Below are 144,179 nucleotides of genomic sequence, written 5' to 3'. Positions count from 1 at the left end.
GGACAGATCCCTGAGTTTGAGGACAGTGAATTCCAGGACAGCCAGAGCTACACAGAGAAACCCTGTCTCAAAAAACACCAAGAGGAAAATAAAAGCAAAAGTCCAATAAAACATTATAAGACAAACGTACCAGGCCTTTTTCTTTTAGGCTACCACCCAGTTTCCAAATCATGACACAGAGACTTACTAGTTTGAATGCTTAGCCTAGCTTTGGCACATTTCTGGCTAACTTTTAAATTAACCTGGTTCTCTTTATCTACCTTTTGACTCGTGACTTACTACCTTTCTTCTGTTTATCCTGATCTCACTGCTTCTGTGTCTAGCTGGCTGGAGCTGCCTGGCTTCTGCCCACCTCTTCCAGCCCCTACCCCCATTTGCCTGGTTCTCCTCTGGTTCCTCTTTTCTCTCCAGCTTTGATTTCTTCTCCTATTTATTCTCTCTGCCTGCCGGCACCGCCTATCCTTTCTCCTGCCTACCTATTGGCCATTGAGCTTTTTATTAGACCACTCATGTGCCTTGGGCAGGCAAGGTGAAACAAAAGCAACACATCTTTTCATAACTAAAGAAATACAACATAAGCAAATGTAACACACCTTTTCACAGTTAATGTGTAAAGTAACAAATGTAAGCACATCTTTACCTAGTGAAAATAATATTCCACAACAAAGAACCTCCAAAGATGCCATTCAGTTTACTTTGTGTTGCCTATTTACTGCAGAGGGCCTGCCCTTAAGAGCGGTTTATTTCCTCAGTGAGACTCCACTGGAGAAAAATTAAGCAAGTGGCTATTAGAAAGAGCTTCTGGATTAGGCACATAAGGATGGGGCTTGTATCTACTCCTCAGCACTGGAAAGATGCCATTCAGTTCACTTTGTGTTGCCTATTTACTGCAGAGGGCCTGCCCTTAAGAGCGGTTTATTTCCTCAGTGAGACTCCACTGGAGAAAAATTAAGCAAGTGGCTATTAGAAAGAGCTTCTGGATTAGGCACATAAGGATGGGGCTTGTATCTACTCCTCAGCACTGGGACCCCACCTGGTGCAGACCTCTACAGGTCCTCTTGAGTTCATATGTGCATCATATGGCATCATATGAGTTTACAAGGCCTTCTTTCCTTGATGTCCTCCATCCTGTTCCTTGCCCTCTTTCTGCCTCTTGCATGGGGGTTCCCTGATCTCTTAAAGGACAGATTTAATGGATATATCCCATTTAGGACTGAATGTTCTAAGGTCTCTCAGTCTCTTCACATTGACTGCCTATGGGAGAGGGGTCTTTGTGTTTATTCCCATTTACAGCAGAGGAAGCTTCTGATAATGGCTGAGCCAGACTAGTTTATGAGTATAGCAAGATGTCATTACAAGTAATTTTATTGCTGTTTCTTTAGCAGAGCAGTTGTATTTGGTTTTCCCCTAGGTCTGTAGCCTATTGAGTCTCAGGGTAGTGTCAGCATGGGTTCTATCTCATGGAGTGGACCTTAAATCCAATCAGATAGTGGTTGGTTAGTTCCACAAGATTCTGTGACCCTGTTGCACCAGTGTATCTTTTGAGTAGGTCTCAATTGTAGATCAAAGGGTTTGTAGCTTGGTTGGGTGCTTACCTTTCCAGTACTGTGAACACTTGTCCATTGGGTGAAGGCTGTAGGTGGACACCAGCTTGACTTCTCTGTATTCGTGAGTTGTATGGTCACTCCACTTTCTTGATAGATTTTTTTTTATATAACATCCTTTCTGCTATATAACCCATAATGTTAGTTGATATGTCATAAGTGGATTTATAGCCTTTACTCTCTGGACTAATGCATCATTTAACTCTCAAGACTTCTCCTCTGATGCTGCAGCCAGCACATCCTCCTCTTGGTGGTACCACACGTTTCTCTGGAATCTCCTGCTAATCAAGAAGCCAGCCACAAATAGTTGGGAGGGCCACTCAATCAACGCTTATCTCCAGATAGAAGTGAGTTGTCTGTTGCTTAAAGATGCACCTTGCTGAGCCTTCCACTTCACTGGCTTCCTCTGATGTGTGTGGGCTGGAACACGTTGCTCCCTATTACAGTGAGTTTTAATGTCAACTTGTCACAAATTAGAATCACCTGAGTAGGAAGTCTCGCCTGGAGAACTGGCCAGTGGAGACCCACCTCATTTTTGAGTAGCATTTAGTTTCCATCCACGTGAAAGAGTATGGCCAGAGAAGGCTTGCCTGTCTGTGGTACACTTGGCCTCTTCCCTCTTGCTGAGGAGTTGATTCCTTTGCTGGTAGCAGAACCAGCGATTTTAGGTTTCCATCATGGACCAAGAACCAGCCACTCCCCAGGAACCTTCCAACTTTGGGGCACCAGATTGGGACAGCCTTGTAGACTGAGTACCCACAGGGTCGCCAGCCTCTTTGATGAGAGACAGCTACTGTGGGACTACCCTGACTGCTGAGGCACTCAGCCTTGAGGACCAAGCAACTGTCAGGTTCTCAGCCTCTCAGATGTGACTCAGCTGTTGTAGCTATTTTAAAGTAAGCTCACTTTATGTCTTGAAGGGGGCTGCAGAGATGGCTCCCAGGATAAGAACACTGACTGATCTTTCCAGAAACTATGTGGTGGTTCAAAACCTTCTATAAGTCCAGTTCCAGGGAAATTTGACACTTTCTTTCCTCTTCTGCAGGACTAGGCACATACATGTTGCACAGGCACACATGCAGGTAAAACACCCATACACATAAAGTAAAAATATAGGAAAAAATAAATGCTTGAAATACACACACACACACCAGTTAGGGATCATGGGGATGGACTCACCCACTTTCAGCATGTGTAACATGTATAACAAAATATCTGAGCTGCGATAATATATAAAGAAAACAAGTTTATCTAATTCATAATTTTACAGGTTCAAGAGCACAGTGCCAAGACCTGCCCAGCTCTGGTGAAGATTCCCTGGGCTTGTTCACACAGTAAATAGCATCGTGGTAGGACTGAATTAAAAAGGAAAATATGGTGCCAGAACATAGGGAGGCCCAGTCTGCACAGAACTGTTTTGGGAGAACTAACCAGGACTTCAAAAGAACTCTATTTGTCTCTTCTGGGGTTCATGTCCCTAATGACTTAATCATCTTCTATTAGACTTTCACTGTGTAGCCCTGGCTGTCCTGGAACTCACTCAGTAGACCAGACTGGCCTAGAACCTACAGAGATTCACCTTCTCTGCCTCCTGAGTGCTGGCTGGGATTAAAGGTGTGCACCACTGCCTGACTAGATCTTACTTTTTAAAGATCCCACCACTTATAAATATGATGAATCTAAGAACCAACCATCCAGTGCTGAGCTCTGGGGTGACAAGCCATGTCAATCCACTGTATGTGAGCTTATAAATGGTGGGATCTAGGTTGAGCTGCGCAGTTGGGGTGTTTGATGCCTATCATCCTCTAGAGATGCAGCAGTCATCTACACACACAATGCTGAACACTGAGCAATACCTGTTTACAGTAATGTTCATTGCCACAGGAGTGCTCGCTGAAGTAAAGAACCAGATCATGCCCAACAGAAAGACAGACACAGAGGCATAGCTGGGATCAGGGGAAGTGACACACAATTTCTTTTGCCACTGTGCCAGCAGTAAATAAGGAGTATTTACTGGGTATGGCTCACACCTGTAATGCCAGTGCTCAAGAGGCTGAGGTTAAAATATCACATAAGTTCACAACCATCCTGGGCTACATTGTAAGCTCCATGCTAGCCTGTGTGAGAGTCTGTTTCAACACACACTTGCTATTAGAGAAGAAATTGAGACAGAGGCAGTGCTCAGCAAGGTGGGGGGGGGGGGGAATCTGTTAGCATACCCTGGATATCCACACCTCAGAACTCATCATTAATGCAGAGGATGGACAATGACATCTCTTCACCGATGCTGATACCTCTTCTCCCCATCCACTCAGAGAGCTGGCTCCCAGTCTGCTCATATTGCTGGGCCCCCAGATATCCCCAGGCCTCTGATTACCTAGGAATGTGAATGCTGACAAATTGTGAGTCAGGATGCAACAGAGTCAAAGAAAAATCGAGGATCTGGGAGTGCACCTCAGTCATTAGAACACTGGTCTCTCATACAGGAGAGCCTGGTCCAGCTCACCAGTACTTCTCAGACAGGTGGAACATAGTGCACACCTGTAATCCCACCATTCAGGAGGTGGAGGCAGGGGGACCAGAAACCCAAGGTCTTCCTTGATTATTTAGTGAGTCTGAGGAAAGCCTAGATTTCATGAAACTCTGTCTCAATAAGTAAATAAAACTGCAGAAGCCGATTACTTTAAGCCTGCTGTGTCACTGGGAGTCAAGGTAACAGTGCAGCTGGATTAAGGTCTGTGAGATAGCAAGGAATCATGAATCAATTTATGGCTCTCAGGTCTTGTGCAAATTGACAGACTTGGTTTCCCTTTGAATTGGTTCTTTCCTTACTAACCTGTTTATTGTGTTGGAGGGTGATGAAGACAAGAGCATTCTGCCATGTAAGAGTCTACCCTCCACTCTATCTCATGGAAAAGGGTACCTAGTGGCTGGTAGAAAAGGTTTGGACCCCCCTGATGATGGCCACAGCTCTGCACTCACAGTCCAACATCACATGCATGTGAGACCCAAGGGCATCTTTTAAGGCTACATCATCTCGGGCATGTTCTAAATCAAGATTAGTCTCCATCAGGCAACATAAGGTTTTCAGGTTTGTCCTCATAGCTGAGAATAAAAGCCCCCTTCTCATGACATGGTGTGCTGACAGACTTACAGTTTTTCTACTGAAAGATGTGCAGCTAAGGATTCAGAAACTAGAAAGGCAGGGCAGGAGAGATGAAGATGCTGAGATGGCCTGACAGAGTCACAGAGAAGTCCTCTGAGTAACTATGCCTTTTCCAGACCTTGCAGCTGATGTGCAAATGATGTGCAAATTTGTCGCCTTCTGCTAATGAGATATTGTCCCTCAGAAGCAGGGGTACCATCTGGAGAGAATGCTGGAGTCAGGGTGGGGTGTTATAACTCTCTAGTTCCCTCGTGTCCTGCAGTATTGTACCCGCAGATATAAGGACACCAGCAGAGAAGGCTCTGCAGAAGGCAGCGTCAAATGACAGGATGCAAGCTACTTTTAGGGTCATGCTTTTGTGTCTGTCTGTAAATGCTCAATTTGTTGGGCCAGGGTTACTGAATTTCATTCTTTTTTCTTCTTGTTTTCAAAGAACTCCATAGCTGCTTTTATCGTAGTACTGGAGGTCTGACTCACTAAGATGGCCACTATTTTGGATTTGCCTCTTTATATCAGGAGATTTCAAATCAGGACAGACATTTCACATTTCCTGTGTCTGGGGCCTTCATAGTGAAATGTTGAGAAGTTATATGAGGCAGTAGGATGTCCCTGAAGGCAGGAGCTAGATGTGAGCTAATCCACCTTGGGACCAAAGAGCTCTGCACTTACTCCTTCATATCTTGAATATGGCTTTCTAGATGGGGGAACTAGATGTCCTGGCCACTTCTTTCTTCAGTGAAAGTACCCTCTGTGGGAGCAAAGGGAATTTGCCCTAGATTTTTGAAAGGTTTGGATTTGAGTCTGTTGAAATAAATGGACAGGCAGTGGTGGCACATGCCTTTAATCCTAGCACTCAAGAGGTGGATCTCTGTGATTTCGAGGCCACCTTGGTCTACAGTTTGAGTTCCAGGGCAGCCAGGGCTACACAGAGAGACCCTGTCTCAGAAAACTAAAATTTAAGAAAGGAAGGAAGGAAGGAAAAGAAAAAGCAATAAACTCACTGAAAAGATGGCTCAAGGTTAAGAGTTCACATCCCAGCACCCGTAGAAAAGTTAAGTGTGGTACTGCACATGCCTGGAACCCCAGGACTGAGTACGGAAGAGATGAGAGGGCCAGCGGGGCTTGCTGCCTACAAGCCGAGCCAAAACAATGTGAGCTCCAGTTCAGAGAGCTTAGGCCTCAGTACTTTCCCCAGACATGGCCTGAGAATCTCAAATGAACCTGAACTTGTTCACAGACCATCAGTCTTCTCTGCCTTTCACCTGGATCGAAACCCTACCAGCACCCTTCAGGAAGCACCCAGCAATGAGACAGTAACCTCAAAACACCAAAGTCAGACAGGACTTTGTAAAGGCTCTGTGACTCTCTTTAGAGCTCAGGTGTGCTGCTCCTCAGGTGTGCTCCTCAGGTGTGCTCCTCAGGTGTGCTCCTCAGGTGTGCTGCTCCTCAGGTGTGCTCCTCAGGTGTGCTGCTCCTCAGGTGTGCTCCTCAGGTGTGCTGCTCCTCAGGTGTGCTCCTCAGGTGTGCTGCTCCTCAGGTGTGCTCCTCAGGTGTGCTGCTCCTCAGGTGTGCTCCTCAGGTGTGCTGCTCCTCAGGTGTGCTCCTCAGGTGTGCTGCTCCTCAGGTGTGCTCCTCAGGTGTGCTGCTCCTCAGGTGTGCTCCTCAGGTGTGCTGCTCCTCAGGTGTGCTGCTCCTCAGGTGTGCTGATGCTCAGGTGTGCCCTCTCTGCTGAGTGCCCCCTCTTCTCCTAACCTTCATGATTTTGCCTGTATTAAAATGTCTTTAATAAAACTCCAACTCTCCATGAACTGGATAATCCTCATATTCTTTTCAGTATCAAAGCCATGAAACCAGATTTCACATCAGCCTAGATCCCCAAAACTCTGGGAGAGGGGCTGGAGAGGTGGCTTGGCAGTTAAGAGCACTACATGCTCCTGTAGAGGTCCTGAGTTCAATTCTGGGCTTTTTCCACACCACTCCGCTAAAGTAGGTGGTTTTATTTAAGCTGGGATCAAAGCCTGGTTTCCCGAGTTTGAACCTAGGTTGTTTTGCCCTTATTCCTCTGTCTTCTATTCAAGTGTTTGCCCCAACTAAGAACCATAAAGGCCTGAAAAACTTTCCTCTCACACATTCTGGCAGACATTACAATACCAGTGGATATGGTTTGTCCCCTAGCAGGTCACATGAGGGAAATTTTGAGTGAGACCTGTAAGAAGGTGCTTGTTGGGGGTGGAGTTGGGGTAGATGGAGGTGGAGAGAGATGGCTCAGAAGTTAAGATCACTGGCTGCTCTTCTAGAGGTCCTGAGTTCAGTTCCCAGCAACCACATGGTAGCTCACAACCATTTGTAATGAGATCTGTTGCCCTCTACTGGCGTAAAACAGATATAGTACTCATAAACACTGAATAAATAAACAAATTTTTAAAAAGACGGTGCTTGTAGAGGGGCCCTTCATGAAGGACCTGCCCTCAGAAGCAGTTGAGGTAATTCTTGTGGGACCACTCAACTTGTTCTAAGAATAAAGTGGTATGTTGGTCAAGTCAGGGTTCTCTAAAGGAAGAGAACTGAAAATGTGTGTGTGTGTGTGTCTGTGTGTGTGTGTGTGTGTGTGTGTGAGAGAGAGAGAGAGAGAGAGAGGTTTATTAGAATGGCTTACAGTGTGTATGTGTGATTTATTGGAATGGCTTACAGGCTGTGCTCTAGGTAGTCCAACAACAGCTGTCTCTTGCAGAATGGCCAAGAACCTTGTAGTTACTCAGTCCATAAGACAGCATGTCTCAGAAGCTCCAATTTTGTGCTGGATCTAGAGGATTCCTAGAGAGCCACAGATCTTCAGTCTGTGATGGAATCCTGAAGAAATAAGTGCTACTATTAGGAAGAAAGTGCCTCAGCAACAGTATAGATGAACAGAGAGTGAGGGCCAGCGGGCAAACAGCAAAACTTCCCACATCCTTTTATGTGGGTTGCCACCTGAATGTGTGACCCGGATTTAGGGTAGGTCTTTCCATTCAGAATGATCTGGTCAAGAAGATTCCTCACAGGTGTGTCCAGTTGCTTGGGTTTTAGTTGATTATAGATGTGGTCAAGTTGACACCCAAGATCAGTCATCACAGGTGGTGAAGCCATAAAGAGTTAGGGCTGGTGGCCCCTCCTCTCACTCCAGCCTCCTGTCTTGCCAGGCAGCCTCTTCCTTCCTGTTTCCCCAGCATTGTAATGCCTCTGCCCTGAGCCAGTGCCACCATCACACCCTTAAATTTCCAGACCTTGAGCTAAAATAAACTGTTTTCCTTAGTATGTTTCTCGTCCTTAGTTTTTTTTTTTTTTTTTTTTTTTTTTACTTTGTTTTTTATTGCAGCAACGGAAATGCACAAATCTAATCCCCAAAACAGGCAGGACAATTTGAAGAAATAAAGAGCACATTGTCTGCCAGACGTAGTACTTCACACCTGTAAACCCAGCACTCAAGGGGCTGGGTATCATGAAGTCAGGCCAATCCAAGCTACAGAGCAACCATATCTAAAAAGTATCCCCCAAAAGTAACATGCCTACTATGCGCTTGAAGCAGTAGATTATGATTTCAGGTTCAGCCTAAGCTGTATAGTGAGACCTTGTCTCAAAATAATAATAATAATAATAATAATAATAATAATAATAATAATAATAATAATAATTGAAAGGGCAGGCAAAATGGTTCAGTGGGTAAAGGAGCTGATCATGCCACACTGATGACATGAGTTCAAATTCTGGTCTTATGTAAAGGTAGGAGAGAACTGACATACACACACGTGATAAATAACAATGTTTGAAGTCACTGAGGCACATTCAGTTTTGAGATGTATCTTGGAATTCAAAAAAAGAAAAAGAATTCAAAGCCTCAGGCAGATCAAATTGTCAGAGCTCAATGGCAAAAGACAGTGGAGAAACGCTGACTGACACTGGGGGTAGTTTAAAACAGACCCTCTCAAATTGTCAGTTGGACACAAGCTAGAATCATCCGGGAAGAGAGAACCACAATTGAGAAAATGCCTCCATCATATTAGCTTGTAGGCAGGTTTTTGGGACGTTGTGTTGATTGATGTAGGAGGGCCCAACCTACTGTGGGTGGTGCCATCCCTTGCAGATGGCCCTGGGAGGTGTAAGAAAGGTAGCTGACAAAAGTTAAGATCACTTGCAGAGAACCTGGGTTCCATTTCCATCCACAAGGCAGCTCACAACCCTCTGTAACTCCGGACCCAGGGAGGTCTAATGCCCTCTTCTGGCCACTGTTGGCACTGCACCTATGTGACACAAAATAAGGAAAGAAAGGTAGTCAGTCGAACATAATCCTGGAGGACACACTGTAAGCAACTTTCCTCCGTTGTTCTGCTTCAGTTCCTGCCTCCAGGTTCCTGTTTGAGTTCCTGCCCGTGGAGGATTGTGATGAGGACAAATAAAGTCTTTCTTCCCCGAACTGTTTCTGGTCATTGTTTCTATCACCGTAACAGAACCCTAAATCACCAAACATAAAAAGAGTCCGGACACACATGCATACCACTCATAACTTACTTTTTTTTTTTTTTTTTTACAAGACAGGGTTTCTCTGTAGCTTTGGACCCTGTCCTGGAGCTCACTCTTTAGAGCAGGCTGGCCTCGAACTTACAGAGATTCATCTGCCTCTGCCTCCTGAGTGCTGGGATTAAAGGTGTGCGCCACCAACGCCTGGCTCATAACTTCCCTTTTTAAAAAGCTTCTTGATGACGTTCGTCAGTCTCGAGATGTAGGACGTAAAGAGAATGTATGTGAGAGGCTTTGACCAGGGCTGAGGTGACACTTAACAACAGAGCACATGCGTAGCTTGCCCCTGGGCCTTCGTTTCCTCCCCACCACCAATATAGTGGAGGATGCAAACACCACATTTATTAAATACAAAGGAGGCCCATATCTCTGCCTGCTAGATGGTGTCCAGATGAGGGTGGGGATCCGGTCTGTGAATGGATCTTTAGTGGGCTCAGCTCCTGGCTCCAGTTACCGGCGGACCAGTTGAGGGAAGAAGGCCGACTGGCTGGGTTTCTTCTTGCACAAACACTCTGGGCTTTCCTAACAGTTTTCCCCTTATCCCTACTATGTTTTGGCAACTTTGAGGCCTCTGTTTCTCCTCCCTTTCAATTTGCTCAGTGCTTCCAGCCACAGGGGAGACCCAAAACCCAACAGAACATCCCGGAATGCCAGGCATTTGCAATGAGTCACAGCTGCAGAGGTGCCAGCTAGGGCTGTTAGCTAGGGCTGTTACAGACGTACAGGGAGGGGCGGGGTTGTTGGCATGCACAGTTGCAGAACCCTCACAGGCTGGACCCAGAAAGAAGTGTGGCAATGGGAACCAGCTGAGAGCAATGAGGAAGCAGCTGTCTGCGGGCCACAGCTCCGAACTTCCCACAAGCCTGCCACATTCCCTAGAGCTTAAATATCTGCACAGGAAACGCAAACTTCTTCTGGGTTGCAGGGAACTGCAAATTGCAAATTGGCTTTTGGAAAATGATCCCTGACAGTCTTGTAACCAGCAATCACGAGGGCTGAGCTGGGAGCTCCGCGACACCCTATTTTAAGCTGCGTTTAAATACAGTGGGCAGTGCTCTGCTTTTCTACAGACAGAGGGCCATTCACTGGCTGTGTCTGCCCCAAGGTGCACCCCTCTTTTGAAGTTCTAGAGAGAGCACTTGGGTGTCAAAACATTACCCATTTTCATTAACAATGCTTTCATTCATAATATTCACCAAAATAACCAAAACACTGTAAAATAAGAAATAAGTTTCCAGCTAGTGTCTACCCACCCCGGGCATCTAGTTCCCTGATCTGGAAGAAAACACAGTGTTTCCTACTTTCCCACCTATTTTTATAGAAATATTATCTGAGTATACAAGTATGCCTATAATGTGTCAGGTTTTTGTGCAAATATAAAAAAATATCACACTTTGCCTTCTGGAAACACACACACACACACTTTGAAAAAAAAACATCCCTATCAGCACAAATAGAATTGCCTTGTTTGTTCATTTTAGCCAGAGAATTAGACAGGACCTTGTTTACATGTGTTACCTATTTTCAGTCTTTCTCTATTAAAAACTGTTCTTGGGTGTGTATCGTTGGGAGTAGGTCCCCTCCCTTCACATTGTGGGTTTAGGGGGTAGAACTCAGGTCATCAGGCTTGAAAGTGTGTGACTTCACCAGCTGAGCCATCTTGCCAGACCTGTGCAACTATCTTTGAATGTATATTATACGTATATTATGTTGGGGTATACTCTTGGGGTAGAGGTTGCCATACAAACATTAACTCTTTTTACTTTTTTATTAAGAGCAAGACCCTGTGATATGTCCCCCAGCCAACCTAGTGTTTGTTGTATAATGCAGGCTGGTCTCAGAGGTGAGACAGCCTTTCTACCTCATTTTCCCTAGTGCTGAAATTGCAGGTGGACATCGCCACACCTGATATTCAGTTCTGGTATTTTCACAGCTCTTCTAACACATTGCCCTACACTGAGTTCATGCCAAATTATAACCACATACAGGGGACCATCTTTCTCTCCCATCCCTTATCACAGGATAGACTAGCATTTGCCAACTGATAGATTCAAAAGGTATTCAGAGACCAGGAGTTGGTTTGGTGCATAAAGAAAGACACTTGCTGCCAAATGTCAGTGTGAAACCTGAGTTCCATCCACTGAGCACCATGTGTGGAATGACAAAACCTACTCCTGCAAACTGCCCTCTGCCCTCCGTGCTATTGCAAATTTCAAGAGTGTGCACACACAGCACTGAGGGACCATAAAATGAGTAAGGAAGTGTAATGTTTAATGTTAAGGTACATTTCATTGCAATTTTGATTCAGTTTCTAATGTGAGGTATTTGCATCTTCTGTCCTGTAAGATGTGGATTCTGCCGACTGACTTCACTGTTGGACACTATCTATTAAGGAAATTGCCCTTTGTCAATGGCAATATTGGAGGCTTTCCAGTTTTTCTCTTTATATCCTATTTTCTAAATTAAGTTCATAAGAAGTTTTGTTTTGTTTTATGCCATTGAGTTTGTCTTTTCATTCTTAGCATGGAGCAAAAGAAACTGTCCCATCCCTCTCTAGATCTCAGCGAAATTGACTCCAAAGTAAACCAACAGCAAACAGCAGCAGAAAAGCCTTCTATGCCTCATGCATAGGACCACAGGGAAGAAAAGCACAAATTGCCTTCTCTAATGATTTTGGGAAGAGCAGGGTTTGATCACAAGTGATGACAGCCTGTGACTACTGTCTGTCTGGTCATCTTTGTTCTTCCACGTGAAATGAGGCAGTCTCCCGAGATGATGACATTCCTAGGAAGGGTGTGCAGAGCCATTGAGCTCATCGTCTGCCCATCTAAAGGCAGACAGGGAAACTTGCAGCAAGCCTTCCCTACAATGCAAAGGAGGAAAGACAAGAAGCACAGAACAGCAGGGCAGTGGGGCCCTGGTTATGCTTTAGTTAAACCTGAAGGCACCATGCTTTGGGATATCAGTCTTCAAGTCCCAACATCGGCATCTAGAAAACTTAGCACTTAGATAATATTTTTTTTTAAAGTGTGAAAATAGTCCCTAACATTTTCTGCTTGAAGGCTATTTTATGTCCAGCATGTAAATCCAACCTTCTCTACCTGGCAGTCAGTAGTTCTGACTGGGTTGGGAATACAAGAATTATGCCCCTTCAGGGTCTTATATTTTATAACACAAAGCTGTTTAATTTTCATTAAATAACTTTGGACTGTAGAGCTATACTTTCCTCTTCTTTAATACGAGTGAAGGAAAACAAAGACGCTGGGCACAGCAGAATAGATGCTTAAAGCCAGCACTGAGGAGGCAAAGGATGGGGGGGAGCTCTGTGAGTTCAAGGCCAGCCTAGTACAAAGTGAGTGCTTGGTAAGGCTAAGGGTGACACACTGCCTGACCAGCATGTACAAGGCCTTTGGTGTGGTTCCCAGCACTAAGAAGGCACATGATTATAATTAGCCGTTCAGGCACATGCTTTTATAAAAGAAGTGGAGTGGACAATGGCCCCAGGACACAGGCATCTGGGGATGGTTTTAGTTTGAATGTGGAATGTCTCTTATAGACACTGTTTAAACAGTTGGCCCCCAGCTATCACACTGTGTTTGGAGGTTACAGAACCTTTTAGGCACGGACATGGAGTCTAGCTGACCAATGAAGGACCAAAGGGGACCGAGCCTCTGGGCCCCAGGTCCAGCCAGGGTCCCTTGACTGCCTCTGAAACATCACCAATTGCCTCACCTTCCCATGGCCCCCACAACCTACTTTTTGGGCCACCATTCCCACAAGGATGGACTGTACCTGTGAAAATCTAATCCAAAACAAGCCCATCTTCCCTGAAGTTTGTCTTCCATGCATTTTGCCACAGCAACAACATGAGTTACTAAAAAGGGGCTTGTTTGGGCTTTTTCCTAGACACAAAATCTGAAGCAGACTTAGATATGAACACCAGTTTAAAGATAATGATTATTACACTTGCCAGGAAATAATTTGAGAGACTCAAGCTAAAGCTACATACACAATGGCTTGTTCTTTCTTTCATTCAAATTCTTGCCTGCATATGCTTTATAATCTGTTAGAGGCTGTGGAAAAAGCCCATCACACAGGGAAATTACTGTCACTTTGGGGTCAGAATTGTGTGGGAGTGTGCTTGTGTGAGTCACTCTGATGGTCACAAGAACAGACCATAGGGCCCACAGGAAAGGGACGTGCATATGGAGCTGAGTGAGGAGGAGGGAGCAGAGATGCTAACAGAGGACAAGCCAGTGATGACTGATTCTGACAGTGGATCCTGGTGGTCTTTTTTCACATCTCCCTCTAGACTCTGATGGCAGCACACTGACCTAAGCCGTCTAAGCCATCTAAGCAGTCTAGGCTTTCTCCTACCTTGGCACTTTCTTCTGACTACTGTCAGCATCTTTCCCTGTTGGGCTCTTAGCCACTTTCAAAGACCTGAGTGAGCCTACCCCATATCTTACAGAAGACTACAGCCATGCAAGGATAGGACGCAACTGGAAGCAGAGTTCTTGCTGTAAAGAAAGAGAAAAGGCATTATAAAAATTTAGAATTGTACCATCCTTAGTTGTACAATTAAGAATTCTTGGGAGCCTCCTGAGGACTGGAAACTGTACTCAGGGGAGCCCATCCCAACCCACCAGCCCATCCAGAGTCTGCCAGCGTCCTAGTCCTAGTTCCAACCATGGGAGGAGGTAAGCTTGGGCCCATTTCCAGCCCACCTTCCCGGGCCAGGCCCTGCTCCAAGCCTCCTTAGGACTGGAGACTATGCACAGGGAACCCGTCCCAGGGGACCAGCCCATCCACAGCCTGCCAGTGTCCTGGTCCCACCTCCACCTACTGGAAAGGTAGAGCCCATTGGAGTATTGCACCTGCTTGCATCTACCAGAAGAGAAACTTGGTCCTGTACCCACCAGGAGAGGGACAGACCCCACTGTTACGCACTGGAAGAAGGGATGGGTAGACAACAGTAGAAGAACCCAGTCAACAACAGAAAGATCAGTATGCTACCATCAGAGTCTAGAAATTCCATACCAGCAAGATCTGAATACCCCAACACAGATGAAGCAGAAGAAAACAAACATTAAAACAACTTTATGATGATGATTGAGATCCTCAAAGAGGTAATGAGAAAATCCCTTAAAGAAATGGAAGAAGAGAGCTAGGAGATTGAGAGTCTGCGGAGGAGCGTCAGCCCGGGCTCACAGGTGGAGTGTCATCTTCGTTCAGCATGCCTTCAGGCCCTGAGTTACTCTTCAGCCAGCTTGGCCTCTGCCAAGGACATTGCCAGCTCCACATCTGCCAAAACAGCATGGCTGGCTTCCTCATCACACAAGACTACAGACAGATGCACTTCCAAAAAGTGCAAGTATGACAAAGGTCACCTTGTAAAGGCAGAATTACAGAAAAGTGACATTTCTTCTTTGCCAAAAGTGTCCCCTGTCTCCCCTTGTGAAAGTGAGTTTGCAGGGGACAGTGCTAAGGCTGTCCCTGTGCCAGAGCGTGGAGAGCCTCCCCAGGGCTGTTCCCAGGCTATGAGCAAGGAACCCTCAGCAAAAGACTGAAGATGGCTTGCCCACAGCAGAACCCAGCAGTGCTGCCAAAGCCCAGGAGCCTAATGACAGTCCTGTGCCCAGGACAGAGGAGGTGTGGGCACCTGTGCTTCAGATGGATAGCAGTGTCTTTCTCAATGATGACAGCAACCAGCCCATGCCTGTGAGTCACTTCTTTGGGAATGTTGAGCTTATGCAGGATCTGCCACCAGCCTCTTCATCCTGTCCTTCCATGAGCAGACGAGAATTCAGAAAAACGCATTTTAGGGCCAAAGAGGAGGACGAGGATGATGCAGAGATGTAGAGAGGTGTCTTCACCTGCTTAGCAGTTCACTCAAACGGCACAGCAAGTATTAAGATTTCTGTATGGCATCTCCAAGAGAACATGTTCTTAATTGAACATAACTGACATGAACGCCACCAGTGCAAACATTAAGCTCCTATGGAAGGGTCCCTCATGACCACAGGCTGCTGCCACCATGGCTGAGCTGATGTCTTTGCCTCCTCCATGCTAGCACAGGTCAGCAGGAGGCTGGGCAGTGGGAAATAAGGAGAGTTCCTGAGTGCATTGGTTTTGGTAACACAATCTTGCTTTCCATGCCAACTAACGGCTGGAGATGAGTTCAGTTTCTTTTGGAAAGACTCCTGTTTCTGAGTGAAGCTAATCATATACCTTATGGTTTTTGTGAAGTGCATATGAGAAGGAAATAAAATATATATTGAAGGTTAAAAAAAAAAGAAATGGATGAAAAGCAAACCAAAAATTGCAAGAAACAATTCAAACACTGCAAGGCTTGAAAGCTGAAATAGAGACAATAAGAAAAACACAGTCTGAAAGAATTCTGGAAATAGAAAAGCTGGATAAATGATAAAGAACTACAGATGCAAGCATAACCAACAGAATACAGAGATAGAAGAGAGAATCTCAGGCATTGAAGATACACTAGAAGAAATAAATTCATCGACCAAAGAAAATCTTAAGTTCAACAAATTCCTGACACAAAATATCCAGGAAATATGGGACACCATGAAAAGACCAACCCTAAGGAAAACAGGTATAGAAGAAAGTGAAGAAACCCATCTCAATGGTGCAGAAAACATAATCAACAAAATCATAGAAGAAAACTTTCCCAACCTAAAGAATGACATGCCTATGAAAGTTCAAGAAGCTTACAGGACACCAAATAGAATGGACCACAAAAAAAAAAAGTTCCCTTACCACATAATAATCAAGACACCAAATGTACAGAATAGAGACCGAATATTAAGAACAGAAAAGGGGAAAGACCAAGTAACATATAAAGGCAAACCTATCAGAATTACACCTGACTCCTTCTTTGAAAGTCTGAAGGCCAGAAAGTCCTGGATAGATATTCTACCAACACTAAGAGACCACAGATGCCAGCCCAGACTGCTATACCCAACAAAGCGTTCAATCACTATAGATGGAGAAATCAAGCTATCCCATAACAAAACAAGACTTAAACAATATATATCAACTAATCCAGCCCTACAGAAAGGTCTAGAGGGAAAACTCCAACCTAAGGAAGTTAACTATACCAACAAAAACATAGGCAATAGATAATCCTACTTTACCAACAGCCAAAAGAAAAACTGGGGGGGGGGGCGATCCACACACAATACCAACAACAACAACAAATCAAAAACAAACAAGAATTAACAATCAGTGATCCTTATTTTCCCTCAACATTAATGGTCTTAACTCGCCTATTAAAAGACACAGGCTAACAGAATGAATATGAAGACAGACACTACCTCAGAGTTAAGGGTTGAGAAAAGATTTTCCAATCAAATGGACCCAAGAAACAAGCAGGTGTAGCTATCATAATATCTAACAAATTAGACTTCAAACTAAAACCAATCAAAAGAGATGAAGATGGTCACTTCTTATTCATCATAGAAGAAACCCATCAAGATGAAGTCTCAATTCTGAACTCCTATACCCCAAATACAAAGGCACCCACATTTGTAAAAAACATTACTACTAAAACTCAAATAGCACATAAAATCTCACACACTTATAGTGAGAGATTTCAAAACCCCACTCTCAACACTAGACAGGACCACCAGACAGAATCTTAACAAAGAAACAAAGGAACTAACACAAGTTATGACCCAATTGGGTTTAACAGACATTTATAGAACATTTCATCTAAACACAAAAGAATATACCTTCTTCTCAGCGCTACATGGAACCTTCTCTAAAATTGAACACATATTTGGCAATATAGCAAACTTCGATAGGTACAAAAAAATTAGAATAACCCCTGTATCTTATCAGATCACCATGCTTTAAAGTTAGAATTCAACAACAACACAAATAGAAATTGAACAATGTACAATTACACCATTTCTGGCTCAAGGAAGAAATAAAGAAAGAAAGTAAAGACTTCCTAGATTTCAATGAGAATGAAGACATAACACACCTAAACTTATGGGACACTTTGAAAGCAGTACTAAGAGAAAAGTACTCCACAAAATTAGAAAATTTAACAGAAATGGACAATTTTCTGGATAGAGATTACTTACCAAAATTAAATCAAGAACAGATAAGCAATTTAAATAGACCTATAACCCCTAATGAAATAGAAGTAGTCATCAAAAGTCTCCCAACCAAAAAAAGCCCAGGGCCAGATGGTTTCAGTACCTGAAATTTAAAGAACAATTAATACCAATATTCCTCAAGTTGTTCCACACAATAGAAGCAGAAGGGTCATTGCCAAACTCTTTTTATGAGGTTACAATTATCTTAGTACCCAAGCCACAGAAAGACACAACTAAGAAAGAGAACTAAAGACCAATATCCCTCATGTAAATTGATGCAAAAATACTCAATAAAATACTGGCAAATCGAATCCAAGAATACATCAGAGAAATCATCCACCATGACCAAGTAGACTTCATCCCAGGGATGCAGCGATGGTTCGACATATGAAAATCCATCAATGTAATCAACCATATAAACAAATTGAAAAAGAAAAGCCACATGATCATCTCACTAGATGCTGAAAAAGTCTTTGACAAAATCCAACACCCCTTCATGGTAATGGTCTTGGAGAGATCAGGGATAACAGGAACATACCTAAACATAATAAAAGCAATATATAGTAAGCTAACAGTCAACATCAAACTAAATAGAGAGAAACTCAATGTGATTCCTCTTGTTGTGCCTACTGGGTTTCCTCAACCTCCAAGGAAGTGACTCCCTACTGCAAAAGTGAAAGGTTTATATTGCTAAGAACCAAACTGGCTGGGACCTCACTCTATCAGAAGAGTAAGGTGCCTGCTTATAATTGCAAAATGTTTTTTTAAAGGGAAAAGGGATAGGGAGGCTTGAGACCACTAGTCTCAGTTCATAAGGTTTCCAAGGTTACAGACATTTTATAGAGTACAAAGTTTCTTTACAAGGTCATCATGGATCAAAGTGAATAGTAACTGTCTTTTGTTTAAGCAAGATTGATTAGCACATTTGTAAGGTTAGGGGGTTTTCTTCCCCCCCCCCCAAACCGGCAGACTCAGTGGCCTTGTTTTTAAGATAATGGGGCAGGGAGGATGCTGGTGGTGAGCTCTGGCTTTCTTCTTTATCTCCTGAGAACAGCATGTGGGCTCTGTACTCTGCAATTAGGAAGTTATCTACTGGCAGAAATTCTTGTTCTCTCTAGTTTTCCCTTCTTGCCATAAGCCCTGATTTTATACCTTTTAGTTATTATACCTTTTAGTTATTAATTTTTACATCACACCCTAAAACAAAAGAAGGTTGTCCACTCTCTCCATATCTCTTCAATATTGTACTTGAAGTTCTAGCTGGAGCAATAAGACAACAAAAGGAGGAGATCAAGAGGATACAAATTGGAAAGAAAGAAGTCAAACCTTCACTATTTGCAGATGATATGATAGTTTACATACGTGACATGAAAAACTCTACCAGGGAACTCCTACAGCTGATAAACACCTTCAGCAAAATAGCAGGATACATGATCAACTCAAAAAAAAAAAAAAAAATCAGTAGCCCTACTATATACAGAGGACAAAGGGGCTAAGAAAGAAATCAGAGAAACATTACCCTTTACAATAGCCACAAACAACATGAAATATCTTGGGGTAATGCTAACCAAACAAGTGAAAGACTTTGAGTCTTTAAAGGAAGAAATTAAAGAAGATATCAGAAAATGGAAAGATCTCCCATGCTCTTAGATAGGCAATCTTGCCAAAAAAACAACTTACAGACTCAATGTAATCCCTATCAAAATCCCAGCAAATTCTTCACAGACCTTGAAAGAACAGTACTCAACTTTATGTGGAAAAACAAAAGATCCAGGATAGCCAAAACAACCATTTACAATAAAGGAACTTCCAGAGGCATCACCATCCCTGACTTCAAGCTCTGTTATAAAGCTATAGTCCTGAAAACAGCTTGGTATTGGTGCAAAAATAGGCAGGTAGACCAATGGAATCGTATTGAAAATCCTGATATTAACCCACACACCTACAAATACCTGATTTCTGAGAAAGAAGCTAAAATTATACAATGGAAAAAAGAAAGCATTTTCAACAAATGGTGCTGGCACAACTGGATGATAGTGTGTAGAAGACTGCAGGCAGATAGACCCATGTCTATTGCCATGCACAAAACTTAAGTCCAAATGGATTAAAGACTTCAACATACATCCAGCCACACTGAACCTCTTAGGAGAGAAAGTAGGAGGTACCCTTGAACAAATTGGTACAGGAGACTGCTTCCTGAACATAACATCAGTAGCACAGACACTGAGAACAACAATTAATAAATGGGACCTCCTGAAATTGAAAAGCTTTTGTAAGTCAACAAGACAAAACAGCAGCCCACAGAATGGGAAAAGATCTTCATCAACCCCACATCTGACAGAGGGCTGATTTCCAAAATATACAAAGAGCTCAAGAAGCTCGTCACCAAAAACACCAAATAATCCAGTTAAAAAGTGGGGTACAGAACTAAGTAGAGAATTCTCAATAGAGGAATCTAAAAGGCTGAAAGACACTTAAGAAAGTGCTCAACATCCTTAGCCATCAGGGAAACACAAATAAAAACAACTCTGAGATACCATCTTACTCCTGTCAGAATGGCTAAAATCAAAAACACCAATGACATTTTATACTGGAGAGGATGGGAAGAAAAGGGAACACTCCTCCACTGCTAGTGAGAGTGCAAACTTGTACAACCATTTTGGAGATCAGTATGGCAGTTCTTCAGGAAAATGGGAATCATTCTACCACAATTTCCACCAATTCCACTTTTGTCATATACCCAAAAGATGCACATTCATTCAACAAGGACATCTGTTCAACTATGTTCATGGCAGCATTATTTGTAATAGCCAGAACCTGGAAGCAACCTAAATGCCTCTCAACTGAAGAACGGATGGAGAAAATGTGGTACATTTACACAATGGAGTACTACTCAGCAGAAAGAAAAAAAAATGGAATCTTGAAATTCGTAGGCAAATGTATAGAACTAGAAGAAACCATCCTGATTGAGGTAACCCAGTCACAAAACGACAAACATGGTACATACTCACTCATATATGGATTTTAGAGATAAAGCAAAGGATCAGCAGCCTACAATCCACACTGCCAGAAAAGCTAGGAAACAAGGAGGACCCTAAGAGAGACTTACATGGTCCCGCTGAGAAGGGGAAAGGGATAAGATCTCCTGAGCAAACTGGGAGCATGGGGGAGGGGAGAGGGAGTTAGGAGAAAGAGAAGGGGAGAAGAGGAGGGAAAAGGAGGACATGAGGATACAGGAAGATTGAGTAAGGGGAAGAATACTGGAGAGCAAGAAAAGAGATACCATAGTAGAGGGAACCATTATAGGTTTAAAGAGAAATCTAGCACTAGGGCAATGTCCAGAAATCTACAAGAATGACCCCAACTAACAATCTAAGCAATAGTGGAGAGGCTACCTTAAATGCCCTTCCCCAATAATGAGATTGATGACTACCTTATATGCCATCCTAGAGCCCTCATTCAGTAGCTGATGGAAGCAGTGACAAACATCCACAGCTAAATACTGAGCCAAACTCCTGGAATCCAATTGCAGAGAGGGAGGAGTGATGAGCAAAGACCAGGCTGGAGAAACCCACAGAAATAGCTGACCTGAACAAGTGGGAGCTCATGTGATGGGAGATGTCATCCTATAAATATATTTCTCTTATTGGTTAATGAATAAAGCACTGTTGGCAAATAAGAAGGCAAAATAGACAGGACTAGGAGACAAGGAGGATTCTGGGAGATGTAGTGGGATAGACAAGATATAGGGACTTGAGAGAAGTCCGGACCCTATCATTGGCAAGATAAGACCACATGGAAATGCTTAGATGAATAGAAGTGAGTTAATATTTAAGATAGAGCTAGCCAATAAGAAACGCTAGTAACTGGCCAACAACTTTATACAAAGGCCTGCATGGAGTACCAAGGGTCCCCAGGCACTCCAGCTAAAGAGTAGGGCAAATAAAGCGCTTCTCATTTTTATTACTAAAGCAAGCAAAACATGAAGTGTGTTTACAGTTAGCTTAAGCAAACACAAGTACAGCCAGGAAATACACCTGGAGTTGCATCTCATCATCTTTGGTCATGTGAAAAGAGCCAAGAATTCTCCCCCCAGGCCTTTGTTTATCCCCCCAGAGATAATCCAGACATGCCGGTGTATTCCCTTCTAAGGGCACCCACGAATCATAGTTCATGCAATTCTTCCTAGACCACCTTGTAGGTGCAAGTTCTCTGCACTCTGCCTAATCCAAAGTTCACAGTAAATTCACAGCTTTCTTACACAGGCTCCCACACACACTCACAGCTCTAGGGATCCGCTCCAGACATTTCATCACACTTAGCAATATCCACTCTTAGGAATTACACACAAAGTTCACAAGGCTGCTCAGAGTCATTCAGTCCGATCAAGGTCTTGGTTAGGGGCTAGAGCGATGACTCAGCTGACCTCACATTGCTCTTGCAGAGAATCCACATTTGATTCCCAGCACCCATGTCAGGCAGCTCACAACTGCCTGACACCCCAGTTCCAGGGGAATCCAGTGCTCTTTTCTGGCCCCCACACATGAACACACTAACACACGTCCAAAAATAATTGTAAATTAAACTAAATAAATAAAAAATTAAAGCATTAAGTTTCTTACTTATCACAAATCTATTATGCTAAAAGACATTTTGGTGGTTTGAAAGAAAATAGCTCCCAGCTGGGCATTTGTGGCGCACACATTTACCCCCAGCACTTGAGAGGCAGAGGCAGGCAGATCTCTGTGAGTTTGAGGCCAGGCTGGGCTACAGAGTGAGTTCCAGGACAGGCTCCAAAGCTTCAGAGAAACCCTGTCTCTAAAAAACAAAAACAACAACAGAAAGAAAGAAAGGAAAAAAGGAAGGGAGGGAGGGAGGGAGGAAGGAAGGAAAATGGCTTCCATAGGGAGTGACACTTTAGAAGGTGTGGCATTGTTGGAGGAAGTATGTCACTGTAGCCACCCTCATCATACTCCACACTGATCTGTGAGCTTCCCTAGGACTGCTATGTGAGTAAGAAGTAAAGCATATAGTATTTGAGCCATTACACATTGTGAGGTTGTAAGGATGGAAAAATTTAGCCTAACTCTCCCTGTCCCCTAGCAATGAGTAGGCAAAAGGTCACATCTTGACTGTTTACTACAGCACCTGTGAGTGAGCGAACACAGGAAATGAGCCTTGTCACCCCACCCAGAAGCCTGCATAAAAGCAGACTTCCTGGTCTAAGAGCGGGCTTGGATAGTTCAAATTGATTGGTCTGCACTGGATGATATGAGATGATGCATGGGCTTTGTTGTAACCCTATAAAAGCTGTCTCAATCCTGTACCCAGGTTTGCCAGTCCTCTACCCCCACGTGGAGTATGGCTGCGGACCCCAGTGCACTTGGAATATAAAAGACTTCATGCTCTTGCATCAAGACCACTTCTCATGAGTGATTGGGGGGGGGCTTTCCTGAGTCGGGGCCTGAGGGTCCATGTGCTCGGTGGGTCTCTCAAGGTCAACTCTTCTAGTAAACTCTTTCTCTTGGGCATTTTTGGAGAGGATACATGGAGGAAATTTAATTAACAAATTTAATATTTGTGCCAGATGTTTTTCATTTGCCCTTCAAAGCTCACCCTCCAACCTCTGCACCCTGAAGACTGACATACTTCATAGACCCGCTCTGGGACTGCCTGAGGCATGAGGAAAGGAAGGGCAATCTTTCCTTTGGTTGACTGTTTGACACAGCCCTTGTTGTGTAGCTCAGGCTGGCCTCACACTCATGATCCTCCTGCCTCATCCTACTGAGTGCTGCCATTACAAGTGTGAGTCACCACACTGGTGGTTTCCTGCCCTTTGTTCACAACTTCTCTTCTGGACTTGCTTTATGTGGCCCCCTCTATACTGGACTCCCAGCTCCATGCCCTGCCATTATCTGAGATCCTTGGAGTGCAGCATTGGTTTGCCAGTGCCAGACCCAGCTTACTATAGCATCCCTGGTAAAGGTGCTAGGCCCACACCTTGGTACTGTCCTTCTCAAGTGAACACTACTGGAACTGTTGTTCTTTGAGAGCACCATCTGTTTCCCCATTAACAATGTGGAGGATACAATATTGTTTTATCATCATGCTTGCAAGCAATGACAGCAAATGCTGTTATTCCCACACCCCAGTGAGTAGTCGTACATTTAGAACAATCAATAGCATCACTAGCCATAGGTCAAAGCCAGTGTATCTCCCTCTAATGGTACCTAGAAGTTCTCAGCAGCTCCACCTTCACCTTTCCACCACTCAATCCTAATACTAAGTGCTCTTAGCCTTCCATCAGGCTCAGCTCCTCAGCCCAGTGTTCAAAGCTCTCTGTTGCTCTCCCACACCATCACTGTCCATCAATTGCTTCCTGCTCTCTCTTCTCATCTATATCATATGCCAGAGGGACTCTGTGGTCCTCTTTCTGGAGTCTCCTTCCATGTTCCTTTTTGCCTAACTCTTGGTAGCCTTTCAAAACTTGGCCCATTCTTTGATGTCTGCTTTAACTACGATGCCTCACCACTCATATGCTACCCACCTCACCAGGCTGGCATCAGTCTCTGTGTCCCCATAGGGTGTTGCCCATACTCTGCTAGGCCCACTGTTCTCCTGTTCTTGACTTCTGGACTGTAGTTTTCTGGACATCTGAGATTTCCTTTTATTTAAATATTTGGAGACAAAGTCTCACTGTGCAGCTCCGGCTGATCTGTATGGGACCCTTCTGCCTACTGGTTGTGGAAGATTATCTTCCAAGAATGACATGGCCATTGATTTCTTGAAAACAAGCAACTGTGATTAGTCACACAAGGCCCACACAAGATTTGACCCATAATATTTCCTCATGGGAGAGAGGGTTCACAGGACTCACAGGTAGGGTGGGGCCTCAAGCATGACTCACACCAGGTCTCTCTAATCCCTGAGGATGTGTAAGTGGTTGACAATTGCTAGGATGGAATGCTCTCCTCAGTGGTATAGACACCTTTAAATTTCTCACACTCCTGTAGGCATCTCTCACTAACGCTCCTGTAAGTAACTCCAGTTGAGCTCGTTGGTTCACTGCGCCAGATTTAGGCACAATTGGTTCTTTGGTGTCATTGGTTCATGTCTCATCAAGAAAGGTTCACCCAAAGCTGCTTCTCCAAAAAGCTGGGATTACAGCATGCACCATTACCAGGGCTGGGATTACAGGCATGCACTACTGGGGTTGGGATTACAGGCATGCACCACCACCACCATCGAGGTTGGGATTACAGGCATGCACCACCACCAGGGCTGGGATTATGGCATGCACCATTACCAGGGCTGGGATTACAGGCATGCACCACCATCGAGGTTGGGATTACAGGCATGCACCACCACCAGGGCTGGGATTATGGCATGCACCATTACCAGGGCTGGGATTACAGGCATGCACCACCACCAGGGCTGGGATTACGGCATGCACCATTACCAGGGCTGGGATTACAGGCATGCACCACCATCGGGGTTGGGATTACAGGCATGCACCATGATGCCAGGGTTTGAGATTACAGGCATGCACCACCAGGGCTGGGATTGAGGATTATCAGTGTCGACAGTCTCATTCCAGGTACTTTGTAAATGCCTGTTGAATGCAGTCTCTGGTGGTCCCAAACTTTTGCCTCACATAGTGTCCTGCCATCCCCACAGCAATAAAGGTAAAGTTGAGGAAAGAAGACAGACACCAACACTCCTCATCTCTTCCCAAAAGAGCCTGGGATGTAGAAGGAGAGGGCTGCTTCTTCTCTCCCAGGTCTCCCTACCTCTCTCTCCCCACAGAATAAATGACACTCCAGCCTTAATATGCACAACCCACCACAAATTCCCCATGAATAAGACCTGGGTAACCAAAGCTTGTATTACCACATAAAGTCTTATTTAAATTTAATTCTAAATAATTTCAAATAATTTAAATTATGCCTTGCTTTTTCATAAGTACATTTCCATAACGAATAGACAACATTTCACAAAACAGAGTCCAATTATTTCTTAGAAATATTGATCCAAAAATTTAAACACTACATAAACGAGTGCCAGTATTACCTGCTGTAAAGTGTCTGGAATCCATTTCTCCGTAGCACAGCACCCAGTGTTGACTGAAAATAGGATTCCATCCAGCTTCACATCTTATTCACAGCAAAACACAGATGATACTCTAGGCTCTCTGTGCCTCATTCACCATCCCTAAAAGGGAGAAGCAATCCATATCTCATAGGACTGTGTAAAGACCAACTCAGCATGTAGATAGTTCTTAGAACGGTGTCTGACCCATCATACCAGCATTGGGATATAATCTCATTTATTTAGTGTACTTTCAGCAATATTTATTTGCATATTCACAATGGCCATCATTGAAGATCAGAATTATTAATTTAGTTTGTCAGACTGGCCACACCTTCCAGGTGGGTCATTGGCTTAGTCAGCATTCTAGTGCTATGACACCAGGATCACAGAAACTCTTATTAAAAAAGCATTTAATTGTGGGATTGCTTAGAGTTTAAGAGGGTTAGTCCTTTACCATCATCAAAGGGAGCATGACTGTCGGAAGTATGGCCACATGCAGGCAGATGGTACTAGAGAAGTAGCTGAGAGTTCTGAATGCTGATCCATAGGTGGGGGGGCAGAGAGAGAGAGAGACAGAGAGAGAGAGAAATTTTGAAACCTCAAGGCCCCCCCCCCAGTGACATACCTCTATTCCAACAAAGCCACACCTCATAATCTTTCTAATCCTTTTAAATAGTGTCACTTCTTGACTAAGCATTCAAATATATGAGCCTATGGAAGCTGTTCTTTTCAAACCACCAGAGTCATTTAAAATATTTTATAATTTTATTAAATGTTCAAGAGCTTCCAGGCAGTGGTGGCACACATCTTTTTTTTCTTTAAAAAAAATTGTATTTTTCATTTTATATACCAACCCCAGTTTCCTTCTCCCTCTGATTCTCTTGCCTCCTCGCCAACTCCCACCCTTCCCGCCCCCTCATCCACTCCTCAGAGTGGCCATCCTTGGGGAGTCAGCAAAGTTTGGCATACCAAGTTGAGGCAGACCCTCCCACACACACTGTATCAAGGCTGAGCAAGGTAGCACACCATAGGGGTTGACACACATCTTTAATCCCAGCACTCAGAAGCCCGAGGCAGGCAGATCTCTGGGAGCTGGAGGTCAGCCTGGTCTACAAAGCTAATTTCAGGGCAGCCAGGGCTACACAGAGAAACCCTGTTCCTAAAAACAAACCAAAAAGTTCAAGAGCTTATCATTGTTCTCTGATGGTGATCAGGCCATCAGAAGTGAGTTGTGTCTGGATATTCTAAGCCCCTTTCTTGTTTTCACAGGCTTGTGTCCCTCAGCTTCCTACTCTGGTTCCTAGGCTTTACTGCACGTGCTTTTCATCACTGTGTTTGTTCACCTGGCTCAAGAAAACGTTTGCCTTTTCCAGTACTCCAGCTCCTACACCCATAGCTCAGGAAACAGAGAGAAAGAGCAGGCAGAAGACTGGGAGCCAGAGTACTAAGAAGTCTACTGTGAGCTGCATAAACAAGAGGGGAAACAATGTATCCCTTAATATCCATACACAGGCTAAGAAGTTAGGGTAATGTTTCTCTGGGTCCCACTCCTGGACAAAGAACTACAGTCAACTAATGACTGCAAAGAGACGGGAGAATTAGCCTCTCCAACAAATGAGCCCCCTGACTGTTATCCTGTACGAGGTGGCCGGCTCCAGAACCATATATGCACAAACAACAAGAATAGATTTGCTAGGGTGTGTGTGTGTGTGTGTAAGTGTGTAATAATAATAGTCAAAGAAAAGAAGCCATCATTTTCAGAGTAGGTGGAGACATGGTAGGGGTTGGAGGGAAGGACATCAGAGGGGCTAGAGGAAGGAAAGAAAAGAGGAGGTGTAATGCAATTATATTTTAGTTTAAAATGTCAATTAATTAAATATTTATTTAAAACTTTACGGGTATTCTCATATAACAGTGCATACTATAATGAATAGTTGACAAGTAACATAACTGTCAATGGCTGTTGTAGAATAATCTTTTTGTACACTGTGAAGATGTGCCACTTGGATTGATTTAATAAAAAGCTAAATGGCCAATAGTAGGCAGGATTTGGGGGGCAAAGGAGCTACTGGGAAGAAGGTAAGTGCCAGGAGACATGGAGAACAGCCAAGAAGTTCAAGATGGAAGAGAGGTAATGCCACGTGCTAGAACATAGATTATACAAATGGGCTAATTTAAGTTATTAGAGCTAGTTAGAATCTTGGCTAAGCTTTCATAATTAAGTCTCCATGTGGTTATTTTAGGAGCTGGCAGTCGGGACAGAGAAAGGCTCGCTACAAAGGGCTTTGACATGGATTGATCAGAACTAGAGTCTACAGAAGGCGAGAACTGGTGCTAGATGGGCATGGTGAGATGGAATTGGTCATTTGAGGAGTTCAGAGGAAGAACCTTCCAGGCAGACCAACTCTGGTCTGTTTGCTTAGCTCATTGTACTTCTTACACACAAAGTCAACAAGAACCATGCCTACTGATTACTGTACCTAACAGGGCTTGCAATAAATATTTCTGCCTAAAGAAGGGAATTCTGGATGCAAAGGCTCCTTGAAGGCCTGATTTGGACCTGGTTCTGACATACAGGTAAGGTTTTTTGTTTTGTTTTGTTTTGTTTGTTTTTGTTCTTGCTTTTTTGTTTTGTTTTGTTTGGGGTTTTTTGTTTGTTTGTTTGTTTGTTTTTAGATTTTTAAATGGGCCATGCATTCTCTTGGGTTAAAACAAACATGTATAAAAACATGACAATACCTGCAACAAATTTGTCTCCAGTTTTCCCAATTCCTATATTTCATAGGTAATCACTGTTTTCTGTTTTTTAAATATACTTACTTCCAGAATTAGTTCATGAATGTGCAAGCAAATTACAAATATGCATCCTCCCATTTCTTCCTTCTTTATCAAAGCATGGAATGTTTTTCTGAATTTTGCTTTATTTCCAATATGTTTTAGACATCTTTTATCACCCATTCACTTTCTTTCCTGTTGTTTTCTCATTCTTTTTACAACTATATAGTGTTGCAGCATGTGGATATAACATGACATATGCAATCAAATTTATTGAAACACATTTCAGTTCTTTTTAATTTTTAAAAAATAATTATTTAGTGATGCCCATTTAGTTTCCTATGGTGTTATATAATTCAACATACTTTTAACTTCTGGATTTCATACTTCATTTCAAAAAGTCTTAATCTCTTACCAACCAATACATGTCATTTGCTAAAGGATAAATTATTATTATACCATAGATGGGTGGCCTAAAAAAATTACTCAATTTTATGAGTTCATTTCTGGGCATGAATCCATATGAATATTGGCTGATACAGCAAAATATGATTTCATTTCAACTGGGCAGGCAGCATAAGTGTAAACGTTGCAAGGTCAGCCAAGGTCATTTGGCCAAGGCATTCTGGAACTTCCACCAGGGAAGACACTCAACCATTCTGGTCCTTCTGAGGGTTGAGAATAATTTTAATTTTACCTAAATGCTATTACAGCATAGTTTGCAAAAGATATGGGCTCAGCAGGTCTCCCTGTCACCAGAGTACCAAGGATGTTCTGAGAAGGGCACAATTAAGCTGGAACTGAACAAGTCATCGGCTATAATCTCAGCATCTGGGAGCTAAAGACTGGAGGATCCAGAGTTCAAGGTCACACTGGGCTGCACAGTAATTTCAAGGCCAGCCTGTTCTACATGAGATACTGTTTCAAAACACTACCCCCAAAAAACAACAACAAAGCAAACTGAGGTCCTCCTAGCCAAGAAGAAAATGGATGGGATCCTGTGTGTTTATCTTGCATGTATCTCCTGGGTGGTTGGTGTTCCGCCTGGCCCAGGGGGAATTCCACCCAGCTGTCCCCTTCCAGGAAGCTTGGTTGGCCGGGTGCCTAGTGAGGAGAGCTCTCAGGCATGGCACATGCTACCTTTGCTTGAGGACAGAGCAACAGGCTGGATGGGGCCATTTTAACACTGGATTTGTAAGAGTACACTAAAATGTAGGTGGAGGGGTCTTCATGGAACTTTGCAGCCTGGGCACAGCCTAAACTCAAAACAAAACCTCTAAGACACAGAGGGCCAAACATCAGAAAGGCTAGACCTCATCCCCTTGGGGTGAACCAAACATATCAGTGAGGAGGAGGAGAGGGGAGAAGAGGCAAGAGGAAAGGGGGAGGAGGGAAGGGAGAGGAGGGAAGGGAAAAGAGGGAAGGGGAAAGAGGAAAGAGGGAAGGGAGAGGAGGAGGGAAAGGGGGAGGTGGGAAGGAAAGAGGAGGTAAGAGGAAGGGGAGGGGAAGTGGGGAGGAAAGGGATGTTTCGACCTTCAGCCTTTCTCACCCTTTCTGGGTTTCTAGTAGTTGGACTATATGTGTTTTATTATAGCCTTCATGTTACTTCTTCCCATTTAATCAGCCATTAGTTTGGAAATTCCAAAGTGGATGAACATTTCTGATGGTCACATCATTGCCATTCCCTCATGTGCCTCTTCCAGGGTCCCCCTCATCTTTTTCCTTCTCCATACTTAGCATTATCTAATGTTTCTCATGAACATTTTCTCTCTCTCTCTACAGCAGTGGTTCCCAACCTTTGGTCATGACCCCTTGGAGGGGTTGAAGGACTCTTTCACAGGGGTCACGAAAGACCATCAGCAAACACAGATGCTTACATAACAATTCATAACATTAGCAAAATTATAGTTATGAATTAGCAACAAAATAACTTTATGGTTGTAGGTCAGCACAACATGAGGAACTGTATTAAAGGTCACAGCATCAGGAAGGCTGAGAACCACTGCTCTAGAGGTAAGTTCACTGAGAATACTTAGTCTACATGGGTAAGAATTTTAGTTGTTTTGCTCAGGGTTGTATCGTGAGTATTTGGAACCGTCCCACAAAGATGCTCCCCAGTGAGGATGCTCCCGAGGAAAGGTGCTTCCTGGGTGAAGGTGCTCCTTGGGCGAAGGTGCTCCCGATTAGATGGTGCTGTGCTTGACCCCTTGAAGTGTTTATCATATGGTCAGCACTGACTTCTCTTAGATCTTAATCCTGCCAATGAATCTGCCTACACTGCATTCCTCTCATTTTAAATTGTAATACAAGACAGAATGGGATTTTAGGGTAGGTTTTCAGTTCATGTTTATTTATTGCCCCTTTCCTTTGTGAAGGCTTCTGTCTCTGCACAGAGATGATTTGAAAAGTCAGACACAGGGTCTGAAGCACTTGTCTTGTGCTGTATGTGCTTGCTGAGTCATTGCGTCGCTCTTCGAGGAATTTCTGCAATGCACAAGCCTTCCTTCAGGCAGATGTGAAGTGGCCTTTATCCAGGTCCCCTCCTCAGAGGCAGCCTGAGAGCAGAGAGCAGGATAGCTTCCTCACCTGATGTCTTGATGAAGCAAACTGGACATCAAGTACGTCAGTGGTGCTAGGATCTGTGAAAAGAAAGCACTTCTGTGACCACAAAGCCTGGTTCAGCAGGGGCTCTCTTGGGTGAGCCTTGCCTTCTTATTGGCATCTAGTGTGTGTCTGGCAACAGGAGGAAGGGGGAAGGGACCAACAGGCATTTGCAAGCTCTTTGTTTGATTGCATGTTTGTGTCCTGACTGGGATGGCAATTTCAGCAGTCCTTTTCAGTGGATAGCATCATCCCCCAGTTATGGACACCTGAGGGTGATGAGTGCAGCCATTCTCCCAAAGGACACGCCTCTGTGAAGTGGAGCACTGTGAACAAAAACAAAACAATTCCCAGCTGATTGGACACCTTGTTTTTATAATTCCTACTTTAATGACTGGAAGTATGTACAATGAAAGTATTGGTGACTGACATTTTTAATCCCTGTAATCCCAGGTAGAGGCAGGAGGTAGCCTGGGCCACCAACAGGACCCTATCTCAACAAACAAAGAAGACCTTAGGCCCAAAACGGGGGCAGGAGATGTGGCTCTGTCAGCAGAGTGAGTGTCCAGCACACATGAAGTCCCTGGGGCCCATCCCCAGCACAGCATAAACCAGATGTGCACACCAGTAATCCCAGCACTTAGGAGGCAGAGGCAGGAGACTCAGAAGTTCAAGGTCATCCTCAGCTACACAGCAAACATGAGACTTGTCTGACTACCTGAGACCTTGTCTGAACAACAAAGGAAGTAGCTAAGGAGACAGAGCAGAGCTGGACCAATTCTTATCCCTATCCCTAGCACCTGTGAGAGGCTGCCATGCTACAACTGCCCTCTTGCTTCTGTCACACCATAATTCTCTTGACCCCTGGCCTACTCCCAGTTGGCTCCCTCTGCTGGTCAAGACATGGACAATTGGTACCAACCAGGACTGTAATTAAAGCATGACACCTAATCACCACACATGATGCAAACTACTAAATGCAAACCAGAAGACATGCACAAGCCATTTTCCTTCCCCATTCCCGATGTTATGTTGGAACAGCATGCTGTGTTCACTGCCTGTTTTACCAAGAAAAGCTCCACCTGAAAGCCTCAGCTCACCCTCTGTGGGGTCTTGTTTTGTCAGCTTTTTTGACACAAACTAGAGTCAGCTGGGAAGTAGGAGCCTCATTTGAAAAGTTGCCTTTGTCAGATTCGTCTGTATGGCAGTGGTCCTCAACCTTCCTAATACTGTGCCCCTTTCACACAGTTCCTTATGTTGTGGTGACCCCCAACCATAAAATTATTTCTCTGCTACTTTATAATTGTAATTTTGCTACTGTTATAAATTGAAATGTAAATATCTGATATGCAACTCTATTAGGGGCCAAGACCCACAGGATATAGGGCTTTTTTTTTTTCCTTTAATAATCTAAGTGGGAAGGCCCAGCCCACTTTGGGTGGTGCCACCCCCCCCCCCAGGCAAGTAGTCCTGGATTGTGGGAGACAGCAAACTGAATAAGCCACATCCAGGTTCCTGCCTGAGTTCCTGCCCTGGCTTCCCTCAATGATGAACTAACCTGTTAACTAAAATAATCTTTCCTCTCCAAGTTGTTTTGGTTAATGTTTTATCACAGAGACAGAAAAGCTCACCAGGACACTTTCCAACAGTGTGGGAGGTTGCACTAAATAAACACCAAGACCTTTACCTAAATTTGGTGTCGGTGAGAGCATAGAGAATATGAAATGTGAAGCAAAATATTTCCCACCACAGGTAAATGCTGTGACCTGAATGTCTGCAAGGCCCCCATTCATCCCCAGTCTAAAAATACAAAATGGAAAATGCTCTGAAAAGTGATACTTCAGCTCAAAAACAAGTATTCTATATCTTACGTGGGGGGCAGAGGGCAAGCAGAGATGCTCAACTTATGAGCAAATATAGAAAAATCTAAAGGAAGAGAGAGGGGAAGAGAAAGGGAGAAGTAAAGGAGGGAGAGGGAGGAGGAACAAGCTATGCATATGTCTAATTTCAGACATTTCTGATAAGGTTTGATCTGTGTGTTGAGATTTAAACCCAGTATCATAGTGTGCAGGGTGCCTTTAGGAATCATTAGGTCACATGAACTCCATCTTCATCTAAGATCTAGTGCCTTGTAAATGGAGCCCCAAAGGGCTTTCTTGCTATGTCTTGCCAGGTCACTGTCACATCTGTGAGGAACAGGACCTGACCAGACACCAATTCTGTTGGCATATTGGTCTTGGATTCCCAGCATCCCAAACCATGGGCAATAAACTCCTGCACTCAGTAGAAGATTCTTTGGTAGTATGCCCAGACCTCACCAACACAGAGAGCAAGCAGAACTTAGAACAACCCCTGAGAGTTGGATTTAAAAGCTTAAACTCGGGATGAACGGTGCTTAGCAGTTTGTGGAACCCTCAGGCTCACATGCTCTGGAAACCCTGCTTCCCTGTTTACTTACACCTCCCGGTTCCTAGGTGGCTCCGTGGGTGGATCCCTAATCTGACCTTCACTTGTTGCAGAGCCCTGGGGCTCTTTTCCATGTAGCTATTCTTTCTGCCAGGGTGGTCTCAAAACATCCTTGCCTTTCACACATATATATGTAATATTAATAATTTGCTAATTACTTTATCTGTAGCATATGGTTGTATACATGTATCTATATATGACTCACAAATGCAGAGTTGTCCCTGCTATGTCCCCCAAACTCCAGACCTACAAAGACAATGGCTCCTTTTCTTTTGAAACTTGAGGGTCTTTTTATGGTGATTTGAGAGAAAACTAACCACTTGGCAGGCAAGCTGCTAAGAAGAGGGAAGTAGACAGACCTTTGCTTATCTGGTCCATAACCGTCTTTAAAAAATAGTAAGTTTATGAAAATAATAAGAGACTAGAGGAAAGTATAAGTTTGCAGAACAGCATGAAAACCACTGGTTGGAGATTTTAATTTCCTTGAGCAGACTAAGGAAATAGGTTGCCCCTTGGGGAGCTCTTGTATACCGACACCATCTTTGGAAATTTTTACCTTTCACAGGGAGGAAGTACTTCATCTCCAAGAGAACAAAATAAATTTAAACATTTGGGTTGATTACTGGAAACACTCCCTATCTGGGGGAGAAATATTGAATTATGAAATGGCCTCCTCGGGAAAATCTCGAGAGTCGCTATCCAAAATATTAAAAATTAAATCAGATAAAACATTAGCTGGCCTAATGTAGGAAATGATCCTGTTCTGGTTTGGGGGAGAGACTGGAAAACCTATTGGGACTTTTCTATTATTTATTTTAAAGATTTTGCCAAGAAGCAAAAGCCACTCGGCAGAAGCTCTGAAGTTGCTCCCGAAGAACCAGGTTATGAGGGGCTCTGAGGATACTTTGGGCTGTGGTGTTGTTGCTGTTTTGAGGGAGAGTCCTGGAAAAGCTCAGCTCACTGACTGAGCTTCCTTCAGGTTCCTCTCAGACATGCAATGTCATCTGTGACTCCTCAGGGCCACCTCGTTCACAAGTGAACAGACTAACAAAGGGACTCCGTGAGCTTTGAGGATGGACATTAAGGAATATATGAGTTAAAATAAAAATGTCAGCTGGGCAGTGGTGGTGCATGCCTTTAATCCCAGCACTCAGAAGGCAGAGGCAGGTGGACCTCTGTGAGTTCAAGGCCAGCCTGGTCTACAGAGTGAGTTCCAGCACAGCCAGAGCTATACGGAGAAACCCTGCCTCAAAAAACAAAACCCCTGAGATGTGTTTGAAAATTTAGAAAGGAATATGGGGCTAAAGAGATGGCTGAGGGCTCAGTGGCTGTTCTTGCAGAGGACCTGGAGTTTGAGTCCCAGCACCCACATGGTACTCACAACCATGTGTAACCCTGGTTCCAGGATACCCAACTCCCTCTTCCAGCTCCTGCATTCACGTGGTGTACATAAATGCATACAGGTATACACACACACACACTCCAGAGAGGAAGTGAGTGGATGATCTGGTTGGACTGGCCTGGTGGTTTCCTTTTGGGGTATGGTTAACATGGTGCTCGTGTGTGACACCATGGGATACTACCTCTAGAAAAAGACCCTTGAGTGACAAGAGAAGGGAAGCTTCAGACAATGGCTTGAGAACTCCAGCAAATGGGTCACAGTGAGGCAAAGGGACCGGGAAGAATTGAGGGGGAGCAGGGGAATTCATTGATACTGGAGCCAACAGAGCTGTTGCAAGGAAAAGATGATTTTCAGCACCAAAAGTTGCCCAAAAAAAATGTAAGTTTCAAATAACCTTTGACATCCTCCAGGAAAGGCCACAGTGAGGTCAATGATGACCCTGGCAATAAATTTCCACTGAATATATTGAAGTGTATTGCAAACAGAGCAATGAGGCTGGGTTGGAAGGGGCCAATGTCAACGACTGAAGGGGAGTAGGGGAGATTGCAGGACAACATTCATTAAACTTTAATGTTATTTAAATTACTGGCTGTTTACTTGGGGTTCACTGCTGTTGTAATGTGTCTGATTTCTGAGGGATCAGAAGATGCCACCCCAAAGTGTGCTGTGTTGGCATTAGGATTGTTTGAAATCATGGCAACTGAGTCTTGAACTGATGCTTGAAGAATGTTCTCAATTTCTGTTACCCATCTGAAAGCTGGACACCTTTACTAGGAGATAAGAGCGCACCAAGAGACGTATGTGTAACACAGTCCTTATCTTCTTTTACCCACTCATTTCCATAACTCTTACTCATCTGAAGCCTATTAAAGAAACACAGCACCACGAGGAAAAAAGGGTGTAAAGACTGTATTAGTCAGGGTTCTCTAGAGTAGCACAACTCATAGAGTTAATATATACATGGGGATTTATTAGAATTATTTACAGGCTGTGGTCCAGCTAATGCAACAAAGGCTAGCTGTGAATGGGAAGGCCCAAGAATCCAGAAGTTTCTCAGTCCACAAGGCTGGATGTCTCAGCTTCAGTACGATAGACTCCTGAAGAAGTGGGCTCCAATGCCAGTGAAAGAATAGACTTGCTAGCAAGGCAAAAAGAAGCAGGCAAAGAGCCAAAGTTTCCTTCTTCTGTGTCCATATAAGTTTGCAGCGGAAGGTGAGGCCCAAAATAAAGGTGTGCCTTTCCACCTCAATGTCCAGACTAGAAGTGGATTCACCCCCTTCAAGTCAAGCAAAATATCTCTGCCAGGTGTGCCTTCCATTTCTGGATTGTAGTTCATTCCAGACAAAGTCAAGTTTATAACCAAGAACAGATATCACAAAGATCTAATCTTTTTTCTAGAATCAATTAAAAAAATTTGAATGTTATACTTCAATAAATATCACCATTAGTATTTAATAATTATTATTGCTGAGGATTGAACCCAGGTTGTTCTACAAATGAGCATTGCTCTAGCCCCACAGTTGTTTATATAAGGTTGGCTCACAGGGAATCTTCATATCAGCTTATGTCAATGGGTCATTACTGCTGTGAGAGTCCTGTCTTCAGAAAGCTTGTCCATTTCAAACTGATTGCATGGCACCGATTCCGGCAAGACTCTGGTTTGGTCAGTCCAAACACTGGCCTGCCATAACCATTGCTTCACAAGCTCAAACCTGTACTGTGTTTCTTTGGGTGAGAAGTACGTCTCTGTGTCTCACCTCTGTAATGGTAACTATTTTATCTGTTTACTTCAATAGTAAGCCATTTTTTTGACACCCTCCATGCCTATGATAAAAGGAAGTTGACCTTCCTTCCTTTTTTCTTTTTTAAAGTATCAATTATAGTGGCTTTTAGGTGATTCATGATCCCCACATGAACTATATCTGTGGAGTAAGGAACTAACTGATTCAATGGCACTAAAACAGTAGTAAGCAAGTAGAGATGTGAGGACATGGACAGTGCCATAAATGCCTTTAAGAAGTTTGACTCTGAAGAAAAGGACAGCTGCAATGGAAATGGGAAGGGGCGGGCCACTGTGACCTTTTCTGTACCCAGCACAAGAGGGAAGATTTGAGCATATTAAATGCCGTGAGGAGTCTCTAGGTTAAGGAGAGACTCCCAAGAACAGTCAGGATTCATGAATAGAAGCTAGGAGGGGACAGAATACAGCTCCAGGTGCACTAGCCTTTGGTTACGATTTGGACTTGTGATCTTGCCAAGGGGCTTGAAAAAGAGTTGACAGAGAAGGCAAGGGAGTTTCAGTGAGGAACAGATGTCATGCAAAAAGGAACAATAAGGCTAGGTTGGCAGGGGCCCAGGTTAACTATTAAAGGGCAGTAGGAAGGATTGCAGCACAGTGTCTGTGAGGAGATAGGGGCAATGCCTGTGCTCACAAATACACTTGTTTACAGTGCAACCACCAGAAGCACCACGCTATCGAATATTCATGTGCAGAAAGCCATCAGTATTTATTTGTGATGTTTATGTTCCTGATTCTAATGGCCTTCCAAGAGAGTTTAAGTTTCTTGGAAGCATAGAACCAAGGCAAGGCACACAGCGAGGCTCTTTACTTACTCTCTTTCCATATTTTATTCATGCAGTAAATATTTATTGAGTACTAGCCATGTGCCAGGCACTGTATTCAGTTGTGGTGTGGCTATGAGCAAGGCAAGAATGGTGCTGTGGGATGGAACCAGGAGACTCCTCCCCTTAAAGAGCTCTGGTTCTGGGTTCAGAGAGAACTGGAGTGTCGTGGAGATGATCAAGCTAACACGCAACTATATGATAATTGCATATTTTGTTGTGTGTGTGTCTTCTAAGACAATAGAAGTCAATGGGAAAATGAAAGATAAGTAAGAAGGAAGTGAGGCTTCTATGGAGCGTGCGTCAGGAGAGCCTTTCCAAGCTGACACACATAGAGCCACAAGGATGCAAGCACCACAAGGATGCAAGCAAAGCCCGCAGGCAATAGGAATGATGTGTGGCAAGACAGAAAAACAAGGAAGCTGGTGTGAGAGGACTCAGAGAACTAGAGGTCAGGGGGGTCAGTTCAGGCCAGATCACATGAGTCTTTTTCAACTCTGGCTTTCATTTGAAGACTGGTGGAAGGCAGTTAATGTGAGAGTTATTGGAGAGAGCACACAGGAGGCTACCAAATACACAATCATAGTAAGATGATGTAGGCCCCATGGACCCCTGAGCAAGCCTGAAGCTGTTGGCTGGAACTCCTTGCCCCAAGGCTGTTGTTACTCTTCCCGTTTTGATAACTCCCACCTCATGACAACACACACCTCGTGGGGAGGAGCTAAGCCTAAAATTCCTGTAATTTTCCACTGTGCTGTAAGTCAGTATTTAAGCCCGTTCCATCCCCTCAATAAATGGCATTCGGCATTCCGACACTGCCATTGAACAAATGACCCGCTGTCTTGTCTCTTTATTTTAATCTCTAGGCCTTCGCCCAATTCATGGAACAGATCGTAGCGCAGGCGCTACAAGATGATAGATAGTAACTTAGACTATAGAGGGACAGTGGAGATGGAAAAAAGAGGATCAATTCGGAGTCTATCCCAGAGGCAGGCCAGCAGAACTTGGTATCAGGTTGGTCACTGGAGAAAGGCAGTGAATGAAAGCAGAAGACGAAGTTTGACCCCTCATTTTTAAGTTGCACAAGTAAGTGTGTGGTACCATTTGATGATATGAATGATGATCACATGGGTGCACAATTCTAGAGTCCCAAGACCAGGTCTGGGCAAGAAACTTGGGGCTCATCAGCATGGGATCTCAAGCCTCAAAACAAGAGAAGTCAAAGAGAAAAGTTGTGAAAACGAAGATGACAAAAAGGAATCCTGGAAAGAAGTCCCATCGCAACCTGAATTTACAGTGAGCTGAAGGAGAAGGAGCCTGTGAGGAAGGCAGCAAAATGAGAACATAGCAATGTCTAGGTTCCGAGGTTCCGGGAGGGATGAAAGTCCCGGAAGAGAGAAATGACAAAAGTCAGAACAGCTGGAGAAGGCTGAAGAAAACCATTTGCCTACTAACATGGAGGCCATTGTTGATATTAAAAACAGTTTGAGTGGGATGGTGGACACAGTTGTCAGAGGTGAAACAGTTCTTTTGTAACCCCTTGTAGTTCGTAGCTGAGACACAACGGTAACACACTCAATGGGCATCACACAGGAGAAGCATCGTGGACCACAACTCAAGGCAGAGGTTCAGAGCTCTGGCTAATAAAACATCTTCAAGCAAAAACAAGAAGTTAGAGCCAGGTGGTGGCACATACTTGTATTCCCAGCCTGTAGGCATAGGGGAATGGTGTATACCATTCAAAAGACAGAAGCAGGAAGAGTACTTTTCTAAAGAAAAAAGGAGGGGGCTGGAGAGATGGTTCAGCCTTCAAGAGCACCAGCACCCACAAAGTGGCTTATAACTATAACTCTCGTCTTAGGGGGCCCAATGGTCTCTCCTGGCTTTCATGGGCACCAGTCACACACATGATACACATACATGTAGGCACAACACACACATAAAAGAAAATAAACAACAATAAACCATAGGGCTGGGAGCACATCTCAATCATGGAACACTTGCAACCATTCACAACACCTGGGCTCGATCCCCAGCACTGCCAAATGAAAAAAGAAAGTGCTGGGGGGGGGGGGATGGTGGTGGTGCCTTTAATCCCAGCACTCAGGAGGCAGAGGCGGGCAGATCTCTTGAGTCTGAGGCCAGCCTGGTCTACAAATTGAGTTCCAGGACACCCAGAGCTGTTACACAGAAACCTGTCTCAAAAAACTTGATTTATTTGTTTGCTATTCACTTACTTTTAGTATACATAAGTCTTATTTATGCAATGGCATTGTTTGAAAATTACAAATGTAAATATGTAGGAATCCTATCTTTTCTTCTGGTAGAGCTAGGGAATGATTGACTTCAGACCCCAGATTTGAATAAAGGGTGAAGAGATGAAGCGAGCTAGACCGGAACAAAGCTGTGCATGCTGGACTGTCTGCTATGTAAACCCAACCAGTCATCCAGGCTTCTAACCTGCTTGAACTTTGGTATCTGGCCCAGGTGAATTGATTTCCATGCTTCTTTTACTGAGAATTGTTGTTTTACATTTTTAATATTTATTAATTAATTTTTTCATTTATGTTACATAGTGACCAGTTCCCCCCTTTCCGTTCCCCCCTTCTGACATACTCTCCCCGCTTCTCCGTCTCAGTTCAGAAAGGGGCATTGACAGAGATCAAGAGTAAACATCAAATCAAAGGCAATTCATTTCAGTTTATTCTGAGCCAACTTAGGGCTGTATGTAAAAAGTAGATTTGAAGTGGAGGGCCCCTGAGATGGCTCAGCAGGCCTGCCGACCCCAGTTCCATCCCTGGAACTCACATAATGGAAAGAGAACCAACTTCCAGGCCTTGTCCCCAGATGGAGGTACAGAGGACATGTTCGTATACACACAGGGGTGGGGGTGGGGTAAAATGTAATACAAATATTTTTAAAAGAACTGAGAAAGGAGAGACACTGCATTCAAGCATGGTGCTCAAGTGGTCTCATGCTTAAGGCACTGGAAGCAAGCATGTGATCACGACCCGCCTTTTTTCTCTGGTTTTGAGGTACAGTCTGCATGGATAGCAATGGGGATGATCTGAAGCAGGAAATGCCAATCATGTGGGGGTGGGGCATCCTAAAGAGGATGGCATCTCAGCACATCTTTTCCCAATTTTTATTAGGATGAACACTTCCATCTTATCTGCTTTCTTATTACATTTATTTATTGGGGGAGGGGGCTGCACATACCATGGCATGCATACAGAAGCCAGTTCCATCATGTGGGTCCTGTACATGGAACTCAGGTCATCAGACTTGATGGTAAGTGTCTTTACCTACTGAGCCATCTCACCAGTTCCTGGCTTGGAAAAAAAAATGTTAAGAAATAGTCTCACTGTGTATCTGTGTCTGACCTCAAACTCACAGAGATCTGACTTTTCTCTGCGTCCCAAGTGCTGGGATTAATGTCTGGTGCCACTACACCCCAGCTCTGGCTAAATTTGGTTTTTGATTTTTATTTTATATGCTGAGTGTTTTTTCTGTATGTATGTCTGCACCACCAGCATGCTTGATACCCACAGAGGCCAGAAGAGACCATCGGATCCCCTAGAACTGGTATTACAGTTGGTAGTGAGCCTTAAAAAGCTTCAGAGTGACACCTCCCGGGCACCAGATGGCGTTGTTCAGCTGTTGGGCTTTTCTCTGTCACCTGAGAGCGCCTCCTTATGACCTAGCAGATTAAAAAAACCAAAACAAAACACTTTTGTCCTTCTAAATTGGCCTCAGGGCAATTGGAATTGGAGGTGACTTTCTGGCTTAGCTTTCAGTGGCCCTGCAAATCCTGCCTCAGGACCTACAAAGGGTGTCTGTGTTTGCAAAGGACACTGTGATACAAAGGACTAAGCTAGAGAACATTTTCTTAGAATGGAGGGTTGGGCCTGCCACTCAAACTAGGAGAAACCTACTAGACAAAGAAAACACTGGAAATCAGGGTGGAGCCTAGCACAGTTATTAACAAGCATGGGGGACTGAGGTGGAGTTCCTGTGCTGTGAAGGCAGGTCCCTAAGCTCCTAATCATTCACAAGTAGGAGCTCTCCTCACTGACCCCAGACCAGCTTCCGTAGGCCAGGCACATTTGCATGTGTGAAGTCACTGCCGGCTTTCCTTTAGGAGCCTCTGTCCTAGTTGTACTGAAATTATCTTTCAATCACATCCTTCCCTTCCTACATCCCGGCCAAGCTCTGACCTCCTGGAGGGAGTCCATAGGAGCCGCACAATAACCCAAGCAGCCCCACCCTCCCATTGGCTAGTAGCCACAGTATCTGTTTAAATATGTTTATACTCTGGTTTGCTCTGTCCCGCAGTGCCTTTCCACTGGTATAAATGGTTCAGGACCTTCCGGCCCCCCCAGTCTTACTGGTGAAGGTTTGTGTATTACCTCTGGCTTGCCGGGACCTCCCCTATACATCCAGGCTTCACACCCAGGCTTCATTTGTTTTGAAAAAAGCATCTTTACTCTGGCTCTCCCCACAAATCCCCATTTATTTCTTGCTCAGCTTTTTCAAACAAATCTCCCTTTAACATCTTTGCCTTTGTTCTGTCGGCTCTAGAGTCGTCTTGGGCAGTGTACCACTTTCTTCCGAGCCTTGCAGCATCATTTGATACAGCTGATGGCCTTTCCTTTCTTCAAATGGAGGCTTGCTTTCTGCTTCCATCTGCCCCCACCCCTCTGTCTGGGATAGACTGATCTCATTTCTCCCCACCCCTTTGGTCCTTTCTTCTCTGTCCTCATTCCCCTTGGATGACTCTTCTATTCTTCCTGCTTCTGCCCTTGGGAGGCTGTTAATTCAAGGAGCCGTGTCATTTGGGAAGGTTGAACCATCCATTAAGGTTCACCTCTACCTTAATGAATTCCTTGTGTGATCTGATCCTCTCTGAAGATTGCCAGGCATACTTATGTAACTGCCCTGTAGAACTTCCCGCTGGATATAAAGCTCCCCTTACCAAGTTCAACATTTCATAAGCATATCATTTTATGTGTATGTGTTGCCTGCATGCATAAATGCGCATCAGATATATACCTGATGCCTGCAGAGGTTCAGAGTGTTGAGAATCAAACCCCAGTCCTCTGCAAGGATGGCTCTTTCCCTCTGAGCCATTGTTTGAGCTCCATGTTTTTTAAAACATCTCTTCTGCTGTCGAAAGCACCCTGAAGTCTTCTCTCAGCATCACTTTCCCCATCTAGGGACTCCATCTAGTGAACCCATCTAGTGAACCATCTAGTGACCCATCTAGGGACCCATCTAGTGAACACTTGGAAACATTTCTCTTTTCCAAACCTAAATCCCTGTTCTCAGTTCTTCTACCTGCTAGCTGTGTGTTCAGGATGAGTTGTAACAAAGTAACCTGTCTGGTCATCAGTTTATAATTGTTAAGGATAAAAGAGAGAGAGAGAGAGAGAGAGAGAGAGAGAGAGAGAGAGAGAGAGAGAGAGAGAGAGAGAGAGAAACACATACTCACACACTGACACACTGGGTATGGGGACCATCTTCCATCTTCTCCTCCTAGCTACTGTGAAGAAGATCATGAGCTCAAGTCCTACTTGGGCTACAGAACAAGTTCAAGTTCTCGGCAATTTAGTGAGATTCTGACTCTAAGGTACAAAAACAACAGCAACAAAAAAAGAGAGCTGGGGATGTAGCTCAGCAGTCTAGCACAGCAATAAACAAAACCAGGTTATTTGAAGAAATGTTTCAAATGGCCTAACACAGCACCTAGGACATCAGAAATGCTTAGAATATTGGGGGCAGGGTTGACAGCAATTCTTTTTAAATCCTCTGCTTTCAACACGACCTATTACACAACTTAGCAGCCAAAGTCAAAGATGCTTTTTTGGTTTTTGTTTTGTTGCCACACCTAAGCTATGAACAGATGTAATCAGCTTTGTATTGTAGTACATACTTTTTCAATCTGTCATGCATGTTCTTACTAGGTCAATTTTATTTCAGCATTGCTTTCATGATTTGGGGACATGCATTGACCTTCAGAGAGCTCTAGGTTTCCACTAAGACTCTTAGCTTTCTATCCTCCATGCTCAGATGATCTCACTCCACTAACTGTCCCCCAGCATTTCCCAGGGTTCTCTTTCTGTATCCTCCCAGTAGGGAGCATGTCAATTCACTTTTCCCTCTCCTAAACCAGTGCCCTCCTTCCCAGGACAGACCTAGCTCTGTGTAGTGCCTCAAGTCTCCATAAGATGACCTGTCACTGCCTGGCCTTCCTGCCAGGTCTTCGCTGACACTGCCCTCAAACTGCCTGTGCCTCATAATCTAACCTTTCTGATTTTTGTTTTTTTCTTCTTTCTCTTTTTGAAAATCAACAGCTTTAGGAAGCTGCAACTCACATTTTAAATTTTACTCTTTTGAAGAGTACAATTCCGTAACACATAGCATGGTCACAAAAGTGTGCAGACCTCACAATTAACTTCCAGTCATTAAATATGAACTGCAGCCATGTGTGGTGACACACATCTTTAATCCCAACCTCCAGGAGGCAGTGGATTATGGTGAGTTCGAGGTCAGTTTGGTTTAGATAGTGAGTTCCAGGACATCCAGGGCTACATAGAAAGACCCTGTCTCAAGAAAAGAAAAAAAAAAAAAAAAAAAAAAAAAAGGGAAAAAAGGGGGGGGGAAGGAAAATCAAGTAAATAGGAACTGTGTCCACCATTCTCTCTGTACACCTCATTCTCAGTGGGTGTACACTGACTCTTCTCTCTCTATGCTTTGCCCCCATTCTGGATGCTTCATGCAAATGGAATCACATAATCATCTCTTGTGGGCATCTGGCTTCATTCACTCGGCATGATTTCAAATTCACATGCATCAGTGTTGTGTGTATCTGTGACGACCAGGACTATTAGTTTCATTTATGTCAGTGAGACCAAAGTGCTTGGCAGAAACAACTCAGGGAGGAAGGATTAATATCTTAAGCTTTTATTGTTATTTTTAAAATTTTATGTGAATGGGTGTTTTGCCTGTGTGTGTGTGCTCATACGTGTGTGCACAAGTGTGCCTGGTGCTGGAGGAGGTCAGAAGAGGGCATTGAATCCTCTGGAACTGGAGTTAAATATTGTTGTGGGCACTAGGAAGTAAGCCCTGGTCTTCTGGAAGGCCAGCCTATGCTCTTAACTGCCGAGCCATCTTTCTAGCCCCAGGAAGGATTCATTCTGACTCAAAGCTTGAAAGTGTGGGGAAGGCTCTGTGTGCTAAGGAACAGTGTGTGGTGCAATTGGGACTCCTCAAATGTGTGTGGACTAGAGAGCAGAAAGCAGGATGTAAATACATGGGCTGTATGTTTAGAAGTCCACCCTAGTGGCTTACATTAACCAGCCAGGCACTATATCCCCAAAGCTCCACAGCCTCCCCAAACAATGCTACCAGCAGGGAATCAAGTATTCAAGCAAATGAGCCAGCAGATAATATCTCATATTTAAACCATAACAGGACCTTAAACATGACAGGAAAAGTTCTTTTTATTGCCCCCCCCCCTTAAGCTGAGCCATAGTCCTTTACATGGGCCAGGCAGCAATATCCTATAATGGAAGAGAAAGGCACTCATAGGGCTTCACCCAGCCCTGAAGATTTATAATACAAGCTAATGGGTACATAGGAGAGAGGGAGAGGCAGAGGGAGAGAGGGAGAGGCAGAGGGAGAGAGGGAGAGGCAGAGGGAGAGAGAGAAGCAGAGGGAGAGGCAGAGGGAGAGGGGGAGAGGGAGAGGGAGAGGGAGGGGGAGGGGAGAGGCAGAGGGAGAGGCAGAGGGAGAGGGAGAGGGAGAGAGAGAGGGAGAGAGACTTTCTTCTGTGGAGTAACTGCTGGTGAGTTGCCCATGGTTCTGTACACAAATCTTCACCCAAGCCCCTGTAAGTAACCCTTCAAGCTCACTGGCTCACACAGGTGTAAAAACATGAAAACAGAGGTGGGGGTGGGGGGGTGGGAAGAGGAAAGGTGGGCAGAAGTAGAAGGGACAAGAGAGAGTAATGCGTGTGCAAATATGATCAAATATGTTGTGTACATGTATGAAAATATCACAATGCAACCTATTATCAAACATAGTTAATGTATGCCAATAAAAACTAAAAACATCCCATTGCTTATATATACATTACTTACTTGAAAGACATTCAGATTACTTTCTTCTTTTAAAACATTATGAATATCACATACAAGGATTTTAGGGGTTTATTTTATTTTATTACTTTGGGGTTTTTTGTTTGTTTGTGTTTTTTCCTATACAGGGTTTCTCTGTGTTTCCCTGGCTCCTGGCTGTCTTGAAACTTGCTTTGTAGACCAGGCTGTCTTGGAACTCACAGAGATCTGCCTACCTGTGCCTCCTAAGTGTTGGGATCATGTACCTCCACTACTGGCTAGTTTTTAGGGTTGTCAAGATTCCCCCCCCCCTCCATTCTGTTTTGTTTCCCAGTGCTGGGAATTGAATTCAGAGCTTAAAAAAGGAAAAGGCAAGCACTCTGATAATGAGTTTGCATCTTCAGCTGGGGCATAAAAGTTTTTGTGCATTAAACATTTTACCCAGGAATAGACTTTGGGGCTTATATGTTATCTTGGCCTACCTGGACTACAAAATACTATAATGAGGCAGCTTGTAAATAAAAGAATTTATCTTTCAAGTTCTGGATGCTGGGAAGTCCATTTGTGTCTGGTAAAAGTCCCTTTGTTTCAGAGATGGTATATTCTAGCCATGTCCATGTACAAGAGCCCATGATCTAATCAATGTCTAATTAGAACCTGTGGTCTAATCAGAGACGCCACCTTTTAGTACTATTACTTTGGAAGTAGGGTTTCAGCTTAGGAATTTGGTGGATAGCTTACAATAAACCTATGTTTAACTTTTTGAGGAACTGCCAAATTGTTAAAAGCAACTGGCCAATGTGCATTCTTTTCAGCAATATGTATGAGCTGCGGTTTCTTTCGAAATCAGAGGGTGGGATGGATAGCTGTGAAACACTCATCTGGACATAATTCACCTGTTGCTTTCATGAAATCCCAGTAGTTGTGGTCACTGGAAAGGGCTGCATAAGATTGAGCCATCAATATCCCATCATTGACTGGGGAAAGAAACATTGGGCCCCACCGCTGGCTGTGGAACTATTGGCAGGTAAAGGTTGCTAGGGAGGGAGATTAATTTTTCTTCAGGGTGTAGCTACTGGTGAATTGCCCATGATCCAATAAATAATCCCACATTATTGTATAATCACGCATATACAAGCAACCCTAATAAGTTCAATGGGTTTAGGTTTTTAAAAAGCTTGAGAGTAGAAGGGGGATGTGCCAATAAATAATCCCAGACTCATGCATATACATGCAACCCTAATTAAATTCATTAGGTTTAAGTTTTTAAAGAACTTGAGAGTAGATGGGGGCTATGTTGGAAAGGGGGAATTTCAGAGGGAGTTGGGGAAGATAAGAGAAGAAAATGTTATGTACACATTGTCAAAGAATAAATAACAATTGTTACACTGTTAGACAAGTGAACAAACAAAGGCATTGAGATCTCTTCAGATCCTAGACAACACCTCCTATTGTCATGGTTTTATTCCTATGAAGAGAGACTATGACTATGCTAATTCTTATAAAGGAAAACATTTAATTGGATGCTTCACAGTTTGAGAGGTTTAGTCCATTATCATCATGGTGGAACATGGCAGCATGCAGGCAGACAGAGACCTGTGATGTACAGAGGTGTAGCTTAAGACCTCAAAGCCCACCTCCACAGTGACACAATTCCTCCAACAAGGCCACAACTCCTAATAGTGCCACTCTGTGTGGACCAAGCATTCAAACACATGAGTCTGAGTCTGGGGGGGGGCATTCCTATTCAAACCACCATATCACCTTTTTAAAAAAAATCTTATTTATGTGCATTGGTGTTTTGCTTGCATGCATGTCTGTATGAGGTCATTGGATACGCTGCAACTGGAATTGCAGACAGTTGCGAGATGCCACGTGGGTGAAGTGATGGGAATTGAACCAGTGTACTCTGGAAGAGCAGCCAGTACTCTTAATCACTGAAGCATTTTTTCCAGCTGCACACCATCTTTTAAAATTGTTAACTATTGTAGTAGGTATGAAGTATTAACTCCCTGTAGCTTTGGTTTGCATTTCCCTGATGACTAATGACACTAAGCATCTTCTTAGACATTTATGGCCATTTGTATATCTCATTTTTATTAGCATCCTTTGCCCATTAAAATTATTTATTTCTTGCCAGGCACATGGGGGCACATGCCTTTAATCTCAACACTTTGTGAGTTCAAGGCCAGCCTGATCTACACAGAGAATTCCAGGCCAGCTAAAGCTATATAGTGAGACCTTGTCTAAAAAAAAAAAAAAATAATAATAATAATAGTAATAAATCTATTTAAATCATGTTAGGTTTTTGTATATTCTAGACACAAATGTCTTAACAGATATTATTTCCAAATCTCTTTCTTATTCTATAGAGTTTGTTTACTACATTAAAATCTTATTTGCCAGGTGGTGGTGCACACCTTTAATTCCAGCACTCAGGAGGCAGAGACAGGTGGATTTCTATGAGTTTGAGGCCAGCTTGTTCTACAAAGCAAGTTCTAGGACAGCCAGCTAGGGCTGTTATACAGAGAAACACTGTCTTGAAAAAAACAACAAAACCGTGTGTGTGTGTGTGTGTGTGTGTGTGTGTGTGTGTGTGTGTGTGTGTGTGTGTATTTTGCCTGCATATATCTATCTGGGTACCATGTGTGTGCCTGATGCCCACAGAGGCCACAAGAGGGCATTAGATTTCCTGGAACCAGAGTTGCAGACATTTGTGAGCAGCCATGTAAATGCTGGTAACTGAATCTATGTTATAGCACAAAGCAAACAAGTTTTCTGCCATAGACTTACATGAACCTGCCCCTTACCTTGTGATAAAATCCAAATTCATCTAGTTTTCTTTATGACTTATGTTTTTTTTGTCTTATCCAACAAGCCACTGCCTTATCCAAGCTCTTTGGAGGGCTTATGTTGAGTTTCCTCTAAGAATGTTGCAGTTTTAGAACTTAAATTTCAAGTCTGCCATCTACTCTGGTTCCCTTTCTGTGACTGGTGTGAGGTATGGGTCTAACTTTATTCCTGAGTGGATACTCTTTCTAATGTTTTAAATATAAGGCACTATGTTAAGAGACTTTGGTGTGTGCCACATCTGCCTGTTTATTTCAGTGCCCCACACTGCTAATCACACAATGACAACCATGCTATTAGCAGTGTATGTGAATCTTGGGTATTTTGTTTAAGTTCATGACCTATCCTGATGTTCAAACACTCAAACCTAAGTCAGAGGGAGAGAGAGAAAAGGTAAAACTCCACATAATTTTCTACAAATAAACAAATAAATAAAATTAAAAAAAAAAACCTTTCTGAGTGAGAAATGCAAGGAATGTATATTTCTTTTCCCTTGGAACAGAGATTGCACTGTTATCTCAGAGCCCTTCCTTTGATCTGTGTAAAAATAGGCCTATGCTTTTGCTTATACATTTCTCTTTGCTTCACAGCTTACCAGTCTTTTTCGTGTTCCCCTCCCCTAATTCCTGTCCCCACAAGTACCTAACCACTTATATCAAAGCAGCAGCTATGTAACCTCTCTTCTTGCCCTACATTCCTTGGTTTCTGTCTCCTTGGTAGCTTTTCATCTCTGGCAGTCTGTTTACCTGGTATTTTTATACAAATAATCCATATACTTCATCTTGCTGGCTTCATATTAAATTTCAAGCCCCATCTTACACATTCATGCTAAAAACTTTTTTCCTTTCAACCCCACGATTATGTTTTGTATCAATACTTCAGAATTACTTTTAAAGTACACCGTAAGTAGGTCCAGAGAAAAGCCGAAGTCAACCTGAGGATTACCAAACCCAGGGCTACATCGGAGGACAGATCTGTGAGGTATCATTTGGTCTAAATCTAAGTCCAGTGCTTGGTACCTTATTTGGATATTGCTGCTTTCAAAGCCTGTGCTGTTCTTCCAAACACTGGAGTTCTCGGCTACTTTTCAGCATGATGTAAGTACCACAAGTATTGCACTGTCTTAGAGGTTCTTGCCTGTGTGTGTGTGTAGGGGGGGGGGTGGTCAGATAAGAGTCTACATCTAAATATGTTAGAAAACATTAGGTAGAAGTAAATATTTAAGAAATGCACTTGAAGACCTCACTTGATGAACTAGAAGGGGGAGAATATCCTAGTTTCAAAGGTTTGAGTCTTGGCTCTTTCTTAATCTTCAAAGCAGCAACAGCTTGAAATACTCAAAGCAAAGGCATGAAAGAGCTGGCTGCACCCACCCTAATTATTCCTCCAAGGTATTTAGCCAAGGGTCTCTGCCTCCTGGTGCTTTATACCATTCCAACATCCTGCTGGCTTTTTAAGGTAGCACAAAGTGGCTTGCAAAACTATAATTTAAATAGAGCAGTTATTTACAATATTAAAAGCCGCCATCATTAATTGTAGGGAACATTTACTGGAGTAGATTAAAGAAACATGGTCATCCAAGTGGCAGACACTATAGTGGAAGGTTGTTCAGAAAATAGCTCACTGGGAAATACCTAGAATGTGGAAGCTGAGGAGTGAGAGGGTTGTGAACCACTGCACTTGGCTGTAGCAAGTCTGTCTGAGGAAAAGGAATATTCAGAAAGGACATGGATGTTTTTGGTTCTAAAGGCATGTTAGAGAAACTGGGCTTACTGGAACACACACACACAGGTCATTAGGAATAATCCTGGGGCTCATTCCTGATTCCGTTTTCATTATCTACCCTTCTAAGCCTCCAACCCATACACACCATTTTTTCCCTTTTATGCCACTTCTAATATCTGCTGCCTCCTAGTTTATGCATCCTTATACATTGCCATGATTTTTATATTTTTATGTTAATTGGTGTTTTGCCTGCATGTATGTCTGTGTGAGGGTGTTAGACCCTGGAGTTAGACAGTTGGGCATTGGGTGCTGGGACTAGAACCCCGGGTTCTCTGGAAGAGCAGTCGTGAAATGTTCACACAGGGATTTTCTTAATAATGAGATTTATCTATGGGGTAGATCACCGATTCTCTGATACTTGTTTTGAATTGGTACTGGTATGTTTTCTATATCCTTTGCACCAATCTATTTGTAAATAAAATGTATAGATAACATAACTCTTATTTGGAGGTACTACATACATACATACATACATACATACATACATACACACACACATTGGGGAAAAAGGGGAGAACTTGCCCAAGAATCTGGTAGCTGTCCTAGACAGTCTGTCCATCATACAGAGAGAAATTGTGATACTGAATGCAGTTTTTAGTGGTGAGAGAAAAGTCCATGATGCCACAGGTTTTGAGTTGGTAAAAAGACTAAAATGAACCAAACAAAACCAAACCCCTCATGACCCCAACACTCACTAATTAATACTTGGGGGATTTCCTTTTAGTTTTGTGGTGTGTGTGTGTGTGTGTGTGTGTGTGTGTGTGTGTGTGTGTGTGTATTTTAATATGGATGAGTTCTTGATTTTACAGCTGCATTTACAGTTTTCTACAGATTTTGTTTGTTTTGAGAAAGAATCTCTACACAGCCCTGGCTGTCCTGGAACTCAATGGGTAGACTAGGCTGGCCTCAAACTCAGAGATTTATCTGCCTCTGCTTTCCAAGTGCTGGGATTAAAGGCTTATAAACCATTATGCCTGGCTTGTACAGATGTTTTACTCAAGTATGTAGTTCTCTGCTTTAATATAAACATTCTCTTCTATTTTCTCCAACACCACACTTTCATCAACACGTTGTCCACCCTGAACCAACACTGATTCCAAGTGAACTCTTTGCAACGTAGAATAACCAGAGAGTGGCAAGCCTGGCGAGAGGCACCAGATTCTCCAAGATAAATAGCTAGTGTAAGGAGAGTGGTTTCCCTTCCTTTTCCACCCCCAGACCTCTGGCATTTGACTAAGTTTCCCGGCTCTCACTCCCTTATGGGTGTGCACCCTTTCTGGAGGCTGTGCCCTTTCTTTTTCTGTAGTGTTGATGACGAAGGGTCATTTGCCCAGTACATTCCCTTTTGAAGTGCCTGAGGCAGTTCAAGAAGTACAAAACTTAAAGTCAGGATCTCTCATCTTGTGTCTTATCTGAGCCTTCCTGACCTAAATAATTTTGAGCCATGGATTTGCTAGTGAGGCAATTTCACTGGCTCACTGATTCTGAACAGTTCCCTTCAACAGAGTACATCAGTTAGTGGGGAAGATGAAGTGGGCCGATCTCCATCTCTAGTCAGTCTTCAACAGGTAAAGATCTTCCCTTTGTGAGCACCGTTCAAAGCTCCTTAAATCTCTTCGAAGTGTGGTGTATTGTGAGGAACACAAAGTGCGAGCATCCAAACCACTGAAGTTTGGGGATGAAAAGTCGTAAGTGCGCGCCAACAGTTGGAGAAGGCAGAAAAATCTATCTCAGGCAAACTACTGCCCGGAAGGAATGCCCCCCCCCCCCCTTTGCAGGAGGAGAGCGGTTGCCGAGCTCTGGCATCTGGCAGACACTTGGGTCGAAGGGGTTAGGAATGCTCGCCCACGCCCGGGGGGGTTCCAGTAAGAGCTGAGGATTGGTGCGGGACCCTGCTTGCCAGGCAACTTTTGTGACTCATTCGCCCCTCTGACCTTTCTCCTGCTTTTGTGGGATGTTCAAAGCAGACGGCGTAGGAGTTTCTGCATCCCAACTCCTCTCTCTAGCTCCCCGGCGCGATGTCCCCGCGGCCGGACCCAGGTTCCCCCGCACAGGTCCAGGGGCCTGGGAACTTCCCGCCGCAGCTTCTCACGCGCGAAAGCCGGACCCCGCTCGCTGGCGCCGCCTCGGCCCCTGCCCCCACCCCCCTCCCCAGCTCCGCAGCCGGAGAGCCCGGATGTTGGATTCCATCCCTGTGCCTGGTCCTTCATTTCCATAAAAGGGCAGCGCTCCGCTGGGCCGAGATTGCGGCCGCCGCCTCCCCCCGCGGCGCTCCCCCGAGGCGCGCGCCGCCCGGCCCCCACCAGAGCGCGCGCCGCCCCCGCGGGAGCGCGGCCGGCCGGAGAACAGAGAGGAGGGGGCGGGGGCCGGCTGCGGGCGGCGCTGCGGGGCGGGGGCCGGGGCGGGGAGAGGGGGTGGAGCGGGGGGCCGCGGCGGGCGCCGGGACTCCATTAGCGGCGGCGGGAGGCTTAGCTTCCCTTGGAGCAGAGACGCGGGCGCCGCCGGCCTCGCCTGTTGCCGCGGGAGCCGGGCGGGAGGAGCACGGTGAGGGTCGCGGCGGGAAGAGCGGGGTGCCCGCGGCGGGAGGAGCGGGGCGCGGCGGGAGGACGCAGCGCAGCGGGGAGGACGCAGCGCGGTCACCCGGGCCGGGCACGCGGGGTGGGGCGGGGCGGCCGGGGCGCAGCGGCGGCAGGTGAAGGCGTCCGAGTCCGCTAGGCGGGCGGAGGCCAGGGTCTAGGGGTGCTGCCTCGCCCGCGCTCGCGGCGCCTTCGGGTGTGCGCGCGTAGACGCGGCTCCTCCGCCTTCTCCCTGGCCGCGGCCGGCGCAGCGGAGTCAGTGGGGTTTGTCTTCCTTTGGGGGAGTGACGCTGACGAGAGCCATTTCCTCCGCGCTCGCAGGAAGGAGCCATGGCTCTGGACGGGATAAGGATGCCAGATGGCTGCTACGCGGACGGAACGTGGGAACTGAGCGTCCATGTCACGGACCTGAACCGTGATGTCACCCTGAGAGTGACCGGGGAGGTGCACATCGGAGGGGTGATGCTGAAGTTGGTGGAGAAACTCGGTGAGTAGCACCCCAGATGCCTCCAATAAAGACTTCCCAGAATGGGAGAAGGGGGTGGGGAGGAAAGACGGCGGGGGGAGGGGTGGAATTGGGAGATCTCAGTACCCGGCATGTGCTGCTCTTAAAATGCGAAGTTTGTTAATATTAGGACGCATAGACCTGCTCCCCTTTGCGTCCTGTTTTGTTATTTTATTGTACGAAAGGTAGTGATTCAAGCCTACCAAATTCTTAACTGCGGATTCCCGGGACGACTTGTTGAAAGCAAAGTTGCGAATGTGATATTACGGGTCTGTGTTACCACGTCTAACCCTCCTTGAATCTGGGTGTTGATGACGGTGGTTATTGAAGGGAATGTGCAGCTGGCGTCGGTCATGAAGTTTCTGTAGCTGGGCTACGTGATGGAGTGCAGTGAAATGCTCCACTCATCTGCTCTTGGCGAGGGGTGGGGCAGTTCTTGACAAACTTGGTATCTATAATGAGTTGGAAGTAAGCTATTTCGAGCCTTCAGTTTTTAAATATTAAGAGGCCCGTGAAAGAACTTAGTGTTTTTTTTTTAATCACTCTTCATTAAACTAATTTGAGGATGACAGAATTTGAGTATACATAGATACTGGGTTGATTGTGACTCCAATTGGAAGTAAAGGGCAATCATGCAGGATATTCGAGAACACTTGGCTCTACTTGCTTTGTGATCAGTCAAACCATTTTCACCTGGTAGAAGCAACTGACTAAACTAGATGGGTGGTTTATTGCAGAGCTGTATATATTGCTGTGGTATATAATGAAGTTGTGCAGAGTTGTATGGAGGTGCCACTTTCGGCAGGCTAGGTTGGTTTTAGTCAGCGTTCATGCTTCAGATCATCCTGCAGAAGTAAAGGATATTGTCTCTCAGGAAATGTATTTCTTATCAAGGGTGAGACAGGCTGTATATTTACCATATGAACTTAAGTGAAAAAGCAGTCTGATACAGTTTGGAAAATTAGACTGAGTTCTTTTAGGTGAACCTGCTTTATGCCCCTGCAGGAAATTTAATTATTGAAGGACCAAAGAGGAGCTCATTGCAAGGGGCCTTCTTCTTCACAGGATCCATTGTTTGACTCTAGAGACAGCCCAAGAAAGAGCCCCCCAAGGAGCTTTTGAGAATTTGATTTTGCTGGTTTAACTAAGTAACTGTCAGTTTAAATTTTTTATTTAATTCAGGTAAATCAGTCACTGTTGGCAGAATATTTACCAACCTTTTTTGGCTCCATTTTAGGGTGAAAACTGTCCAGTACAGTTCCTGTTGGACAAGGAGACAGTCATTTGTATCAGATTTGCTTCTGTGTGATAAATAGACCTTATTAATACATTGTAGTTTTAAATTATTTACTTTGTTAATTTTTGTTTTTGTTATTTGAGACAGTCTCATTATGTAGCTCAGGCTGGCCTGGAACTCACAGAGATTAGCCTCTGAGTTCTGAGATGAAAGGGGTGCCTTACCCATGTCCACAGTCCAGCTCTACATTGTAATTATTTCAAAACTAATGTGATAAAGGATCTGTTAAAGGTGACTTAGACAAGTTGGAATTCTCAGAACAGGCTTTAATGAATAAATAATGATTTCTTCTATATTTACATCACTCTGATTGACTGTTATGAAATCACAATTATAAATAGAATCGTAGGGGATGAGCTGTTTGTATACAGGACTGAGGTTATTTTTGAGTAACTATACTCTTAATAAATAATACTGATGCAGATTAATTATATAGGAAAAAAGCCTAAAAGGGTGTCTGGGAACTTTGTTCAGTTGAACCAATACTGATTCCTCTTATGTTTTAAGTTCCAAGTAGGAGGCATTTTTTTTCAGCAAACTTGACAGGTAAATAGGGTAGAGTGCCACTAAGAATGTCCACAAATCAGGCTAGTCAAATTGGAAAAGAATCGTGTAGTTTTCAGGTTTGTCTTAAAGTTGGAAGGGGCTGCCTGCTGAACCCCTGCATTGATACTAAGATATCACGGAAGGTATTAAAGGGCAGACTGGATGTCTACTTGTCGACAGTGGCTAACAAGATCAAAGCAGCCTACAGAGTCTAGATAAGATTTGGAGGTCATTGTAGCAATGAGACGGTGCTACAGTGTCTGGGGTGTCAGGCATGTAGCAGAGGCAGGCTATGTGGCCATGGATTAGTTAATGACATTGTACTGCAGGCAGCCTTAACCTGTATCTTCAGGCTCCCACTGCTTATCTGAAAACCCTTTTCATTCTCATTGGAGGGTATATGGTTACCAAAAGCTTTAATTCAAAGCTATCTTTCCCATACTGTATTCATGCTACCCCATGATTCTCTGGAGTTAATAGATCCTAGGATGACACCTCTCTTTGATGCATTAAGTGTGGAAGCTCTAGGAAGAGGATAATTTCGCTGTGCATAGGTCCTCAAAGATGTGTGTGAGCAGAAAAGGAAACAGCCATACCGACCAAGACAAAAGGGTAAACGATGCTTTCTTAGGATGTGTTACAATACAAGACTCAGGCAGCCCTGTAAAAAGAGGAATCAACTTACAAGACTAATTTCTTCTAGTTCTGAGTCTGAAATTAAATCACATCAGATAGTATAGATCAAAAAATCAAGTTCCAGGATTCAGATATAACAAAGAAAAAATGAATGGGGTTGACTCTGAAAAATTTTAACATTGTCGGGCCTGGTTGGTGCACACCCTTATCTCCAGCACTCGGGAGGCAGAGGCAAGTGGATCTGTATGCGTTTGAAACCAGACTGATCTATACAGTGAGTTCTAGGCCAGCCAAAGCTATATGGTGATATACATGGTCTCAGAAAGGGGGCATAGGGGAAATCCAGTTAGGTTGGGGAGTTAGCGTGCATGATCTAAACTAAACTAAAGTAAAAGTAAGTTTTAGTTGAGTACCAGACGAAGGAGGGAGTTGGTTCACATTAGGGGCTTTAAACACTAAGATCAGAGGTTGACTAGGTGTCCACAGAGAGAGAGAGGCCTCATAACTGGACAGCTGTCTTTCCATCCTCATGCATATCCTCCTCAAGGAAGACAGACTTATTTTGTAGAATGGTGGCCATGCTGGGAAAATCCTGTTTCCCCCTTTGAAGGCTCCAAGTGTGTTAGGCTTATAAGGCATGTTCATGTTTTTAAGTGATTGGGTGGGAGGAACAGCTGGGAAATCACCAAAGTGAATTGAATCCTAGTTAAGTCTGATAGCACTTTTACTCAGTGTTTCTATACTGTGACTGATTGGAGGAATTCAGTATTGAATTTTATTGGTTCCTTAAAAGTTTGCAAATTCTTTTGGCAAGAGAGATGAGATGGTTCACAGTAGGTAAAGGTGCCTGTTGCCAAGCATGACAACCATAACCTGAGGTCACTTTCTGGAACTCAGGTGATAACTGACTCCTACAAATTGTCCTTTGACCTTCACTTGTGTACTGTTTTGTGCACACACCCCAAAGCATGAGCTATTTTGTTGGGTGAGTTATGTGGTATTTTCAGGCTCTCCCTAGGTAGGTCCTCCTGCCTTTGCCTCCCCAGTGCTGGGATTAAAGGTGGTGCTTCCGCTGCCATGGGTTTTTTGTTTTGTGGTTTTTTTTTTTTTTTTTTTCTTTGCCATGTTTTATGCCCAGTTTTCTACAAAATAAATAAGCCTGTTAGATTCCAACTAGAATTAACTTATGTCTAGGGCTAAAGGCTATGTTTGTTTTTATTTGGTTTTTTACAAAAGAACTTGTTTTAAAAAAAAGTCTTTGTCATTTGAAAGAAAATACTTTTAAGTTTTAACTTTAATCTTGACTTATCTTTAAAACTTCAAACTAAGTCAAGAAGGGGTCAGTGAGTACTGTTTAATCTTCAGCTCTCACTTTGTCATTTGGTTTTATTGCTGGAAAGCACAGCTTTTAGGGCTGGTTGAGTGGGTTGTTGTCATCATTACCTCTTGTCTTTACTCAACACATACTGCCTAAAAATGAAGGTGCCTCTCTTAAATGGTTAGAGTATGCTTTTATCAAATTCAGGACATTTAATATTGATTTAATACTGTCCTGTTATAAATCTATATTCAGATACATTCGGAATTTGCTTGTCCCAAAAGTGTTGGTTGTAGCCAGACTGGCCGCTTCTTTTTTAATATACAAAATATCTAAGTGAAGTGTGGAGAGTGTGTGCAGGTAAGATGTACGTAGGGTAACAGTGTCTGTTTCCAGACTTCATAGCCACACTGTTTCCAGACTCTATAGCCACACTGTAAAACAGCCCTCAGTTAAGACACATCTTTGCCTTCCAAAGTAAAGATATCAGTGTGGTTCTCTGCATTTTTCTAAGTTTTCTTTCACAGACTCTACCTTTAAATTCAGTTTAACTCTCAGATTAGACTGTTGGAAAGGTTGTAGTTTTAATATTGTTTTTGTAATGGATTCTCCTTATTTTGCCCAGGCTGGCCTGGAATTCCTGGGTTTAAATGATTGTCTTGCCTTGACTTCCCAAGTATAAGGATTATTATGGGTGTGCACCCAGGACTATTAGTAACATTCTTAGGCATCAGTGGCTGTAGATTACCCCAGTACTAGCTGTCCTCGGATGTTTTAGGTGCTAATGGACACACAGATTGGTAAGAAAAGAATGTATTGTCTGTTGCCAGTAGATTTGATTTCAGCTTCTGACCTTGCTTGTCACTGCTTTGGGTGATCCATGGGCAATCATTCCAGTCTTTTGAGTGGGTCTTGACTTCTGTAAAATGGAAAAACCAAAGTTCTTAAAGCAGGCATGGTGGTGCATGCCTGTAATCCCAGGAGATGATGTCCAGAGTTGGCTACCTAGTGAGTTGGAGCCAGTTTGGGCTCTTGTGAGACCATGTCTCAAAAGTAAACAGGTCTAGTGACACACCTCAGCAAATAAAATTCCCAGGACTTATATGGTAGGAGAGAACTGACTTTTAAAAGCTGTCCTTTGACCTATACACACACACACACACACACACACACACACACACACACACACACACTTACGCACACTCAGCATACGCACACGCTTGAGAATAGATATAATGAAAAATTGAAAAGACAAATTCTCATAGGTTTTGTTGAGACTTAAAATTGGATTATTAAACAGTCAGGTGTTTTATATAAAAAACTACTAGTGCTATGCAGTGAGTACACTTTGTCACATGAGAGTCTCTGGTCATACACTGTGGGTGGAGTCTAAAGTAAATGCAGAATACTTAGTTTCATATTTGTGAGAGGAGAATTATACACTTCAAAAGGAGTTAGTTTGGGATTCCTGTGTGTTCCCATCTAGACTACAAGAAAATAGCCACCAATCTGCTCTTCCCCTCACTTTGAAACACACACCTGCCCCTGTAATGTAACAAAGAGCTATTTAGACCATTGTTTTCCTGAGATTTTTGAAATGCAATTGATCAGTAAGTGGATGATGGTATTTCAGGGATGTGAAAACTTTATAGCCAGAGGTAAATTAATTCCCTACTTAATCTGCTTTATGAGTGCTGTTTTATATTCATATATAAAACAAGAGTGAAGTAAAATTCTTTCTTGGCACATGAAACAGCTTTTTCAGAATCTCATGAAAGTACTTTGAGAAAAAAGCTAATGCATTCAGATTCCTTGTTTATTTTTGATACTGAGACTTAAAACCATAGCCTCAGAGATGCTAACTAAGCAAGCACTCTGCCACTGATCCAGACCTTCAGTCATGGGTACAGGATTTTTATGTAATAATTTTATACAGATATTAATATCCAAGTATTGCTGCCTTATATGAAGTAAATACTATGCAAGATGTTTCTAAATAACCCTTCTATTATCTTTTTGAAAAGATTTTATTTATTGCATATGAGTGTTTAGGCTTTTTGTGTGTATGTACACCATGTGCATGCCTTGAATCTCCTAGAACTGGTTAGGGATGGTTGTAAACTGCCATGTGGGTGCTAGGAATTAAACTCAGGTCCTCTGGAAGAACAGCCACTATTCTTAATCCCTGAGTCATCTCTCCAACATTTTGTTTTTAGATGTACATTTTGCACTTGGATTTGTGATTACAAATTACTAACTGTTGAAATCCATTTTGAAACACACAGTTATCAGAATTATTGTACTAGACTGTAATCTACCACCACTTTTTCATACTACTACCACTGAATTGGTAGACTAAGAAATAAATGCCGGATAACCTGAGCCCTGGCATAGTAAGATAGTGGGGACTTAGGAGCATGAGTAATGGCTGGCCGTAGCTGAGGAGGGTCCATTGAAAAGTTAGACTTTCTCTCTGGGTGGGAGATAGCAGCAGCATGGCATATTATAGATTATCCTAGAGGAGTAGGAGATAGACTATCAGAAGAAAACCTGATTGAACACAAAATGCTATATTATACTCCATTTATTCTCCACTTACCCCCTTAATACTGGAATAAATAAATTTACTATCATTCCACTTTCAGTCATGAAGAAAGATGTTCTTTACATAGTAATTACTAAAATGTAGCAAAAGTCAGTGTAAGTAAAATGGAGGAATATGTCCTGGAGGCCTGGCCTAGAATATAGGAAAGATTTGTAGAGAACTGCTGGAGGTCACTGAGAGAGTGTACAGTGGATGACGGCTAATGTTTTACAGGTCAACACACCAGATGAATGACAATGAGGCTGCTTTTGAACTCACAGGGATACACCTGCCTCTGCCTCCCGCGTGCTGGTATTTTAGTTTGCTTCTTATAGCACTGAGGTTCACCCACCATGGGCTGTGTCCTCCCAAGAAAATGCTCCACAGACTTGCCCACAGGCCAGTCTTATGGAGATGTTTTTCTCAATTGTGGTTCCCTCTTAGATAATTCTACTTTGTGTTAAGTTGGGTAAAGGGAGGCTGAAACAGACAATGACAACCAAGGCAGCTGGCCTCCAACTTGTAATTCAAAGTGCTGGGATTACAAGTGTATACCACATGCATATTCCTAACTTTTGTTTTGAAGAGTGAATTCAAAATCTTTATTAGTTTTGTAGAAGAAATAATTAGTCAGTGTTTGTTTATTAGAAGTTTATTTTTCTATTAGTTTATCATAACAAATATCCAGAATTGTGTGTCTTTAGAGCAAGATTTAGTCCTCACAGTTCTAGTGACTGAGAAGTCCCAGCCAGCCTGGTCTCTTTTACTCTGGAGGGAGGGGCTCCCAGCTTTGTCCTGACTTCTGGGGTTCCTATGCTACCAGCAGAGCTCTGCCCTCTCTCCCAGTTTCTTCCTGAAGCCCCATTTCCAGATACCCTGGGGAGTAGGGTTTCCACATGTGAAGTAAAGGGATCCAAATCCTTATTCCATAGCTGTTTCTAAATAGTTCCTGGCATTGGACATGTCCCTATCAGTTAACCTCAGAAACCTTAATGTAAACTAATAATGTCTTTCACTAATCGAATGCCAGGCTTTAATTGAAACATGTTGGCAGTTTGGTGTATAAACTTTGAAGCACTTCATATTTCTGCCACTAATTAACATTTTAAAAAGTGACAGATTTTTTTCAAACCATTGCTTTACCATCAGTGTCCACTTTTCCTACTGAAACTTAAATTGCATCAGTTGCTCAACAACACAACTCGTGTTTTGCTTTCTTCTACTTCTTGAACTGTGACTACGTGTTATACAGTTTGTGTCACCAGCTCTTCAGTTGTGATAACTGAGTGATGTCAGTCATGACACTTACATTCTGTCCTCAGTAGACTCTGTTGTTCACACCGAGACAACAAAATGTGTACTTGTGTTGCTTCTTGTCTCTAGGTGATAAACTTCTGTGATACTTAATAAGAATAGATAATTGAAAGAGGAAATTGATTAATGAAGATAAAGGTATAACAAGTGATGGGGGATGTTCTTCTGTATATATGTTTCTTTTATTGGTTGATGAATAAAATATTGATTGGCCAGGAGAGGCAGGAAGATAGACAGGACTAGGAGACAAGGAGAATGCTGGGGAGAGAGAGGCCTCGAGGAGACATGTAGCCAAAGAAGGAGTTACAGGTCCAGGCATTCTCAAGTAAGCCCACATGAAAATATATAGATTAATAGTTATGGGTTAATACTTAAGAGAGAAGAGCCAGTAGAAGCCTAAGCTATTGGCTAAACAGTTTAATAAATAACATTTGTCTCTGTGCATTTATTTGGGGCTAAATTAGGCAAGACAGAAACTTTCATCTTCAAACGAGTAGCAATAGGGAGACACTGGGTGTGACATTCAAACCCAGTGCAACTGGGACTATTGCAGAGGTGGCTCAGCCTGGCCGGGTGCCTGGGTGCTCTTGCCACTTGGGAGACTCAGATGCAGCCAGTGGAACTTGATAAAGACAGAACTTACTGACATAAAGAGAAGACAGGGTAACAGGGTGAAAATGTCCCCATGTCCCCACAAAACATACATGTATATATAAGATGATCTCAGAAATACTTCATGATAATGATCCCCCTTGGCCTGACCTGGAACCCAGGACCTCTCCCTGCTAAGTAAGCACTCATCCACTGAACGGTAGTGCTTTAGAGATGTTATTTTAACAGGTTGTCACTAAGTTGTGCAGACGCCTTCAGTTTGTTATTCTTCTGCCTCTAAGTAGCTGTGAGTGCTGATCTATACCAACAGGGTCAGAATGACTTTGAAAATACAAAGAGTAGCACTTGGGAGGCAGAGGCAGGCAGACCACTGAGTTCAGGGTCAGCCTAATCTATATACCGAGTTTCTGTCCAGCCAGGGCTACACAGTGAGTCCCTGTCTCAAGGGAAAAACAAACAACAACAACCAAAAAACAAACTAAAAGCCCACCACTACTAATAGCAACAAGAGTATAAAGAGTAAAATGATGATGCAGATTTAGAAAATAGAATGACTTTGCCACAGCATAAAAGATGCTATTTCCATGCCATGAGTGCATGTTCTTCGCTGGGGAGATGGTCCTGTAAAGTGCTTGCTGTGCAAGCATGAGAACCTAAGTTCGATTCTCCAGAACCCGCATAAAGTTGGGCCCATGTTGGGGACATGCCTATAATTTCAGTGTGGGGAGGCAGTCAGGGAAACCCCAGGACTTAGTGGGCAGGCAGTCTAGCTGAAACCATGAACTGCATGTTTTAGACTGAAGGTGGCAGTTAGATTCCAAAAACCTGTGGTAGAAGGAGAAAACCCACTCCTGAAAGTTGTCGTTTGACTTCTATATAGTGTGAGTGCACATTCTCTCTCTCTTTCTCTCTCTCTCTCTCTCTCTCTCTCTCTCTCTCTCTCTCTCTCTCTCTCTCACACACACACACACACACATGTGCTCATGTACAGACACATCAGGAGAGCAGTTAAGGAAGACCCTTTAAGTATCAAACTCTGACATCTACACACCCTAAGCTGAACCTGTCTGTGTTGACAAGAGTCATGGGAAAACAAGAATGATAGTTGTTGACTGGTTTGGGGATAGAGATGAAGGGAAAGGTATTAAGTCAAGGAGACCAACAGCACATTGATGAGTAAAGTGGGCCAGAGGGCTTGAGAACACATTGAGGAGTTTAAACATCACCCACTGAGACTTTAAAAGTTTTTCATTAGAAGTAAAATGATGAAATTCAATTGTAAAAGTTAACTAAGGTAGATTGTAAAACTAGGTTTCTAAACTGGGACTTGGTGTGGTACAAACCTGTTATCCTAGCTCCTGGACCGTTGTTGAATATTCAAAAGTCCAAGGACCTCAAGGCTATAGGGTAAAGTTAAGGCCAGCTGGAACAACCTAAAGAGATCCTTCTAGGGCAATATAAAAGGGGCCGTGGTTCTAGCTCAGAGTAGTGGAAAGTCTTCCTGTCCCTTGAGGTCTGCGGTCAATCTCCAGTATTGGGGTGGAGCTAGAAATGTTGAGGCATGAAGGTAGGCAGTGTAAGAAGGTGCTCTAAGGGACAGATAACAGCTGCTGAAGTACTTTCTGTCATACTGGACAGAAAAACAAACTGAGAGGAACAAGGAGAGTGCTGTCAGAAATATGTGTATCACACAATGCATGTAGTCTACTTTTGGGCGGCTGAGGTAGATGTAGATCGGGGTCACTGTTATCCAGTATTTGCATACTTCAGTGGTAATTCTTTATATTTTAGTTGCTAAATAACAGCACCAGTACTGGATGAAGTTTCAGCACAGTCCACAAATTAAAGTTCTTGTATTTGTTTTTCTAAAGCATCCTTTTCTTTAAAATTTTCATGCTGTTTTTGGTACTATATTATAAAAACTTAAGTTTTAGAGATGTACTGTTGAATTCTGTTCCTCTAAGGAACATTGTTCCTTCTAGAATAATATTAATTTAGAAATTTATTTTGAGTTCTTTCAAGGATATAGTTACTGATAAGCAGTCTTAAGGGAATGGAGTGACTTGGAAGATAAGCACTTATTTTTAATAATATATATATATTATATATGTACATTATATAAGTCTATATTACTAAATACACATACATACACACAATCCAATTTCTGATATTAAAGACAGAAGCGGCTGTTCGTGGCCATGTGTGAGGGTATGTACCGGCCCCTAGCTACAGCCACTTGGAAGGTGAAGATGGGATAGTTGATTGTTCACACCTCTGTCTCAGTTCTGGGATCGCACTTGGCTTGAACCTGTACAGTGCTACCAGTCTCTGAGAGTGCATATTGGTTCTATTGTGTCTGGAAGACACTGTTTCCTTGTAGTCATCCACCATCTCTGACTCTCAAAAATCTCCCCACCTCCTCTTCTGCATGGATCCCCGAGCCCTGAGAAGAGGGCTTTGAGGAAAACATCCCACTTAGGACTAAGTACTCCAAAGTCTCTTGCCCTCTGCACATTGTCTAGTGTGGGTCTCTCTGTTAGTCCCGTCTACAGTCAGAAGGGCTTCCTCAGATGAGGGCTGAGCAAAGCACTGATCTATGGGTATAGCAGAGTGTCACTGGGTGCCATTTTATTGCTGTGTTCCTTTAGCAGAACAGTAGTAGTAGGTTTTCTGCTAAGCTTGTGACGTGTTTTTTCCCTCAGCGTTCTTAGCTACTTTTATCAGTGTCAGGCATGTGTTCTGTGTCAAGGAGGCCGCAGATCCAATCAAGAGGTGGTTGGTCACTCCCACAGTGCCTGTGCCACTGTTGCACCAGTGTATCTTTTTGATTGTCTTTTGTTGGGGGGGCAGTTTGTTTTGGGGCAGGGTCTCATTATATAACCCTGGCTGTCATTTGTAGGCCAGGCTGTCCCTGCCTCCTAAGCGCTGGAGTTGAGTTCTCCAAACTCCAAAGGCAGTGCATGTGTCCAGAAATGTCAGTCTTGGCCCAACTCAAACTTTGCTCTAGAAGGAATTCTGGTGGATAGATAAAAGCCAGCATTCCTCAGGAACTTGTGAAACAGGTTCCTGTCACTCAAAAGGAATCATTTCCCTTACCTCTGGCAGAAGGGACATATATGGCTCTTCGTTGACATATCTGTGATACCTGTCAGCCTATCAAACTCTATGCTAGCCACCTGGCTCCTTCAGTCCCTACTTACAAGGAGTTTCCTTTAGAACTGACATTCTAGTCTTTTCTTGATGATAAAGGATAAGCTCTGGATGCTTCAGAGCTGGTGAGGACCCAGAAAGACTAGAATGCTGGCCAAAGGTGGGGAGGGGGAGGGGAGTCAGGTAATGGCAGGAGAAATGGAAAGTCCACCAGAAGCATCTGGCTTTGGGACCTAGCCAGATGCTTGGTACATCAACATCAAGGTGCAGTCACATTGGCTGGACTGGTTCACACTGGTTTTCATCTGGTGGGCTCTGCAGTTGATTCCTGAATGTGTCTGTCAGCTGAGTGGGAATCGTCTCTCTCTCTCTCTCTCTCTCTCTCTCTCTCTCTCTCTCTCTCTCTCTCTCTCTCTCTCACACACACACACACACACACACACACACACACACCCCACATACAGAGTTCTTAGCATGATCACTATCTGTAATCTGCACTGAAATTCTCTTTGTAGAATAAAGTTAGCAGCAGCTGGAGTAGGCTCACACCTTTGAGCTATTGCAAAACAAAGCCTGAAAAGTTACCAATGTAATAGGAGCATATATATTCATTTGTAATAAGGAACTTCTCAGCAGGGAAGAAGACAAAGGGGGAGAGCTAAAGGACCTGAAAGATGGTCCAGAAATACAGACATGTCCATCTATCCTAAGGGCTGGGCATATAGAGAGCAGATAGAGGTGTTTTCAGCACAGTGAGAAAAGCACTTTTAAGTCTATGTAGAAAACAACCCAAGACAATTTAAAATTTTGAGCCTATGACTATAATAGTAGCCATTGCTTTGTTACCAAGACCAGATTTATCAGAACTCAGTCGATTAATGTTAAACTTTGAATTTTGAAGTCTTAACAACATGTGTGTAATCTTAAAGTCTCATTTTTTACACACTTCAAATCACTTCCTTAGTAGATCTTTATAACTTCAACCTTCTTCCTTCCGTCTGGAAACGTCCAGTCATGTACCATGGTTACTGAGGACAAGTTCTTTTAAATAAAGCAATAGTAAAAAGTAAATGTTCAGTCACTAACAACAGCATGGTGGCTTGATTTGCCTTTCATTGAAACCTGTCTCCCTTTCTCATTTTGAACCCTGTCAGCAAGGTACACCTCCCTCTCCCGACGGGTGCTTTTGATGTGCTTTGGCTCTTGGGCTTGTCTGAGATTGCTTGTCAGCTCGTATGCCATTCTCAGGCGCTGTATGGATGTGAAACCTTGTTTTGTCTTTGTGAGTAGAATGAATGTGTTTGGTTTCTGTCATAAGGAGCCGGCTTATGAAATGCTCTGTGGGAACTGCTCCAAGGTTATTCCAGTCATAGTTAAAATAATGCTGTAGAGTCCTTTCCTTCTGAAAACCTAATCTGAAGGACTGCTCAGATCTACCATCCCTTTTCTGACCACCTGTGTCACCCATTGCCCTACCCTCAGCATAACAAAATACCAAAGCCACTGTGTCTTGCTGATGTACTCTTGCCCAGCCATCAGTATTCTATTTACTTCTGGGCTCTTGCTCACTTTGTACCCTTTGGCAAACGCGATGATGGTCTGTCATGAAGCACAAGTCACCCTGCTTAAGAACAGTTCCAGACCTATTTTGACATAGCTGATTTAAGGTAGTGGTAGAAGATACTCACCTTTATCTTCCCACTCCCAACCAAAACCCAAAGCAAATACAGACATCTATCCACAAACAAAATAGCCCTGGTTTGCAGATAGGTCCAGGCATCAATATTTTTAAAAAATTGCTTAGACTTTAAAAAAAAAAAAAAAACTTTTAAAATGCAGCTCAGGCAATTACAATGACTGAAAGTCACTAAGTGGCTTATCTCACACAGTAAAACCTGGACAACTTTCTACAGCAAGCAAGGCTCCTGCTGCCTGGGGTCTTCACCTACTGACAGCAGCCCTCTGGTCATCAGTCTCCTTCAAGTGCCACAGCTTTGTTTCATCCAGCACCATCTCTAGCATTGGAACTGCCTTTTGGCACACAGGTTAACAGATTTTTGTTAATGCATTGTTTGACAAATGCTGTGTGATAGATACTCTGTAGCAGTGGACTTGGTTGGTAGCCTGTTGTCCTTAAGAATGCTACTCGAGGGGCTTGGAGGTGGCTCTGTGGTCATGGGAACCCACAGAAGGTGGACCCTTGATTCTGTGAATGGCCTTCTAAGCTCCACACAGATGCTGTAGCACACACTCCTGTAATACCATCTTCTCACACTGTTTTTTCTTTTTGGTGTGTGTGTGTGTGTGTGTGTGTGTGTGTGTGTGTGTGTGTACGTGTGTGTACTCTTGCACTCATGCTGGATGCTGCATACATGCCAGATACAGTGTCAGGTGTCTTCTATAAACCCCCACCCCTTGAAACAGGTTTCTGTCCTGGATAGTTTTATGTCAATTTGATACAAGTTAAGAGTCATCAAAAAGGAGGGAGCCTCAATTGAGAAAATTCCTCCATAAGATGAAGCTGCAGGCACACCTGTAGAGCATTTTCTTTAATTGGTGATTGATGGAGGGCCCTGGGTTCTGTAAGAAAGCAGGCTGAGCAAAGCCATGGGAAGGGAGCAACCAAGTAAGCAACACTCTTCCATGACCTCTGCATCAGCTTCTGTCTCCAGGATCTCATCTCTTTTTAGTTTCTGTCCTGACTTCCTTTGGTGATAAGCCCAATAAGCCCTTTCCTCTCCAGCTTGCTTTTGGTCATGGTGTTTCATCATGGCAATAGTACCCAAACTAAGACAGTCTTTCTATATAGCCTTAGCTATCTTGGAATGGAATTTGCTGTGTAGATTGCCTGCCTTTGCCTCCCAAGTCCCAGGATTAAAGGTGTGCACCACCTCACTTGACCTCTATGACTCTTCACCTTGTTTTTCTGCACAGTCTGTCACTGACTCTGGCAAGACTGGCTAGCCAGGGAGCTCCAGCATGTATCTGTTTCTCCCCTGCAGTGCTGAGTTAAGGTGTGCTACATTTGCCCTCCCCTCCCCAATAGGGGCTGGGAAATCTAAGTTCAGGCCCTTTTCTTGGGAATAAAACACATCTGTCTCTCCTGCGTTGCTTCTATTGTACGATGGGTGAACAGAACCCACGCAGGGTTTCCGGTCCTTATATCTTGTGTTGTCCTCGTCCGTGCTTATCCTTACTGGGTGCAGGCAGCCTGCTCCTTTTTGTGGAGGAGCCAGGTAGAATTGGCTTTCACTGGGAGAGCAGGCTTTAAAGGGAAAGAAGAGCGATCTGCTTGTGGTTTGTACACACATGTGATTTGTAATTTCTGTGCTACTGTATATGGTATGCCTCTTGCAGACCTTGTCACGATGCACTGTGTCTGATGGGAAACAATGAAAATGGGCATCAAGGAAGGTTTGTGCCCTGGGCCCAGCCTGAAGACTAGTTGATGGAGAGTTGAGGTTTTTTCCTTTTTTTAAGGGAGGCTGGGTTTATTCTAACTCTCAGTTTCAGGGTACAGCCCCTCATGGGAGGCGACAGATGAGACTTCATTGTATCCTTACCTGATGAAGTTTACTGTAGCACTGTGAATGTGGAGTGCTCACAGACAGCCTGCACAGTGCTGTATTTCAGGACTGGAGGGCCACAGCTTATAGGTTAGGATGATGACATTGGTGTTGAAGGCAGACATCAGTGTCTGAACACATGAATGTGGCCATGTGCCACACCACTACCTATGAACATGAAAACCATTTTTCCCTCAGCCATCCATAGTATGCCACCTCCAGCTTCATGTCTTATTTGGGGGTGTTTCTGACTTCAGAAGTGCAGTTTTTGACCACTTGTAACTTTTGTGGTCTGGATCAAGTTGCCTCTCTGTCAAAATTTGTGGGTCGCTTCTGTTTCAGATCACTCCTCCTTAGGCCTCTCTGTCAAGCACTTGCTCAGGACCACGATTGACATTGTGTGAGTCTGTCCTTTGTTATGGCTGAAAGTTCCGATTCTGCCTTGCTGCCACTGTCAAGCAGCTGCATTTCACATAAGCCAACATTTACTTCAGGCTGCTAGCAGGTGTTGAGGAGCCGCCCCCACTCTGGTTCATCGGCAGCTGTGTGGACAGATTCCTGACATGCCAGCAGCTGCTGTTGCTAAAGCACGGAGATTTCTGGACTTGCTGTGTGCCTGTGGAGTACATGCCCTCGGCCCACTAGAGAGATTGCTAGGAAGTTCTGGGCATTTGATGACCCCCAACAATGCTTAACCCAGGAAGTGGAGAAATACCAAGCCCAGGCCTTTTCTTTTTCCTTGCTGCGTTAGTTCTCAGAAGGAATGGATTGCAGTTGTTCACCTGGTTAGTGACTCGGTGGCCTTTTTTCCTCCCTTCGTAAGTGCCTCACTGCCAGTGCTCACTCTGCAGTGCTCACTCCAGTGCCTCACTGCCAGTGCTCACTCTGCAGTGCTCACTCCAGTGCCTCACTGCCAGTGCTCACTCTGCAGTGCTCACTCCAGTGCCTCACTGCCAGTGCTCACTCTGCAGTGCTCACTCCAGTGCCTCACTGCCAGTGCTCACTCTGCAGTGCTCACTCCAGTGCCTCACTGCCAGTGCTCACTCTGCAGTGCTCTTCCCGGGGCTCCCTACCCCTCTTCCATAAATAAGTCACAAAGTTACTTTGGGGGAGCCCGAATCTTCTGGAGTTTTGGAATTAGAGTGGTTTTTTAAAAAATTAATTAATAGTTCATTAATTTGGGGTCTTTGGATACAGATTTTCTCTGTGTAGACCTCGCTGTCTTGGAATTCAAGCTGTAGATCAGACTGTCCCTGAACTCACCAAGATCCACCTGCCTCTCACTCCTGAGTGCTAGATTAAAAGGCCTGGCCACCACTGCATGGCTCAATGACTTTAAAAGAAAAATAATTTGTATTTATTTCATGTGTATGGATGTTTTGGCTACATGTATGTGTGTGCACCATGGGCATTCCTGGTACACAAAGAGGCCAGAAAGAGGGTGGTGGAAGCCCTGGAATTGGAGTTAACAGATCTTTGTGAGCCAGGAACCAAACTCACACCCTCTGCAAAAAGCAACAAGTGCTCTTTAATGGTTGAGCCATTTCTTTAACCCCCAGGGTGACTTTTATTATACGTTTTCCCCTCCTTTCTTTTGCTTGCTGGAAGTACATGACTTCATTCCTTAATGGTGATGTTGTCACAAGCATCTTTACAGAAATGGCTGGGTAGAGGAGTGGGGAGGAAGGATTGTATGGGTAAACCAGTTCAGCTCAGCCTTCTACTTATCTTAATCTCTGTTCAAAAGTCCCAGCTTCAACTGTCTGCTCTAAGCTGATTTAGAACTTGGTACTTCCAAAAGTTTTCAAGTTCTGTGCTGGAAAATAACCTAAGATGTGGATGCTACATGTATAACAGGGTCCATGCATGTTTGCAGGTGGACTCCCAACACCACGATCGACTGGACTATCCCAATGCAAATCAAATATTGAAAAAACCTTTTTTGTTTAATTTCCAGGGGAACTGAAAGAGGGGAGGGATGGGAAGCTTTGGTTACGATACAAAAACAAAGAAACACATAATTTATAGTTTAGTGGGGAAATAACTTGGAGACTCGTCTTTGCTTTGAATAAGATAACACTGTCTTATAAAGAGACCCAGTCTCCACTCCTGTAATATGTGGCTGGGTTATTAGCAGGGGGTTAGGAGCTGGCCACATGCTGTGTCCTTCCCCTCTGCCAGTCCATTTTCATTTTCAAGTGTGTTCATATCAGTTTTTTGTTTTGTTTTGTTTTTTTAAACTGCTGGTGGTGGAGAATTCTTTTTGGTTTGGTCCTTCCTCTGCAGTAATTGGTTGTTTTCTTATTTTCTTTTAAGTCATTTCTCCCTTTTTTGGCAGTTAAGCTTGATATACAGTTGATCCCAAAAGATTTTTCTGTAAATACTACTATAAATACTAGTTGAAGTTAGGGTGTATATGTTCCTGTTGCAAGTTACTGTATTCCTTATTTGATTGTAGCCAAATATTCTGCATTTGGTTTCTAACGGTACTAAAACACTTTGTAGATATCAATGTTTTCTATGTATTTGTACTAGAACATGTTCAAAGAAAAAAACTTGGGCTATGTGATTCTTATCCTGATTGGTTCTTGTCAACTTGACACAAATCTAGACATGTCTGGGAATAGGGAATCTTACCTGAGAAAATGTCTTCATCTAATTGTCCTGTAGGGCATTTTCTTGACTGATGGTTGATGTAGGAGGGCCCAGTTCACTGTGGTCCTGACTTGTACAAGAAAGCAGAGTGAGCCAGCCATGGGGAGCAAGCCAGTAAGCAGCACTCTTCCATGCCATCTACTGTACAGCTACTGCCTCCAGGTTCCTGTCTTGACTCCCTCAGTGATGGAGTGTGACTTGAGAGTTGTAAGCAGAAATAAACCCTTTCTTCTCTGAGCCTCTTTTGGTTGTGATGTTTATTCTATCACAGCAATAGAAATGCTAACTGTGACAATTCTCTGAGTTACCTTCCTAGGGTGTTTTTGGGAAACAAATTTGGGCTGCAGGATGTTCACGTTTGTTTCAGAGTTCTTTCCACACTTTCTTCACCTAGAATGTCACCCTCATTCACTTTGATTCCACATCCATGTCCTACCCTTACTGCCTCAACAAACACGGTACTATTTCTTCTTCTTAAGACTTTGATTTTATTTTAATTATATGGGTACATGTGTGCATATGAGTGCTAGTGCCACAGAAGGCAGAGGTATCAGATTCCCCTGGAGCCTCTGTGTGTGTATGTGGGGTATGTGTGTTGGTGTGTGTGTGTGGCCTCAGAAATGAGCTCTTTTATGTATATTATGGGAATCCTGTTGTGTCTTCAAAGCTGAATTCTAAATCCACCATTCAGTTTTTATTAACCCTTTCTATTCCAGCTTGCCTTCCAAGGTCCAGGTCTGTCCGTCTGACCCTGGGTGTTTTTCTTTAGCTCGGTGTGCACTGGGTTCTGGGTTCTTTCTCATTTGTACTTTTTGCACTTCTAACCGTCTCTTTTTTTCCTTAAGTACCCAGTTTTGTTTTTTTTTTTGTTTTGTTTTGTTTTTTTGTTTGTTTGTTTGTCCTTAATTTCTCTCCAGGTATTCTGTGTGATTTTTTTTTTTTTTAAAGCATTTTTTCTGTCTACTGTTTATAGATGTAAAAAAGGATTGGTCTGACCATGCTCTCTGGTGGGAAAAGAAGAGAACGTGGCTGCTTAAGACACACTGGACTTTGGATAAGTACGGCATCCAGGCAGATGCCAAGCTTCAGTTCACTCCCCAGCACAAACTGCTCCGGCTGCAGCTTCCCAACATGAAGTATGTGAAGGTTAAAGTGAATTTCTCTGATCGAGTCTTCAAAGCTGTGTCTGACATATGCAAGACTTTCAGTAAGTGTCCAGCCCTTCTTTTAAGAGTGATGCGCATATGATTGGCGTGGCAATGAGCTTACCCATGGGGTGTGGGTTGGGATGAACCCTGTGTGCATCTGTATTTGAAATTATTATTTCTGTAGCTATTTTTTAGATTTATTTATTATATATACAGTTTATTATATATACAGGCCAGGGTACCAGATCTCATTTCAGATGGTTGTGAGCTACATGTGGGTGCTGGAAATTGAACTCAGGACCTCGGAAGAACAGCCAGTGCTCTTAACCTCTGAGTCATCTCTCCAGCCCCATTTCTGTAGTTTTTAATGTTAGTTTTAGATAAAGAAGTATTGGGTTAAGAAGGAACAGGAAGAATTAGATTTTCCCCGATTAGAATCATATCATGTTTATTATATAAAAGTTTTTTCTGATAAGTTTATTATTTGACAGTTGTGGGGATTGAACCTTGGGCCTCAGTGCATGCCAGGCAAGTGTTTTTCCACTGAGCTACACCCTCAGCCCCAATAGCATTGTGTGTCAGAGGCAGGGGAAGGGAACAGGCATTTTTTTCAGAGGGCTGTGGCTCTCTGGTATTTCCTTCATGTAAGTCACTTTGATTTTATAAGTCAGAGGGATGGTGTCACTTCCTTTGATGAAGGCCTGCCTGCTCCTAAGGAAACTGTGAGGACTCTTCCTTACCCAGTGTGAATACCCTAAACTTTCAGAAACAAGATGTGGATTGCCTTTTACTTTGGGTGACCTGGTTATGATGTATGACAGGAAGCATTTAGTCATCAGAGGAAATGAATTTTCGTCATTACCGCTACCACATAATTCGTAGATGCGTTCAATGATTCTCCAGATTTTAGTTCCGACTAGAACGACAACTCTTTTATACATGTTACATTTTCAGGTGACACTAATAATTCATGAACATATTGTCACAAAAGAGTCAAGACTAGATATACACAGTAAATGACCCCTTCCCAAAGTAACTTTGGTGTAAAGTTTGATTTGCTGAACATTAGCTTGTTCAGGACATTTCCTGTGTAAGGTGTTTATGTGGGGTATATGGTGTGTGCATATGTGTACTCGGGTTTGAAGTCTTCACAGGTGTAAAAACAATAGGATATATTGGTTGTCTGTCCTACTTTTTCTGCCCCATTCTAAGTGCTAGGATTTTGAGTGAGTGCCAACATGTCTGGCTTAGGGTTGAGTTTAGCACATTCTCCATGCTGTACCCTCTGAGCCATTTCCCAGCCTTAATTTTTCCTCATTAGTCACTGCTGTTAAAAACGCTAATTTTTTTTTTTTTTTATAATCTATCTGGTATCTTTGTTGAGCTGTCTTAAATCTTAATTTATATTTCCACTTTTATATAACTTACACCTCTTGTAATTTACGTCTTGTCCCTCACCTTGTCTTACTGCAGTGAATTAGACTGTAGTTGTGTTGAGTAATAGCAGTGACAATATTGTTGAATTGTTCCTGATATTTTTTACATTGAGCTTACATTTTATTGTATTTGAGAACTTTCCACCTGTATTTTATTCCTAATACCTTAACTCATGAAAACACAGAAAGTGTAATTAAATGGAGTTCAGGAAAGCCCATGTCATATGTAGCACACTGGGAAGGTCCTACATGCCCTGATTACCTTTAGAACTCTTCATAAATTAGCCTCGCTCATATGCCCTCTTTATCATTCATGTGCTGTCACTCAGTCTTACCCTGTGAACGGCTTAGACATTCCTCTTTCCTTTCACACTCTTTTCTTGAGTGTGATGGTAAATGTAGATGGTATTTAAGTTTCTGTACTTACATTTCTCCACCTTCCAGCTATGTTCATGTTTGTCTTTGTTGTTACATCCTTTACTGCTGTTAATACTGTACCGTTGTCAGCCATGTGTATGTCTGCCTTGCTGGACCTGTGTTCTAGGATTTTTTTTTATCGTTAGAGTTCTAGGATGAGACAAGAGACAGGAACCTAGCCCTAGCCCCAGAAGCCCCACAAACTGTGTTTAGCACTACCAGCTGGAGAATGAGTGTGGAGGACATCCCATATTCAAACCATAGCGTCTGAAGGCTTGGAGGGACCAAAAGAAGCTAAGACTTAAAGATGTAATTAAGGGGGCTGGAGAGATGGCTCAATGATTAGGAGCACCGACTGCTCTTCCAAAGAACCTGGGTTCAATTCCCAGCACCCACATGGCAGCTCTCAACTGTCTGTAACTCCAAGATTTGACACCCTCACACAGATGTACATGTAAGCAAAACACCAATGTAAATAAATGTTAAAAAAAAAAAGATGTAATTAAATCACTCTGGAATTGAGGTTGGATATAGAAATAACCAAGGCAATACTTGGCCTTAAGTAATTCAATAACTACTTTTTAAATTTATTTAATAATTAGTAATTGAAGATTGTTCTTGTTGTTTAAAAAATATTCCATAAATGGCAGGTGGTGGTGGTGCATGACTTTAATCCCAGCACTCGGGAGGCAAGGCAGGCAGATCTCTGTGAGTTCGAGGCCAGCCTGGTCTACAGAGCAAATTCCAGGACAGGCTCCAAAGCAATACAGAGAAATTCTGTCTCCCAAAAAAAAAAAAAAAAATCCATAGAGTGTTAGTGTGTGAATCGGGAAGGAAAGTGTGCATATTTGATTTGCATTTGTTAAATCAGGTGTCCAACAGTGTGGGCATCTACATTTGTGTTGTTTATGAATGAATTGTGATTAGGCTTTTGTAGGTTTTAAAAAACTAATACTTGTGATACATGTAAACTGTAGAAACCTAAATCCCCCTGTCCATAAGTAAACAAGTATTGGAGCACAGCTAGGCTGCTCTGCTTGGCATTGTCTGGCTGCTTTTGGATTACAAGGCAGGGTTGGAAAGATCTATACAGGGGGTGAAATATTTTCTCTGAGCCTTGTGTAGTAAAAGCTTGCCAATCCTGAGCTAACTTATTTGGAGACACTGTTCATCTCTCCACCACTGGACACCAAACACTGAAGTCACTTCATAACTACTCCCGGGAATGATTTTCTCCTCTTAGTCATGTAATATTCAAGCCAAGTAATTTTCCTGAAATTAGATGAATTCACTTAAGTGCTGGTCACTGTGGTTTCATTAGTTGAGCTCTTTTGGGTTCGTTCTTCTGGCTCTTGATCATTGTAAGAAAAGTAGGGTCAAAAGGAAGAAAAATGACATGGCCAGTGTTTCCGAGTGTAGTTAACATCAGAGCCCAGAGTGTCATGAAGGACAGCAGCTACTGAAAGGCCAGCAATATAAACTGACATCAAACTGAATAGGAAGTTATCTAATTATCTAATTTTGCTGAGTACTGACAGCCTTTCCAAGTTTTGTTTGTTTTAAAAATTGATAAAAATGATTTCTTTTGTAATTTAACTCTTACAAAAATTCCATGTAATGACTAAATGTGACTGTCTGGCTTGCCTCTTCCTTTTTTAAGCATTGTTGGCAGAGAAAGTTGAGTTCTTTATTTAATCTGTACGCTGGTGTGCCGACTTCTCAAATGTGCACCCAGTTTGACAGTGTTCTGTGCTCACAGTCTTATGCTGGTGTTCATAGATTGGGGTTCAGGTCTTCCCACTAGTGATATGATTAGGCACATGCTGTTTTCCCCTCTGCCCTGCCCCTGGGGAGGCACCTGTATTTGGTAGAGACACATGCACAGGGAGAGTAGAGCAGGTTAAAGGGCTCCTGTAAAGATGAGAAGGGAATGAAGAACGCAGATCATTGTTCTGTACTCTATGCTTGTTTCTTTTTTGAAAAAAATTAATTTTATGTACATTGGTGTTTTGCCTACCATTACAGATGGGTGTGAGCTGCCGTGTGTGTGGGTGCTAGGAATTGAACCCAGGTCCTCTGGAAGAGCAGTCAGTACTCTTAATTCTTGAGCCATCTCCCCAGCCCCTTATGCTTGTTACCTGCAAAGAGTCTGTTCATTTAGTCTAAAAATTATTTAGGGCTTCTTGTTACTTTATTTTCAAATTATCTTTCTCATATATTTTGTTCTTTATAAGGTTATTTTGGCTGTAAATGCTAGAAATCCAGACTCAGCTGTGTTCCAAGTTTACGGTTTCACATCTTGAAGTTATGAGGAAACTGGTTAGTTAACTCATCTCCAAGGACAGGCCCTTCCACCTTCTGACTAGGTGTGGCCTCCTGTTTGGAAGGCCCTGCACTAGTAAGCATCTTGGGGAAAGGGTTATTTCAGCTCACGGCTCTTAGGTCACAAAGCATCACTAAGGGAGGTCAGGGCTGGAAGTGATACAGAAGCCATAGAGGGATGCTGCCTGGCTTCCTATAGCTCTCCCAGCCTGCTTTCTACAACTACAGGGCACTGGCCCAGGGTAGGCCTCACCCACAGAGGGCTTTGCCTGCCCATATCAATCATTAATCAAGAAAATGCCCCCACAGTCTTGCTTACAGGCTAGTCTGATGGAGGCATTTTCCCTCTTGAGGTTCCTTTTTCTACAAACTCTAGCTTGTGTCAAGTTGATTTAAAAACCAGTCAGGACAGACCCCTTTCAGGGTACAAGGTAGCATCTATTGAGCTGTCTTTCCAACTTGGCCCTTCACTTAACTATCTGGTCGGTTTGATTGAGGTATATTTTCCTGGTAATATCGAGTGCATTTTGACAAATTTATAGCAAAGTGATAGGGCAGGTTTGATCAACCTATTGTTTTCTCAGTCCCCTTTGCTGTCCTGACCCCACCAACCACTAACCTATTTTCTGCCTCTATAAGGGCCGCCTTTTCTCAAATGTCATTTAAGCATGCCCATATGATATATAGCCTTCTATGGCTTTTCCCACTTAGCATATGCTTCCTGCCCTTTGTGTATAATTTGAATAGGAGGTGTTCCCCACAGGCTTAGGTATTTGTACATTTGGTCCCCAGTTAGTGGCACTGCTTGGGAAGTTTTGGGTCACACAGTCTTGCTGGAGAAAGCATGTCACTGGAAACAGGACTTTGAGATTATGTAACCTCACCTACATCCAGTTCACAGTCTGTTTTGTGCTTCTGGTAAAAGATTTGATCACATAGTTTCCTATTCCTGCTGTCTGTTGCCATGGTTCTTGGCATTATAGACTCTGGTTTTTTGAGACAGGGTTTCTCTGTACCTTTGGAGCCCATCCTGTGAAAGACCCACAGAGCGTGTGGACCTTAACGCCCGACTCAGGAAAGGCAGCACCTCCCCCCCCAAATCACTCACGAGAAGTGGTCTTTGATGCAAAAGCATGAGGTCTTTTATATTCCAAGTGCACTGGGGTCCGCAGCCATACTCCACGTGGGGGTAGAGGACTGGGAACCTGGGTACAGGATTGAGACAGCTTTTATAGGGTTACAACAAAGCCAGCGCATCATAAACCAAACATCTCATAGCATCCAGTGCGGACCAATCAATTTGAACTATCCAAGCCCGAGCTTAGCCCAGGAAGTCTGCTTTTGCGAGGGCTTCTGGGTGGGGTGACAAGGCTCATTTCCTGTGTTCATTCATTTATAGGTGCTGTCGTAAACAGCCCTGTCATAGTAAACAGTCAAGAATGTGACTTTTGCCTACTCATTGCTAGGGGAGCAGGGTCTGGGGAGAGTTAGGCTAAATTTTTCCATCCTTACACCTGGAACTCACTCCAGGCTGGCTTTGAACTCACAAGTTTCACCTGCCTCTGCCTCCTGAGTGTTGGGATAAAAGGTATGCACCACCACTGCCATTGTAGACTCTTACCTCTTTGAGACTATAAGCCAAAATAAACTTCTTCAGTTAGTTGGTTTTGGCCATGCTATTTTATCACAGCAACAGAAAGGTAATAATGCATCACCAGTCTAAGGGTACCAGACAGTTCAGCAGGTGAAGGCACTTGCCACCTAACTGAAAACCTGAGTTCAGTCTCTGGGACCCTGACTGTGCAAGGAGAAAACTAATTCCTGCAAGTTGTCCTCAGATCCCCATACACAACGTTCACACATTAACATGTACACATGCAAAATAAATAAAATGGAATAATAATTTTAAATAAAGATACAAAGACCACTCACTTGTAGTTCTTGTAGGAATTCTGGGTTGTAAAACATGAAATTTAAAAGAGTGAAATTTTCCAGCTCCATTTGCAAATTGGACATACTGTTTTGTATTGTGACCAGCAATACTTGAGAGTCCAGCTGTCCTTTGGTGGTTTAATTAGGAATACTTCCCCATAGGCTCATGTATTAGAATGCATACTCACCAGGGAGTAGCACTATTTGAAAGGATTAGAAGGATTAAGAGGTGTGGCCTTGTTTAAGTAGATGTGCCCTTGTTGGAGGAAGAATGTCACTGGGAGTGGGATTTGAGGTTTCGAAAATGCATGCTAGGACCAGGCGTGCTCTCTCTCTCTGTTTATAGATCAGTATGTAGCTCTCAGCTATTGCTGCAATGCCTGTCTGTATGCCACCACTATTCCTACCATGATGTTAATGAGGCCCCCAATTAAATGCTTTCTTTCATAAGAGCTGTCTTGGCCGTGGTGTCTCTTTATATAGCTGTAGAAGAGTAACTAAGACAGAAATTGGGACTGCTGTGACAGGCCTGAGCATAGTGTTTATTGGAGGAATATGGAAGACTTTGGGACTTTGGACTGAAAAAGTGGTTGAATGCTTTGGAGCCTACTGGGACACCCTAGTAAAAGCAAGGACAGTAGTGCTGAGAGCAGTGTCAGCCTAGCTCAAGTTTCAGACCTACCATTCTTGTGATATTTTGGCAAAGAATATGGCTGGTTTTTGCCCCTGTCTTAAAAATCTGCCTGCAAAATTGAAGAGTTTTTGATTAATGGTTTTGGCAGAGGAGACTGTAAAACAGCCAGGTGTAGACCGTACTGTGTGGTTATTAGTGACCACTGTTTTGAAGGAGCAAGCTGAGCAAGAAAAAATGTAAAATGTACAATTTGAGGAGAAAAGGAGCTCTAGGAGGTGTAATGGAGCTAAGTCCAGCGCTCAGAGATTAAAAAGTTTAAAGAAAAGCCTGACGCAAAATGACATAAAGAGAGTAGTGACCTCGGAGCAAGACTCCACCCCGCTAAGCTTCCAAATTGTGAAAAGGAATGAAAGAAAAGCTTAGATCAGGAAGGAAACCACATGGAACAAAGCTGATGCAAATGTAATTGAGCAGGGTGCCAGATTCCAGCCCCACCAAGCAGCAGAACTTTGCAGCTCTGGTCTTATAGTTCTGGCTTTAGAGTCAAGGATAAAATTTGTTGTGGAGTCTCCTGTGGCTCAGGAAAGCACTGAGGCCAGGCATGTGTTGGGTGTCTCTTCATGGAAGCCTAGAGGGTATGCAGCGGTGAAGGTGAAGCCTGGATTTCCGTGGAAATACCAGATACAGGATGTTGGAGATACCAGATTTGTGGGCTACCTGCCAGGAAAAGCTGCAGACCAGGTCTGTAACCAGCCCAAAAGAGTGAAGTGTGTCGCAGGCAACAAACTGAAGAGGAATTGATGATCTGAAGAGTGCTTTGACATTAGACATGGAATTGCAGAATTTGGAGTTTGACCAGCTAGGCTCTGGACTTGGCTTTGATCCAGTATTTCCTCACTATTCCCCTTTCCTTCCTTTTGGAATGGTAATGAATGTGTCATTGTGTGTTGGAAGTATACAATATGTTTTTTGTTGTGTTTTGATTTTGGAGACAGGGTTTCTCTATGTAGCCCTGGCTGTCCAGACTGGCCTCATCTTAGAAATCCTCCTACCTCTGAATCCTTTGTGCTGGGATTAAAGGTGTTCATCACCACTGCTTGCTTTGATATGTTTTTTGTTTTTTATGGAGGACTATAGTCCTTGAATCTCAGAAGATACTTTGGACTTTGAAACAGTGTTGAGCCCGTGAAAGACTGTGGGGACTTTTTAAGTGGGATTGAATGAACTTTGGCATTATGGCATGGTGACAAGCCTATAGGGACTGGGAAGTGGAATGTGATGGTCTGGGTAAGAATGGCCCCCATAGACTCATTCATATATTCGTGTATTTGAGTACTTAGTCACCAGGGTGCACGTTGAGGTTTCAAAAGCCTATGGCAGATGCTGGCTCTGTTTCTGCTTGCAGATCAGAATGTATTGTAATGGGCCAAGACCTGAAACTAAGCAAGCTTTTAGTTCAGTGCATTCTGTCATGAGTCACCTTGGCCATAGTGTCTCTTCAAAGTAGCAAGTGACTGAGACACCCTATGTCCTTGAGACATAGGGTGTATTGGAGCGTCCTGGTAGATCAGAGTCCAGTGATTGGTTGCTCGTGTCTAGCTCCTTGCGATGTTATGATTTGAATCTGAAATGTTTCCCACAGCTTGTGTTTCAAAGCTTGTTTCCCAGCTTCTGATACTATTTTAAGAGTCTGTGGAACCTTTGGAACCTCTTAGCTGATGGAAGTAGGTTACTAGAAGCAAAACCTGAAAAACAATTTGTGATCTCTATTTTCTCTTTCTGTTCCTTTCATTGCTTTCTATGAAAGGGTTTTTAGTTGTCCTTTGTGACTTTAGATATCTCCCGCTGTGACTTATTAGCTGTTTCCACTTTCATCTTCATAGTAATTGCTTGCAGGAGTGTTAAACCTTCAGCCTGTACCTCTGTTCCAGGATGGCTCTGAACACAGACACAAAATCATCTAATATTATTATTATTATTTTGTAACTGGATTTGTGCAGCTCTTGAGCAAGAAATTTTGTAGATGACAACCATGTCACAGAAGTCAGCGTGTCTGTGGGACTGTCATTGTTTATTGATGTGGGAGGGCCCAGCCTGTTGTGGCAGCATCATTCCCTGAGCTGAGCTCTGAACTGTAAAGAGTGAAGAAAGCTAGTTACAGGCAGGCAGCACGGGTGCATTCGTTTCTCTCTGTGTGTGTAACAGGACCAGTTGTCTTGAGTTCCTGCCTCTGAGACATCTCTGCAATTGCAGACTGTAACCTGAAGTGTCACCCAAATAAACCCTTTCTTCTGTAAGTTGTTTTTGGTCGGATTATTTTACCACAGGAACAGAAATGAAATTGGCACATGTAGGTTTTCGCTAGCTCTTTGCCTTTGTTTTTGAAAACCGCTGTAGCTGAATAGTTCCGGATTTCCCTCCCTCCTCCAGTGCTTTATTTTCAGTAGTGTCTCTGGTTGCATCTTGGAGTACATCGTTCCTTCACATTGCGGATGCTGCTGCCACATGCATTTACCATGGTAGGTGTGTTTCCACCACTAGAAGTTTGGTTTTATTGTTTTTATCTGAATCTTTCATTTTTGTCTCCATTATGTTTACATTTCTCCTTTTGAACATACAGACTCTCCATAGGGCATCTCCTAATGTTCATCTGGGTAATTTCTGCTTCCCTTCCTGTCCCCTTCCCTTCCTTCGCCTTCGCTCATAGCTGTAGATTGTATTTTCCCTGCCTCTTTATGAGATAGTACTTGCTTGTGTATGAGGCTTTATTAATTTAATGTGGTTGGTAGCTGGATCCCCACTGCCTATTCCTTTAAGTGGTGCCAGCTTTTTTGTTTTGTTTTGTTTTTCCGCTCATCAGTCAAATTGTAAGGAAATTGCTTATTTTTTGTTTTGTTTTTGTCCTTTGGGTTTTGTTTTTAGCTTTTTTAGGGTAGTTATGGGACCTCATTAGCCTAACTCCTAAGGTGTTGTCTCTTGGGAATTCTTCCACTCTCCCTGGTGACAACACAGTTTCATTCACGGACCCTTTCCTGTTTCCTAGTCTTGAGTGGTTTCTGCTCACACACATGGGTCACAGCTCTGCCAGACTCCAGGAAACATCTCTGGGACCCTGAGACATCCCTGTAAATAGAGCTCCGCTAGCCGTCTTGGCCTCCCTGACCTCCATCTCTAGCTCTCTACTCCTCCCAGCCTCACCTGCCTTTACCTAGTAAATTGGTACCGGTAAAGCCGTGCCCTCTTGGCTTTTCCTTTATTATTGTTTAAATAAAGGATAGAAAATCCAGACCTTGCCACTCCATCTTCATTAGACCCTCCATCTTAATTTATCAGAAGATTTTCTCTTAGCCTTGTATTTTTTCAGAAAGCCATCATTGTTCATTAAAGCATTTGTAGGTACAAAGTCATTTTTTTCCATTGAAATTTAAAATTGAACATGTTTGTGGCTGGAGAGATGGCTCAGTTATTAGGATCGATGGCTGCTGCCCCTCCAGAGGTCCTGAGTTCAATTCCCAGGAACCACATGGTGGCTCACAACCATCTCTAGTGAGGTCTGATGCCCTCTTCTGGCATAAATTTGTACATGTAGATAAAGCACTCATATACATAATATTGAACATATTCTAAGCCATGCTCATGGTATTCCCTTCCAGATCCAGTCTTCTCATCCCCCTCCTCCGCCTCTCCTCCGACCCCCAAAGTGAAAGGCTCTATCAACCACCCAGATATATATACAGGGACAGGGTGGTTACCCCTAGCACTGCTAATCTTGTCAGTTTGATGAGCCTTAGAATCACCATGGAAACAAACCTAGGCATATCTGAGGGGCATCTAGATTAGTGAAGGTGGAGAAAGCCACCCTAACTGTGGACAGTCCCTTTCTATAGGCTGAGGTCCTGGACTGAGCAGAAAGGAGAAATAGAGGCACAGAGCATCCGTTCTTCTCGCCTCTGGACTGTGGCTACTGTGACTAGTTGCTTCATGCTGTTGCTGCCATGACTTTTTGTTATGGTGGACCATGATCTCAAACCATGAGCCAGAACAAACTGTTTGGTTCTTGCTTTTGTGAAGCATTTTGTTGTAGAATAAGAAAATGACTCATTACATGTAAATACTGACCTTGCCTCCAGCTGTGTGAATCTTTCCGCATCATCTGCCCTGCACTGACAACCCATTTGCCGCTATCTCCTCGTGGATTCCAAGCATCCTCTTGAATGTTCTTCTTGTCCATTCTTGTTTCTTCTGGTACTTTCCATAAGCAGAAACATTTAAATTGTTTGCTTAAGGGGCTGCAGAGATGATTCAGTGATTGAGAATGCTTTTTACTGCTCTTGCAGAGGACCTGGGTTTGGTTTCCAGCATCCACATTAGGTCCTTCACAACCAACTATAATTCCAGTTCTAGGGGTTGGTCACCTGCTGGCCTCTGCAAGCATGTACATAGAAACTCATGCAGAACACAAACGTACACACGAGTTGAAATGTCTTCTGTCACATTTGATCATTCTCTTTTGTTTCCCTAGGGAAGGGTGAATAGGATAAATAATTTTAAAATGTTAATTTGAAACTGACTTTATTCTGCCTTTTAAAGGAATTATTGGATTGAGAGTTATTTTACCCTCTGAGTTTGGAAGTCACTGCTCAGTTGCCTGATGGGTTCTGTGTTGTTATTAAGTCTTTTTGTGGAAGGCTTTTTCTCTCTGGAAACTTGTGAGGTCTTTTCTCCTCCACTTTGAAGCTTCTTAGCAATGGTCCTGGTTTGGGATTTATTTCCATCCATTGTTCTGGAGACTGATGCACCAGGACTGTTTCTTTTGTGAAATGTTACAGTTTCCTAACTAATTCTTCCTTTGTTGTTTCCTCATTTGTGTTGGTGCTGTTGGGCAGTGTTCTTGAGTTGACCCTCTTCCTGACTACCTGTCTTCTGTTGGGTTTTTCACCGTGGCACATTTTCATTTCCAGTGCTTTGTATCTCCCCTGTGTGTGTGTTCACAGATGATCAGTAAATTTAAGATCGTTGGCTGGTAATACACCTGTAGTTCAGTGGGGCAGTGAGGATATGTAGATAGCCCTCCCCATTGTTATCTAAAACGTATTAATTGCTGGTTCTTTGTCGCCCTGTCCATGTCACGGATGCCTTTCTCTCATTCTTAACATGTGAATTGAGGTAGCTTTACTTTGTACTTAGTGTCATGCTTCTCCTATGCCATTTCTTTTGTGCATGCTAACAAGAGCTCTACTACTGAACTATGGCTCTGACATTCTTATTTGAAACTTAGAATTACATTGCCACTGTAATGAAGTATAAATTTAGCAGCTGAAATAAACAAATAAAGCCTTACCTATAGAACTTTGATAAGAATAAGCTACAGGGAATGCTGAGTACCTGAACACTAGAGAAGGAGGTCCCCAAGCATATAGTTTAGTATTTTGACTTGACAAGCAGTTTGCATTGGCCCAGCTGATTAAGAGCTACTTTTCTACTTATGACAGACTGATGAGTTGGTTAATAATATTTTCTGCTGTTGCTTTAGTTACATTCATAACTGGCTTATGAGCTGGACAGGAAATGACTTAGGGGCAAAAATCTCAATGTATGAATTGTGCAGTACAGAAATTCTCGGGACCCAGGAAACATTCCAGAAACACTTGAGAAGTGTTCAAATGACATGCTTGTTTTCCCCTGGCCCAGCTGGACAGTGACACAGAGAGCTAGTGGAAGTGTGTCTCACAGCTCAGCTGTGACTCATATAGTGTCCTCCAATATTTTGAATTTTTTTTTTACCATAACTAGTGTAATTTCTCTAAAGGGAAACAACCAGGGTGGTGGGGGAGAGACACCACCAGAGAGAGAGAGAGAGAGAGAGAGAGAGAGAGAGAGAGAGAGAGAGAGAGAGAGAGAGAGAGAGAGAGAGAGAGAGGCCAGCACTACTACCCTACCCCCAGTACTGAAGCATGTTGAAAGATTTATTATTTTAATTATGTATATGGTCTCCCTGTTTGGGGGTATGTACATGTGAGTCAGGTTCCTTCAGAGGCCCTAGATGTCAGATCCTGCTGGAACTGGAGTTAAGGGTGATTGTGTGCTGCCTGATGTGGGTACCAGGAACTAAACATGGGTCGTCAGCAAGAGCAGTGTGTGATCTTGACTGCTGAACCATCTCTCCAGCCCAGCTGGAACTTTCTTCTCTTCTCCAGATATGGCAGTGGTGGCACTAAAAGCCAGGGGTGCCCCGAGAATTAAAGTGCAATTCCTAATCATTTATGTGTTAAAGTCACCATGATGACACACACCCAAGAGAAACAGCCCAGAGGGAGGAAAGATCGGACATGCGTTTTAAAGGTTGTGACCCACTATGTCAGGGAGCACATGGTGAAGCAGAGTAGATCACATCTGGAGCACCAAGGATCAGAGAGACAAAAAGGGGTACAGAAGTATGGACTAGAAAATAAATACAAATGTAAGCTTTTTTACTAAACTCGTACAGAGGATGATGCCCTGTACAAAACACAACAGATTCAGTTTATAAGCAGGGACAAACAGGAAATTGCTCTCTTCTCTGGGGAGACACTGAATATTCAAGATGTAAGACTCAAAGGAGTAAGAGGTCCGGACCCTTTCTCCGGTAAGATAAGATTATGTAGAAATACTTATGTAGAAATGAGTTAATATATAAGACAGAGCTAGCATATAAGAAATGCTAGTAACAAGCCAACAGTTTCATAATTAATATAGCGCCTGCATGTTCATTTGTGACTGATGTGGCTGTGAGACCAGAACTGGGTGGGAAATCACGCTATATCTCCTTCAATAAATAAAGGAGAAAACTGGTAGAAGAAGATTCCCAACCCCAACATAGGATGCCCACACACATATGAGAACATATATGCACATCACACACTCATATGGAAACAGCCAAAGTAGACTTGGAAATGGTGATGATTCATTTGTATTAATCAGGTAAATACAGATCAGAAAGTTTATCTGAAATACCTTTGAGTGTCTAGACATACCCAGTCATAGTAATGACACATCAGATCCAAAAGCCGCATGTACAGGTGAGTTACTGCTACATCTTGAGTATATAAAAATGAAGAGCCAGCCATGGTGGTGCACACCTGTAATCAAAGCACTTGGAGACAGAGGCAGGCAGATCGCTGTGGGTTCAAGACCAGCTTGGTCCACATGAGTTCCAGTCTAGTCAAGGCTACATAGTGAGGGAGAAAAGAAGCCCTTGCTTTTTAGTTATGTAACTAAAATATGCTGTATTCTTTTCATTGGTATCACTAGTTGTATTGGGCTTCATATGACATGTTCCTACATATGTATTATGGTACTTTACTCATATTCCACCCCATTGCTGATCCATTTCTCCTCCCCCAATAGTCTTTTCCTTCTGTTTTCATGAAATATTATATTATATATCACAATTTCTTTATCCATTCAGTGGTTATCTAGGCCAGTTCCAAATCTCAGCTGTAATAAATAGCATAGCAATAAACATAGATGTCCAGGGACCCCTGTGGGATGCTGACTTACTAAAAGACCCTGTGAGTATATACCCATGTGTGTTATAGCTGGATCAGATGGTTGCTCTATTTTCAGTTTTTAGAAAAGCACCACACAGATTTCCATAGTAATAAGGTAGTAATAAGGGTTCCTCCTTTATTTCAATTATTTTTATTTTATTTTGTGGATGTGGGTATTTCCCTGCATGTATACCTGTGTACTATGTCTGGTGTCCAAGGAAGGCAGAGAAGGTTTATAACCCCTAGGACTGGAGTTATATAGACAGTTACAAACTGCCATGCCCAAGCCGGTGCTGGGAATTGAACTTGGAAGAGCAGCCAGTACTCTCTAATTGCTCAGTCATCTCTAGCCCCACATTGGTTTTCTTGTATGATAGCCATTCTCACTGGGATGAGTTGGGATTTTGATGTAAGGATTTTGTTGTTTTGTTTTGTTTAGTTTTGTGTAGACCAGGCTGCCTCCTGAGTGCTGGGATTAAAGGTGTGGGCCACCACCACCCAGGCTTTAATGTAGTTTTTGTTTACATTTCTTTAACCATTAATGATGTTAAATGTTTTATTTTAATATTTATTGGCTCTCTATATTTCTCCTTTAATCTTTATCTCTTTTTTATGTGTATGTTTTGCTTTTATGTATGTCTATGTATCACATGTGACCAGTGCTCATGGAGGTCAGAAGAGGGCACTGGATCCCCTGGGACTGGAGTTAGAGGCAGCTGTAAGCTGTCAGGTGGGTGCTAGGAATCAAACCAAGGTCCTGGAAAAACAGCCAGTGTTGTTAACCACAGAGCCACCTTCCCAACCCTCTCTGTATTTCTTCTATGGAATTCATGTGCCCATTTTAATTGGATAAAAGGAGGCATTTAATGTTTTGAGTTTTTAAAAAATATTCTAAATACTTAAGTCCCTGTCAGATGAGGCATTCCAGGATCCAGACCGAGAGAGTGGTGTTGTTGCCCACAGCATCCAGACCAAGAGAGTGGTGTTGTCCACAGCGGGCTGTGTCATCAATTGTGACAGTTCCCCACAGACATGTCCATGGGCCAGCTTGATCTAGATACTCATTCATTGTGACTCTTCCCAGGTTGTTCTAAAAAGACAATCAATCAATCAATCAATCAATCAATAAATAAATGTGAAGAGAAACCAGAGTAATTTTAGATTGTGTCAAGTTAACAGTTACAAGTAGCCATCACACCTGCCTGCCATCATCCAGGTCATCCAGCCCTTGGAAGGTAGTGGATGCAGGAAGACCTAAAATTAAAAGTTAAAAAGTCATCCTTGGCTAAACACAGACTTAGAAGCTAGCTTAAAGAATAAGATCCATGCCTTCTTGTTTTACTTTTGCCTTAAAGTTATCATGGCTTCTAGTAGTAATCCAATAATTCACAAAGATGAATTACAAAGGAAATATGGTATGGAAAAAATTAACAGGTGTCATAGAAATATTATCTATAATGACATCAGTATTAGAAGAAATGGTCATTGTATTTACACAGAATATTATATAGGTGTTAAAATTATCATCTACATAGTTATGCTTCAATAAGAAAATGTTTAAAGGGAGGCAGAGGCAGGTGGATCTCTGTATTCAAGGCTAGCCTGGTGAGAGAGAGAGACAGACAGACAGACAGACAGACAGACCGAGCATGCATGCATGCATGTATAAGTAATTCATACATTTTTCTGTTCTCAGCTTTTATCACAGCTACATTCTTAGAAAACACTACGTGAGGCAACTCTACCATACAACTGTGCTTTCCCAAGATTCCATTTGCCAGTGGTCAAACGGCAGTTCTATAACATCTAATAGAAACTTCCAGAAATTGGCAACTCTAAGTTTTGTGTCTCCTTGCCTTGCTGGCAGTGAATCACCCTTTGCCTAGTGTGTCTGCTGTGGATACACACTCCTGCCCCTAGTCACCCAGGAGCCATCAAGGTTCCAGCTCACAGTTCATATTTAACTTTTATTTTAGTGGTCTTAACAGTACAAGAGACACAATGCTGGAAATTTGCATCTGCAAAGAAACCTGAAAAGTACCTTTGAAGAACTATCTCAGATACCATAGCAAGAACAAACACATATTGGCAACACGGTGTTTATGTAACTTTTGTTTGTTAGAGGTTGTTCTGTTTTGTTATTGGTTGTCCCAATCTTTCACTATTCCCTATTTAGAGGTATGATTTCTTACAGATGTGTGTATAAGAAACACTTATAGTCACTGTAGAGTTTGATACCATGCAGTTGCAGGGTATCCATTGGAGTTGTGGAATGAATGCATGTTTCATGGACAAAAGGAGACTTGTAAAATATCTAAGACAAAATAGTTCTTGTCCCTTAATTTTTGTAACAGTTGATAAGGAAGCCCAGACCCTTGAGGGCTGGGTAGCTTTGCTGAGTTCCAGTAAATATGGATCTGGGGTTTGAATTCAGGTAATTTGACTCTGTGTTTCTTACTTTAAATTGTGACTCGGAGGTTGAGCATTGACTGCTCTTCCAGAGGTCCTGCATTCCATTCCCAGCAAGCACATGATGGCTCACAACCATACAACCATTTGATGCCCTCTTCTGGTATACAGGCAAGCATACAGACAAAGCACTACATATAACAAGTAATGAGAGAGAGAGAGAGACAGAGAGAGACAGAGAGGGGGGGAGGGAGGGAGAGAGGGAGAGAGGAAGAGAGAGAGAGAGAGAGAGGGAGAGGGAGGAGGAGAGGAGATTAGGTCTTAGTATCTTGTTTTCTTGAAAGAGCTTCCTGAATCATTCTAGTGGGTCAGTTGTAGTTTTGTGAGCCCCTGAAGCTAAAATAGTGCCACTAGAAAGATCTTGGTCCTGTGATTGAGCAGGCTGTCACAGCCTGCTTTCTGCTGCTCTCTTCCTTCTTTGTTTTTTGGCTTTTTCCAACTATCTGTGCTTTGCCTTTTCGTTTATAAGGTAGGGTCTCACTATGTAACTGTGGATGGCCTGGAACACACTATGTAAAGCAGGCTGAACTTGAACTCAGAGTTCTCTGTCTCCTCAGTGCTAAGATTAAAGGCCTGCACCGCCATACCCAACCGTTTATTTTTTTAATTAAATAGATTGTGATGCAACCGACATACGACTGTCTGTACCCATTTAAAATGTAAAACTTTGAAGTGTTTGGTTTTTTGAGAGGGTCTTATTCAGAAACTCACGCTAAAGCCCAGGTCAGCCTAAACATGCCACCCTCCGCTTCTGCATGTTTCCATTTTCTCTCTGATTTCCCTGTTGGTAGTGCTCAGCTGCTCTCCCCATGTCACTGAGATTTGTAGAATTGTATTGGTGAAATCATAGATTTTAATCATGAATTTTCTCCTTTCAAATTGGCTTCTTCCACGTAATCTGATCCATTCACTTTACTCTATGTGTCAATGGGTGGCTTCTTTCCGCTGATGAATGGAGTCATTGTGTGAGCGTTTTTTTCCAGTGATGTGCAAGTTCCACAGTTTTTGCTTATCCAGTTGGGTTTTATGAACACAGTGCTGTGAATGTGCGCTCTTCCTGGGGTAAATAGGAGAATATCCAGTTATGTGTTCACTGCGTGTTTATACGAAACTGAAGAACCATTTGAACATACTCTCTTACTTCCCATTCAGCTAGCTGGGTATGAGAACTGCAGATAGGTGGCCCTGTCCTCGTATGTCAGAGTTCCCACCTTGGGTGCTTTTGAAGGTGCTTTGCTCTGATGGATATAGTGCTACCTCATAGTTTAATCCCATCTAAATTGCGTCTTTACCTTTTTGCCTACTTCTGGGCCATTGTTTGATTAAGAGCTTGTCCCGGTCCTTAGCCCAGTGGCCTTATTCTATAATTGCATATGTCCTTCACATATTTTGAATACAAGTCTTACAGATATACTTGCAAATATTTTAAGCCAGTATATTGCTTCTCTTTATTTTCTGAACAGTACCTTTTAAAGAGTAGGTTGGTTTGTTTTTAAAATTTAGTTATTTTTATTTTATTTGTATGTGTTTTGTCTGTGTATGTCTGCATACCAAATGCATGCAATCTCCTCAGAGGCCAGAAGAAGGCATTAAATCCTCTGGAACCAGAATTACAGAGGAAGATTTATGTATTTTTATTTTATGTGTAAGTGCTTGCCTGTGTGTGTCTGTCTCACATGTGTGCCAGTGCCAGCAGAGGCCACAAGAGGGCGTCAGATCTGGAACTAGAGTTACAGGTGATTGTGAGCCACCTAGTATAGGTGCTGAGAACTAAAGGTGGGTCTTCTGTGAGAACAACAAGAGCTCTTAACTGCTGAGTGGTTTCTCCAGCTGCAAAGGCAGTGTGTGGGGTGGGAGAGTATGTATCTGTATTAGTTACTTTTCTGCCGCTGTGACAAAACACTATGACCAGATGAAAGGGTTTATTTTGGCTATGGCTCCAGAGAGATGAGTCCATCATGCAGGGAGGCATGACCACAGGAGCAGGCCTGGTGGGTGGTAGGATCTGGAAGCTGACTGACATCTTTACACACACACACACATACACACACACACACACACACACACACACACACACAGTGGGGGAGGCGGGAAGTGGAGCAAGGCTATAAAACCCGCAAAGCCCTCTGCGAGTCCCACTGCAAAGTGATACAGCCCCTCATCAAGGCTCCACAGCATGAAAGGCCCACAACCTCCAACACCAGCACCAGTTGGGACCCAGGTGTTCAAACCATGGCCCTTCTTAAGCAGTCTAAGTCTTTTAGCTTCACTGTTGGCTGTGGGTCCACAATTCATTAGGAATTAATTTTTAACACACCGAGTTAGGTGAATAATAATTTCTCTTTAAAAACAATGACTCTTTTATCACTTAGCAGTACTGGTTGTAGATTTCCCCCTCTGTTTTAATTGCCCTAACCACCTCTTTATTGCTATGCCTTTATGGTGACTTGAACTCACTTACTCTTAAGTTCACCAACTTTATTTTCAGAGAATTTTTTGTCTCTCTAGGATCATTTTCACTTTCATATAAATTTATATAACTTCTGGGGTGGGGAGTTGGCTTAGTAGGTAAAATGCTTGCTGTGTTAAGCACAGGGGCCTGGATTTGGATGCCTGGCATTCATGTAAAAGCCATGCATGTTAACATGCACTTTTAACATCTATGCTGGGAGCTGCAGATAGGAAGTCATGAGGGTTCACAGGCCAGCCAGCTAGCCAGTCAGTAAGCCCCAAATTAAAAAATAACACTGGAGGCCATGTTGATGTCCTTGGTTTATGCTGCCGCTGAGGCCATGATGGTGTCTGTGGCCCATGGTGCAGCAAAGAGCCATGTTGATGCCTGTGGTCTGTTCTGTCACCTGGGTCCATGTGGATGTGTGTGGTCCGTGATGGTGCCAGAAACCATGTGGATGTCTGTGACCCATGTTCCCACTGACTGTAAAGGGCAGAAAAGCTACTTATTCAGTAGTATAGATGACTGAAGACTCAAAGTTGAGAAAAAGGGACATAGAAGGATTCTGTGACAACCCCTAATCTAACTCCACCCTACCCCACAGAAAAGTAATTGTCTAGACAGAGAGCCGTGGAAGAGAACTCTTAATGATTGTGATAAGGGTGCTGATATGTAGCTCTCCACAATTGAGAGCTTCTGGTATGGTATGAGTGCAGGTGGGGACTCAGTTTTCTTTAAGGGGCTGGCTACCGGGAGTTTGACCATACATAGGCAACGCAAGTTGGACTTGGTTCTTTTTGTTTGTTTGTTTTTTGGTAGGGAAGGTCACAAGGATGGGGCGTGTGGACCTGGGAAGTGAGTATGACTTGGGGTGCATGCTGTGAAAGTCTCAAAAAGTCAATAAAAATACTGTGTTGGGGGAAAAATTGAATTAGAAAATAGTTGAGGAAGATACCTGATGTTGACTGACCACTGGTCTTCACACATGTACTCACGGGTGTGCAAGTGCATGCACACACAATCTTCAACTTTATCAACTATGGGGAGAGTTGACAGGTCACACTGATTGGGGGGAGGGATAATGTTGGGTCTTGCAATTCTGGAACATGGTATATATACTGTATCTAATGTGTAAGAAATACTAGCCTGAGTCAGGAAAAATGTCCCAGGCACTAGCTGGTCTTCCAGAGGACTAGGGTTCAATTCCCACCACCCATAGGGTAGCTTACCCATAAGCAGTGAACAGGCATACATGCAGGCAAAATACCCATACATGTAAAGTTAAAAGAAAATGCCTGTTTATTAATGTAATCATTACCCATGCTTCATGTACCACTTGTATCATGTGATACAGAGAAAGGTTGATAGCACATAATATAAGTTCTTAGATTAAAATAAGTATTTGAATAAACTTTCTAGGATTTTCTTTCTGGTTTTTGGAAAGTGGTTTTAGAGGTGTCCTGGCTGTCCTGGAACTTGCTATGGAAACCAAACTGGCCTTGAAGTCACTTAGTCCTCCTTCCTGAGATTAAAGGTGTGAACCATCTACTCCCAGTGGGTTTCCCTTCTGTGCCCCAGTATATTCTCTCTCCACTTTGAGGCCATCACATTTGTTAACTAGTGCTTTGGGTAGATTTTTTTTTTTTTTTTTTTTCCTCCAGTCCTGGAATGGAACCCAGGGTCATGTGTAGGCTAGCCAAACATTCTCTTGCTGTAGTTTTTGGGGATTTTTAGCACGTCATCCATCACTTTTTCACGTGGTATCAGTGTTAGGCAGAACACTGACTTCCACATACACAGAAGGAAATGTCAAATTCACATCTCAATAGAGTGAGTAAACTTACTGTGCTAACTTCTTTTACTTTTAATCCATTCCTTAACAGATATAAGACACCCTGAAGAACTTTCCCTCTTAAAAAAGCCCAGAGATCCCACAAAGAAAAAAAAGAAAAAGCTAGATGACCAGTCTGAAGATGAAGCACTTGAATTGGAAGGACCACTTATCACTCCCGGATCAGGTGAGACCAGACTAAACAAGGGCAGGGCATGAAGGCCCATGGTGTGTGTTGTTAAGGGTGTGTGGGGCATATAGGTCAGGAAAGTGGTCCAGGCCTCTTCACCCTCTCTTCTCAGTCATACTAGTGCTGTGTACGTCCCCTCATGCACTGGTCATCATATGTTAGTAACTAAATCGAAGAAGAAACCTGGATCTTTGCTCAGGTCTGGAAAGGATAGTGCCATAATTGGATTAATACTTTAGTTTGCATAAATTGAAAGCTTTTTGATAGGTAGACTGGGTGGGGGGAACTATTTTGTTGACACATTAGTACCTAAAACCTTACTTGTAATTTCTTAAGACCTTTTCTGTGGTCTGTATATCCTGGTCTCTTTGCATCCCTACCTTTTTCTTTAGAAGTCATTCTCTGGAGAAACAATCTCACATTCCCACCCATTCCTTCCCCAAGCTGAATTAATATTCTCCTATCTTTAGACTTTTTGTGTTTAATATACCAAGTTGTGTCTCCTAATAATTGTGCATTCCTTGGAGTCTCTCTCTTTTTTTTTTTTTAAACCAAGACCTGTTCAGCATATGGCATACATTAGGCACATTAGGTAAGTAGGCAATGACTTGTCACTGGAAGACAGAGACTACATAGTTCTTTAGCCTGAACATGGACGTGTCTGAACATCATGGTTGCCACATTCCATTGACCACTTGGGATGACCCTTGTTGCTATAGATGTTTGAACTCACTTTACTGATGTAATTCATTCCTGGCCATTTACTTTCTGGCATGGTCATAATAAAAGCCAACATTTATGAGGCGCAAACCATGCATTATCTACATTTATATAATGAACTTTACCAATGGAAACTGGATTCCCGCACCAGCCTTTTGAGGTAGATGTGTAACTCATTTTTAAAATGGTTAGATTTGTAACACAAGGAAACTAGGGAAGTATGCTTTCTGTTAATATTCATACATTTGATATATTTTGAGAAATAAAGACAAGACATTGTACTTATTGCTCTCAAGTTTCTTATTTGTAAAACAATTTTTTTAAATTAAAGATGTTATACATAAATGTTAAATGAATTAGAAAACATTCTAGGAATTCAGAGACTGGTGTCACTCATCTTAATTAAGGTGTATTCATTCTTATGGGTTTAGAAATTTAGTTTGTGAATTCTTCATTTGTCTGATTTTTTTGTTTGTTCAGTTGGGTTTTTGGTTTGTTTGTTTGTTTGTTTGTTTGTTTCGAGACAGGGTTTTTCTTTGTAGCCCTGGCTGTCCTAGAATTTGCTCTATAGACCAAACTAGCCTTGAACTCACAGGATTCACCTGCCTCTGCCTCCTAAGTGCTGATATTAAAGGCGTCCACCACCACATCCTGCTATTGTTTGTTTGATTTTTGAAATAGGGTCTCAGTATAGACCAGGTTATCCTCAAACTCACAGAGATCTGCCTCTGTCTCTGCCTCTGCTTCGTTAGTACTTAGTACCAGAGGTCAGAACTTTATTGTAAAGAAATGGCAGAAACAGACAAAGATCATTCTGGTAAAAGCAAAGTATAAGAGGTAGATCTTTCAGCGAAGCCAGTTCTTGAGGGAGAAGCCTCCAGAGTAGTTAAGACCACAGTGGAGGGTGTGTGATGGCAGGTGATTTATTAGTGTGTTATAGAACAATTGGTTTCTGAATTATTTACAAAGAAAAAATTTTAGAAAGATTGTTGAATTTACTAATAATCATTTTGGAGGAGGAAACACAGTAAAAGAGAATAGTTGTGACATAATTTTTAAAAAGACATTTTGGTCTTCCTTCAGTGTTTCTGATGGAGGCTCTAAAACTCTTATAATAAAAGCCAGGAAAGAGGTTGCTGCAACAGCAAGCACCTTCTAACCATACCCGAGTCTATGCTAATGGGATAACTTTTGGAAAGCCCTGAAGGATGGGACTGCTTATCTGAAAACCAACTATATGATTCGAGGCTGGCACCACCCACACCTCCCATCTTGTGGAAGGGAAAAGGGCTGGAGGCTGAGTTGAGCATTGTTACAGTTATGAAATCCCTGTGGCTAGTAGCTCATAAAACACATTTATTTAGCTGACAGTGTGGTGGTTCAAGGGCATGCATGATGCAAACATGGTTAAAGATCTCCATGACATACTACCATGCATGAAGGAAAAGATACCAGAGTAAGCCTCAGGGGTTAGGCTTTTAAAACAACTCCCTCAAAAGAACTTCCCAGAATTCTACAAGCATTATCTCATTTCCTTCAGAGGCAGTGTACCAGTGGCCCGAGTTCTCGGACTAGACACTGTCTCTTAAGGGTCTAGTACTTCTGCTTCTCAATGCCACCACATTGGGAACCAAACTCACCTCTTTTGTCCCTGGAAACAATCACATCATCACAACAAAACCATGGTGATAACGGGAAACTATCCTGCCTTTGTAGTTAAGCCCCCATCTAAACCCAAAAGAAAGAGAATCGGGGCTTCTTGGTTGGTGAATTTACCCAGGTGCTGTGAGGAGTGTTCCCAGAGAGAGGACGTAGATTGCCTGCCATGTAATGTGACCCTCTCCCATCTGCCTGTGCCAGAGTAGACTCCTTTTGTTATGAATTAGTGATTTAGTGAGAGTTTCAGAGTTTTTCAGCCATTCTAGCAAATTATGAAGACAGCCAAAGGCACTATGTTCTAGAGCCGGGATTAGACGCTCAAGTGAGCACGTAGCCCCAGAAGTCACCCAGTGTTAACAGGTAACAGTGGAAGTCTCTTCCAACCAGAATAAGGGATACTTTGGGCCAGGTAGTGTCTTCAAAATATAAATACAACATACTAAAAAACACCTTTAGTGTGTGTCTGCTGGTCAGCGTTCTGAATCCTTTATATAAGTTTGGGGCAGGAGGCTCACACATGTGTGCAATGCCCAAAGATGCCAGAACACTGTGTCAGATCTCCCAAGCCTGGAGTTACTGATGGTTGTAAGCCACCCTGCATGGGTGCTGGGAACAGAACTCTGGTCCTCTGGAAATTGCAGAACAATAAGACTTCTGAAGCAAAGTCCAGATTTTTACATCTCTTTCTTCATGGTGTTTTGTAATTACTCATCCTCTCTTATTTTAGTAAGTTGGTTTTGTTTCAGTTGAGGGTAGCCTTGCTATGCAGGCCATTCTGATCTCACACACAGAGAGCAGCAGTGACCCTCACACCTTTACAGCCTGCAGCCCTGAGCTGCCACACTGGTGAGGAAGTTGTTTTCACCTTTTTTAAATAATATCCCTAGAGCAATCAACTCAGCTGTCCTGACCCTGTCTGTGCTTTTTGCATTTGCCTGTTCCAACTTTACTCCAACAACAATTAAATTGGCTTGAATAGTTTGGGTGTACAGAGTCATTTGTTGTTGGGTTGGGGGGGGCAGTGGGGGAGAGTGGGATTTCACTCTAGTTTAGAATTCATGATCTCCTCCCCTGCCTAACTTGTGGCTAGTTCCTTTCCACTCTGACAACCACTGCTATTTATTTCTGGACTGTGTGTCATTCTCGGGTTCTTCCCTCGAGCTTGCCTTCAGTGTCCTAAGGACACTGCTGGACAGCTTTGCAAGAGACCTTTTTTTTTTTTTCATTTTGAGATTTATTTATGTAATTTTATGTGTGTGGGTGTTACGCCTGCATGCGTTTGCCCACACCATGTGTGTGCAGGCCTCACAGAGGCTAGAAGAGGGTGTCAGAGCCCTGGAGCCAGAGCACTGGAGTTAGAGACACTTGTAAGTGTGTAGAGATACTTGTAAGTGTGTGTTCGTGTGTGACCAGTCTTACCCACTGAGCCATCTCTGTGGCGCATTCAGGAAATCTTTATAGGAAAAAGAGTTACATTGAAAGGCTGCTACTATTGAAGGCCAGGTTCTTAGAGCAACTTATTTTCCCAAACAGGACATGCAGTGCTAATGTTTACCTCTAGCCTTGGTTCTGACTAGTAGGTAGTATGAGAAATTCAAACTGAATCAGTTGCCTGGAATCAGATACCCCAGGAAAGGGAGAGCCAAGTTTTGTCAAATCCACCCTTAAGCACTAACCATCTAGCCACATGACTCTGCCCCCTTATTGAGGACACAAAGGCCCTAAATTTAGCAGTGTTGCGTAGCCAAAGGCCAGACTCTTTTACTGATTATTTTTTAAACTTTGATTACTTTAAAGAAAAAGAAATAAACTTCAGTTCCTTAAGGAACCCATACTGTATACTGTGTGAATCAATAAGATTAAGTTTAAGGTTGCCCACATTCAAAACTGCGACATTGTCAGTCTCGGGAAACTGGGTGAGCTTTGTAGCCCTGAAACCAATGGTAACTACATGTGTGCAAGGAATACTAACTAAGACACACAATTGTTTCAAGTATCCAGAGGTGGCTTGAAATAGCTTCTGAGTATGAGAAAGATGAGAAAACCCTGTTTATGTAGATAGTAGCAGAATCTGAAGCATTAAGTGATGTTGTTGTGGTTTATTATTTAAGTTCTTTTCCCCCTGCTACCCCCAATTATGCTAATAGTGATAGAATGTAAGAAAGCTGGCTGAGCTGATAGAAAACTGCTCACTTTTCACACACACACACACACACACACACACACACACACACACACACGAGTGAATCAGTCTAAAAGAGAAACAGCTTACGCCTTTAATACCAGCACTGGAGACCTATATGAAATAGGAGCAGGGTCTTGGATTCTAGCATTCAGTTACCAGCCATGTTGAGGGCAGAAGAGATTGTTTCCAGGCACAGGGAAGAATCTCCATTTCAGCTTTGGAAGAGGTAAGAGCTACTGGCTGGCTGCTTTGCTTTCCTGGTCTGAATTCAGGCAAGCTTTGTTAAATCATAAACAATATGTCACCACAAAAGACTAGTATATAATGCATATTGTTCTTCAGTCTGAATATTTTTTCCACTGACCAATGCCCTTTCTACATGCAACAGAGAGTCTCCCAAGTCCTTTTAAATGCTCTCAAAAGCTACTGTGTGCAAAAATTATTTATCTATTCTCTACTGCGTGGCATTATCTTACCATGTAAACTGCAGAACATTGCTCTAGTCCACGTTCCCATCAGTCACATGAATATACCCTTTTCATTCCCTCTTCCCAGTGTTGAGTATTGTAAATCTTTACACATCTTTTTACATTTGGCAATAAACAGTATCTCAGGGTTACTTTCTTCCTCGTTTCCTTGATAGGTGCTATAAACACTGGGATGGTAGAATGCTATTTCATAAATAAGCCTTTAGCTCTTCTTATTCTGTTGTTGTTTTTTTTTTTTTTTTTGCATGTCTAGACTGTTATTTCTTATTTGTATTTCAGTCTTTGATATTATCCTCACCTGCACATAAGCATTGTGTTCCAATACAGCAGCCCTCCCAAGAGCCATGTGAGACTGTAGTGAATTGTGTATAGGGCCCAGAATATAGTGCTCTTTGGATGGTTTTCCTTTTGAACTATTTCTGTTTAGTTTTGAAGTTATTTCTCCATATTTTGTTGCTATCTAAATCTGTTATTTCATCTTACTCTGTTTGACTTCTGCCTGAAATAGATACAAAAGCAGGCAAATAGGAAAACAAGTTAGGGTTAGCCTTTGAGCTGGCCCTGAAGGAATTTAAACTATGCATGCCCTCTGACCCAGCAGTGCAGCTAGAATTGGGAAATAAGTACAAACCTCCTGAAGCTTTGCTTGCTTTGCCACCAACAGTCTAAGCAATCGGACACACATGGGTTGGGAATGGTTTGATTTGTACTGCATGAAGGCAGTGTGCAAGCAACCAAGACTAGTTCCTGGCATGGCCCCACAGCTTGCTGCCTGCCTCTTGACTGTGAGCAAGTCCTTTAGCCTGGGTGCCTCAGTTTTGTTCTCCAGGGTGAAAATAGGTTTGTCAGGACACTAAATGAGTTGTTATTCTGTAGTATCCATAAAACAAATAGGAATTATGAACGCAGACTAGGATTAAGAGTCGGCTCCACTAACACACTTTCTGTGTTGTAAACTTTATAGAGTTGTAAATTTTAACTTTACTTGGATCTAAATAATTCTAGTACGTCACACTAGGAAAAAAATGTCAATATTCTGACATTCTTCATGAAAGGTTTTTTCAACAGATTTTTTTTTTTTAAGTGAGCAGGTTTCTGCCTATTAGTTAGTATTTTCCCATTATACTGCATTTATGTGTACTCCCTTAGCAGAATCAGTCTGCCCAGATGAGCTGGAGAAGGGGTTCCTGCCTTTGGTAAGTATGGGCACCATTACCCTTTCTGTGCCATGATTTTAAGTTTAACAGTGGCTCACTCCTTAGAGAGCTATGTCCCAATGTCTCCTCTAAAGGCTGAAACAGAGTTCATAGTTCCTCTCTGGGCCCCACAGCATTCCGATGGGCAGGTTGTTTGAGCACAACCCAGGACAAGGGATATCGGGTCAGATATGGCTGGCTGACAAGATCTACTATGTTCAGTGAAAGTCCTTCCGTTTCACCCTGCCTTCTTCCTGCTTCTGTGCTCACACAGGGGTGGGAAGGAGGACTCCTACGCATATCCCTCAGCTAGATAACGGGGAGAGTTATTAACCCTCCTCTTTCCACATCCAGTGACAATGTAGCAGCAATTGCATGTTTTCTTTTTTAAAAACATGGTTGTAGCAAGAGAATCAGTCAGGAGGGTTGCTCTTAAGTTTGAGTACCGTGATGTGAGACCCTGTCTCACGAAACAGGCAGAGTTAAGACATATTTTTACTTGATGTCTTAGTCTCAATTCTGTTATTCAGGTGTACAAGCATGTGTTACATCATTAGCTAGTGTGTTTTATTTACATAGCCGCTATTGTATGCCTAGCCCTGTCATAATGAAGGGCACTTAAGATAAATGAGGTGGCACTGCTGACTTTAGTTCAGCTGTGTATATAAACCAGATCATGGTAGGCTTGATCAAAGCACAGCTTCATTTGGCATTGGACAAAATATTGTTGTGTTTCTGTTGAAGCTCCTGAGGTTTTGATGTGCTCACTCATGGTTCACAGTTGGGGCAAGTCTGTTTCCCCCTTTCCTGTTTCCTCTTCATTCTTTTGTCTTCTGTTGTTGCCTCTCCTTTGCCTTCTGAACTCCTTTCTTTCCTTTCCTCTAGGCATCGATGTTCTTTACATTGGCCCCCTGAAAGGTGAGCCTCAGCACAATCACACACAGTGTCGGTCTGTGCGCTTCAGCTAGAGCTTTATTTTCTAGTTCCTTCCAAGCGGCTTTCTATTCAGGATTGCTGCCACTTTAATCATATCACGGCTTTGGTACCACGTGTTCTGTTGTGCGAGCAGTTATTTTGTGTTTGAGGCAGGTAAATAATGTGCTAAGCTTTCCTTCCAGATTGAAGCTTGTGGCTCATTGTGCTTCCTGCCGTAGTGTGTGTCCTTACTGAGTTAAGAGTCAGAGCCTGTCCTCACAGCCACCTCTTCTCACTTACTAGGAAGCATATACTCAAGTCCTGGACTTTACAGTAAAACAATGACCCCCACTTATGATGCTCATGATGGAAGCCCCTTGTCACCAACTTCTGCCTGGTTTGGTGACAGTGCCCTGTCAGAAGGCAATCCTGGGATACTTGCTGTCAGTCAGCCGGTAACATCACCAGAAATACTGGCAAAGATGTTCAAGCCTCAAGCTCTTCTTGATAAAGCAAAAACCAACCAAGGGTAAGTTTTTGGTTTTTTTGAGACAGGATGTCTCTATGTATCCCTGGCTGTCCTGGAATTCTCTGTGTAAACCAGGCTGGCCCTGAACTCACAGAGATCTGCCTGTCTCTGCCCCCTGAGTGCTGGGATTTAAAAAGGCATACATCACCAGGCCTAGCCGAGGGTTAAGTTTTAAGAGGCCAATCACAAGCAGAAAATGTAGCTGGTGGGGGTAGAATGTTTGGCTAATTATGTTTGCATTGCTCAGCACTCTTCTTCAATTCATCCAGGTGGCTTGACTCCTCAAGGTCGCTAATGGAGCAAGATGTGAAGGAAAATGAGGCCTTGCTGCTGCGGTTCAAATACTACAGCTTTTTTGATTTGAATCCAAAGGTATCAAGACTCTAAAGGGATATTTTCTGCCTCTATTTCCCGCCTCATTTGAGTGTTCAGAAACTGTAGCAAATTTTGGATGATATTCAAAACCCAGACCTTTAGGCAAAGGTGTTTTCTGAATAAATGTGGTATTTTCCTGGGCTGGAAGAATAGTTAAACTTTTCCTCTTTTGATAAGGTAATTGCATTGTCTTTGATGTGTTTCAAAGGTACTGGTTCCTTTTATAAAATTTAATATCTACAATTTATATTGTAAGGTAAAGAATAGTTTTCTAAGCTGGGCAGTGGTGGTGCACACCTTTAATCCCAGCACTTGGGAAGCAGAGGCAGGCAGATAGATCTCTGTGAGTTTGAGACCAGCCTGTTCTACAGAGCAAGTTCCAGGACAGGCTCCAAAGCCACAGAGAAACCCTGTCTTGGGAAGAAAAAGGGAAAAAAAAAAAAAGTGGAATAGTTTTCTGAAAAATTACTCTTTGTATTTTGAGGGGTTTTTGTTGTTTATTTTTATTACTTATTTTTGTTTTTCTTGAGACAGGGTTTCTCTGTGTAGCTCTGGCTGTCTTAGAACTCACTCTGTAGACCAGGCTGGCCTTGAACTCAGAGATCTGCCTGCCTCTGCCTCCTGAGAGCTAGAATTAAAGGTATGTATCACCACACTGGGCTTTATATTATTTTATAGTCTACATTTTTATCGTATCTGATAACTAACCATTGTTACCTGATTTCTGTAACTGGTGAGTCTGCTCTGCTATAACTACTTTTCTGCTGCAAGCTAACTTTGCAGTGAAAGTCTGTTGTTTTTCCCCAGGGATGGTCACAGAGGTTTGCAGTTTTTAGGGGAAAGAGCCTGTCCTGGCTCCCTGCTATCTCCATGTCTCAATTTTACTTACTGTCTAGAGCAGTGGTTCTCAACCTTCCCAATGATGCGACTCCCAACCATAAAATTATTTTCGTTGCTACTTCATAACTAAAAGGGTCAGAATCTACAGGTTGAGAACCACTGATCTAGTGTCTTATCTTTCCTTGTGTGCTCAAGTAATTCTTTACATAACATATATACAGCAAATTGCATATAATAGAACAATAACAGTTGTATTTTCTGGCTACATTATATCTTAGTTGTAGGTTGGGTAGTAAAATGTTTGGTTAGCATTTTAAGAGAATGCTGCTTTTTGCTAATATAATTAAATGGACAGTCTAATGACATAGATACACATACTTTCCAAAAGTATGTCTGTACTGTCTGTTTTGAATATTTAAAATAACTCATCCTCTGTGAGTAAGGTATTTCCCAAAGTAACTAATTTGCTCTCACACTGGGTTCTGTTGTATCAAGTAAGAATAACAATGTTAAAATCTGCATTTGTACCTTATTTTAATTCTTTCCAACTAGATTTCTCATTTTTCCCTCTCCTTCCCCCTCCTCCGGTGTCTGCTCTTTGAATCCAGCCATTCTGTGTAGGCTTCTTGGAACTTAATATGAAACACAGGCTGGCCTCAGACTTGTGATCCCTCAGCCTCTGGGTGCTGTTTTACAAGCCTCTGTCAGTACCCAGTTTTGTGGACTTTGTGTTTGAGACATGACCTTGCTGGGCAGCCTGAGCTGGCCTAGAAACTAAGGATTCCCCTGCTTTGGCTTTCCAAGTGCCAGCACAGCAGTCATGTACCCCTGTCTTCCTTCAAGTTAGACTTGGTGCACTGAAACTACAATACTTAGTTGTTACATGAACCCCCTTTTTTTCTTCAGTGCAAGAGATCAAATCCTCTCTCTGTCAGGTAACCCCTTCAGCCTACTGAGCTGTGTCCCTGAGTAATTTTCTTGTCATATTTTATGTCAATTTGAATAGAAAACTAGATGTTATCTATAGTCATCTGACACTAATAGATCTCTTCCTTTTTTAGACTTAATCATTTGATAATGAATATATAATTTTCATATTCACTTTTTTGTTGTGCTTTAGCAGGGTGTTGTGATACAAGCTTGGTATGGTAACACCCAGGAGGATCTCTGAATTCAAGACTAGTTAGTCTAAACAGAAAGTTGCAGGCCAGCCAAGGCTACATGGTAGTGAGACAGACCCTGGTCTCAAAAAGGTGGGGAGGGTGTGCTAGAGAGGTGGATCACTGGTTAAGAACTCTTGCAGAGGACTTGGGTTTACTTCTCAGCACCCACTCCGTAGCTTACACGCATTCATAACTGCAGTTCCAGGGGACCAAACAGACACCACGCATGCATGTAAATGTTCACACGTATATGGGAGTAAAACACTCATAAAACAATTTTATTAAAAAGGAGAGGCTGCTTAAAGACTTATTATTTTTAAACTTCAGTGTATGGTAGTACAGGTGCCCACAGAGGCCAGAGATGTCAGAACTCCTTGGGAGCTGGAATTACAATTATGTGTCCTCTTACATGAGTGCTAAAGGACTTTACTCCGTTCCTCTGTAGTAGCTGGACCATCCCTCCAGCCTCAGAGGTGAATAGTTCCCTTTGAGAACTTTCTGGTATCGAAGACTATGTTAAAGCCTGTGTTTCCTTCCTTCTGCAGTATGATGCCATCAGAATCAATCAGCTTTATGAGCAGGCCAAGTGGGCTCTTCTCCTGGAAGAGATCGAATGCACCGAAGAAGAGATGATGATGTTTGCAGCCTTGCAGGTAACAGCGACATGGTGAATGATTCTTAACGGGGAAGGGGAGAGCGGTGTAGCAATTATGCAGGCATTTGATAGTGGTGTTAAAATGGCATGTGGGGCTGGCAAGATGGCCCAGCAAGCAGATGCTTGCTACCAGGCATGGTAACTCAAGTTTGATATTCAGGACCTACTTAGTGGAAGGAGAGAACCAGCTTCCAAAAATCTTCTGAGGCTGGGCATAATGGCACACCTTTAATCCCAGCCCTGGGGAGGCAGAGGCAGATAGTGCTGTGTGGGTCTAGGGTAGCTAGGGCTACATGCTGAAATTGTTTTTAATGTTGTCCTTTGACCTCCATGTGCACACATGCATGGCACTTGCACACACATACTAAATCAATGAACATTTTTAAACATTGAAAGTGGACATTTATAAAAGTAAACGTGATTATTTATTTTTACTTCTTATTTTGGTTTTTCTAGACAGGGTTTCTCTGTCCTGAAATTCACTGTAGCCCACACTGGCTTCAAACTCAGAGCTCCACCTGCTCTGCCTCCCAAGTTTGGGATTAAAGTTGTGTGCCACCACAACCCAGCTAATGATTTTGTTGTTGTTTTAAAATATTTAAGAATCAGAGCTGGAGAGGTGGCTCAGAGGTTAAGAGTACTGGCCGCTTTTCCAGAGGTCCTGAGTTCAATTTCCAGCAACCACATGGTGGTTTACAACCATCTTTAATGAGATCCAGTGCCCCCTTCTGGTGTACAGGCATACATGCAGGCAGAACACTGTATACATAATAAATAAATCTTTTTTTTTCTCCCTCAGACAGGATTTCTTTGCAGCTTTGCTGCCTGTCCTGGAACTCATTCTGTAGAACAGGCTGGCCTCAGACTTACAGAGATCTACCTGTCTCTGCCTCCCAAGTTCTGGGATTAAAGGCATGTACCACTGCCCAGCTGTGTGTGTGTGTGTGTGTGTGTGTGTGTGTGTGTGTGAGAGAGAGAGAGAGAGAGAGAGAGAGAGAATCGGTGTTACTTTTAGTTACTTTCCTGTATCTTATGGGGGAAAATGGTCTTCTCCCTCCCAGTGATTAGTAACGTGAAGTTAACTCAGTTTTCTCTTAGAAATAAAATACTAAAAATATTAAATTGATGATAAGACCTGTTGCAAATTGGGTGTGACAGAAATAACACCTTTAAATAATAGAGTTCAAGAGATAGGGATAAACATAAGTGTTTTAAAATATTAAGTAGAAAGCTAATGTTTCTTTAAACTAGTATTTTTCCACATGTGAGCCTTAGATACCCAATACTTCAGAATTAAAGTGGTACTTATTAAAAAATTAATACTCCCATTACTGATCGTCCCTCCAGTGGAATGGCTTTAGACAGATTAGTGTTCTTAGAAGCAGTGAGGTCCAAGACTGATTCTCTTTCAGATGTCGGTATGTCTGAGTGGAGCTTTGGCAAGCATTCCTGGGCTGTGATGGGATTCTAGCCTTCCCTAAGGTCCCAATGCAATTGATATTCTTTAAATAGAAATGGGAGAATCGAGGCTGGCCCTCAGTAAAGAAGCTCTCACCCTGAGGATTTCACTTTTCTCAAAACAGAAAATCACTCAGCCTTCCAAATGCACCAGTGCACCAGGAAGTTCAGTTACAGCCCAGGGTCACTGTTGGAAAGTAGAGGGCACAGGGCAAGTCCTTGCTGGTGGGAGGGCGGGCAAATTCATCAGCTGTTCCAGAGAGCTGACTAAGCCACTGGTTAAGAATCTTATACTGTTTCCGGGTTGTTTTGACTATCTCAGTACCAGTGTGGTTCCCTGAGAGTCTCCACTTGAGAAACTCTTTAAATATATCTTTTGCACTTTGGATATAGACTCATTGTTTTCTGGTGGAAGTTTTTCCAAAAGCAAGAATAAGACAGGTAAAATCTGTTTTAAAAAAAAAAAAAAAAAAAAAAAAACCAACCTGCAGGTTTTAATTTTATGGGGGGGGGGGAGTTTACAGCCCAAAGTCTTGCACATACCCCTGGGCTATATCCCAGCAAGACTTAGATTCTATCCACAGTAATTGAAGGGCCTCAAAGCATAGCCCTGTTGGACCATTTTAGTAGATAGGTAGGTAGATTATCTATCTATATATTGTACATATGGGGTGGGGGTGTCAAGGGAGGTAGTGACTTTTGGAATGCAAATCCAAAGACACAGGCACTTGGAGCCATCTTGTAAGAGGAAGACGACAGACTGTTGTCCTTCCCAGTGTGACCACACTGAATAGGATCATGTTTCTGCTCTCCACCATTGAAAAGAAAGTATGGTGAGGAGCCTGCAGCCCACACCTTGAACTGTTCTGTCCTTGGGGCACCCAGATCCCCCTAAAATAGGCTTACTATATATAGGAAGAAGAAAGAAGGTAATTTGCAATAAACTGTGGGTAAAAAATAAAGTTATCTAGTTAATAAAATAATATCAGGAACTTTTGTATCAGGATCAGTCCAGTGCTTTGAAAAAGGCAGATTTCAGGCTGAGTCGCATAGGTGCTGAGTCAGGACCACTGGGGTGATGGGGGAGGGGGGAAAGGGGAGGGGCCACATGATTCTTAATAGTCTCAATGTTTGAGTCCATGCCTTACAGTGACTACCTACCATATTCTCTTTGGTTATCACAGAAGTTTCTGTCATCTCAAAGATCTCATATTTGCCCAACTTGAAGGTGTAACCATTTACTACTGAGTCTTGGAATGCAGGACACTGGTAATTGGCCTCTGGTCCATGCATTGAGTGTCCCACAGGTAGACTTATCAGGTAGATGGATACTTCACAAGTTCACAGCTGTTTGTGCCTGAGAATAAGATGAGACTGAAACCAGATTCTGTTGAACTCTCCATACAATCTGTCAGGCTTGACATCAAAACTTAATAGATTTTTAATATTCTGGCTCACCAAGTGAATTTAAAGCAACTACTTTATACTTTGGAAAATTCTATATACCAAAGACTATTTCCTAGCTATAGGTAGAAGGGTTGTGTGGTTTCACTCATACCATCTCTGTTCACACATAAGAAGTTTCTTATTCTTAGACAGCTGAGACTATGAAGGATTGCAAACAGAACTGGTGAGAGTAGAGCTCGCTTGTGCCTTCTGAACTTGTAATAGTAGTTAGTATTTTTCCCCTGAGTGATTAGGACTGTAGGTCAGGGAGGGTTAATTGTCTCCAGGATATTTGACAAGTAGGTGAATTCATCTCCGCAAAAAGGATTCATGCCTGCCCTGAGCCCTTGTGGGATTTGCTTCTGTACAAGGCCTTGTTTTAGGCACAGGAAAACTGCACTGGAAATCAGCCACCCAACCACAAAACAACTAAGACTCACTCGGCAGACCTCTAAATTCCCGTCACACCCAGGGAGGCAGAAACCGAATTCAATTGTGTATACACAGAGACCACACTCATTTTTATAAGTCTTTCTGAGCAGGGCTGTCACACTGATCCCTGGTGATAGCCCTTGTTTTTTACCTTTCCGGTTTCAGGACACTTTGCTTACTTTTGTGTCCAGGTGTTTTACCTCCATTTTTGTGGTTTCAGTATCATATCAATAAGCTGTCAATCATGACATCAGAGAATCATCTGAACAACAGCGACAAAGACGTTGATGAAGTTGATGCTGCCCTTTCTGATCTGGAGATCACTTTGGAAGGCGGGAAAACATCAACAATTCTGGTAGGCTGGATCTTTAGCTAATGACTTTCATTGAAGCTTACCTTTTGTGGGTTTTCCCTTGCCAGATAAGGCATCTGCAAGGTGGAGAAAAGTATTCAGAAGAACTGAAGTCAGCATAGATTTTCAGGGTTTTTTTTTTATGGTGGGAGGATCAATCTCAGGGCCTCACTCCCACCCCAGGAAACCTGAGGAAATAGTGTCAGTAGCCCCTAGGGCTTCCCACACCGAAGCTCTCTCTAAACATTGTTTTGCAAGTGGTGGGAAGGCATTCCTACAGGGAAAGCAACATCAAGTCTCATAAGGTTCATATGGTAGTCTTAATACACTAAAGAAAGGAAAAATGAGTCTCACCATAGCCTAACTAGTGCTGGTTTTTAAAGCTAAGGAAGGAGTTATTGTTGAAGAGATATTTTACTTGGTGCCATTATGATTTTCAGTATTTCCATATGTTGCTGTAAACCATTTCAGCTATAATTTAGAAGTAACAGTACATTCTTGGAAATTGTACAAATGTCAGTGCCTTTGTAAAAAGACCATGTAATATGATCATATCATTAATATCTTTAACGTCTGTGTTTTGAATATTAAATAAGCAGTTTTTAAAATCAGATACCAAACTAGATTTAAAAGATTGAGAAAAAATGTTATTTTAATTCTTTACCTAGGGTGACATTACTTCAATTCCAGAACTTGCTGACTATATTAAAGTTTTCAAGTAAGTACAAAAAGTGGGAGGGTTTTCAAATAACAGTAAGAGCTTAGTTTCATAGTCAGGTTCACATTTAAATTTACAGTAATTTTGTGAATATTTTAAAAAATAAATCGGTAAGATTTACCAATTAGATAAACACTTAAGATATTCATGTTGACCACAACAATCATTATTTTATTTGATCTTAAAACCCTCAAGGCTGACTGTGTCAGTGCCGGTTGACCCCAGCAGTCTGTGTTAAAAGTGGCACATGGTGTCTTGTGAATGCCAGTGTTGTCCTTGCTCAGAGCTCCAGACTCTATTGGCTGTGTCTATGCACTGTTGGACCCAGTAAATTTTTCTAGACTCTTAAGCAGTCCACTTGTAACCCTCAAAATGGAGAGCTGAGCAGTGAGGCAGGTGGGAGGCAGAGATGCGGTGCTGCCCACTTTTTTGCTGGGCGCTCTGGAGAACTGTCGTAAAAAAGCATTTCCCAAGGCTGAAAATACCACGGCTCATTGTATAGAACACTTCTGAGACAGGCAAGACAGGCAAGGTTTCAAAACGTCCTTTTCCTCGCTTTCTGGCTATCTGTACTTCACTATGCCATCATCTTCTGTGTTACCTCTGGAGCGGCGCGGCACGTCCACGTCATGACTGACTGACTAGTCATTCACTGCAGTCATGCTGAGTGCTTATGATGTAGAGGATTTAGTTAGCAGCAGAAGTGCTGTGGGCACCACTGCATGCGCAGGGTTTTGATGGTAGACATGGACATTTCCAAGTGGACAGACAGCTTTAAGTGACAAGTGTGGGGCTGTGGGCGCTTCACCCTCTTACTGTTTGGGCTCACAATCCGCTGGAGTACACTGAGAAGGGAGGGCACACCAAGAAAAAACTGGCCAAAGGCACATAATTTCAGCCCTGTAAAATTGGCTCTCTCAGCACTGAGAAATTTAACTGCTAAAACAGCCTTGACAGAGTTACTTCAAAGTGGTTATTGTCTCAATTCTGTTTGCTACATAGGCCTAAAAAGCTGACTTTAAAAGGGTACAAGCAGTACTGGTGCACATTCAAAGACACATCCATTTCCTGCTATAAGAGCCGAGAGGAGTCCAGCGGTACACCTGCTCACCAGATGAACCTCAGAGGTAGGGAGCCTCTTGTTAGTTGGTATTCAGTAGACGTCACTTCAGGACTCTTTTTATACCTTTGGGGTGGGGTCTTTGCAGTATTTTTGATTCTCTACTTTGTGTTTTCAGTTGTATGTGGATATTTTGTTGTGATCTCTGGGTGATCCCAAGTTCAAGTAAATTTATGTATGATGTCTCTTTTCTGGTCTTGAGCTTAAGGACGTTAGGGTTCCCTCACCCGATGCCATGTGGCTGTCTGTCTGTCTGCATCCTGCTTGTTCTTCACCCTTGACCACAGGAGAGCTTTTAGCCTGCTTCCCTGGCATGGTGTCTTTAGGGGTGTGGCTCCAGCCTCCCACCTCCTCATCCAGTTCTTTTGTCTTTACTTTGCTCTCCTCCAGCTCCTGAGGCAAGCCCAGGATGCCCTTGTTGGGCTCCTAGCTGCCCCTTTGAGTTTCCTTTTGCCTTGTCGCATTGAAAACCTGGCTGAGAAGTTGGAGCTGGAACTGGAGGCATGGGTCTCCTCACTGAGCATGCACAGTCAGCGCCACTCTTCAGTGAGGGCTGAGCTGTTAGCACTACTTTTTTATTTGTTAATTTTTAAAGCTTTAAAGCACGCGCGCGTGCGTGTGTGTGCGCACGCGCATGTGTGCGCGCACACGTACATGCATGAGTGCGGTGTACAGGTGCCTGAGTATCAAATCCATCGAAGCTGGAATAAAAAGCAGTAAGTTGGGAACTGAGTTCCTGTCTTTTGCAAACACCCTGTCCTTATGCATCTTTAACTGCTGAGCTGTGCCTCTGGCCACTAGCTGGATCGTTTATTCATTCAGATTATGGCTGGAGCTAGAGCTACACTTCTTCATTTCTTTCTCCTGGCTCAGATGGAAGGAATCTTACCTGTCCATACAAGGACTGGAAGTAGCATTCAGTGGTAGAGTGTGTGTCTGAGACTCTGGGTTCAGTTCCAAGCTCCCTTTGGAAGTCACTACCAGTCTGGGCAATGGTGGTTTAGGAAGAGTTCAGAGGAAGGAGCTGGTGAGGGTTGCTGCTGTTTATTCTTCTGTGAGGATGTGAATGTCGTGGCATAAATGGGATCTGGTTCAAGATGCAAAAAGACCCTAATAGAATTCACTTGTAAAGTGTGTGCTGGAACATGTGAGAGGCCCTGGGTTCCACCTGAGCACCAAAATAAAATATCTGCAAAAGGCCTGCCGAGGAGCAGACAGCCAGCTGCCAGAAAGAGCCTTCCAAGCAGAAACTCCATGCCAGTGCAGCTGGGCAGAAAAGGGATATGGAGGTTGGAATAGAACAGGGTTTAGGAAGAGAATAATTAAAATGTGGAGAATGGGTCAAGGCAAATCCATGTTTCAGTTTTTGATATCTTTTAAGGGCTAATTACAGAATTAAGAACTCTAAATCACCTTGAGAAACCAGTCAGACTTGTGTATCTTCACACATCTGTTTTAATTTCACCACGCAACTTCTGCCTTGTTTGAGAAGGTCTAAAAGGCAACTGTTGGTATGTAGTAATGTTCCTGAAAAGAAGAGAGAACTCTTTACCTAAAGTACTCTTTCCTTTAATACTTGAAACATTTACTTGGAGGCTAGAGTGGCCATTTTGATTCTTAAAGTTCATAACTGTATTTCTGAATCCTTGGCTCTATAGAGTGTCATTTCAGTACCAAAGCTCTTCTTAAAATTTGTGGCAGAATTCAACATATAAGATCTCACAAAATGAGGCTATTGTATTGGCTAAGGATTTCCTTTATTCATTTTTATAATTAAATTTGTTATTACAGGATGTGAAGTTACCCCAGATGTAAACATTTCGGGCCAAAAATTTAACATTAAACTCCTAATTCCGGTTGCAGAGGGCATGAATGAAATTTGGCTTCGTTGTGATAATGTAAGTTTTCCAATTAAACCACTTTTCTTTAACTCCTATGAGAGTTGGTCAGCTGTCCAGGGTACCTAGGTCCCAAGCAGCATGTGGCTTCACCCTCGGCATTTCTTTTCAACAGGAGAAGCAGTATGCACACTGGATGGCAGCCTGCAGATTGGCTTCCAAAGGCAAGACCATGGCAGACAGTTCTTATAACTTAGAGGTTCAGAATATTCTCTCCTTCCTGAAGATGCAGCATCTGAACCCAGATCCCCAGCTAATCCCAGAACAGATCACAACTGACATCAATCCTGAGTGTCTGGTGTCCCCTCGATACCTAAAGAAGTATAAGAACAAACAGGTATCTCGTTCTACTTAATTTGATAGTTTTATAATTTTATGCACATGCTTTAAATGCTGTTTCTCCTCTTAAATGAAAGTTATTGGCATTGGTAGAGCATAAGACAGGAAATGGGGGAGGCGTAGGTCAGTTTAAACTGGTTGTTAATCTTCTATAAAGTTAATAGGATAGATACTGGGAAGTGGTGCCAAGAGCCTGTTTATTCTACACAACCCAGGAGGTCACTCTCAAAGGGCCATCAAGAGCTGAAACGGTCTTAAAGGTTCTTCATGGACGTGACAAAAAAAGCAAGTCAGCATTTCCCCAGTATATCTTTAGTACTTGTATGGCTGAGGTAGATTAACTGGCTTTTAGAAATAAAATATTATATGGAAAAGATAGTTTGTCCTCCATCACAGTCTCAACTAATAGAACCTAACAAATCTGACACAGAGTTACAAACGTTGGTGAATTTTAACTTATAATTTATGGCCTTTGTCCACTCTCTTTGGAATTCCTGTCCTGGAAATTAATACCATAAAAGGTTTGCTATTCAGGAAAATGGCACTTTGGTGGCCACAAAAGATCCTCTTCAGGGGAATTCGACTGGAGAGCCCCCAGGATTCTCTACTGAACAGCAAACCATAAAAGGAAAGACTTGAGATTGGACGGAGAGCAAAGAAGACCTCTAAAATAAATAAGTCATTTTTGTCAAGCTTTGTTTTTATCTTTAAGGGATCATTCTAAAACATTAAAGTCCAAATTAAACAGAACATTACCTTCCTTACCTTCCTTAAATTTAAACATAGTTTTCTTAAATGAATCTGAAACAGTTTCACTTTCCACAGAAATGTTCAGAACGTTGATCTGGAATGGTCTGTCTGTGTGGTTAAGGCTGTGTCCGCCACAGGGACATTGTTTATCCCGGAGTCATGGGCTGTAGGAGTGAGTTTGAGGAATGGCGGACGAGACGAGCCGCCCCAGGGAGCCTTGTGGAATGCAGATACGTTAGCGGGGGGGGGGGGGGGGGAGGCACTGGCGCTCTTCTACTTACTGAAGAGCTGTGTACCAAGAGACTGGTTTCTACAGATGAACTCGTTTACCTTCAAATGATTTCAAACCTTAGCGGTTTTATTATTTCAATGTCAGGTGTCCAGAGATGAGAGTTCCTCTCTTTGAGTTGTAGACAGAATGTGACCTAAAATCCTCTGTTCTGTTGTCAGTGTCAGGAAGGCAGTGTGGCCTGTGGTTAAGGACCTTTCTGGCCTTTGTACTGAGTCAAATACACAGACCTGTCTGAGTAGCCTCCTGAGCCTTGTCTCCTTTGCATGGCTACCCTGGCTGCCAGGCAGGAGATAAGATGATTGGCTGCAGGGAACCCTGCCACAGCACAGGCTCCATCAGCATAGCCTCTGATGCTTAATCTGCTTTTCTTCCCCCAGTTATGCATATTTTAGCTAAACCTTTCAGGATTCTTTTGAGTGGATATGAGTTTTTAATTGTAAATAAAAGAATTATCCTCTCATCCCAAACTGAAAAGACGTAATACGTGTGTGGCCACAGCTCCTAGGGCCCTGTTTGGCAAACTTTTGTTTCTCCTTCCAGGAAAAAGGATGCAAAAAGCAGATGGTAATTGAGGCCTGCTGCCTTTGTGTGCAAATAAAGGAACAGTGTGGCCTGTAGCAGCCCTTAGCTCCCTTCTGAGGAGCTGAGCATGCGCCATGGTTTCTGACTAAACCTGAGAAACTGTCATAGCTTTTGATTCATGGTTTTTATTTTGCTATTAAAATAATTAGCTTTGCCCTCACTTTAAGGACTGGCACATGAGGGGAGGAAGAGGGACTTGCCGTTTCCTTCTGTGAGATTCCACATGTAACCTGCGTGACATTAATCTCTGTATGGAATGGATAGTAATCACTACTTCCTCGTTTTCATTCTCATCCTTGCATTGACTTTGTTCCACCGGACTGGTCTTCCTTCTGCATGGTTTTTTGCTGGAATTTTGGGTTGCAGCTGCCACAGCCTTTTCTTTGCTTCATTGCTGTTTTCCTGATCGCCTCTTTTTGTTTTTTCTTTCTGCTCCCTTTTTCTTTCCTCGCATTGCCATCTACAGCCAGGCTATGTAAGAGATTTGGTAAGTTGGTGATGTGGAGATATTTACAAAGAGACAGAAATTCAACATTGTAAAGCCATACTCATAGCCACCCCTACCTTACCCCTTACCCCCCATGGGAGAATTCATCCTCATGCCTATAGGTAAATTTGACTGCCGTAGACACATGGGTGGCACTCACTACCTTTTCGTGTTCAGGTCTCTGGACTGGAGCCCCATGCATATTGTTGCTAAACTTCAACCCGCATCTGTATATGCATTTGAATGTGTTATCTTGTCATCGCTCACCAGTATCTGTCCACTTGGAACATTTCTCGGTCCTGCCAGTCATACGCTAGATAATGCTTTTTGTGTGATACATAAAACTGAAATTAACATTGTTGCTGTATTGAAATTCCCAAATAAAGCTTTGGATAATTTTAAATTCCAATTCAATATGATTTTATGGAGCACATAGTTAAATTTTTTATCTTGTTTCTATCACAAAAGATATAATCTAATTATTTAATACTTGATCATGTTCAGATAACAGCAAGAATCTTGGAGGCCCATCAAAATGTAGCCCAAATGAGTCTGATTGAAGCCAAGATGAGATTCATTCAAGCTTGGCAGTCTCTGCCTGAATTCGGCATCACACACTTCATTGCGAGGTCAGTGTGCTGCTGTGATCTGTGTGTGTTCTTTATCTGCTTCATGTACTTAGATCTTAAACATGGAAAGCAAAGCTCCTAACTCTTCTACAGCAAAACTCCAAAAATGGTCTCCTCTAGGCTGTCCATTTTCTCATTGGCAATTCACAAAATTACGTTTCTATCTCTCTTTATTTGTAATAGTTCACTTGTTCTTAGGGTTGAAGAAAATCCCCCTCCCCTATTCTGAGGGGTTTTTCTTCACAATTACAGATTTCAGGGTGGCAAGAGAGAAGAACTTATTGGAATTGCATACAACAGACTGATTCGGATGGACGCCAGCACAGGAGACGCCATCAAAACCTGGCGGTTCAGCAACATGAAACAGTGGAACGTCAACTGGGAGATCAAAATGGTGAGCTGGTGTAGCCTAGCACGGCTGGAGCTGGATCTGTGTGTGTGTGTGTGTGTGCGCGTGTGTGTGTGCGTGTGTGTGTGTGTGTGTGTGTGTGTGTGTGTGTGTGTGTGTGTGTGTGTGTGTTTTGCACTTAAGGAAAACAAAGAGGTTGGGTTATGGCAGGCAGTTTGGCTATGATATTTGATCCACCACTAACTGCTAGAACTAATTCAGCTTGTGTGGCTAATGAGTTCTGGAGTCCCCCTTCTACTCTCATACTTCTTGGTGGAAGAAGACAGCCTTCTTTCTGCCAACGGTATACGAGCTCCTGTGCTGCCATGCTAGAACCTTCAAACGAGCTTTCCAAGGCCACCATTGGGTAGGAAACCAACCTTCCAAGACTCCAGCCTCATGCAAATGAGGCCCTGCACAGGGTAGTCTCTATTTGTTTACAAATAGATAGGGGTGGAGAGACTTGCTTGGCCAAGAGCACTTGCTGTTCTTCCCAAGGACCTAGGGTCAATTCCCAGCACCCACACCCAGTTCTGGCCCTCATCTGGCCTCACAGATATGTATTCAGACAAAACACTAGGGATAGCTCAGGTGCTAGAGGGTACTTGCCTAGCATTCCTGAAGCCTTGGTTGGAGGAACATCTTGGAGGGAGTAGATGCAAGGTCATCTTCCACTGCTTAGCAAGTTAGAGGCCAGCTTTGGCTATGGGAGACTGTCTAAAAAACAGTCTAGGATTCAAGTGTAGACCATGATGTTACCTTTCTCTAATAGCTAAATCCCTCCTTGTAGCAGCAGTCAGTGCTTGTGTCCTGTACCTCTTTGGGTCAGGTGTGATACTAGATGTTTGCATTTATTTTCATCTCAAAGCCTAAGGTGTGGTTATTATCCATGCCCACACTTAGTGATTCGATTCGCTCAGCATTCAAACAGTTGTTTTCAGTCTCTGGGTCCTGGTACACTATGTAGCTGCTATGGTGCCCTTTTTCTTGGTTATATGGACATCATACAAAACAGTCCTACCTGGTAGGTGTTTGGCTTGGCACATTGGATATGTTGTATTGGTTGCTAACAGAAAAATCCATCTTTCTGAAATATTTAAACATGATACCTAAAGGTTAAATACTGGAGCAAATGTTAAATAAAACACAGGAAGTAGATTTTCTCCCAGGACATTCTGGTTAATTGCATTACCAGGCACCACTTAATGACTTAAACCCCTTGAGAACTTGCATACTAAAGGAATAGGGGAAGGGATAATACAGTTTTCTGTTTTCTTACTGTTAGATGCACAGACATTATTGCTGTTCTTGGATAATTCTCTGGGGAGTTGCATCATTTCAGTGGACACCTACAAAATGAACTTACAGAAGCTCTTGGGGATACTGATGATTCTTTGTCTTTGTTCCAGGTCACTGTGGAGTTTGCAGATGAGGTCCGGTTGTCCTTCATCTGTACTGAAGTAGACTGCAAGGTGGTCCACGAGTTCATTGGTGGTTACATATTTCTCTCAACTCGTGCGAAAGACCAAAATGAGAGCCTAGATGAGGAGATGTTCTACAAACTCACCAGTGGTTGGGTGTGAATAGGAAAACTGTAATGAAATTCCACAGCCATAACAATATTTAACTTTAAAGCTATTGTTTCCTATATGCTGCTTAATAAAGTAAGCTTGGAATTTATCATTGTATCATGAAAACTCTTTGCCTTATCAGAACGGTTAACATGTGCACTAACAAGCACGGTTATTAATCTGCTACAGTGATGCAATATGTGGACTGTGGAATTCTGAACATTCCCTAGGGCCACGAATTGAAATCCGAAGTAGTGGGTGAATCAGGAACCAGCTGTCGCTGATTGACACTAGCCAAAGTAAGAAACAAGCCATCTACTACCCAGGGCGTAACCTATATGAAGTCTATTTATCATGTATAATGCATGTGTTTAATGTATGTTTCATTTGATGCCCTCTCTTAAAATGTCCTACTTCTGCTAGCCAGTTAAGCCCCTCTCTTAATATAAAATTGGGTCTGCAGTAGATGCTTGGTATTCGATGATGTCATTGACCTTGAAGGAAGTGCTGTTGATCTGTTGTGCTTGACTGGGTTTGTCCTTGAAAAAGCATGTTGTACATTGTTTTGTGTTTATTTTTACACGATACTGTATTACAACACTCTTAGTATTCACCAGCATATTCACTATCTGCCTAAAATATGCAACCTTTGTGTTACAAAATGAAGTAAAGTTCTATGAAGTATGCATTTTGTGTAACTAATGTACAAACACAAATTTTATAAAATTGTACAGTTTTTTAAGAACTATTCACAACTAGGAAATGGCTTAAATGTAGTATCCTTGCATTAATTAAATGCTTTTAAAGTGTATAATTAATATGCAGTTTTAGTATCTGCTAAATTAAGAATGCCTTCATGATGGTCATGACTTGCCATGATGCCCTTAACTCTGCCCCTGGACTGGCTGCATTCTGGTCTGTTGCGCTGTTACCGTCTGCATTGGTGCTAGTTAGAAAACTCCTAACTCACAAGCCCAGAAGGCACCAGGAGGGGTGGACTTACCAGTATTGTCCAATAATCCATGACTTAAAGACTGTATAAATGCATTTTATTTTAAATAAAAGCAAAACCTTTTATTTAACATTTTCTTTTTATACTTCTGATCTTTTAATACTGCCTATATCTGTGTTATTAGAATGGCCACTGGTGCTGGGCCACATCCCAAATGAAGAGTCTTTAAGGTACATTCTTTGCTGTTCTTCAGTTAGACTCCAAACTTTAGACTGTGTACCTTCCCTTGTTAGCCTGTTGCTTCCCCTAATACACATGAAGCACAAACCTAGCCCTAGTGCAGTAGTTCTCCTCTGTGACCCTTTAATACATACAGCTCCTCCTGTCATGGTGACCCCCCCAACCATACAATTATTTTCATTGTTACTTCATAATTGTAATTTTGCTATTATGAATCATAATGGAAATGTATGTTTTCTGATGGTCTTAGGTGACCCCTGTGAAAAGATCATTTGACGCCTTAAAGGGGTAAGACCCATGGGTCAGAACTGTACTAGACATTTCACCCTATCACCCATATTATCCCCAGCTCTGCACCTACTCTTCAGATGTCTGACTCTGTCTGCCTTTAGAAATTTTACAATTTGTAGCTTTTCTTCCATGATACTTCTAAGTTGACTTGGAGCCAAGGGTGGGTGCTCTTTGCCTTCTCTGAGCTGCCGGCTGTATTTAATGGATTCAGGGCAGAGCTAAACTGCCCTGTCCCTTAGCTCAAAGACAAGCTTTGATATTTTAGAGTCAACACTAGCAATAGTGGACACAATAGTAAAGTATGTTTTTCCACTTCTCTGTGCTTTATCTCTATGCTGTATCCAGAGTATTTGAAACATGGGACTATCCTTAGCATGAGAGAACTTTCTAAATCCGTCCCTTTGCTTCACATCACATATCAGGACTGCCTGTCCAGAGAGCATGACCTGCCCAGCCACCACCTACACTGGCTCAATTTTTTGCCATGTCTGAAACACTTTTGTGACCACTATCCTGCCTCCTCACTTTGTAGCCATGTAGCCAGAGCACAGAGGCAAGGATGAGTTGACCTGCTTTATGGGTACAGATCTAAAAAGCTGTTATAAGAGAAACCGATCCAGCTTTTATTCTACAGAAGAACCACTGGTGCCCTTTACACAGCAATTCAGGAAGCTGTTCCTTCCCAGGAGCTCTGAGCTGTTCAGCCAATTAACTGAGTCTTTATCTGGCAACTCAAGAAAGGGGGGGGGGGGGGGACAGGAAATGGGAAATCGGAGTAAGGGCAGTGAAATTCTTGGTAGATTGCAGAGCCACCCAGAACAGGAAACAGAAGCCAGAAGCTTATCTAGTGACCTTATTTCCCACTGTGCAGATTCCTCTACTTAATTAAACAATATGAAGTTTCCCAGGCTGAGCCTCCTTCTTAGTAGATTCACTCCCAGTTGAGTTTCCCTTTTGTTGTTTGTGCTTGGGCCTAAGTATTACTAAAAATTACAAGCACTTAAAAATAATTTGAGACCATTATTTCATGAGATCTAATTATAGTCTCCTGTGGCTTCACTGGTCAGGCATTATTCATATTACTGCTCCAGGAACTGGCCCAAGTTCAATGTTAATTGAATTTGTGATTACAAACAGCACAGTGAACCAAACAAGTCTAAAGCCATGTCTGATCAAATGTGGCCAATGCAGGAAAAGAAAACAGTGTGGGACTCTGACCTCCAGGTTTCTAAGCTTCCAAGAAAGTTAGGTGAACACATCCACTCCGAATCCTCAAAGCTATCCAGCCTCTCAGCTTCTTGCCTCATTACGAACTCAGCACTCAGAACACTTGGAAGAGCCAAAATGCTCCTGCGAAATAACAGCAGAGCGGACCAGCTCTGCCAAATAGCAATTAACATAAAGCCCTGTTGAGGGAGGGCAGTTCAAGACAGTAGTGAGAACAAAGCATAAACCATGGCTACAAAAATACCATAACAACCCCCACTCCCCCAGTTTCAATAAGTTATATCCTAACGTTAAAAGTTAAAAAGCACAGAAAGCACTGGGCATGGTGGTGCACACCTGGCATTCCTTTGACCCCAGCACCCTAACACACAGAGGCCAGCCTGATCTACAATGGTGAGTTCCAAGGCTGCACAGTGAGACCCTGACTCAAAAAAGAAAGCCACAGACGGCAACAAAAAGCTTGGTGTTGGCACAGAAATGATAGAGACTGAAGAGTCAAAAGACCGTGCAGAGGAACTTCTCTCTGAGATCATCACAAAAGATTTCTCTACAGGGCTTGGACCACAACCTTACCTCATTATGCTGCTATCCCAATCAGTTCCAGGTGGATCAGGGACTGAAATTTGGTAAGCAAAATGCTCTCATGGTCTGAGTTGAAGAATATTGGTACAAGATTCCATGTGACAGAACACAGTGCAAGCTAATTACACTGTGAGGAGCACTAAACTAGTGGGTGAAAGGCAGGGAGATGATGAGTTTGAAGCCAGCTTGGACTATGTAGTAAAACCTTGTCTCAAAACAATAAAAGCTGGGCTGTGGTGGTGCATGCCTTTAATCCCAGCACTTGGGAGGCTCCTCGGATCTCTGAGTTCAAAACGAGACTGATCTATAAGAGCTAGTTCCAGGACAGGCTCCAAAGTCACACAGAGAAACCCTGTCTGAAAAAACTTAAACAAAATGTAGGTAAAATACTGTAATGTAATTGACTGAAGATGAGTACCCACACTGTAAGCATAAGCACACATGTTTGCTCACACAGGCCAATTCAAAAGGAAACAAACAAAACCCTATGATAGCCACTTCTCAAGAGTGGAAGCCTGAAATGAAAAACTGCCCCACTTCACAATATTCTGGAAAATGGGCACTTTGTGAAGTGTTAGAGACTGAACCAACCCAAAGGGTCTTGTGTATTAGACACAGACTCTGCCACACAGCTCCATCCCCAGTACCACCAACTGCAGCCTCTTGTCTATCATATTAGTAACATAATGAGGATCTGACAGTGTCAAGCATTGTTAGGATAACAAAGATATTCATTGATGCAATTATAAATTCAAGCATCACTAGAAGCATCTGTTGTCTCCTGATAAAATCACACACACACACACACACACACACACACACACACACACACACACACACACACCCTAGGATCCATTATTAGGAATGTGTGTATCTGGAGACAGGAAATGCATATTCACACCACCCAGGAACCACCCTCTGGGACAAGCAGAGCTGTGTGGTAGCACAGGTCTGTGATCCCATCTTCTGAAGCAGGAGAATCACAATGCCAGCCTGAGCAAATCAGACTTTCTGGAAAACCTGTGTGTAATTGTGTAACTCTGGCACCTGGGATGTAGAGACAGTGGGATCAGAAGTTCAAGACCAGCCTGGGCTCAGTGGTAGAGTGCTTGCCTGACATGCAGAGTCCTATGTTCAATGTCTAACCCTGAAGAAAAAACAAACACACAAACATGGAGCTTACTACATAAAGCAGCAACGACTTGGAAACAAAGATACGTAACAGAAGAACAAAGAATTACATGTTCCAGCCAGAACAAAACATAATGTGGTTAGCTTTTCAACATGCAGGGTTTCAAAATGTGAACCAAATGACAAGTGGCAAATGTTTGTCGTTGCAGAGGACAATGTACTTTTGAATTTTCATTAGTATTGAGAAGAAGGGGTGAGCACATGATAGCACTCCACTATCACTCTTCCGTGGATTCCAGAATCTCAGGTTCTTAGGCTCTAGTGACTGGCACTTCACCCCACTCACCATCTTGACAGCCTCCAAACCATACAAAAGACTTTAGTTCTGATGTCCCATATGTGACAGAGCAACACTGAGTCACCAAAGCCCAGGGGAGGAAGAGGCTCTCAGCAGCAGCTGCTCCTGGATACCTGTTTCCAGTTCTGGCCTCTGTTACCCATCTTTAACTGGTGGGCTGCCTGCCTGCTATGCTTTAAGAAGAGAGCTAGCTAAGACACCTGGGATCAGGAGTTCAGTTCCTCAAGGTCCAATTGACCTTGCTTTGCTTCGTACTCAAAGGCTATCTGTCAAGACCCCACAAAAGTCACAGACCAATAGGACAAGCAGAACAGCACTGCCGATCTATTGAGAAATCAAGTTCAAAGTTTGCCTCAACATACAGTGGCAGCCTTCCCCAATGATTGTGGAAATCACCACAAACCTGCCAAAACTACCTAAGCCAGAGCTGTATGGTAGGTGGAGCCTCACCTCTTTTTCATGCCCCAAATTCCCCTGTGAAGGTCTTTAAAAAGGAAACTGAATGGACGGACGTCTCCTTTCATCTCCACTAAAGACAAATGAAGGACCTGCTAAACTCTTTCTGTTTGGGTTTTTGTTTAGGTGAACACCGTGGATCCAGCAGCATTTCCTCTAACCCTACAAACTGCTGCAGGTCAAATTATGTTGATATCTGAACAAAAGTGATTTCTAAGCCCATGAATTGTGGTTAGAACCCCTGTTCTTTGATACTTTGAGCAACTGGACTGAGAAGCTGAGTCCCAGCAAAGCCTGAGGGCCTGGCCTGAGACAGGAGGTTAGGCAGCCCTCTTTTCTGAATGGGTTGGAACAAAATAACTGTTTGATACCTAGTTAATTGAGTGCTGTCTCTAAGGAAGGTCATGGGTCACTAAAAAAGCAGCCAGTTCATTTTGTTCCCAGAGATCTCAGCTCATTCTCCCAAAGATCTCTGCATTCAGACACAAATACATCATGACTGCCAAAGGCGGGGTAAGAAGCAAGAAAATTATTTTGATAAATCTTTGTGTGTGTTCAGGAGGAGGAGAAACTGTAAAAGCCTGTAGGGCTCAGAGTCGAAAGGACTGTAAGAAGGGTTGCAGAGTGACTCCCGTCACAGCCTCACAGCCATCAGTTAATGACTAACTACGGCTATGATGGAGGCCATAAGTGCTCACGAGGGAGACTCAGCCCTGGGAAAAATGTGTGACCAAGGGGACATTTGTGACCAATGGCCCAAGGGAAGCCATGCAGGGAGGGTATGGAGACCAGATGGCAGGAAACAAGAAAACCCAGAGCCCATCCCCCAGGAAAAAGAGACTCAATAGTCCTCAAAACCTCAATGAACACTTGAAAGAATGAAAAAAAGAAATCATGGGGAGTAATGAGGGAATGCCTGAGTTACTGAAATATAACTAAATTTAGCTGTTTCTGAAGTACAGATGGGAAAAACAGAATTCTAGCTAGTGGAGCCATTTAAAAAAAATCATCCTGGAGAAATAAGGCTGATCAATCATATTTCCATGTGAACATCAGCTATAACCCGAGTCAGCTTAAATGCCTGTGGTTTCAAGAGGTAGTGAAGGAACACCAAAGAGAAGGCAGCCATTAAGTTTTTACAACTGAGATACAGTGACCTAGAGCAGAGGCTCCAGAAACAAGATGCCGCAGGAGACCCGTGGGAAAGCCAACTTGTATTTTCAGAGACGCTCTCCATTGAGGATGAGGGACATCACACCCAGGAGTGCATCCTGCGGGAGGGCAGAGGGGAAGGGATCACAGCCCTGCTGAGAGACAGAGCATCGTGGGAATCTCACAACAGGAGGAGGGTGCAGGGACCTTAGACCTCAAGCAGCTGTGCCTAATTTCTCTTCTAAAGGAAGATGTGCCCTTTTTCTGCTCAGGAAGAAAAACCACTGTCATAAATAAGTCTTCAAAGCCAGCTCTTTCTAGCACATTCCATGTCAACTCAAAAGAACCAAACCTAGGAAAATCAGCTCTCATCACCAGACAACTGTGCTCATGACTTCTTAGGAGACGAGGTGTCCTGCAAGGCATCACTATCCACTCAGTCTCCACCTGGAAAGTCGGAAGCAGACCGGGCCACACATGCCCAGGGTCTGACCCAGCCTGCCATGCAGGAGGCTCAGCACAAACTTCTGGAGTAAAGGAAGGCCAGGATCCAGATAAAAAGACAAGGATCTGCTGTAAGAAAGCATCCTGGCTGCAGTGCTGTGGTATCTGCTGAGTACCTAGCTCTTGCAAGGCCCTGGGTTTGATCCCGGAACTAGCCAGGGCCTGAGGGCTCAGAGCAAACTGCATTCAGGCCCGAGTTGGAACACAGCTTTATTCTTGGCTTTTTTTTTTTTTTTTTTTTTTTTTTTTTTTTTTGTTAGCCAACTAGGAATATTTTGTTTTTCTGTTATTTTTAGACTCAAAACTTTTAGCCTTCCCTCTCTGCTACTAACTGTTTTGAAGTCACAAAATTGAGCCAATTTAAAGAATGGCCCAATCAGAGATTTTTGGAGGCAGGTGCTTCCAACAGAAAACATAAGTTAAATTCAAAAGAAAACAAGGAAAAAACAAAAAACAGGAATCCTCTGGGTTATCCTGTTATGCAAAACAGTGGTGAACACCTTTAATCCCAGGACTCAGGAGATAGAGGCAGGCAAAAATGTCTGAGTTTGAAGCCAACCTAGTCTCCAAAGTGAGTTCCAGAAAAACAAAAAATGAAAACAAAACTGCACTTTCATCTGGATGGAGGCATTTATTCTCAAGTTAAAGTCGCAAAGAGGAGCCCACGACAAACCCTTTTCTAACTTCCTCTCCAGGAAAGTTTCCACAGAACTGTAGCACACCCATTCCACAAGCATCAGAAATCTGTGCCTTAATTAAGCAAAGGGATCGCTGCAGGCATTTAGGAATATACTTTTTAAAATTGCAGATGGCTAAAAGAGATGACTAACATTCATCTCCAAATTCAAAGGAGGAGCCAAACTAACATGTACAGCTGCATTCTGGGATGAACACAAATCAGGAAGCAGACCAGAATCAGATTAGAGTCAGAGCCACAGCACAGAAAGGAAAACAAAACAGCCTGACATCCACCATTGCAGGGTTCCACAGCCCTGGAAGGTGGACAGGGTTTGGGTTCTTCCGGGCTTACGGTCAGTGCACTTGGTTATGTACCCTGACCTAGGTGCACCAGACTGCCCTCTGGGAAGATTTCTCATCATCTCCAGTGAACTCCACTGTCGCAGCAGCCTCTGTAGCTAGAAACCATGTTGATAACTGAGCTAGGGTCTGAGCTTAGGTGTCTCTCCCAGCCAGAAACTCCTGCGTATTCCCACTTGTGGGGTCTCAGGGCAGCCTCCATCACTCCAGGGACAGCTACCCAGGAGAAAGATCAAGACAAGACCTCAGCCCACTCTGTGGGCTGCCTTGTAGGGGACACTGTCTTTGAGAACCAAGACGTCTGGGTACTTGCCCCCTTAGAACAAGGGTGTAGCCAAATGTATGTGTCACTGCACCCATGCCAGGACTTCGAGCAGGTGCACTTGTGGTTCATATGCTTCCACCCACTAGGTTCAGGCAGGCATTACTGCCAGGAAGAAGAGCAAACATTACTGTTCCCGCTGATGGCCTGCTCACAGGGGCACACTTGGCCTTGAGCAAATCTGAGGCTATCCTAGAGGGCACAGAAAGCGACTTTGCCCAGCACTTTCTCACTCCTAGGAAGGGACACTAGCTGAAGGATGAGATGAAGCCAAGCGAAAGCCTGGCCCCTGCCAGGAGCTTTACCAGGCATTAGTCATAGTCCCGCTCCTAGTCAGGGGTAAAGGACTACAGTTCCTGTTGCCACCCTGCCTTTGTGGTTCCCACTTCCCCATCCAGGTAACTGGTCTACCTAAACACTGCTGTCAGGAATGCATGAGTACCAAAAGGAAGTAACTCCAGCTCCCCAACTCCCAACCCTGGCAGCATTTGGGCCTGTACTACCAACCCATCAGAGATCAAGTGCTGCTGGTTCCCCATTAGTGCACTACCAGAGGCCCTTATTAATACCAGAGCAGCATAAACAGTACCCAAGGACACCCTTACCACCTCAAAGGGGCCACCCTTCCCATTGCAAGAGTATCCACCCTGTGATGACCCAACCTTCACTGCTGTCTACCCCACACTGCCTGGACTGCTGAGAAGTCCCACTGGGAAAGGGAGGCCCGAGATTCAGGCCTGGAGCAATAAAAATATCAGTGAGAGGCCCGAACCCAGCCCAGAAGCAGTGGCAGAGAAAGGTCCGAAATTCATTCAGGCTTGGAACAGCATCAAGGGAGCCACAAGCTCTAGACCTGGGATCAGTGTCAGAAGGAGGCCCAAGCCTCAGGCCCAGAAATAAGGCATGATCACCCGGTGAAATAGCAGCAACAGTTTCCAGCAGTAACTTCCAGAAGCTATCACAAAAAGTTGCTCAGGGAAAAAGCACTTATGTCCCAGCCAGCATCCACTGCTGTTTTGCAATTGGAGATACCCTGCTACTGAGTATACACTGGACCCTCAGCACACCTCCAAAGGAAGGAGCATCTACCAGAGTTGCAGCCCTCACCTGAGCATTGGACCCACTTCCACCGGGAGGAGTGTTCACCAGAGGGTCTGCTCTACTTGTGCCTGAAGGAACAGTCAACGGAGCCATAGCCCCCAACTATGCCAATTGGGGAAAGAGAGAATCCCTGAAGCACAAGCTCCACCTATACTGATTAGAAGAAGAGATGGGTAGACAACAAGGTAAGAACACACTCAACAATATAAAGATCTGAAATAGAGGCAAAAAAGAAATCAAAAACTGAGGGAATTCTGGAAATGGAAAATCTGGGTAAATGATCAGGAATCATAAATGCAAGCATAAACAAAAGAATACAAGAGATGGGAGAGAGAATTTCAGACACTGAAGATAACTTGGAGGAAATAGATTCCTCGGTCAAAGAAAAATTTAAATCCAACAAATCCTTAACACAAAATAGAAGGGAATCTGGGACACCATGAAAAGATTGAACCTAAGATTAATAGGGATAGACAAAGGAGAAATCCAACTCAAAGGCACAGAAAATATATTCAACATAGAAGAAAACTTACCCAACCTAAAAAGGACATGCCTGTGAAAATACAAGAGGCTTACAGAACACCAAATAGACTGGGCCAAAAAAGTCCCCTCTCCACATAATAATTATAACAAAAAACATACAGAATAAAGAAAGAATATTAAGAGCTGCAAAGGAGAAAGGCCAGGTAACATATAAAGGCAAACCTATTAGAATTACACCTGACTTCTCAACAGAAACAATGAAAGTCAGAAGGTTCTGGAGAGATATTATGCAGACACTAAGGGTCCACAGATGCCAGCCCAGACTACTTTACCCAGCAAAGTTTTCAATAACCATAGGTGGAAAAAAAAACAAGAAATTCCATGATAAAACCAATTTTAAGCAATACCTATCCACAAACCCACCCAACCCTATAGAAAGTACTAGAAGAAAAAATGCCAACCCAAGGAAATCACCTATGTCCACAAGAACACAGGAAACAGATGAGCTTGCAGCATCAAATCTCAAAGAAGGGAAATGAACACACAATGCCATCACCAACAACAAAAACAAAAATAACAGGAACTAGTCATTAATATCCATTAATATAAATAGTCTTATTTCATACGGGCTAACAGATTGGATACAAAACAGAATCCATCCTTCTGCTGCATACAAGAAACACACCTCAACCTCACAGATAGACATTACCTCAGAGTAAGAGTTGGTAAAATTTCCAATCAAATGGACCTAAGAAAAAGCTAGTGGCTTTCCCTGGCGTGATTCTGTCCTGCGTGTCTGTTCTTAGGAGCAGTAGGCAGTTTTCTCCGTCCGACTTCCTTCACTCCGAAGTTCGCACCTCCACCTCATGGAAGACTCGATGGACATGGACATGAGCCCTCTTAGGCCTCAGAACTATCTTTTTGGTTGTGAACTAAAAGCTGACAAAGATTATCACTTTAAGGTGGATAATGATGAAAATGAACACCAGTTATCACTAAGAACGGTTAGCTTAGGAGCAGGGGCAAAAGATGAATTACACATCGTAGAGGCAGAAGCAATGAACTATGAAGGCAGTCCAATTAAAGTAACACTGGCAACTTTGAAAATGTCTGTACAACCAACAGTTTCCCTTGGGGGCTTTGAAATTATACCACCCGTGGTCCTACGGTTGAGATGTGGTTCAGGGCCTGTGCACATTAGTGGACAGCACCTAGTAGCTGTGGAGGAAGATGCAGAGTCAGAAGATGAAGATGAGGAGGATGTAAAACTCTTAAGTATGTCTGGCAAGCGATCTGCCCCTGGAGGTGGTAACAAAGTTCCCCAGAAAAAAGTAAAAATCGATGAAGATGAGGAGGAGGATGAAGATGATGAGGATGATGAAGATGATGATGATGATTTTGATGATGAAGAAACTGAAGAAAAAGTTCCAGTGAAGAAATCTGTACGAGATACCCCAGCCAAAAATGCACAAAAATCAAACCAAAATGGAAAAGACAAAACCATCAACACCAAGATCAAAAGGTCAAGAGTCCTTCAAAAAACAGGAAAAAACTCCTAAAACCTCAAAAGGACCTAGTTCTGTAGAAGACATTAAGGCAAAAATGCAAGCAAGTATAGAAAAAGGTGGTTCTCTTCCCAAAGTGGAAGCCAAGTTCATTAATTATGTGAAGAATTGCTTCCGGATGACTGATCAGGAGGCTATTCAAGATCTCTGGCAGTGGAGGAAGTCTCTTTAAGAAAATGGTTTAAACAGTTTGAAATATTCCGTCTTACTTAATTTCTGTAACAGTTGATATATCTGGCTATCCTTTTTATAATGCAAAGTGAGAACTTTCCCTACTTTGTTTGATAAATGTTGTCCAGGTTCCATTGCCAAGAATGTTGTCTAAAATGCCTGTTTAGTTTTCAAGGATGGAACTCCACCCTTTACTTGGTTTTAAGTATGTATGGAATGTTATGATAGGACATAGTAATAGTGGTGGTCAGATGTGGAAATGGTAGGGAGACAAAAATATACATGTGAAAGAAACTCAGTATTTTAATAAAAAAGAAAAGAAAAGAAAAAGCTAGTGTAGCTATCCTAATATCTAACAAAATAGACTTCAAACTAAAATCAATGAAGAAGAAGAAGAAGAAGAAGAAGAAGAAGAAGAAGAAGAAGAAGAAGAAGAAGAAGAAGAAGAAGAAGAAGAAGAAGAAGGAGAAGAAGAAGAAAAAGGGTATTTCCTATTCATCATAGGAAAAATTCATCCAGATGAAATCTCAATTCTGAACATCTGTGCCTCAAACACAAGGGCTCTTGCATTTGTAAAAGAAACATTACTAAAGCTTAAGTCACAAATCAAGCCCCACACACTAATAGTGGGAGATTTCAATACCCCACTCTCCCCACTAGACAGATCTGCCAGACAGAAGCTTAACAAAGAAATAGGGAACTAACATGCTATGACTCAAATAGACTTAACAGACATCTATAGAGCATTCCACCAAAATACAAAAGAATATACTTTCTTTTCAGCACCTCATGGATCCTTTTCAAAAATCAGCCACAAACTCAGTAACAAAGCAAACATCAACAGATACCAAAAAATTGAAATAAACCCCTGTACCCTATCAGATTATCATCACAGCTTAAAGTTAGAATTCATCAGCAGCATTAATTTCAGAAATCCCACAAGTACATGAAAATTGAACAATGATCAACTTCACCACTGGGTCAAGGAAGAAACAAAGAAAGAAATAAAAGACTTCCTAATATTTAATGAAAATGACCACACAATATACCCAAACTTATGAAACATAATGAAAGCAGTGCTAAGAGGAAAGTTCATAGCACTAAGTGCCTACATAAAGAAACTGGAAAAATCCCACATTAGTGAATTAACAGAACAACTGAAAGTGCTAGAACAAAAAGAAGCAAGATGGCAAGAAATAGTCAATTTGAGGGCTGAAATCAATAAAATAGAAACACAGAAAACACAGAATCAATGAGACAAAGAGTTGGTTCTTTGAGAAATTTAACAAAACAAACAAACATTTATCCAAACTAATCAAAAGACAGACAAACAGAATATCCAAATTAAAATCAGAAATGTAAAGGGGGACATGACAATAGACACTGAGGAAATCCAGAGAATCATCAGGTCATACTCCAAAAACCTGTACTCCACAAAATTGGAAAACTTAAAGGAGATGGACAATTTTCTAGATAAGTAACATATACCAAAATTTAAAAAACAACTTAAATGCACCTATAACCCCTAAGAAAATAGAAATACATATCAATAGTTTCTCAACAAAAAGCAAAGTCCAGGCCCAGATAGATTCAGTGCAGAATTCTACCAGATGTTCAAAAAAGATCTAATACCAATACTCCTCAAATGATTCCACATAATAGAAATAGAAGGAACATTGTCAAACTCTTTTTATGAGGCTACAGTTACCCTGATACCCAAATCACACAAAGACACAACTAAAAAAGAGAATTACAGACCAATTTCCCACATGACATGGTTGCAAAAGTACTAAATAAAATACTGGCAAATGAAAGTCAAGAACATATCAGAAAAATCATCTAGCATGACCAAGTAGGATTCATTCCAGAGATGTATGGATGGTTCAACATATGAAAATTTGTCATATGAACAAACTAAATCATATAAACAAACTAAAAGGAAAAAATCATATGATCATCTCACTAGATGCTGAAAAAGCCTTCAGCAAAATTCAAAACCCCTTCATGATAAATGTCTTGGAGAGAATAGGGATACAAGGAACATAACTAAACATAATAAAGGCAATATACAGATACACAACAGCCAATATCAAACTAAATGGAGAGAAACTCAAAGCAACCTTTATTGCTTTGTTTGGCCAATAGAGGCAGGAAAATAGGCAGGACTAGGAGATGAGAAGAATTCTGGGAAAGGTAGACAGAGAGAAACTAAAAAAGAGACACCATGTAGAGACTGGGAAGACAGAACATGCCAGGCATTCTCTGGTAAGATAAAGCCATGAAAAAATACATAGATTCGTAGTAATGGGTTCATAATTAAGACAGAGCTAGCCATAGGCCAACAGTTTTACAATGAATATAGCATCTGTGTGCTTATTTGGGGCTGAGAAGGGTGGCGGGTCCTGGTGGGACAAGAACTACCAGTAACAGCAATCGCACTGAAATCAGGAGCAAGACAAGGCTGTCCACTCTGTCCATATCTATTCAACATATTACTGTTCTATCTATAGTGATAAGACAACAGACGGAGATTAAAGGGATACAAATTGGAAAAGAAGAAGACAAACTCTTACTATTTGCTGATGATATGATAGTATACATAAGTGACCCAAAAAATTCTACCAGAAAACTCCTACAACTGATAAACACCTTCAGTAATGTAGCAGGATACAAGATTAACTCAAAAGAGAAAAATCAGTAGCCCTCCTATATATGGATGACAAACGGGCTGAGAAGGAGGAAATCAGGGAGACATCACCCTTTACAATAGTCACAAATAATGTTAAATTGGAGTAACTCTAACCAAACAAGTGAAGGACCTGTATGACAAGAACTTCAAGTCTTAAAGAAAGAAATTAAAGGTCTCAGAAAATAGAAAGATCTCCCATGCTCTTGTATAGGTAAGATCAACATAGTAAAAATGGCAATTCTACCAAAATTAATCTACAGATCAAAATACCAGCACAATTCTTCACAGACCTTGAAAGAACAATACCCAACTTTGTATGGAAAAACAAACAAAAAAAAAAACCCCAAACAATTCTATAAAATAAAGGATCATCATGGGGCATCACAATCCCTGACTTCAAGTTCTACTATAGAGCTATAGTGATGAAAACAGCTTGGTATTGGTATAAAAACAGACAGGTAGACCAATGGAATCAAATCTAACATCCTGATATCAACCCACACACCTATGAACACCTAATTTTTGACAAGCTAAAAATAAAAGAGGAAAAAAGGAAACATATTCAACAAATGGTGATGGTATAACTGGCTGTCAGCATGTAGAAGAATGCAAATAGATCCATATCTATCACCATGCACAAAACTCAAGTCCAAATGGATCAAAGAGCTCAATATAAATCCATTCACACTGAACCTCATAGAAGAGAAAGTGAGAAATACATTTGAACACATAGGCACAGGAGACCACTTCCTAAATAGAACACCAGTAGCACAGACACTGAATGCAACTATTAATAAATGGAACCTCCTGAAACTGAGAAGCATCTATAAAGCAAAGAACATGATCAACAAGACAAAATGGCTCCCTAAAGAATGGGAAAAAATCTTCACCAACCCCACATCTGACAGAGGGCTGATCTACAAAGGACTCAAGAAACTAGACATCAAACTACCAAATAACCCAATGTTAAAAAAAAGAAAGAAAGAAAGAAAGAAAATGGGGTACAGATCTAAACAGAATTCTCAAAAGAACGATCTCAAATGGCAGGAAAACATTTAAGAAAATGCTCAACACCCTTAGTCATCAGGAAAATGAAAATCAAAATCACTCTGAGATTCCATCTTACACCCATCACAATGGCTAAGATCAAAATCACCAATGACAGCTTATGCTGGAGAGGATGTGGAGAAAGGGGAACAAGTTTGCTGGTGGGAGTGCAGACTTGTATGGCTACTATGGAAATCAGTGTGACTATTTCTCAGAAAATTAGGAATCAACCTGTCTCAAGACCCTGCAATACCACTGTTGGTCATATACCCAAAGGAGGCATATTCATACCACAAGGACATTTGCTCAACTATGTTCATAGCAACTATTTGTAATAGTCAGATCTTGGGAATAACTACATGCCCCTCAAGTGAAGAATGGATAAAGAAAATGTGGCATATTTACACAGTAGAGTACTACTCAGTGGTAAGAAACAATGGCATCCTAGAATTCACAGGCAAATGGACAGAACTAGAAAAAAACCATCCTGAGTGAGATAACCCAAAACCAGAAAGGAAATATAGTATGTACTCTTAACTGGATACCAGACATAAAGCAAAAGATACCCAGCCTACAGTCCACAACCCCAGAGAAGCTAGAACCCTCTTCCAGAAACAGATGGAAGCAGATGCAGAAATCCACAACTAACCACTGGGCCAAGCTCCTGGAGTATGATCCAAGTGAGGGGGCAGCGATAATATGAACAACAAAGTCAAGACCATGATAGGGAAACCCACAGAATCAGCTGACCTGAGCTAGTGAGAGATCACTGACCCAGGTCTGACAAATGGGGAATCTGTGTAAGACCAAATTAGACACACTTAATATAGGTGACAATGATGGGAATGGGATAATATCTGAGGCCACAGGCAGTGGCTCCAAGATCTAACACTAATGCACAAACTGACTTGTGGAGACCATTCTATATGGAGAGATACTTTGCTCAGCCTAGACACAGGAGTGTGGGGTGGAGAGGTGTCTTGGTCCTGCCTCAATGAGATGATGGGACAGACTTAGTAGACTTCCTAGGGGAGGCCTTACCCTCTCCAAGGAGCAGATGGGAGGTAGGGGACAAGTGGAGGGGGGGTAATGGGGGGAGGATAAAAGGGGAACTGGGATTGAAATGTAAAAAAAATAAATTAATAAAAAATAAATTTAAAACAAGAAATCCCACTGGAACAACCCATAGAGGCAACAACAGGTCCCTCTAGCAACACATTACATCTGTGCTGTGTAATCTAATATAGCAACCCTGAAAGCTGTAAGAGACTATCCTCCACAGGCAACACTGCCTAATGAACCAATGCTCCAAGACAGACTTTCATCAGAAAACCACTTATTAAGATAACTTCCCATAGAAGCTGCAGACAGCTCTTATCTACCATAAATGTAAGTGTCAAATATGAAAGAACAGCTCAACAACGTACAAAAGAACACAGACCATCAGTTTGATGAAGTGATGAAGACGCTGGGCACGACTGGGAGAGTCAGCAAAGGGAGTGGTTTTGAAAAGGAAACAAAGCTCTCCATAGTCAAATAAAACACACTAGACCAGATCAAGCATTAGACTGACCTGAGAGACAGCTCTTTTAAAATATCCCAGTCAGAAGGAAGGAGGGATGGGACATCTTGTTTTCCAGCAATGTTGTTTTTTGAAGATGCTGTCCTGTCTGCGATGTGTCTGTTAGACACCTCTGTAGACAGCAATTGGCTGTAGACATCTAGGCTCATGTCTGGATTTTCTTTTCTTATTTATTTAGTTTAGTTTAGTTTTTAGTTTTTTGAGACAGGGTTTCTCTGTGTAGCCCTGACTGTCCTGGAACTCACTCTGTAGACCAGACTGGTCTCAAACTCAGAAATCCACCTGCCTCTGCTTCCCGAGTGCTGGAATTAGAAGCATGAGTCTGACTAGGTTTTCTATTCTACCCATTTGTCTCTGTGTCTGATTTCATGCTGCTTTGTTGTAGTTCTATAATATATTTTGAAACCAATAATTTGATGTCTCCAGCATTGTTCTTTTTCTCCAAGAGTGATTCATTTATTTGGAATCTTTTGTGTTTCCAAATGAATTCTGTAATTTTATTGTTATTATCCATTTTTTCATGCTTGTTAGTCCTTTGTATTTCACCTTTGAAAAAGATCTATTTAACTCATTTTTTACTTTTAAGTATTTCTCTCACCCCAGAAAATGCCCCAGAGTCCCTTCCTAGTTATTTTTCCTTATACCAAAGGCAACAACCATGAGGTCATCTCCTTCATCTACCTTCACTTTCCTACTGTAGAGTTCTTGTCTCTGGCTTCTTTTACTGAGTATCCCCTGCCTCCATTCTTTTTTATAGATTTACCTACCCACTAATGTTGAATGCATCATTAATTGTGCTTTGTCCTACTGATACCCATTACAGATGCTTCCAGCCTGGCCTGTTATGATTAATACCTCCTGTCCAAGCTTGTGCTCACTCTCTTTTTCTTTCCATCCCTCACTTGCTTCTCTCTCCCTCTCTTCCTGCTCAACCCTCTCTCCCCCGTATGTATATCTCCATGTGTTTTCATTCCTTGTAAATTGGGAGGAAGATATATGTCTGACTTTACATCAAAGTCCTAAACATTTTCCAAACATGTTACCAGTGTTCTGTTTTAGAATATTTGATCACACTGTATGAAAATGTGTAACTGTTTTATCTTACCTGCCTAGATCCCCTCTGATTGGGTTAATAAAAGCCTAATGGCCAATAGCTAGGCAGGAGAAAATAGATGGGACTTCCAGGGAGAGAGAAGGTAACTTGGGGGAAGGATATGAGAGGGAATATTTTTTCCATCAAGACAAGTCAGATGTACAGTGCAGAGGAGTGGTGACAGGCCATGAGGCAGAACATAGATTAATAATAACTGGTTAATTTAAATTATAAGAGCTATTTGGGAGTAAGCCTAAGCCAAGGCCAAGCTTTCATACTTAATAAGAAGTCTCTCTGTTATTATTTGGTGGTCCAAAGAAAGTCCGACTATAGTGTTATGCCTAGGTGAGCTGGCTGGATTTCTACCCTGCCCTAATCTTGCCTATCATTGAGGACAAGTTGTCTGCAGAGCAGAAGTTCCTCTTCAGGTAGCCTAGCCAAAGCCAACTGGAGTAAGTGAGGCCAGAGTGACCACCAAATAACTTCCAACCACATTACAATCTAATTTCCATATTAAGTCGCTGTACCTACCAGCTGCCAGGGCAAGAAGCACCAGACCGTAAATGGAGTTGCAGATGTCCCCACCTCTAAGGAAAGAAGGACCTGTGCTCACTTCCATCAGCCCACCCTCCACATCTTCTGCTTCGTGTCTATAATGGCCTTTCCTCAAAGAGCTAGAGAAGGTGTTTGAGGGCCTCACCTGTTGTTCCTCCACTCCTTGGCCTCTTGAATAAACTTGTGCTGTTCAACTTCATTTTATCTTCCTGGCTTTGTAACATCAAGGACGAAGATCTCACTCCTATTAGGAGTTGGGAGTTAACAGACACACTGTTTTTTGTTTGTTTGTTTGTTGTTTTTGGTTTTGTTTGTGTGTGTGTGTGTGTGTTTTGTTTTGTTTTGAGACAGGGTTTCTCTGTGTAGCTTTGAAGCCTCCTGTCCTGGAACTCGCTCTGTAGATCAGGCTGGCCTCAAACTCACAGAGATCCACCTGCCTCTGCCTCCTGAGTGCTGGGATTAAAGGTGTGTGCTACCACCACTTGGCTGAGACGAGTTGTTTTAAATGTCTCCTCAGACAGTGTTGGGTTACCCACATTTGAGCTTGTCAGTCTTCTGTCTTCCATTTTAGCTACCCTAATGAGTGTGAAGTGACTGTAATTTGCATTTCCCTGGTGAGAGAGGGTTCTGGGTATCTTCTTCAGGCACTTCAGGCACTGACAACACAGGTGCCTTTCCCTGGGAAATGTCTCACATGTTTGCCCATCTTGAAAAAGTGGTTGTCTCTATTACTGAATTTGTTCTCCCATGGAATGGAAGTCTTTATCCATTCAGGAAACAAACCCTTTACTGGGTATGCGTCCATATCTTCTTCGAGGCTGTGGATTGCTTGTTTTTCTTAAGGGTGATTCTGATAACTAGAAACATTTAATTTTTGAAGCAGCCTAATTTATAATTTTTTCTTTGGGGGAGTCATTATTTTCTAAATTCTATTTAAAAATAGATGCCTCTCCTCAGTTCATGAGAAAGGTCTCATGTCCTTTCTAAAGTTTCATGGCTTCAAAGTGAAACACCCTGCCATGATGGATCTGCTCTGCAGGCCAAAGCAGAGGATTGTGGGTCTGAGACCAATCTGGGCCACATAGCAAGACCCTGCCTCAGAAAACAGAAAGAAAGAAAACAATCATAATTTTATTTCTCTCATTTGGGTCTAACACCTATTTTAAGTTAATCTTTGCCCGTTGATATAAGGTTTGGTCAAATGTGCTGTTCTGTTTTGAGATGTGTTTGTTGATGTTGTTATTTTGACATTGGAGCTAGCTCATCTAGCCCAGGATGGCTCCTACTCTCAACATAACCAAGGAAGAAGTTTAGCTTTTGAACCTCCTGCCTCTACCTCCCAAGTTCTGGGATTATAGGCAGGTACCACCCACTCTATGTGGTGCATTCCGTACTGGGGATCAAACCCAGGGCTTCTTGGTAGGCAAACACTGTACCAACTGAGCTATAATAACTGGTCCTGGTGGTTTTTTTGGTCTTAATTTGTGGGCATATAGATATTGGTAAATTATTTGTTGAAAATACTGTTTCCCTTTTGACTTACCTTCCTTCTTTTACAAATTTCTGTTGTCTATACAAGAAAGGATCTTCTTTGGAGGATAATAGACTTTACTTTGTTTTGGTAAGTATTGAATCCAGACTTTTTAAGTTTTTTTAATCTTATTTATTTACTTGTTGGCACAGGATCTCACTTTGTAGCCTTGGGTATCTTGAAACTCACTATGTAGACTAGGGATGGTCTTAAACTCACAGAGATCCACCTGCATCTGCCTCCCAAGTTCTGAGATTAAAGGAGTGTGCTACGAAGTACACTTTTCTTAAGATGGAGTTTTACCTATCTGAACCATAGATGTTTCCTTCATGAATTTCTGTTTTGACAGCATGGCTTAAATTGTGAGTCATAAATGAAAGTCTTCTACCATTACTCCATTTGCTTGTGGTATGTATATGCAGGTGTGTGTGTGTGTGTGTGTGTGTGTGTGTATTCTTCTCAAACATCCTTTTACCTAGGTCAATGAGGCAGGGTCCCTCCATCACATCCAGAGGTCACCAGTATGGCTGACCATGCCAGGAAACTTTCTGCAGTGATTTCATCTCCACTTTCCAAGGCTAGAATTACATGCAGACCTCTGTACCCACACAGCATTTACATGGGTTTCTGGGCACCCAAATTCCAGTCCTCACACTTGTATGGTGAATGCTTTTAACCATGGAGCTATCTCCCCAGACCAGTAAATTTTCAAAACCATCTTGTCAAGAGGTGAACCACACAGTCTGCAGACAAGGATCATTCTACAAGATCTGAGTTCATGAAGCACTGGACAACATAGAAAGAGTAGATACTGAGTGGACGATTAGCGCCCGGCTAATGATAATAGAAGCCTCTCCTGGTTTGGGAAGCAGTCATGTGATTTGTAAGAGAACAAGTGTTAGCTAGAACAATTTTTGGCATCGTATACCCAAGTCTCAAGTGAACATGGCTAGCTGCACAATACAGAGGGAGCTGTCAGCAGGAACATAACAGAGGAGTCCTTTTGGTCTCAGTGGCATGAGACTGGCATGTATTAACAGCTGAGATCCTCATGGCCAAATGAATAATTAACAAGATAGCAATGACATACAAATTCTGAATGTAACCCAAGTAAAAGGAGCTCTTTGTTTTTGTTGTTATTGTCTTAGGCAGTCTCATATAGCCCAGGCTAGCCTGGAACTTACTACATAGCTGAGGATGCCTTTGAACTCATGATTCATCTGTCTCTAATTCTCCAGGCTGGGCTTGCTGGTGTGTATCACCACAATGGGCTCCAAAGCAAAACTTGAACTACCTGTTTCTTCTATGTAGTAGAGATGCTTCCAAGACAAAATGCCAGCCTCTGGCCTTCTAAGGACATCACATTTTTGAAAGCTATAAACAGACAAAGTATTAGCCCCCAAATTGGTAACTCATCTACATTTTAAATATCTATCATTTGGCTGGGCATGGTGGCCCATGCTTTTAATCCCAGAACTCAGGAGGCAGAGGCAAGTGGATCTCTGTGAATTCTAGGCTAGCCTGATCTACATAATGAATTCCAGAACAGCCAGGTCTATGTTGAGGGACACTGTCTCAAGTAAATAAATAAACAAATATATACAATTTATCAGACACCTGAAGTCATAGAACGTGGGAGGCTTACACAGGAAGATCTGTAAGTTGTAAGCCAGCCTGGACTGCAAAGCGAGTCACCAAGAAGAGACCACATAGCAAAAGTTCATATCAACTCTCCTTCACTTCCTTTGTTGTTAACTGAAATTAATAATCAAATAGATTATAAAATTATGCCAACTCACCCTTCCCTAAAACAGAATTGCCTTGTGCACACATGTGTTGGAGGTAAATGTGAGGGTCACAGGAAGAGAAAAGTGAGAGGTTTTGAGCACTATGGTCTTTTCTTGTTTCCCTTAAAAGTCAGCTGCTTGGATGATACTAACAGCGGTGTTCTTGGCCTGGAAAAGCAAGTCCTGATGCCTGACCAGCTTAAAAATAAACATGAAAGGGCGGGTCCCGGCACATCTCAGGGTTCTTACACTCATCCTAGTGCCTCTCCCTGGTACAGCTGTGTGAAGAATCTATCTTTAGACTCCCTACTTCCCCTTCTGGGGCTTGGTCCTCTCCCCTGGGTCTGTCAGAGGTACTGGCTGTCTCAGGCTGACCATGGTGTCCCTACATTCAGGCCTGGCCTCTGTGGAATAAGGACTTATCCCTAAAGCAGAATTTCTTCCCATCTGCTCACTTCTCCCCCAGACTCAACAAAAGAAAAGACAAAAGGAAGCAGGACAGAGGCAGAGGCCAAGGCAGAGAGACCAGATGAATCATCCTGGACAAGACTGTGGGGATGTGGAGCAGGTCCAGGGTGCTTCTCTAGCGCGCTTAGGGCCCTGGGTTCAAACCTGAGCAGCACAAAAAACCAGTCTGGTGGCTTATATACTTGGGAGGTAGAGGGAAGAGGTTCCAGAAGTTAAGGCCACTGTTGACTACATAGAAAGTTTGAATCCAGCTAGAGATACACAAACCCTGTCTCAAAAGAAAAAAGGGAGGACAGTGTCTGTGTGTGGGTGGGGGGGGGATTAACTGGGGAAAAGCAGTGTTGTGAATGAACTCACACAGACATGTGAGTAACTAATGCTTTTTATTATTTCTACTTGCACCGGCATTCTAGAGGAACGTGTGTGCCTCACGAGGGAAGACTTCAGTGTGAGTGAGAGCTAACTCTGAAACTCTTAGGAAAGAAACCGATCAAAAGCTTAGTGGTGATGGTTTGGCAATGCAATCTTGAGTAGTACCACATACACTCACAGCCCTGCTACTCTTGTGAAGTAAACATATCAGACAGGATTATCCTCATTCCCTCCCACTCGGCAGGACACTGTGCCTTGGTTTTGGGGGGACATCGCACCGGGCGTAGTCTAGACCCATTCTGGGAAACTGGAGGAGTCTGCTGATGCTGTAGATGACACAAGATGCTGGTGCTATGCAACCCGCCTGTGCTTAACAGAGAGAACGCCCAGGCGGCTGGAGCATGTGTCTGCATGACTCACTGAAAAGGCTGCCTCTGTAATAGGAAGCAAGGAATGGTCTTTCTAGCTTCCAGGTAAATTAAGGAGGAGAAAACCACTCCCAAAAGAAGGAAGGAAAAGGCCAGGACCTCTTCCTAGCCACTCACTACTCTCTACAGCCTCATTCAAAAGGGAAACAGTTTATTCCCTTCAGGACACGAGAAAGAGAGGCGTCCAAGGACATGTGAGTGGCTCTCACTAGCGGATATGAGCTGCCGGACACGCACATCACACCTGACCTCCAGTGTGGTGGATAACAATGAGTGCCTGGAGATGTGCCTCAGGACCCTTGGTTCGTCAGAAATGTGTCACACCTAGTCAGCTGACCTCCCTTTGGCTCAAAGCCATGTGGGTTTCCAGAACAAGGCCGTATTAACTGGACAGGGCAACTGTGCCATTTGTCTTCATAAACCTTATTAGTAACTTCCTGGCTTTGATTAGGGTCCTATTAGTTTGTTTCTAAAGTCAGAATGGTCTTTTGTTTTGTTTTCTGAGACAGGGTCGTAAGCAGCTGAGGCTAGCCTTGAACTCCTGATCCTCTTGCCGCTTTCTTTCCCATATGCCACGACATCCAGCTTCTAAAAGGCAATTATTTTATGTGATCAAGTTTTCTAAGTAACATCTACTCTAATAAGTCTTCCACAAAAGGAGTATTGGCTTCTAGAGATTTCTGATACCAAATGTGTATGCCTTTTCCTATTAGATTTTAACTTAAACTCATTCCTTTTCTTTTTTAAAGAATTAAATTCTTGCCAGGCAGTGGTGGCACACCTTTAATCCCAGCACTCAGGAGACAGAGGTAGGTGGATCTCTGTGAGTTCAGGGCCAGCCTAGTCTACAGAGCGAGTTTCAGGATGGGTTCCAAAGCTGCAGAGAAACCCTGACTCGAATTAAGTTCTTTCCATTGTTCCCAACTCAGGCTGGGGGTATAACTCAGTGAGAGAGCACCTGCCTAGACTAAGCAAGGCCTTGGATTGACCCCACCACCACCACACTCACACACACTCATTCACAATCACACACACACACAATCACACACACACCCATACAGACACACTCACACACTCACACTCACACATACTCTTTCTCTTCCACATTTACCCTCACATTCAAACACACACATACCACACTCATTCATAATCTCACACTCACACACACAAATACTATACACATACCACACTCAGTTACACACTCACATTCAAACACACACTCACATACACACACACATATGCACATATATTCACACACAATCATACTCTCACACTCACTCAGGCACATACCACAAAATACTACACACTCATGGATATTGATACACACTCATACACAACACACACTCACAAATACTGACAAAGACATGCATATGCACACCCTCATACACAACATACACTCACACATGCAAAGCTTAGTTCAGAAATCCCCTTAATTTCCTCCATGTGGTGGGCCTTCTCTAATCTCATATGCAGGAAACCCGCGCCATGTGAGTAAGCCAAAATGACTGCATGACTTCCTTGTTGAACCCTCCCCAAAAAAATATTCTCTAACGTGTCACTTTAAGCAGACTATCTGACAGACATAACAAAGGATTTCAAATAAGACATTTTCTCTTTGCTTATATGTGTGACATCCTGTGAGTCTTTGGTCCCAGGTGACGGCTTAGTGTATCCATCTTTGTACACCCAATGGGGCTTCCCCATACAGTGTGACTTTCACATGAAGAGCAGTTTAATCAAACATTTCTCTTTCTAGAAAAGTAAAACCAGGGCTCTATATGGGGTAAGTCAACCCTGATTGCATTATTATTTTTTTCTGCAAAATATATTAAATCCAAAGAGAGCATATGTAGGAAAAGCCTGTGCCCAGTGAGTTCAGCGTTTTCTCTTCAACTATTTTTTTTAGCTCATGCTCTTAGATGTTATATTGTCAATTAATTAGGAGAAAAACAGATCTGGTTTTAATTTTCCAAGGCCATCTCTAATTTGGAATAAGCTGTTGTCACAGAATTTCAGACAAGAGGCTGAGGTGCCTACTGAGTGCCCAGGGAAAGAGGACCACTTAGGTCAAGAGCACAGGAAGACAAGGACAGGCCTGACAGCTGGCTAAGCAAAGTCTCCGGGGAGCATTTGTAATGCTCAGGACTGTGAGGGCCCAGTAGGAAAATTCAGCTCATACTGGTTTAGCTACAAATCTAAGTTTTCTGAAAATAAGCCTTAAGTTAAGCATTTACATCAAGCTCACAGTACATATATATCACAAATGATATTTCCAGATTAAGAAGGCAGGGTGACTTAACCCTTTATTAAAGAAAAGTAAGCCAGGCACTGGTGGCACATGCCTTTAATTTCAGCACTTGGGAAGCAGAGGCAGGTGGATCTATGTGAGTTCGAGGCCAGCCTGGTCTACACAGTGAGTTCCAAGATAGGCTCTAAAAGCTATGCAAAGAAACCCTGTCTTGAGGGAAAAAGAAAGGAAGGAAGGAAGGAAGGAAGGAAGGAAGGAAGGAAGGAAGGAAAAGAAAGAAAATGCTTTAAAAGATAATAGATTGCATTGGATCACTGATTCTGGAACAGATATTGTTTTTCAATGTTAAACTCTGTGAACTGCCAGATTACTTCCATTCTTGAGAAGCACAGACTGCGGGATCTGAAAAGAAATGGGTATAGCGCATGCTGTTGACTTTTAAATGGTTCTGAAAGTGGTGTGTGTGTGCGCGCACGCGCGTGTGCATGCATGTGTGGTGTGTTGCTGTGCTAGGAATCAAAGCCAGAGGGCTAAATGGTAGGCCAACTTTCTACCACTGAGCTAAGACTCCAGCCTCGTGGAAAGAGGAATATGTGGGGAGTTGAGTCTTCACTACAGAGCACAGGAAAACAAACAAACAAACAAATAGAGATAGAAGAAAAGATAAGAAACAGGAAAGAGGGAAGAAGAGAGTATGCAAGTAAGAAGATAATAAAATAAATGGGGAAACTAGTTAAAGCTGGGTGAAAGTTACAAAATGTGTGTGCTTGTGTGCTTATGTGCCCACTTCGGTACACATACCCAAGCACACACACACAAGCACACCCACAAGTGCACTAGTCTTATTCTTGAAATTGCAATCAGATACAAAGCTAAAATCAGTGACACCTACATGTAATATGGTTTGGAGAAAGGGACTGTAGCCGGCCAAGTTCTTATCTTTTGGAGGAGGCAGAGTGTACCTGTTTGCTTCTGGGGAGGTTGTTTGGTTTGCTTTTTTGTTTGTTTTTGTTTTGTTTATTGAGAAGGAAGATAACAATGGATCCCAGCCTACACCTGCCCACCTTACTTCATTCTCTACAGCGCTGTGACTAACACGTATGCAGCATCACATACCCTCGATCTGATCATGTTGGCAATAGATTAACTACATGATAGCTTCCTCAAAGGTCCTATCCAGGTAGCTCAATGAATTCTCCTTTAGTTTTTTTTCATAACTTTTCTAGCCAGAGTTCTCCAGAGAAGTCAAAAACACAATCTCTCTCTCTCAAGGAAGAGCTGACATTCCACAGGGCAGGGTGTGTGTTGCCATTTTAAGTGGGATTCCTTCCACTGTGTAGACCCTCAGTTCTCCAGTCCTGGCTTTCACTGGTTGAGGCCACCTACGATTAAAAAGCAACACCATAACCAATAACTAGAGTTGAACCCAACAGTTGAGTACCTTAGCAGCGCCGAATGGACAGAGAAAATTAACTATCGGGAGCCTGGATAAAGAAGACATCTGTTATGTGATATTTCGATTGCATTCTAATGCTCCCGAGACTGACAATAAAGTTTGTTTGAATCAGGGGGCAGAGCTAGCTACTAGCTGACCAAGACTAACCATAGAAGTTTGGAGAACTGAGGACAAATAGATAGAAAATAGTAGTGTGGGGTTCGTAGACGCTTTCAGCCTTTTTGGATGGAGGAATGAAAGGGGTAGGAGGGTCACTGGTGGCCTCTCTGCTGCTTCTCTGCTCATTCAGGCTCTTACCAAGATATCTGACTCCTGATTATTTTGTATTGATAAACACAACAAAACTCCAGAGACAAAGCCTGTGTGAGGCGCCCTGGAAATTACCACGGAACCACCTAAAATGCCAGAATAGACACCTCCTCTCCAAGGGGCTCAATGCAGGGGATCAGGACAGGTGAGAAGGCGGGGCAAGCTGGCCTGGGAGCCCGGAGGAGGGATTTAAGGATAAGGTTTCTCTGAAGAGTAGGGAAGCCGGGTTCTTCCAGATGTAATCAATTAATTCTTTCTCAATTAAAACAAAACAAAACAAAACAAAACAAAGGGGGGGGGGTCCTTCTGGAAATTTAAAACAAGAGCCTAAAGGAACCCCTCAGCAGGCAACATTGCTTTATGCCCTTCTCAAATGGTCATCCTTGGCTAATAAATCCAGTTTACAACAGAGCCTGAGCTCCTACTACAAAGGACCATGGAACAAAGCCTGGTCCACAGTTGTCTAGTTGTCTTAATTATTTAAATACACAGGAGACTTTTTGCCTTGAAGAAGATGGCCACATTAATTTAATTCTGTTATTATTTTTTCCTGAGGAAAAGTTTTCAGACCTTTGAAAC

The 144,179-nt window shown here is 42.8% G+C and overlaps 2 protein-coding genes and 1 pseudogene across 7 annotated transcripts; all 3 read left to right on the top strand.

Moving 5' to 3' along the window:
* The window catches only part of LOC127216434 (UPF0688 protein C1orf174 homolog), a 20,458-nt pseudogene extending 5,272 nt beyond the window's left edge, over positions 1–15,186 (top strand).
* Positions 15,187–52,540: 37,354 nt separating this feature from the next.
* Fermt2 (FERM domain containing kindlin 2) lies at positions 52,541–117,544 on the top strand. Of its 6 annotated transcripts, XM_051177055.1 has the most exons (18): positions 52,541–52,700; positions 53,054–53,219; positions 71,889–72,122; positions 93,138–93,272; positions 100,409–100,441; positions 100,742–100,967; positions 101,237–101,339; positions 103,891–103,998; positions 107,557–107,691; positions 108,357–108,406; positions 109,409–109,533; positions 111,318–111,424; positions 111,540–111,761; positions 113,346–113,369; positions 113,854–113,874; positions 114,379–114,503; positions 114,756–114,897; positions 116,301–117,544. In XM_051177055.1, exons 2-18 carry the CDS (start codon positions 53,063–53,065, stop codon positions 116,472–116,474), a joined length of 2,121 nt encoding a protein of 706 aa, XP_051033012.1. In that variant the 5' UTR covers positions 52,541–52,700; positions 53,054–53,062; the 3' UTR covers positions 116,475–117,544. The 6 variants fall into 6 exon arrangements, with proteins under 6 accessions (XP_051033012.1, XP_051033014.1, XP_051033013.1 ...); XM_051177057.1 differs by lacking the exon at positions 100,409–100,441 and having other exon boundaries at positions 52,542–52,700; XM_051177056.1 differs by lacking the exon at positions 113,346–113,369 and having other exon boundaries at positions 52,542–52,700.
* Positions 117,545–127,130: 9,586 nt separating this feature from the next.
* Positions 127,131–128,179, top strand: LOC127216403 (nucleophosmin-like). Its single transcript, XM_051177054.1, is given in 2 exon segments — positions 127,131–127,794; positions 127,796–128,179. Coding segments are annotated over 2 exon segments (870 nt in total). The 5' UTR covers positions 127,131–127,165; the 3' UTR covers positions 128,037–128,179.
* The last annotated feature ends 16,000 nt before the right edge of the window (positions 128,180–144,179 follow it).

This window comes from Phodopus roborovskii, unplaced genomic scaffold (genome assembly GCF_943737965.1).
Source record: "Phodopus roborovskii unplaced genomic scaffold, PHOROB, whole genome shotgun sequence".
NCBI lineage: Eukaryota > Metazoa > Chordata > Mammalia > Rodentia > Cricetidae > Phodopus > Phodopus roborovskii.
The sequence above is the reverse complement of the archived record's forward strand: the minus strand, read 5'-3'. Positions and strand labels throughout refer to the sequence as shown.

Excerpts from the sequence above, each read along its gene's own strand:
- Fermt2 (XM_051177055.1), top strand. The coding sequence starts at position 53,063 with ATGGCTCTGGACGGGATAAGGATGCCAGATGGCTGCTACGCGGACGGA. Across the intron at positions 100,968-101,236 it reads AAAGCAAAAACCAACCAAGG|GTGGCTTGACTCCTCAAGGT; the intron begins GTAAGTTTTTGG and ends CAATTCATCCAG. Across the intron at positions 109,534-111,317 it reads TCACCAGATGAACCTCAGAG|GATGTGAAGTTACCCCAGAT; the intron begins GTAGGGAGCCTC and ends TTGTTATTACAG.